We start from the raw sequence: 107,772 nt of genomic DNA on the forward strand, positions 1-107,772 counted from the left end.
CCCTCCCCAAACCGACCCCCCCAACAGTTTGCCATTCCATACAAATTTGGAAACAGGTTTTTAAAAAACAGCATGACGCACAACGGGGACGGGGCGGGGGAGGGCAGTGGCACTGGGGCCCCAAATCTCCGAGTCACTGATTGTAAGAACCTGGGGAGGAGGGGGGCGGCGCGGGCCCCCACTTCACCAAAGTGCACAGATCCGCGCTGGGGCGGCGCGACCCGCGGGCCGGGAGGGGCGTCCCGGGGCCGGGCCGGGCCGCCAGGCTCAGTCAGAACCTCCTTGCATAGATATTTGTGTCTTTTTATTATTGGTAGTAGTATTTTTTTGCCTTTTATTGCTTCTAAAAGTTCTTACTGCTTTTTTTCTCCGATCCGGACTCTGCGTTCAGCCTCCGTCGCCTCTTAACTTTTTTTTTTTTTTGTATGTTGGTTTGTTTTTAAAAAAGGGAAAGGGAAAAACAGATTCTAGTGACAAATTGTCTTGGCTTCTCTCTTTCCTCTCAATTCACATTCCCTCCCGCCAAAATTAAAATCACAAAACGCTGAGACTAGGGGTTGGGGGTGAGGGCATTTCAGGTCCAGGCTGGGGCACCCTGACTTCTGCCCCCTTCGGGAAGGAGGGGACGCCCGGCTCCTTTCTGCCTCGGCAGCTCGGTGTCTGTTTTAAAAGTAATAATAATAAGAGGGGGGAAACCATCCCACAGCTCCGCTGCCTCCTTACCAACGTCTCGGGCCTGCGGGGGAAAGGGAAGAAGGGAACCTAAATGTAGGGATTGGGGATGGGGGGGGTTCTCCAGGGAGTGCCCCAAGAGGGATTCCTGGAGAAGATCTCCCTGGGAAAGAGGTGGAGGAAACCCCTTGGGGAGAGAGAAGGCAAGTCCCCTGGGGGAAGCGAGGCCCCTGGGAGGGCCACCCACTGTTAGGAGGACCACGCTGCCCAGGAGAGCGGCGGGACCGACGGCCCGCACCCCGCACCCGGCGCCAGAGTAGGTGAGGGTGCCCCTGCGCTCGGGGTCCTGGGGACAGGGGTGCGGGTAAAGGCAAAAGAAAAAGAAGGGCGGGCTCGAGGTCTCAGTTATGAAAAAACGCGTTGAGCTCTTCGTACATGGGGCCCCGGTCGTGGTGAAGGTGCATATCGTAAGACAAGAGATTCTCGGAGTGGACGCCCCCGCGCACCGCGGACGAGCCGAAGACCAGCCCGTGGCCCGTGGGCCGCGAACCCGGCAGCGCTGAGTAGTGCATAGAGTAATGGTAGCTCTTCTCGTGGTCGGGTGACGAGTCCTGCTTGAGCGAGAAGTTGCCGTTGAGACAGAGCGGGGGACTGAGCGGGCCCTCGTACTCGGAGCTGTTGTAGTCCGGGCTCGCGCCGCCGCCGCCCGCCGCCGCATACAGCGTCTCGTAGGCGGCACAGTAGCCGTGGGTCCGCAGGGCGTGCGCCGCGCCGCCGCCCAGGCCGCCCGCCGCCTGGCACTGTGCGCCCGCCAAGCGCGAGCACGGGTACGGGTAGGGGTGCATGGCAAAGGGGCCTCCGGAGCCATGGAAGCGGCCCGTGCCGTCGGCGCCCTGCTCAGTGAGGAAGTTGCGCGAGTTGAGCTGCAGGCAGCCTGCCACCAGGTTGGTAGTGGGCTGCGACAGGCCCTTGCACAGCGTCTGCACGTAGGACACCAGATCCGGCCGCTTGCCCGAGCGCAGGATCTCCGAGAGCGCCCAGATGTAGTTCTTGGCGAGGCGCAGCGTCTCGATCTTGGACAGCTTCTGCGTCTTGGAGTAGCAGGGCACCACCTTCCGCAGGTTGTCCAGCGCCGCGTTCAGGTCGTGCATTCGGTTGCGCTCCCGAGCGTTCGCTTTCTGCCGCCGCAGCTTGGAGCGCTCCAGGCGCGCCTTGGTCATCTTGCGCTTCTTGGGCCCGCGCTTCTTGGGCCTCTCGCCCTCTGCCTCGTCCAACCCTTCCTCCTCTTCCTCTTCCTCCTCCTCCTCGACCCCCAGCTCGCCTTCCTCCTTGACCTCGGCCAGAGCGGCCTCTGGCACCTCTTCTGCACGGAGAGGGACTGGCTTGGCGGCCCGGGCCGGCCCCGGAGCCCCGGGCCCAGGCGGCGGCGGGGGCGGAGGCGGCGCTTCACCCTTGTCACTCCGCGGCTCGTCGTCGTCGCCGTCGCCCCAGCTGGCGAACTTGGGCACGTCCGAGAGGAGACCGGGCTCGCTGAACAGGCGGGTCAGCATGGTGCCTGAGGGCGCCCCACGGGCGGGAAGGGGAGACACAGCACAGAGTGAGGGGCTTGCTGGGGTCACGACGCCTTCCCCCAGCCCACCTCCACCCCAAGTCCGGTACGGGGTCCTGCCCAGGGGGCACTGGACGCCCACCTCCTCCGCCTGCCCCGCCCTGAGCCGGCCCAGCCCCGGCCCAGCGCGCCAGCCCAAGACCAGGGCTCAGGCCCGGTGCACAGTCCCGGGCCCCGGCTCCGCCCCGCGCCGGAACCAGGGGCCGCTCCCCACGCTGGGGTCTTCCCGGGGTCGCAGCGGGGACCGGGCAGGGGCTTTGGGGAGCGGGCATCTTCTCCGGGGGAGGCGGCGCACTCTCCCTGGGAGCCTCTTCTCTCCCGGCGGTGAGGAAGGCTGGGCGGCTGCGGGTGGGGACAGCTGCCCTGCTCCGCGGCTCTGGCGGCCCCGGCCCCGCCGCCCGGCTCTCCACCCCTCCCGCGGCTCTCACCCCCACGCTCCCTAATCCAATTTGCAACTTGGCCGCGCGCCGCCCTCAGCTCGGCCCCCATCCCCGCAGCCTCAGTTCCAGAGGCGGGTGGACCGTCTCCTCTAACCGTGTGTCCCCAGCTCCCGGAGCCGACTCGGGCGGCCAGCGCCGAGGAACCCGGGCGCGGGGAGGAGACCGAGAGGAGCGAGCCCCGTCAGTCTCCCCTGCGGGCAGGGACCCCCTTCCCCTTTTCAAGTCGCCTCCTTCCCACAAAGCTCTTTAGATCTCGTTGTATTTCGGGATTGATGGGGAAAAATCCTAATTTGTTTGCTTCTCTCTCTCGCCCTCTTTTTCTTATTTCTTTTTTTTTTTTTTTTTGGTAATGGGGAAAGGTCGCAGGTTCCTCCGGGACAACCCCGGGGGGGGGTCCCCATCTCAGCCTCTTCCCGGCCCCTCCTTGATCCTGCTTCCCCCCAGCCGGGCGCAGGCAGAGACGCCTCCCCCCGCAGCCCCCTGAGCTGCAGCCCCTGGGGGAGAAGGAACCTGGGGCGCCTCCGAGGCTCACCCCATAAGGGGGCATCTCCCAGGAAGGGGGGACGTCGGGACCCTGCTGTCGGCCGGAGCAGCCGGCCCCCCCGCCCCCCTTCCAGCCGGCGGGTCAGACCTAGCTCCCTTTCGGACAACTTACCTCGGAGAGGAGTCAAGGGGAGAGGGGAGGGGAGGGGGAGGGGGCAAGAGAGAGAGGGGGGAGAAGAGGAATCTTCTCGCTTATTTCATTGTTCCCCCATCTTCAGGGAGCGGGGGCAGCGGCTCCTCAAGGCGGCGGGCACCGGCGTCTTCAGAGCGCCATGCGAACCGCGGAGCGAGTGTGGCATCTCTACCAGGCGGGGTACCAGCCTCTATGCCAGGCCATATGGGCTTGGCACGTCACGGGCAGCAGCTATCACATGAGAGACGGTGATTGGCATGCGTCTGCATTGGGGGAGAGCCGGCTCCCCCGGGACCCGCCGCCATCTGTCACTCTCTACTCCAAAAAAAAAAAAAAAAAATTAAATAAATAAAGGAAATAAATAAATATCTCCGTCGCCCTCCCCTCCTGCCCAACGCAGGGAAAGCAAGGATTGAGAGGGAGGTGGGAGGAGTTGCCCCCCCACCCCCCCGGACATAGAGCCCCCACATGAGGACAATGGGGCGGCAAGACTGGAACTGCGGGGGTTGTGGTGGCCCCGAATTCCATGCTCCCTCCAGGGTTTTGGTCTGTCCATTTTTTCCCCTTGCAGGCCCCCAAAGGTGGGTCAGGGATCAGACCTCAGGTCTGGATAAGGGACCTCTCTGCTTGTCTCCCCCCCCCCCCCAGGAGAATCCCCTTGACCACAAAGGGACAGCTGAGGCCCCCGCCCCGGGTGGGTGTGGGGGGCGTCCCTGGCCCAAGCCCCATAGGTAGATGTTGGCACCATGCCATCCCTCATCCTTGTCTGCCCCTCCCCCACCCACCCTCACGCACACACAACATATGTGGCTGAACGAAATTCAAACCCAGGGAAAGAGAAAAGGAAAGACTTGCCTGGATGTCTGTGCCTCTGCATGGGCGTGTGTGTGTCTGTAGGGACATGTGTATACATCTGTGGAGTCAGCCGATGGGAGAGGTTTCCTTGCGTGTTCAGGGGTGTATTATGTTGGGGTGGAGTGGAGAGGAATCCCCGGGATGAGCCTCTGTGCCCACCATCTGGGGGTGGGGGACAGGGTCTCGGTCTGGATTCCTGGCCCAGAACCCTCTCACTCCTTGCCCACCAGCATCCCCTCCCCCTGCCAGACAAGTGACCATCCCACCCGAATCTTTCTCTCCTGGCCTTCTGACTCACTTATTTGAGGGGGGAGGGAATTGCCCAAAGCATTCTCCTCCCCCTGGGGGGGGGGACAACCCCAAAACTTAAAATACTGAAGGCAAGTCCAGCAGTCCTGAGGGTGGCCAAGGGTAGGCGGCTCAGACAAGTGTTTTGACCAGGAAGGCAGGGAATTGCTGTTTTATCTTACAGCTCACCTTTCAACCCTCTCCGTGGGCCAGACACAGATGTAAATGGCATGGGCTGAGGGACGTAACTTTACACACACACACACACACACACACACACACACACACACACACACCTGTTCCTCACTCTGCGGTGCAGAAAATGGATCCACACCCCCACTCACACAGACACACGCGTGTGAGCAGGTAATCACAGCCAGGTGTAGAAAGACACCCCTCCCCACGCTCACACCCTGACTCCAGCTTTTGTGTGTTTCAGACCCTCATTTCCGGGCCCCGGCCCACCCTCCAGACCACATGCGCACAGGCAACTTCTATCATGCCTTGGGCACAGGCACTGTGATGTCAACCGTGTGCCGGGCACTGGGGTGGCGCAAAGACAGGGGGCCCTCAGTCTGGACAGACGTAGCTTTCTCCCACTGGGAGCCCCCGAAAGGGGTTCTGGGGCTGGTAGGACACGGATGGATCTGATGCTTGGTGGAATGAATTTGGTTCTAAATAGAGTCACATACAATGAATGGCTAAGAAGACCTTGGAGAAGGGGGGCTGGTGCTGTCTGCGGCTCTCCGAGGCACGGGACCAGAACCAAAAAGAGCCTCAGAAAGAACAGTCCCAACCCCTCCTTCCACAGAGGCCCGCAGAAGGGCACTGACTTGCCCAGGAACACATGTGTGGGAGCCGGAGCCAGGGACTTGACTCCCAGCCCAGTGCTCCTTCCACGGGCCCGCAATCTGCCTGGGTGCTCTCCCAGCACGAGAAGCTGATGGTGCGTTTTCCTCCATTCATGGATCTGGTCTGAGAAGGTAGAATCCCGCCTCTGGCAGATGGTCTAGGGCCCTCTGGCTACGGCAGAGAGAGACGCCAAAGGCTAGGCCTCAGGTGAGGCAGAGACCAGACAGGCTGGCCAGGACCCTGTCCAAGTTTGGGAACAGCCTCAAGAGCCTCAGTGCGCCTGCACTGAGGGCGGAGTCTCCCACCCAGACTCGCGCCCTCCTCCAGCCGCGGGGTCACGTGGCATTTTGGTTACCTGCGCATGCTCTGAGCGCTGAGTCCTGGCCCACCCCACTTAACCTGCTTTAATGAACGCCGAATGCCTCGGGCAAGTTGCATCACATCTTACGGTCTTGCTTTCTCCATCTGTAAAATGGGGATGATTATGCTACACTTCACAGAGCTGTTGCAATATAGTGAGCCTTCAGGAAACGCCAGCCCTCGTTTTTATTAAAGCACCTTGTACATTGTAACATGCCTTACGACGTTGCTTTCCTGCACGTGCCACCCCCCACACGTTCAGAAGGCTTTGTCTGTATAGGAGCCGAATGCTTGTTGAATTCAGGGGGGTGCACAGACGAGGGAGTGACTGAGTGCTTCCTTGGGGTAGAGAGATACCCCCCGCCCCGCCCGCTGCACGCACCGGCTCCGGGCAGCAGACACGAGGCAGAACCTTGCCTAGGATGGTGGGGGGGGGGCCCTTGGAGGTCCACCGAGTCCTCCCGGGTCTCCTGTCGGGCATGACATCAGCTCTGTGGGCCTCGAAGGCCCCTCGGCCCCTCGGAGACGGGGCGGGGGGCGGGGGGCGCCTTCATCCCTGGCAGTCTGTCTCCTGCCCCTGTCTTTTCTTCCTTCAGAAAAATGGAACAAGTGTTTCTCACTCGACACATTTCAACTTTTTTTAGAAGATACAATAAAAAAAAAAAAAAACCAGGGGAAAATTGGAACAGAGGGAGGTGTGGGGTGGGCCCGCCTCAGACATGGGCTTGAAAGAGGCACCACGCACACGTGTCCGCATGCACAGGAGCAGGCGCGAACACGCGGGGACATTCGTGCTCCTCTCTGTGCACCCAGAGACGCAGAGACGCGGTGACAGAGAGACAGAAAGAGCCAGAAATGGAAGGAAGGAGACAGAAGGAGAAGGACACCCAGAGATGCCATCTGTTCCTCCCCCTGGCACTGGGGGAGGGGAGCTGGTGAGGGGCCCCGTCCCCCCGGGTGTCTGAGAGGGGCAGGGGAGCGGTGGGCGCCCCGGCCGGGCCCGGGGGACTCCCATCTCCGCCGCCGCCCCCCTCGAGGGAGCGGAAGCTGAGTTCCCATGGAGACACACCCCGTCCCAGGGGAGGCCACAGTCTGGGCACCTAAGATGGCTGCTGCGAGGGCGGCGGCCATTTTGTGCAGCCCGGGGCCGGGCCGGGGGCGGCGGGGCGCAGGCGGCCGGTCAGCCCGGGCGGTCCCGAGCGGTCCAGGAGAGTCTGGTCAGAGCACAGGGGGGATGTGCCCATAAAGCCGCTCTCATTGCCCCCCTGCTCCACCGAAATAAATACACACACACACAAATCGGTGCAGGCTCCAGTCCCCTCTGACGCCCGGGGGACACCTAGCCGGACACTGCCGCCGCCGCCATGGCCCAAATAACAGAGGTGGGGGCCAGCGTGCGGGACAGGGGGACTTGTTTCCCACCCAAGCGCCACGCCGTGGGGAGCAGGTGGGGGAGAAGCCAGGTGTCCGGCCCCGGCCACGGCCATACAGCCTGGTCCCGGGGCCTCACCGGCGCAGGCGGGCGCACCGGGAGGGCCGGCCTGTTCTCCTCACCCCACTGCCGGCCCGAGGGGAAGGGCAGGACTTTGGAGACCCTCCGAGGGCCTGTGCTCCTGGCACGAGCTGTGCCGTGGGGAGGGGGGCAGGCTGGCAGCGCCCAGACGGTGCCTGCTCCGTCAGTTGGGGACGCTCGAAGCTTCCTCCTGAAGCATAAAAGCACCTGCCACCCCCTTCCGCAGCCCCCTGCCCCACCTCGAGTCCTCAAGGGCCGCGGGGGGAGGGGGACCTGCCACTTCTCCCTGGCTCTGGGTGGGCACCTGCCCCACTGCCCCCTCCCCCCGCCCGCCGCAGTGTTCTGGGGAACGGCGGGCATGCCAGATGGCGTGGCTGAGAATGCGGCGACGTTGCCGGGAGGTGAGGGCTGGCACGGGTGATACGCGGCTGCGTGCCTTGTGGTGCCACGAGGGAGGGGGCGGGGAGGAGCAGTGAGGTGCAGCCCCCTCCTCCCTGCCCAGGACCTCCTGGCCTGACCTCCAGCGCGCTTCCAGGATTCTGCTCACTTCCTCGGCCTGTGCCCTGGGTTCGCGTGCTGCTGGGTCTAGGCCGCGCTCAAAGATGGCTGGGCACCTGCCCATGGGGCCAGGTGTGATCCTGAGATTCCTCAGTCAGACTCCTGCCGCACCCTTGACCTTCTCCCCTGAACCCCGGACAAAGGGTAATGGAGGAGACCTGCTACTCCTTCAGCAAAGCCAGCCCCGCTCTGGATTATTCCCTTCCTCCAAGTGTAGAGTGACCTTTGCCCCATAACCTTTGACCTCTGGCTTCTGAGCCCCATTTTTCTGATAAAAGCTCCTCCCCTGATGGGTACTGGTCCCTGAGTCTCCCTTTTGTCAAATGGTTCCTGGATGGACACCTCCTCCTGGGAGCCTTCCCTGACCTCCCCAGGCAGGGCAGCTTTAGCACTTGCCACCTTTTTAAGAGGATCCGTTTACCCATCCGTCTCCCTCACTTGACGGCGGTGGTGGTGAGTGTATCTTAATCGTCCAGTGCTTCACACAAGCTGTATTGAGTTGGCGCTCAATAAATGCGTGTTGTGTTAATGCCTGGCTGGCATAGAGAGTTTGGATCACTTCAGAGAACCTTCTAAAGCAGTAAGGCCCAGGGTCCCAGGTCAAGCCCAGAGCCCCCTCTCCTCCGGCCTTTTGCACAAATTTCAGTTTGAGGAGGTGGACTTGGATTGGGGGGGGGCAGTGTCACAGACTCCTCCCGAAGTGGCCATTAGGAGAGGTCTTGGGACATGGAGGCTGAGCCCGGGAGTGCTCCACCCCCATTCCTTGGGCGCCAAGCTCTGGTTCTGACCACAGGAGGCCCCACAGTGCTCCCCCAACAGCGTGGTTGCTGCCCAGCTGGAGAACCCCTCATTTGGGCCCCATACTTCTCAGCAGGCTTGGAGCCCCTCTTGTTCTCACCCACCCCACACCTGTCCTGCGTGGGGTAAATGAACTCCCTGGAGGGAAGGGAGATGAGGTCCAGGGACACATGGCTGAGTCTCACTCCAGCTGCCGTTTCTTCTTTGCTGATGCTACTCCCTAAAGCCATCTTCCAATATCTCAGAATCCCTCTGTCTTATGGACCCGGTTCACCCTCATCCTCTGGGAAGGCCTGACTTCCCACAGGCCCCTGCTCCTCTGTTCTTCTGTAAGATCAAGGCTGCCCAGCCTATCTTCTTATCTGAAAGGCAAATTTGAATGTGGATGTGGTATTCTCCTACTCCTACTCAGGCACATTCAGTAGCTCCCCATTACCCCTTAGGGACACCCCTGATATGGGGTGTCCAACCCACCCTTGACACTTGTCCCTATCTTGACTTTGCCTCTCAGTCTCTCTAAACTGCTTCCATTTTCACAAGCTTAAGTATCACCTCCTCCAGGAAGTCTCTCTGGGTTAAATGCCACTCCTTTTCTTACCTCTGCAGAGGCACAGGTCATGACTTTTGACTCATGGGTCTCTCCAACCTGACAGCACATTTCTGGAAGGCAGGAACTGGGTGCAGAGCCTGGCACACAGAATATCTTCAACAAGTGGTTGTGACACCAAAGGCCTCTTCTGCCACTGTTGGAGGAGGTTCCAGTTCTACCCTAGAGACTGAAGGCTGAAGCCAGGACAGGTCACCCACCCACATGAAGCCCCTCCTCTGCCATTAGCCTTCCCCCCAGCCCCCCGGCACTGATGTGGAAATCAGGCTTCCCGTCTGTAAAATGGGCCTGCCTGCTATAACTTTCATTAAGTGTTAAAAAAGCTAACGGGTGTGAAGATGCTGCCTCAGCCCATGGCCCTGTCCAAATATGGCTGATTTTACCTAATGCTCCTGATCAACTTTATTTTTAAAATTTGTTCCTGGAGTTCTGTTCATCACCACATCTTTTTTCTGTCTTTCTTTTTCGGTTTTCCAATTGAGCAGTCAGGGTGTCCTACCCCTGCCCCTCCATGGGCCCACACCAGAAGGCAGTTAGACCAAGAGCGAGTTCAAGGTGGCTAAAAGAGCTCTGGACTTAGCAGGGTCTCAGCCTTGGTCTAATCACGTGACCCTCTGCTTCCTCATCTATAAAATGGGAACAGTGCCACCTACCTACCTGCTCATGTCCCTCCTCACTGACAAAAGGACCAAAAGGACAGTCAGTGATGAAGCGCACTCAGGTCCCATCCTGAGGGATGGGGGAATGGTGGGCACCCGATGTGGCACTGCAGGGCACAGGGCACTGCAGGTTTGTGTCCTGGGCCCTTTCTTCCTGGTGGCTCTGCTGTGAACTTCCCTGCAACCTGGGCATTTCCTGGTTTCCCCCCCTGGAAATCGGAGCCGGGGAGCTGGGATGGAGACTTCCGGGGGCCTGACACTGGACAGTTCTCTGATGTTTCCCTTGAACCTGGCATGGGTGTAGGGGGCACCTGGGGCTGGCCATGGGCACTGATGACCCACAGCTGCAATGGTGGACGTTGTTCTTAGGAGGGCAGCCCCAAAGGGCCATGGGGGGTGTACATGGAGGGGACAGCCAGGGCGGGCAGTCACAATTTAACCAGAGACCTCTTGGCTCAGCTCCTGGGACATCGGGGTGCAGGACAGTGTGAATGAGACATAGCCGTTACCTCTCTGTTTCACTACTCTGGGGGCCAGCATGGGTACCCAAGAGGAAAGGGGACAGGCCAGGGGTAGGAGCATCAAGGACCATTGCCCCATTTTACAGAAACCGGAGCACACAGAGGGAAGCAACTAGCCTGGTGTCACACAATGAATGAGCTAGGGCTAGAAATTAGGACCCCCATTCCCGCGTTGGGGTCCGCCTGTCCCTGGGGCTGCAGAGCTCTCTGTATAATGTAATATGTAATCCATAATGACAAAGGTGAGCATGATCTGTACCAGACACTGGCCTTCACCAGGCTTCACCTTACTTCATTCTCGCCATGACCTTGGAGGTGGGATTACTGTTTCCTCCCCCTAAAGACAAGGGCGTTGAAGCACAGAGAGGCTGAGCTTAGGGTTAAAGGCCAAGGTCACACAGCTAGTAAGTTACAGAGCCTGATCTGAACCAAGCTGTGTCTCCGAGTCTATGTTTTTATTCGGTTATTACAAACTGTCTTTCTCTAAAACCTCCATGATCCCACACTGTGGGAACAGCCCACTCTGCAAAAGAGAGGGAAAGAGCGTGCCCTGGGAAGGACTGGTGTACAAGGTCTGCCCTCTGTCCAGGTCCCCAAGGCATGAGAGCCAGTGCCCTGGCCTGTCTCTGCAGGTCTACGGATCAGTAGGTGGGGGGTCCCTCTGTACATGGGGGTGGGGTGGCAGTCACATTAAACATGGGGTTTCTCCGCTCTGCATCCCTTTTCCCTCAGCTGCTTCAGTAGGTACCCTCCTCTACACTGCAGGCTCACTGAGGTGCTTCCTCCACCAGAAAGTCCTCCCTGATGTCTCCTGAGGAAATGTCATTTCTCCTCTGGCCCTTGGCACCACGTTGAGCACATGGGGCTGGGCGATCCAGCTGGAACCCCAGCTTTACCCCTTGGTCACTAGCCACCTGCCACATGGTTCTGTTCTGTCTAAAATGGGAATAAGGAGACCTACCCCACAGAATCTTCGTGAGGATTACGAGCGAACCCGTTGTCCTAGGTGGAAACACCTGGCACCAAGTGAGCCCTTGCCACTCGTTTCTTCCCCTCCTCGTCCTTCTCCCCTTGGCTTTCCCCCGTTTTCTCTTCATCACCCCCGCCGCGCGCCTGGCACAGAGCCCGGCGGCCCCAGCCGCCCCAGCCCGGCTCGCAGCCTGACTTCCTGCCCGCCAGGCTCCCTCGGCACGTGCCCCGCGCCCCCCGGGGCCGCGCCACCTCCTGGCCGGCCTCCGCGCGTGCCCTCTCGCCCCGAGCCCGGCTTGGGCGGACGGTGGCCTCTTGGAAAGGGGTCCAGCGGACGTCTCAGAGGTAGGGGGTGGGTAGTGCGTGCCGGCGGTGGCGGCAGGAAGAGGACGCTGCCCCTTTAAGGTGCCACCGCCGCGTGGCAGGGAAACAGCTTGTACCAGCCCCATTCCGCTCGGCTCCGCTCGCAACAAGAAACACAATGCATAACAATCAGGCGCTCTCTTGGAGCTTTGCCACGCGGCAGGGGCGGGGCGGGGCGCGGGCTGGGCGGGGGCGCCGGGGTCGCGACCCTGGGCCGGCGTCTCGCGGCCGCGGGCCGGTCCAGCCCTCGCGCTCCACGCGCGGTCGCTCTGCGCCGGGGCCAGGCGCCCCCGCGCCCTGCAACCCCCGCCCCACTCCCGCTCGCCTCCCCTCCCTCCCCGCCTTCGCGCTCCCTACAAAGTTCATTCCCACTAACTCTTTTCCAGGCCACTTCCCCCTCACATCTGACAATCCGGGGCCCCTCATTCTCCCAGTAATCACTCCACTGCACTAATTGCACATGCAAATATGCAAATGCGTATTAATTAATTACTATACTAATTAGTTCTGTGGTATTTGCGAGTAATAAATCATTGGATGGGAGCGAGGAAGCTGGAGACCTGGCCCATTTTCATTCTGCATAAAATTTTAATGGTCTCTCTGGCTGATCCGGGACGGCAGCGCGCAGAGAGGCTCTTAAAGGGCCAGTGGCGGCGGGAAGGGGCAGGGCCGTGGAGCGCGGCCGGACTCCGGCGGGGCGGCGCCCTGGGCGGGCTTCGAGATACGGCCCCAAACCCTGCAGAGGCGGTCTCCAGCACCGGGTTAGCTTTTCCCCCGCCCCTGGGGGTCTGTGTCCCATGGGCTCCTAAGGAGAGAATCCGGTGGGGAGGAGGAGGCTGAGCTCGGTTTCTTTAAGAAAGGGAAGAGGGCAAGGAGCTGTGAGAGGCCAATGCCAAGGCCTTGGTTGAGTGGAAGGGCTCAGGGAAATAAAGTCTCCACCTCCAGAATGGCTGAGTAAACTGAGGCACTGGATAGGCCAAGCGAAGTGCTCACCTCTGCTTGTCCCAAGGGGAAGTTACTAGGATTTCCCCGATGCCCCCGTCCTTTCTTGTCTCTGATGGGTGCCACCAAGCCTGGGGGTGCCTCCAGCTTTCCCTTTCCACATGATCAAACTGCCGCTCCGCCCTTGTGGGCACCAGCTGGCACCCTGGCAGAGCAGTCCTGGGCTTGAGTGGGCCCCCGGGACCCTGCTTTATTTCCAGGAGGTAGTCAGGACCTGGGCAGAGGGAGGAGGCTGGCTGCTGTGCAGGACCATTGACTCAAAGAGGCAGAGGGTTGTGCCTCCCGATTATGCCCAAACCAGAACCTAAGGGCATGCCAGAGGTGGGAACATGGAGGAAGTGGAGGCTGGTGGCCTGCCCTGAGCCGAGATCCCCAATACCACAGTCTCTGGTCTGGTTCTGCTCACTTCTGCCAACCTTCCGCCATTAACAAGCCCCTCGGTGGAGCAAAGCCTAAAGCGTGGCAGTGGGGGCAGATAACAGTAACAGCGAGTAACAGTACTATGAATTCGGGCAGACACTTATTTAGCTGGAGATCTATTCGGAGAGCTCAAATGTCTCACATCACCCAGTGCAGTCCCCATTTTAGGGAGAGATGAGCACAGGAAGGTTAAACCCAAGGTCATTCAACTGGGAGTAGTGGAGTGGGCTTTGAACCCAGATGGTCCAGCTCTGGCGTCTTTCCACCACACTCTGCCACCTCTTTTTTCACTACCTTGTCCTCAGAGCCTGCTGAGAGCCAGGCCTGATGCTAAGAACTTCACGGGCTGTGTTGCATTTGATTCTCAGAACCACTCAGGAGGTAGCTTCTGAGATTCTCCCCATTATAGAGCTGGGGAACCCAAGGCCCAGAGAGGCTGACTAAGTTGCCCTGGGCACACAGAGAGGATGTGGCAAGGCCAGGTTCACATTGGCCTGTGTGACAGAAGAGTACAGCAGGCTCTCTGCTGCCTCCCCCTGCTGATGGGGCCTGGGCAGGAAAGGGCCGTGACAGCCCCTGCTGATAGAGAACAAGAGAAAAAATGGAAGGAATTTTAGTTAGCTTGTGGGGAGAACTTAATTCTTAAGAGGTGGGGGCTCCAGGAGCTGAAATGCTGGTTAGCTTTTCCTTTTTTCCCCAGAAGCACGCTGGGGAAGGGCATGACTACCAGAGTAGGGAGAGGGTGGGAATGGAGTGATGGGGGAGGGGGTAGACGAACGGCCCAGGAGGATAAAGCCCAATCAGAACCACATTACTCAGAATTCCTGGTTGGTTTTTTTTTCTTAATTTTGTCTCCAACACTCCTGCCTACCCCCTAAAAATCTCTTGAGTACCCGCACCCTAAGATTTGCTACTTGGGGGACCCAGGAGATCCAGCAGGGGGATGAGAAGATAATATCCTGTCACTTTGTAAGCACTTCTTATGTACCAGGCACTATATATCCATAAACTTGTTTAATTTTCACAATTCTGTAATTATTATCCCTATTTTATAAATGGAGACATGGAGGAAGAAGAGGTTAAATTACTTGCCCAAAGTCACACAGCTAGTTAGTGGGAGACCGGGATTTGAACTCTTGACCATCCTGCTCCCCTTTTTCTACGGAGCTCCTTGTGGCTACAGGGGCAGGCTGGATTGACCCCTCCCCCGGAGGGGTCAGGGATCACAGTACCAGCAGGCCTTTCACCCTGGGTGCCTTTGGAATTTGCAGATGCAAAGAGAAAGAACATGCCTGTGCCTGCCATGCACGTGGCTACCGCCTGCGTGGATTTTCATGGTGACTTGTATACATGGGAGTTGGGCAAAGTAAATGTGCAGGAGGCCCTCATCCCTCTTTTCATTGTCCTGGGGATGGGTGTGTGTGGGCATCTCCCCAGCATTCCTTTCACCCTCCCAGCCCAACCTTGAGAGAACAGCAGGGTCAGGGAGTCGGTTAGCATCTGTCAAGGGGACCACCCTGGTAGGGGAACTGAGATTCCAGTGGTCTCAGGGATGAGCTCAGGATCCCCCTACTTCCCAGTGGCTCAGGGGAAGTAGGGAATCTGGACACCTTCATCTCTCCAGAACTAAGGAAACCTCTGACACCTACTTTCTGGGCTTGGGAGTCCTGGGGTGAGCAGGGAGGGGTGGGGTGTTGTAGGGCATTGGGACAGATGGCCTTTAGGCTACAGCTCACTAGGTAAGAAAACCCATCCTCACCTCTCTACTCCACTGAAGCCCAAAGAAGCTGGGTTCATCAGGGTTTCCCCCATACCGCCCCCCCCACCTCCTGGGAAAATGGGGGCAAGTTGGGGAGATGGGGGAAGGAGTCTGGAAGGGAAGCTGGCAGCTCTGAGCTTCTCCATGCAGCCCTCGGGGCCGGGTGCCTGGGCAGGAGGAGGGGGCAGAGCAGCTGCTGGCGATTTATTAAGCAGTCACGGAAAAATTGGTTTATAAATTAACAGCTGTTTTAACTTTAGGGCCTCTTCTTCAGGGAATGGAAGCAGCCGACTGGACCGGGATTGGAGTGCGTGTGAGGCTGGTGGAGGGGGTGGGAGGCGGCGGGCTCCGGCAGCTGGCATTCTTCGGGGGCAGCCTCAGCTGGCACCTCGGGGGGCACCAGGCAGTGGCCAGAGCAGGGGGTCTCCAGGTGCCCGGGGCTCAGGCTGCCCTCCTACGGGCTTCTGGCTTGGTCGCTCTTCTCGACAACATCCCACCTGAGGGCGCCAGAGGACGCAGATACCGCTGTACTCATGTCTGCCACCAGAGGGCAGCCTCAGCACATTGATTTCTGCTCCCCGCACCCTTCTATGAACCCCAGATGGATCCAAACTAAACTGGGTGAGAGAAACTTGGTCCCGCGCTGAGCAAGGGAGGTGGGTTCAGAATATGTACGCGACCTTCCACTTCCGCCTTCCCAGTGTATTAAAGGCAACCATAGAGTGACAGCTCTGGGGTCAGACTGTCTGCGATTGAACCCAGGCCCTTGTCAAAAAAGTTCCAAGCCTCACTTCCCTCATCTGTAAAATGGAATGATATTAATGAGAAGTACATGAGGTGAAGGTCTGTCCAGAAAGTATCCAGCCACGCACTATGAAAAATAGACATTTATTGAAGAAGATACAAGATACAAGAAACACTGTATATAGGACAATGACGCCTCAGTCCCCTTCAACATAGGCACCCTGGGACTTCACAGTTTTCCCGGTAGTGTTTGGAACCCCCAGGTCAGCCTCTAGTTCTCACACTGTCAGTCACTGATCTTTGTGCATTGCAGCCCGTACACGTTCAACATTCTCAGGGGTTCTGCTTGTTACAGGCCTTCCAGAATGTGGATCACTTTCAACAGATTCTCGACCATCTTTGAAGCACTTGTGCCTCACTTTTATTTGTGCTGCACTCATTGCATCGTCCCCAAAAGCCTTCTGACTCATCCAAATAGTTTCTGCACAGGACTGTTAAAGCTTAACGCAAAATTTGATGCAGATTCGTTGCTCTACTCATTCAGTCATTTTGAATGCGACGGCGACACCGTACACATGTCACTCAATGGCACCTACCACACCCACTGATTAGTACAGTGAAGTTGTCATTGTTCGTACATGCGTATTCCAGTCCATTCTCCTTGGCTGCCAGGTTACAGTGATGTCGCACAAACTGTTCTTGTTATATTAACAATGGGTGGACTTTTTCTGGACAGACCTTGTATATATAAAGGACCTAGCCCAGTGCCCAGCAGAGTAAATGCTCCATATATTTCACCCTTAGTCCGTTTCTTGGGCTTATGTATTCATCCATTCATTCATTTCTCAATTCATCCCCTCTGAAGCATGTAGTGTCTGCTGTATTAGGGACACTATGGAATGCAGGTGATGATGCAAAGACAGGTGGTAGGAAGGATACATCTCAAAATAGTGTGCTAAGACTAAGGACACACCCGGTGAGGGACGAGGGGAGGTCGATTTGCATGGGACAAAAAAGAATGCTTTTCTGTGATGGAAATGGTCTATTCTGAACTGTGGCAATGCTCATACATTACAAAATTTTCATGAACTCATAGAAATGTGTATTTAAAATTGGTACATTTTATTGCATATAAATTCTAATTCAATAAAGTTGTTGTTGTTGTTGTTTTAAAAAGCACCCAGTGGGAATTTACTGAATGAGCAAAGGGATGCACAATGGATGAATGAATGAGTGTGTGAATGAATGTCTCAGAATGATTGCCCTCCTGTCCTGGTGCCACCATTGTCCCTGCTGAGAGTGCCCCCACCCACTTCTCCCCAGAGGCGGGACTTGGAATGCTCCCCCCACCACTGCATCTCCCTGTTACCACCACCAGGGCCAGGGAGAGTTTCCCCAGTGTGACCAGCTAGGGCTCCCCAGCTTCTCTAAGTTTGCTTCCAGGGCTTCCTGCTGCCACATGCCAACCCGGCCAGCTCAGTTCTACTCGGTGGTGCCAAGGTCATGGATGTGATGCCTACCTACACACTCCCAGTGCCAGCCATGCAGCCACCCAAACCCTAGCTGACTCCGCCATCTGCTGGCCCTTTATGGGCTGTACCCCTAGAGCTCCGGGTAGCCGGAACTTTCCTTGAAGCCTGCCAGGAGTCTTGCACTCCACTGGGGCTTTTGTGTGTGTGTTTGAGTTGGCTCTGACTCCTGGTGACCCTGTGAATGAGTGACATCCACAATGTCCTGTTTTTGACAGCCCCGCTCTGCTCCTGTAGACTCACGTCTGTGGGGTTTTTTTAATGGAGTCAGTCCGTCTCATATTTGATCTTCCTCTTTTCCTGCTGCATTCTATTAATTTCCTATTGAGTTGTCACAGCTACATATGGAGTGGGCTTTGACACACAGGGAAACTGAGGCCCAAAAAGGCTAAGAAATTGGTTTAAGGTCAGACAGTAAGTTAAATACCTAAGATTCTTCCTCAGGTCAGCCCAGCTCCCCAGTTTATATTCTGTCCACGGGACTGTGTCTTGCTTCGGGGGAATGGTGGAATATTCCCAATTGTCTGCTCTCCCCACCTCCCAGAGAGAGGGCAAAGGCCTCACTTCACCCTCCCTAAGTCACCTTCCGGATGCAGAAATGTAGTCGCTCCTGTATGCCAGGCACTGTGGCAAGCACCAGTCAGTGACGTGGGGAGGAATTGTGTACTCAACATAGTGTGCTCAGACCTGCTGTACATTAATAGACACCCTGTGATAAACATTTTTTTGTCAGTCCAAGTAGAAAGACCCATAGTTCAATTGGAGTTAAGTCAAACAAGGTCTTGAATTTGTTCCTTGGACCCAATCACTGTGCTTCTAACTCAAGAATAATACCGGAAGAGTGGCATATTATTTTTACATCTCATTTGCATATGATTAATTCTAAGTCAAAGAAAAATGGAGGTCACCCTGGCCCCTTGCTTCTCAGCCCCTCTGGGATGTACCTGACCCTGGTTGCCTCCCCCTGCTGGCTCCCCCATCCTCACCAGCCCCTCCCCACTCCTTGCCCCTGCCCACACTCTCTCAACTCCCAGAAGTCCTGTTCCCTTCCTCCTCTGTCACCCACACAGCCCCCGCCACTTGGCCGCCCACCTGAAAAACTTTTCCCTAAGTTCCTGAGAAGTTGCGTAGGATCCAGGAGAGAAAAATCAAAGTAATAAAACCTCATTTAATTCCTAACGGAGGGCAGAGCTGTGAGCTGCAATTATCTTAATGCTGAGCTATTTTTATTCTCTCTCCATCTCTGTCTTCTGCCTCTCTTAGCCAGTCGTGACGCTTTCTCTTTCTCCCTTTGTCTCTCCATCTTTCACACGTGTTTTCTCTCTCTTTTTGGGCTTTTCCTACCTCCCCCTTTCTCTCTCTCTCTCACCACCTGTCTCTGTCATCTTTCCTTCCCTTCTGCCTCCTTCCTGTCTGTCCTTTGTACTTGTACCTCTGCTGGTCAGTTTGGCCCAGCCCTCTTAACTCCAGGACTTAGCAGCCAGAGCTGTGGGTGCCAGAAAGGCTGAGGGAAGAGGGTAAAGACCTCACCCTCCACCCCAAACAGTCCATCTTCCAGGCCTTGGCTGTGAGGGAAGAGTCTCCCTTCCCAGCTGCTCCAGCCTGGGTCAGGGGCATCTTCCCAGATTCAGAGCTTCCCAGAGCTCCAGCCCTTTTGGCAGAAACTCCATAAACAAGTCCTTCCTGGCCGAATGAGCCTCAGCCATTGTGGTCCCAGGGCCATCTCATCTCTGAGGGGCTCCGACCTGCAACTGGTGGTGATGCTGCCTTGTCCCTGGCGTCCCGTTACCTACCCAGCTGTCCTCTGTCCCCTTCATCCCACCCCAGGACCCTCCCACCTTGCAGCATGGGAAGCTGCAGGCTCCTCACCCTCACCTTGGCCCAGTGGCCACTCAGATTACAGCCTGGGCAGTGCCTTTCCCATGTTCCTTTTGACTTTCAGAACCTCCTTATTTACCTTCCTGAGGCACTGCCAAACTGGTCTTTGCCACTCCCTACCACACCCCATCTGGAAGAGGGGTCTGCGCCAAGCAAGGGGCTGCCCACACCTGTGGGCCAGCAGCCTGGCATCCGGCTATTGGCTATTGCCGACAAGCATATGTCAACAAACATTGCGGGACTTGAGTCAGGCCTGGGGTTGGGGGGTGTGGAGCTGAGAAGCCAGGGCTTTCGGCTGCCTGCAGGGAGCACAGCTCTGCCCTCCTGCCACCCTCTTCCTCACCCCAGAGTGAACACTGGCTCTGGGACACCACATCGTGCCCCTGACCCCATTTCCACGGGGCTCCTCTGTCCTCCTGCTGCCCCTCTTGCTCTGCTAGGGACCCAGCATGCCGGGGCCAGAGTGGAAGAGTTGCTGGAGGTGGGGGAGGGCTCCTGGCTGATCCAGGCCTGAGCGTGACCAGGAGAGAATACAGCCAACACACACACAGAGCCCCAGGAAGACGCACACACCTGCACACGCATGCTGTCAGTGCCACAGAGAGGGGTTCAAAACCCTCTCCCACAGCCCGCAGAGGGCAACGTGGGCTTCTGCAGAGAGACCCAGGGCTTGGACAGATACAGGGGGACAATCCAACCCACAGGGCCAGAGCCCCCCGCTTCTCCCCTCCAGAGACACACAAACACCTCTGCAGAGAGAAAGAGGCTCACACCTCAGCAACGAGCACACACTGCTCCCCTCAGCTCTGCTCCTGAATGCACCAAACCCACACCTGTGATGGCACGTGTACTGGGATAGGCAGCCCCCCAACCCCCGTGCTCCCAGCCTTGGTTCCGTCTCCCTCCCGTTAGATCCGGGGACAGAGGCAGGAGACGACACGTGAGTCCAGTGCACGTCGTCCAGTGTACCTCGTTCAGGACCACACCCTTCTCCCCCTCCGCTGCACAGGCTGGAGCTGTGGATGCAGTATTCCCACCCCCCGAAAGCTGGTACACCCATGCCCATCACCTTGACAGCCTCTGACAACCTCCCCCACACCCACACCCTCCCTCATACACACATAGTCCTCCCACACCCTGCCACTCACACTGCATCCTTGACACTCTGACACACTTACTCACAGACTAACATGCACTCTTACCACTCCGCCCCCCCTCCCCTGCCACAGGCACCGCAGGGCCGCTGGCGCTCACTCACACACGCTCCCTGCCTTGATGACTGACACGTGTCCTCCCACGCACAACCTGCTCTTTCGCACTCACTCGCTCTTCAGGACACCCCCATTCACAGCGTGACATGCTGGTGGCACTCTCTTCACGACCTCATAGGTCTCCCCGTGATATTCCAAGTACCCAGGCCATGAAGGGGTTAAAGCCAGAGTCCCTCTGCCCCTCTCCCCCGCCCCCTCAGTCTCCCCACGTTATCCTCCCTGCTGGACTCCATCAATAATGCAGCTTCAAGTTCTGGGGTGACAGTAGGGGGCCCCCAGCCTGCTCCCAGGGCCCTGGCTCACACTCCCACCCTTCCCCCCACCCCCGGGAGAACACGCTTCTCGGTGCTCATTGGCCACTTTCTCCCTGAGCCCTCCCATCAAGCCCCTGGGCGCCAGTCCCAGGTGAGGGGACGGGCTGGGGACCCCAAGGCTGCGGCCGGAGGAATGAGTTCGGGAGAAAGGGAGACAGTCCGAGACTAAGAGAGACGCGGAGAGGGAGAAGGAGATAGAGCGAACGCGGAGAGACCAGGAGAGACTCAGAGAGCGAGGGAAGGAGAGGAGCGGCAGAAACCCAGAGGCCAGCGAGCCGGGGAGCCCACGGGTGGAAACGCGAGGGGACCGAGGGGACCGCGCGCGGCGGGCGAGCCCGGGGGCAGGCCGGGCGGTGGCGACCCCGTCCTCCCGCGCGTCCCCCTCCCCGCGCGCGGTATTTTTATCGGCGCGCGCACAGCCCTCCTGCTCCTCGCCTCTCGCACCCGCGGCGCCGGGAGCAGCGCGCGCGAGCTGAGCCGGGAGCGCAGCCCGGGACCCCGAGTCGCGCGGCCCAGCCCCACCGACCACCCCGCCCGCCATGGACCCCAAGGATCGCAAGAAGATCCAGTTCTCCGTGCCCGCGCCCCCCAGCCAGCTGGACCCCCGCCAGGTGGAGATGGTAAGGGGACCGTGTCCCACCCCCGGGCTCCCGGGCGCTGCGGGGTCGGCGCTGGCCTGCAGAGTGGGGGCGATCGGGAGTCCCGGGCCGTCTCGCCCTGGCAGAGCCACCAGGCAGCGCCTGAAGTTCGCTGGAGACTCGTGCAACTTTTTCCCAAGGCCTCAGTTCTGATCCCCGCGCCGGAGAATTCCGGGCGGCGAGCGTCGGAGCGTCCCGGCAGGCCAATCCTGGCCGCACGGGGAGGGGGACTACCCTCCGGACCGTGCACGTGTCCTCCTTCCCCAGGCTACCACCGGGACCGCTGTGCCCCAGACCCAGCCAACACCGGTCAGACGTGAGAAACCTCACCCCCTGACCCACTGTAGAGAGCGGGGAACCCCAACTCCGCTGGCCCTCTGCCCGGCCCCTCTAGTCCCACCCTGTCTGCCTGGGCTGGGGTCGCCACAACCTAGTTCTGACCTCCTCCTGATGAGGCCCCAGACAGAGCCACAACATTACAGGGCCGGGGTGGGGGTGACCAGTCATTACAGAAGCCGGACCTGCTCACAGGGACAGCTGAGGTCTCTGGGAGAGCCTTCCTGGTGGCTGAGAGGCCCTGCAAGTTGGGGAGGAGGTGGAAGGAGAGGAAAAGAGGACCCTGCCCCCCATAACCTAGACCATCCACTTGTTGCTGAGTCTAAGTGGACTCCCAGCTGAGCAATGAGAGTGCGGCTGGCCAAGTCTTTGGGGTGTGGGCGTATAGATAGGGGACCAGGCTGGTGGGGTCTAAGGCCTAGGCAGCTTCTGGTCTGACCCGCTATGTTGGGAGCCTGGCAGGGGGAGGTGGCAGTTTCAGCTTAAATCACCTGGTTCTCTTGGTGCATTTCCCTGGAGCTCGGAGGGGACCTAATTAACTGACAGCTGGTCTGATTGCCAAGCTTGGGGGGGGGGGTAGTTACTGGGAGTGTTCTGTGCCCCCTCCACCCTACACCCTTACTATTCAGCTTGGCTCACACACCAAGCAGGGCAACTTGACTTTTTTTTTTTCTTTTTTGGTTCCTTCTTTTTTCATCTTATTGTCCTCTCGTGCCTTTAAGAGCCGGTCCCATACTCAGGATGGCCCTCCTAAACTGAGAGGGAGATTGCTGTGTGTCCTGCCGGACTCCCCTGTTACAACCGAGCACAGGGGCGCAGAGAAAGCATAGGCCAGGACAAGAACTTGACATTTTTTAAAAAATGAGGACTGGCCTCAGAGTTCCACAGCCTGAGAGAGACTGCTAGGGAGGCCCAGATCCAGGCCCCCAGAGATGCCCTCCTAGGCCCTCATGGGCCTGCGGCTCGGGCCCACACCTGAGCGTCCGTGTGAGGCTGGAGGTGGCTGCAGTGCCCCGGCTCAGCCTCTGCAGCTGGATCCAGTTTCTTTGGAGCCCTTGAGCTGACCTTAGGTGGGCAGGGCCACGTGGGTACCATGGCCCATGGGCACCTCCCACAGCCAGCTTCAGCTCCGGAGGTCTGATGTCTTCAAAAACCAGGAGAGGAAGGGCCTTGGTAGGGATGATAAAAAGGGAGGTGCTGGCTGTGGATTAGCCATGGAGTGGGATGGGCATGGGCTGGAGCAATGTGGCCTTGAGCATGTTGCCGAACCTCTCTGAGCCTTGGGTTTTTACCTGAGTCAAGTGAAGGGATTGGGAGAGTTCCTTTTAGCTCTGACAGTCTTTGATTCACAGGTTCCCTGGAGACTCCAAAGCACTGTTTATTCCCTGCTGCCTGGGGGAGAATTGTGGGGTGGAGGGCTGGGGAGGGGGTGCTGCAGGTGTCCTGCCCATCTCGTTCTTCATCTCCTTAGATCCGGCGCCGGAGACCAACCCCTGCCATGCTGTTCCGGCTCTCTGAGCACTCCTCACCAGGTGGGTCCTTCCCTGCCCCTGCCCAGCCCCGGCCCCACCCTAACTCTGATGCCTTCTTGGGGCCCTTGCCAAAGTCCCATGAGTAGAAGATGGAGGAGAAGGGGGTCAGGGAGCGGGTAAGGTCCAGGAGCCCAACTGTCCCTGAGTTCATTTATTAACAGGCACCTCCCAACAACAGGAAGGAAGGGGCACACTTTCCCTTTCCCGGAGATTGGCCATTTGGGGAAAGTAATTTGGATTCTCTTTCTCTCTTCCCCCTCTTTCTCCCTCTTCTCTGGTCCTCCTCCCTTGGATTCACTGACGGCCTCCCTCAGAGGAAGAGGCCTCCCCCCACCAGGTGAGTTTCCAGGGGCAACTGGAAGGAGGGATGTGGTGGGTTGGCTGGGATTGCTTCCCAGCTAACACAGGGTGGTGCCACTCAGGAGGACACATTAGCATATCAATCGGCACCTCTGGGGAGAGCGCCTGGTGTCAGGGCATTACCCTGGTGTCAGGGTGTCATGGGCAGATTCTTCTCTGCTCTTGTCTTTGCTCAGCCTGGGGTGAGGCCTCTAGAACCTTGGGTCCCTGCCCTGCGCCAGGCCATAGCGACGGGGTGGCCTCGGCCTGGCGCAGGACCAAGGGGCAGCAACACCTAGCCCAGTCTGCCCAGGTTGCTCTGGTGGGATGGAGTGGAGGGAGGGGGAGGGAGGGGCCTGCAATGAGCCCATTTAACCTGGCATCTTCCCTGGCAGAGAGCCTCAGGAGAGGGGCACCACCACAAGTCGAAGAGACCCAACCCCTGTGCCTACACACCCCCCTCGCTGAAAGGTACTAGCCCTCACCCAACAGTCTGGCCGTCCCTGTGACCCCTGGACCTGGGCTGACACGGGGGGAGGGAGGTGAAGTGTTGAGCTTTTGTCAGTGGAGGGGTTGTCCTGTGCCCCCTAACCCCTGCTTAGAGGCCAGCTTGGTCCTCATGAGGCCTTATGAAAATGGAGGTGCCTGGAGGCTGGTGGGGTGGCCGGCCTGAGCTAGCAAGGGGGCATCCACATGAGTGACTTAGCTCTGCGGGGCCCCTGCACATGCAACTGGGACACCTCCCACTCCCCACTCCTCACTAGCCGCACCCCCGTTCCCCTCTCCCACTGGCGTAACATCTGCATGGGTCTGCACACTCGGTGCTTCTTCATCCTGCCTTTCCTTTCTGTGAGCCAGGCCTTACTGGTGGGCACTGGGCAAAATAAGCGGGTGAGACTTGGCCCCTCCCATCTTGGGGCCCTTGCCTCAAAGGGTCAGGGAGAGTTACAGAAGAGAGGATGTTTGAAGCCTGGATTTGAAGGATGCTTAGGAATTCACCTGGCAGGAGAGGCCCAGAAAGAGCATTCCAGGAAGAGGGACGAAGGTGTGCAAGGGGGAGGAGGTTCCAAATCACAGGGGTCTTAGGGCCAGCCTGCAGACTTGGCCAGAAGTGGGGCACTGTGGGAGACACACCTGGAAGAAGAGATGGATGGGTGGAGCACGTGTGGGTCTCTTCCTGACTAAGCCTTAGAAAGCCTTTCACGCTCACCTCAACATCTGCCTGAGGCTCTTCCTGCCTGGCCAGCCCCCTCCTCCCACAGAGAGAGGGAGGGAGACCGGAAGGGTGTGCTGAGAGCTCCCCCCCCCCCCTGGTGGGTTTAATGAGTTCCCAGCACCAGCCAAGGTCAACAGGTGCACCTGTCAGCCCGCTGACTGGCCGGGGTTGGGAACAGAGAGGAGAGGCTGGGCGGCGAGGAGAGATGGGCAGGGGCCCTTTCTCTTCTCCCAGGACAGGAAGATGAAGGGACAGCAAACAGGCAGTGTGGCTCAGCGCCTGGAAGGACTTCCCACCCGTAGGGATGTGGGCAAGGCCCACCTCGAAGTAGGCATAGGGGAGGGGCGGGAATGGCATATTCTCAAAAGAGAATATAGGAAATCTCTCCTTCTTACCATGGGCTGTGGGGGCAGTGAGTGGATGTGAGGAAAGACCATCTCTTGGGCTCTTGACTGTGAGCATGGGGCAGAGCGCGGGTGAAGAGCACAAGGCCAAGGCTTTCTGGGCACCCTGCAATGGCCAGAAATGTGCCCCACCCCCACTGCCCCTTTGGGCTGTGCATTAGGAGAGTCTGAGTGGGGAGAAGCAGGTAGTGGGAGGGGGCCAGGGAAGGTGCGGGCGATTGGGGGGTTGGAGCTGTGCTGGGGACCTTTGAGTTTAACAAGGGACAGGGGGGTTTGAGGGGAGTTTCACTGGAGGCAGAGAAAGGAGACAGCAGAGAGGGGAGGGGAGACCCCGGAGAGCCCTGAGAGGCACGAGGCACTGCGTGCACGCGGGAGCTCACGGGGCACCAGCACAGGCCCTGTGCACCCCTATTGTTGTCGCTGTGTCTCACGAACTGAGTGCTCCTCCTCCAGCTGGGGGAGAGGGCGGCTGCTGGAGCTGCCGCCTCCTCGCCTCCCTTCTCCCCTCCCTCCAACCCTCAGAGGACCCTTCTGTACCTCAAGGGCACAACTTTGTAGGCTTTGACCCTTTTCTGGCCAAGGGAAGGCGCTGGCAGGATCAGGGCTTGCAGGGGAAGAAACCAAGGGCCCCTGGGGGAAGGTGGACAACATTGAGTCTTAGCTTGAGGGGATCTCTCCAAGGCAGAGCTCACATACTTGGCTCAAGGTGAAGCTTTGCTGTGTCCCCAAGGCCAGGGCAGGGCGATTTATTGTGCTTTTATTGCCTGGGTAGCTTGCCCGGAGCCAGCGGGAGGCACTGGGCTGGGAGCTCGGGGCAGGGCAGGGCAGCGGGCACAAACAATGCACCCTCTGTGCCTGTCCCCGAGTTGGCAGGAGTGCGGTGCCCTGCTCTCTGCACCGGAGGTTTCCAGCCTGGATCCACCTCTCTGGGCTTTCTGAGGGGCGGGGCTGCCTGCAGACCAAGGTGGAGCTGCAGCAACCCCAGCCCTAAGGTCACCGGCATCTTGTCTGTGGGCTCTGAGTTTAGTGACCCAAATGCTCTAAAATCCCAGCAGCTCCTAGCTGCCTCTCACCCAGCCACTCCTGACAGTGTCCCCTCAACCCCTGCCATTCTCCCAGAATCCGCCAGCCCTGGCCCCTTTCTCCGAACCTCCCGGTCCTTTCCATCTTTTGGAAATTTCTCTCCAGCTGCCCACACAGTTCCCTTCCTAGGCCCTATCCCAGCAGGCCTTGGTGGTGTTGGGGGGGTGGGTGGTGTTTGCTGCTTTCTAGGTCACCACAGAGGGAGCTGGAAGCTTGGGGATGTGGGTCAAGATTGTGGGGGCCGTGTTGAGCATACCACATCCCCAGGCACAGACTTCACTGGCTGCACACTATTATGTCCTCCGTCTCAGAACTGTTCCGACCTCTTAGAGACTGGGGCGGAGGTGCATGGGGTGGCATTAGTGATGGGGCAGTGCCAGGAGGTGTCGACCGAGCCCAGCAATAGGGGTGGGCAGGGTTGCCGTGAGCAGTGAGCCCTAAGCCGGCTGGGCACTCCCCCAGAAATTGACAGGCACAGATCCCCTGGGCCCTGGCCTGGGGGCTCTGTGCCTTCTGCCTGGGACTGTAGCTGGTGAACACTATGTCCAGTACCAGGTTTTTGGAGAAGCAGGCTTCCCAGCCAGGGAATGTTAAGCTGCTGTTGTGCTCGCCTGGTCTTGTCCAGCTTGTTACCCTATGGCCTGCTGCCAGCCTCTGGGGGGCCAGCATCTTTGGACAGCTTAGGAGCCAAACATGATCAAGAGTCTACCTCCCACTGCTTCAGTCCTGGTCTGGCCTGTGGCCTTCAGCACTTGAACTAGATCCCTGAGGGAATTAACTCTGCTTTCGGCCCATGGCAGGAGGCTGGGGCCTGGGCCACGTGCCTCTCCAGGTACAGGGGCCGTTTCTTGGGCCTGGCTGACCCTGTCTTCTTGGGTGCTCCTGTGGCAGCTGTGCAGCGCATTGCCGAGTCTCACCTGCAGTCCATCGGCAACCTGAGCGAGAACCAGGCCTCAGAGGAAGAGGATGAGCTTGGGGAGCTTCGGGAGCTGGGCTACCCAAGAGAGGAAGAAGAGGAGGAGGAGGATGAAGAAGAGGAGGAGGAGGAGGAGGAGGACAGCCAGGCTGAGATCCTGAAGGGCAGCAGGGGGTCTGGTAAGCCGAAGGGGCTTTTATGAAGCCTGGGTCCTGCCACCGTGGTCCTTGGACGTCCCATCCCAGTTCTTGGTGTCTCACACACGTAACTGCGATCATACTACAAAGGCCTCCCCATCCTCTCACGCCACGGATGCCTCACAGCTCTGCCTAACACCTAGGCTGCTCCCATGCTTTACTCAGTCCCTCCCACAATCAGGTTTCTCCTAATAATTCCTCTCTTCCCTAAGAATTTTGCGGCTGGACCCAAGAAAGGACTCCCATTCATGGCGATGAGAGGGTGCAAGGAGATGCAGGGGTAGAGGATGACGAGTGTCCAATGTCCTCATCACTTGCATTTCTGAACCTAGGATATGGTCTCTGTTGGGAGGCGAGGCTGATAAGTCCTCTCCAGGAGCCTTGGGACTGTTTCTCTTTTATTTCCTAGGCTGAGGTGAGAGGGTGCCCTCTAGTGTCTAGATGGAGAATCTAGGATTCAAGAACCAATTTGGTCCTCAGCACTTCCAACCCCACCTACCTGGGAAGAGTGGGGGAGGGGCCTAAAACCTACACAAAGGGCCTCAGAGCCAGAGGCCCCACATCCAACAATCTCCACAGAGGGTCCCAAGGCCCAGAGGATTACTAGGCAGGAAGATCTCAGACCTTCGTGGCTGTGGGTCCCATGCCTAGCCATGGAAGGTTGCACCGCATCTATTCCTCCTAGTGCACACGAAACTTTATGGCCCCACTATTTAAGGGATTGAAACCAGTTGACCAACCCTGCTTGATGTGTCCAGCCTTTGCACCCAAGCAGAATGGCTTGGGCCTCCTCACTGCCTCTCTGGCCATCAGGGCATCAGCCATGGGAGCAAAAGCTCTAGCTGGAAGAGTTGTCAATGCCCACTAAGACCCCGCAGAACAGGTGGAGGGGAGGAGAGAGGAGACTGTTCCCTCGGGAAGAGCAGCAGGGCAGTGAGTGGTTCAAATGACAAGACTTCTAAGGATCTATATTGATTGCCACTACTCCCAGAGTGGCTTCCGGGTGTCTGTGCTGGGCTCGGCAGGGTGTTATCTGTTATTTAAGGTAATCTACACAATTTCCCCTAACTACCCCCTTTGGAAGAAGTAACAAAGTGAATTATCTAAGTCATATGGCTAGTCATTGGCAGAGCTGCTCTAGTCCAGTGCTCTCTCCACTATCCCATGATGGATGGACACTCAGAGTCTGTGGTTTCATCTTTTTCCACCCCGTCCCAAGCTGGGCAGAAGACAACTTGTGGCCAGGGTCTGGAGGGGCCCTGGGAGCGCCCACCCCCTCTGGATGAGCCCCAGAAAGATGGAAGCTCTGAGGACCAAGTGGAAGACCCCACACTAAGTGGTGAGGCTTGGGGGTGGGGTACAGGGAGATGGAGCTGGGATCTTGGGAGGGATGCTCAGACCCTGAATCCCTCTGCTTGTCTTGCAGAGCCCGGGGAGGACCCACAGCGCCCTGCCCACACTGTGCCTGGCACATAGGCACTCAGCCCTGTATCTCCCATAAGGAAGTGGAGGGGACATCGTTGTTCCCCAGAAACCCACTCAGTCCCCACCCTATTTTCTACCCTTCCCCTCACTTGCTAGGGCTGCGGCTTCTGACTTCTAGACAACTAAAACTGGTCTTTGCTTGTTTGCCTACCTTTGGCTGATGCCCAGAGTCCTGGGCACTTGCTGCCTGATTCCTACCTCTGCCAGTCATTCCCTTATTCACCCAGTGGGAGGCAGGATATGAGAGAGCTTGCCTGGAAAAGCTAGTGATTGAAGGACAAAGGATCATCCTTCACAATTCTACTCCCAGACCCTCTCCCTTGGGCACAGGAAAACCCCAGGGCAGGACCCTAAGATAAGAGGAAAGGGGGTGCAGAGAACCTGTAGGTGCCCTAGATCCTTCTCCATCCCCTCTCCTCCTAGGGGGGATTCCCAGTCACTACCCCTCTTACTGGCCGAGGATTCAGGCATACTTCTCCACAGTTTCTACACTTTGGAAATCGTCCCCTATCACCCCTGCTCCCCAGCCTGGGTGTCTGGAAGATGGACTGGCAGAGGATGCTTTGTTGCATTTTGTTTGTGCTTTGATGCCAGGAATGCCGCCTAGTACACATCCTTAGAGGGGTTACATGTTGAGGGGAGCCAGGTCCTTCTTGTCCTCCAGCTGCTCTGCCCCCTTCCCCTTTTCCCTGAACTGCTCCTGTGCTGTAATAAATCTTTGTAAATAACTGTGCCGAGACTCCTTTTCTCAGGGAACATGAAAGGGAGGAGGAAGTAACGGGTTCCTTCCCAACCCCCATGTTGAAGGCCTGGTTGGTGGTCATTCAAGGGTCAAGGCCTCGACTCTAGTGCCCAGGTCTCTAGTCCAGGAGTCTTTCCTGCAGAAAACAAGCTCGGGGTACCCTTCGGAAAGACCACGAAAGTCCTAGATCCTGCTGGGGAGGGCTGAAAGCGGCTGAGAGGAAAGGGAACAGAAGCGCTTCCAGAGTAATTATGGATTCCTTCAAATCCTGTCCCCCCCATGTCCCCAGCCCCGGCACCACAGGCCTCCTCTCACGCAGTTCCCTTTTGATCCACTGCGCCAGGCTTATGTGGCCCACTGAAGACGACGCGCCGGCGCTTCTTTCCCATTTCCCCACGCTTAGGAAGCCTCTCCAGAACTCTTAACTTAAGCAGCAGCCCCCACTTCCGGCCTCTGGGGTGGGGCCGGGGGCTGTAGGGCTTGGGGGCGGAGGCTGAGGCGGAGGGGCGGGGCTTACGTCCGAACGCACGTCCCCATTCGTTCTCTGGGGCGGACTCAGCGGCGGAAGTGGCGCCGCCGCAAGATCCCCTTCCGCTCGGAGGCGCTGCCGGGGCCGCGGAGCGGACTGCGGCTGGGGCAGAAGATTCCGGCCCGTGGCTGACATGCAGCAGGTGGGTCCAGCAGAGGTCACCGGGACCGGGTAGTGCTACAGGGTTGTGTCTTGCTAGCGGACCCAGCTTTCTCGGCCGGTTTCCCTTCTTGGTTCCATCCGACCCTTCCCACACCCAGCGCCGCAGGTTCCGCCCCCGTCCTCTGTGCCGCTTCTCTCTGTCACGCGCGGAGTAGGGGGTCTCTGACCCTCCGAGGCCCGCCCACCCAGGAGGGCGTCCCGGGTCGCCTTCATGAGCCTGCATGTTCACAGTGAGGGGAGAGGCGAGGGGGATGATATCTGGGTATTAAGGGGCAGGAGTTGGACATGGGGAAGGGTCAGGATTTCCGAATGAGGAGGAAAATACGCGTTTCGGTAGGTCTGCGTCTCATTGACATTCGGTCTCCCTCAACTTCCTTTGGAATGACTTTCTAATTGACACAAAAAGGGCCCTTTAAAGAAGTTCTTAGAGGTACCTAACACCAGTGACACTCATTCCTCACTGACATAATTGACACCTGCCCTCCTCCCATTTTGGGGGGGAGGGAGGTGGTTCCTTCGTGTCAGCATCTCTCATTTTCTTTCTACTGCTCTAACAGTAGAAGTGTTGCTTCACATTTTATTCTTCTCCAGCCCCTCACTCTGTACACTGAATCTGGATGGTCTCATCTATTCCCTGGGCTTCAGCTTTACACCACTTAAATACCCAAAATGCGTCCAGCTCTACAACTTAAGCGCGGCCCCTCCCTGGAGCCCCAGACTTGGCTATCCAGCTGCCTATCAATTGGACAGCTCCACTTCCGCAGGAGCTCGCCGAGTTTGAACTTGAACGGGTCTTTTCCCCTGCAGACTGATTCTGTCCTTGCCACGCCCCATCCCAGAGAAAAACCTGGGCATTATCTTAGAGTTTCTCTTCTCCCTCAATTCCCACATGGAAAGGGAGACCTGTCTGCCCAGCTCACTTCCTTTTCTATTACCACCACCTTTGCTGATGCGTTTCTCACCAGATGATTGCAGAAGCTTCCCGCAACTTCTGATCCTGGCTGCCTGCACTCAGTCTCCAAACTGTAATTCTTGTGATCTTGTTAAAACTCAAGTCTGATAGTGTTGCTGCCTTGCTTAAAACTCTGATGGCTTTCCATTACCTGCGGGAAAGGCTGAATTCTAGCACAGTTTACAGAGCTCTCTGTGATCTGAGTCTCCCGTGTGCACCCTGAGGTGCAGTCCTACCGCCCTGCAGGAAGCACTTGCCCACACTTCGCTATTTTCCTTCTATACCTTTCAACACACCAGCTCCTCTACCTAGAAAGGCCCTTCTCCTCTTATCTGCCAGGCTACCTTCCACTTGTCCTTCAGAGTGCTCTGCTCAGGTAGCACCGCTTTTGGATTGCCTTTCCTTTAACCCCCAAGCCTAACTATTGCTCTTCCGTGTCCCTGCGGCACCCCGCCCATAATAACACAGTGGTTGAAAATGCAGGCTCCTGAACCAGGCTTTCTGGGTTCTCACACTGTTTTTGTTACCATGATGAAGTCAGCGCCTCGGTTTCCTAATTTGTAAAACAAAGATAGTCATGTGCTACCTTATAGAATTATTGTGAGGATTAATGAAATAATGTGTATATAGGGCTTAAAACAGCGAGCACATGAGTGCTCAGTAAGTAAATGTTATCTATTCTTGTCCATATAAGAACAATTTAGAGCAGTGGTTATAACTTTCAATTTCATGAGCTGCTTAAGGACAGCTGACGTGGTTTACTTATTCTGTCCCAGAGCCTTCAGGCCTGGCTTTTTGTCAGCAAGTAAAATGCTGTGGTGGAGGGCACCAGCTTCAGGCGCTGGATTCATTGAGTGAGAACTTAAGAGTGAAAAAGAGCCCCGGCTGGTGTGGATTGAGTGCTGGCCTGTGAACCAAAGGGTCGCCGGTTTGATTCCCAGTCAGGGCACATGCCTGGGTTGCGGACCAGGTCCCCAGTTGGGGGCACGTAGAGGCAACCACACATTGATGTTTCTCTCCCTCTCTTTCTCCCTCCTTTCCCCTCTCTCTAAAAATAAATAAATAATGTCTTTAAAAAAAAAAGTGAAAAAGACCCAGACCTGATGTCTGCTCGGTAAATGAATTTGGGAATGGATAAATGTTACATGATAGGCATTAATTCTAAAGAACTCTTGGGCACCCAAGGCAGAGAAGGGCTGAGGATGGCTTCCCAGAATTGCCGACAATTAATGAGGGGCCTTAGCGCGAGAGGATGAGTTTGCCAGAGGGAGGTGGAAACTGGTGGGCTTAAAGAATGGAGAACTAGGTTCTCTGAACTGAGCTCTTGTTGGGGGGAGGGGCCTGAGGTGGGCAGGAGGGCAGAGGCAGCCTCCTCTGCTGAGATTGGGGATTCCTTTCCTCACTTGGCCATGAGGAAGGGCCCCTTGGCTTAGGAGCCTTCAGGGACCATGCCCTGGGGTGATCCAGAGGCCTGGTACCAGGTGTTTGGGGGCAAGCCCCCTTGGGTGGGGTCAGCCTGTGGGCTGAGTGTGTGCAGAGGCTGGGCATTTGCTCATGCTGTTTTGCCTGTCTGGAATGCTCATTCTCCTTCCTGCAGGGATAGATGCATAGAATCTTCAAGGCCTAAGTCAGATGGCTCCTCCTCCACGTGCTTTCCCAACCTCATGTACTCCAGCCAGGTCAGGTGCTCCTTTCTCTGGGAGCCCGCACTCCTTTTTGTCTGCTCCTCACTGACAGCTCGGTAGCACCCTTTATCGTTTCTCTGTCAGCCTCCCTTTCCAGCCCGGGAGCTGCAGAGCGTCACCTGGGGCAGCACAGTGTTTGGCCCGTGGTGTTTGTGTGCCGCATTGAATCGGGCTGTCTTCTAGGGGAGGAGGTTGCATGAGGGGGACCCAAAGGAGAACAGGGGTTATCTTCTGGAGGACAGGCCCCGTGTAGTACAGGCTTCCCCCACTAGGTGAGTGTTCTAGCAACCCATTTGTGTCAGTGCACCCGCTGATGTTGTTGTGAGAGGCTGCCCGTTCAGCTTCAGTGAATTTTTTTAAATACTCTTTCAACGCATTTGCCCATTTCATGAAGGGTGATTTATGAGTGCACCTGCCCACACTGCGCTGAGTGTTCAGCAGTTTTTACTGAAAACAGCATGACCCCGGTGCCTCACCCTCCTTATTCACCCAATCTCAACCCGAGCAACTTTTTCTTTTCTTTCCCCAGATGAAAAAAGTCCTTAAAGGGAAATGTTTTGCTGATGTGGAAGAGACTTAAAAAACAAAACAGAACAAAACAAAAAACAGAAGCACTAAAAGGCATCAAAATCGATGAGTTCAAAAACTGCTTTGAGCAGTGGGAAAAATGTCTCAATAAGTATTTTATATCAAATGGAGAGTACTTTGAAGGTGACTGAAGTTTAAACATGTAAGAATAAATATACAATTTTTTATAAGTAAATTCTGTTTGTAGGAGTTCCCCCCCATGAGGGTGATAAATGGTATTGGAAAAAATACAATAAAAATAAATTAAAAAGTAGAAGTAAATTGAGCTCTCACACACCTAGACTTGTGCAGTGGAGACCGAAAATCCTGTACATTTGACAGCTTATCCTTGTTCCACTGACTGGCAGAGATTATTGGCTCCATTTTGCAGATGAAGAAGTTGAGATATGGCAGGTAAGGTCAGAGTCACTTAGCATCAACTTCAGAACTGTCTCCTGATTGCAGGTCCATAGCTGTGTCCCGAAACTGCCTCAGAGTCCTAGCCCCCAAGGGGCAGCTGCCACGTCAAGTGGGATAAGGGACAAGGAAGCCATCCCATCTGACCAATTGTGTGTGCCAGTTGTGAACAACTTCTGGGTGGGAAGTGGCTGATCCTGGCTTTTGTCTCATCAGGGCTGGTGCTGGGAGAAGTCTGAGCTGAACCACCCCCTAGTGCTGCAGGGGACCTTCCCTTGAATGGGCTGATGGGACTGAGGTCTTTGCAGGAAGATGACTGGCCCTTTCCAGACTGACCTCGAGAACATGATTTCATCAGCCCCAGCTTTTACTCAATAGCACAAAGGGGTGGGGTGGGGTCTGACTCACCAGCCCCCGAGTAGGCCAGGGTCATACAATCACAGAGCTGGGGGCATCCTGACACTTAACAGGGCCTGGCATGTGGAGGGGTAGGAGGGCTGAGCGTCTCTCAGTTTGTTAGGGTTTCCAGTGCACTGTACTGCCAGAACTCCCCGGCTGGGGAGGGGAGGGATACTGAGGAATATAGTTTCTGTTTTGGCTTGACTCTTCTCTTCCCATTTCCCCAGAAGGGAAGGAGAAACAGAGCCTGGCTTCTGCTTCGCAGTCTCATTTGTCACTGCTGCCGTGTCTTGTCTTTGAAATCGTACTTGTCCGGGAAACTTCCCAAACCCTCTGTGAGTGGGGCAGAGTAGGGCCAGCCAGCCAGCTGTGGCGAGGCTGATGGCATGGGCCGCTGAGCCTGGAATTCCAGGAGAACCTCATGTGCCATCCTAGGTCAGCTGCCTGAGACCAGAGCCCATCCTCCCATCCAGCAGCCCGGATGGCACCCTCAGTTTGGGCAAAGTGCTGTGTTCTGGACATGCCTGACCTGGGGCCCTGCCTCTAACACTGTGTCCATAGCCCCTCATAGCAGTGACAGCTGCTGTTCGTTAGGCACAGGCATTTTGTGTGTTCTTCTAACCCTTTTAATAGCTCTGTAACGTGGGCACTGTACCGTCCCCATTGTATGATGAGAAGACTGAGGTTCTGACAGTGATTTGGTCGAGGACACATAGCCTGCTAAGGAATGGCCTTGGGTCTTTGACTCGTGTCCTTTCCCCTGTTCCAGGGTGGGCATTATGGATCCATAGACATGGCCAGGCAGTGTGACCTGGGTGGGCCTCAAGGGCTCGAGGAGAGATGACTTCGAGGCTCCAGGCTGTGTGTAAGGGAATTGCTGAGTTGGAGTCCTGAGATCTGGGGTCGGGGAAGCCTGGGGGGCGAGGGAAAACTTTGCCCAGGAGGTGACATCTGAACTGTTATCTTGTCAGAATTATTCCCCACGGGGAGGAGGTCGGTCCAGAATGAGGGAGCGGGGGAGTGGAGGTGCAGAAGGAAGACCAGCCGTGCGGTGTCCTGGGAGCAGTTAGTGGTCAGGAACATATTGGGGAAGGGGTATTACCTCTCATAGCGAGAGGGGAGTACTGAGGTCTTGCTGAATCCTTCCTCCTTGACCTTTGCTCTCCAAGGAGTCTTAACTCACCTCCCCTCCTCTCCTTGCAAGTGCAGGCTCAGGGAAGGGGAGGGGAGCAGCCACCCTGCCAGCTAGTGGAGGGCAGGGCAAGACGCCATCAGAGGGCAGAATCCAGCTCCAGGTGAGGTGGTCTGGACCTGGCAGAGTGTGTGTGTGCCCTGGTAGGGAAGGGTGGAAACAGTCCTTCAGCACATTTCCTGAATATCTGCTATGAGCCTGGTGCCATTGTGGGTGGTGGGCACGGAGCAGGGGGCAGAGCTCTGGGATTCCCTGCTCTCGTGAAGTTTGCGTTCCAGTGGGAGAAGACAGGCAGTAAGCGCAGACTGCTAGTCACACTTGTCTGGGGTGGTAAGTGCTGTGGGGAGAGAATAAGCAGGGTCAGTGGACGAAGGGTGGGGCTAAATAGGGAGTTCAGGGGAGGCTTCTCCAAGGGGACATTCACAGAGACCGAATGGGGGAAGGAAACCTCGCAGGGTCCTGGGGGAGGAGCTCTAGACAGAGGGCAGTAGATACAAGGTCCCTGGGGTGGGAGCATGTTTGATGTGTCCAAGGAACCAAGATGGACTCATGTGGCTGCAGCAGAAGGTTCAAAGGTAAGAGGGGCTTGGAGGCCAGGGTGGGTACTCTGGCCTTTACACTGGGTGAGCTCCAGTGTAAAGGGAGTGGTTGAGGGCCATTGGAGGTTTGGGGCACTGGGGAGATGTGGTCTGACTTTCCCCAGATTTCTCTGGTTGCCTTGTTCAGAACAGACTTAGGACATGGGCAGGAGGTAGGAAGCGGTGGCAGGTGAGAGATGAGGCCTCAGGCAGGGTATGGTGGCGGCAGTGGTAAGCAGTGGGCAGGTGCTGGCTGAATTTTGAAAGAAGAGCCAACAGGATTTGCTGATGATTTGGATGTGGAAGATAGGACTCTGGGCTCTTCACAGGCCCTGGCTGGGTTGCCGTTCACCTCTCTGGGGTCTTTAACACCCGCTCCCTGGCCAGCAGATGCTCTGGAGACAGCAGCTACATTTGGATTTGGGGGTTGCAGTCCTGCCCAGAGGGAAGCCTGCATATTGCTGGGGTCAGTTCTGCCCCATCCTGGCTGGGAGAGTGGGCAGGCCTCCCCTCTCCACAGCTCCTGGGGGGGTTGGGCAGGGGGTGATGAGTAAAGCAGTAGGTGTTTGCGGGCTGCCACACAGGCCACCGCCCTGCTGGCACGTTTGTTTCCTCTGTGCAGGCTTGTCTGGACGGTCTGCAGGCCCATCCGGTCTGCTCTGCTCCCTCTCTGAACTAGGCTGGCCAGTGGCAGGACTGGCCAAGGCTAACCTCTTCCACACCCAGAGCCTCTGCCCATCTGTGGATTCGCCGTTAACCTGGGCATGCGCAGGGGCAGCCTGACCCAGAGAGTCTTCCGCCAGAGAAGAGGCAGGGATGTCGTGCTAGCTACCCCTTACTCAGCAATCTCCCTGGGTCAGGGACTGTTCTAGGCCATTGTGTTTAAGCCATCCGTCCTTGCAATACCTGTAAGGAGTAAGTGCTGTCATCACCCCCAGTTTACAGGGGAGAAAACTGAGGCACAAGAAATTCAGTCACTAGTAAGATGGGAATCCAGGGTTTGAACCTTCTGGCTTGGAGTCCAGTTTTTTCTCAGCCTCACTGATTCCTCCTGATTTGTGCTGAGTTAGGGACCCCACGGAGAAGCCCCTGAGGCAGTTGGCGGATGCAGAGCGGGGAGGGGTTGAGGGCCTGTGCGCATGTCCCCTTGACTCCAGGGGAAGGTTGGAGGAAGCTGTACTGCCCCAGTGTGGGTTGTTTCTGGACAGAGATGCGACTGGTCCCCCACCCCAGGGCCACAGAGAAGAGCTCTCAGGGCCAAAGGAGCTGGGGCTCGCACGCTGGGGCCCAGCCCTTTGGAGGAGGTTGGGGGTGCAAAGGGTGAGGAGACTCAGAGGTGGCAGTGGTGAGCGTCTGTTGCCCGCTTACTCTAGTGCCAGACACTATTCTATGCGCTTCCCATGCGTTGCTCTCCTCTGGTGCCCCAGACAGCTTGGGATCGAGACAGGTGTCCCCAACTTCCTGATGTAGCTTCTGAGGCTCGCACAGTGAGTAAGAGGCATTGTTCAAATTGCTGACCTCCCTTGGCCAGGAAACACTGGGTGTCGAGCTACAGAGCGATGACTGGAGCTTCTAGCCTGGGATGTGACTGAGGCCTGGCAAGGACCCCTTCTGTACCCCTGCCATGTAAGAACTGTGGAAATCGGGACCTGGGCGGGGGATGGGACGGGCGGGGATTGGGGGGCAGGCGGGCAGGAACTGGGAACTACAGTGGGGCCAGGCACCAGTGGTTACAGATCAGTCCTGGCAGTGTCCCTAAGAGCCTGTGCAGGGAGCCGGGACAGCCCCCACTTCTGCTCTCACCCACCACATGGGACTTCACCTTTGCCAGGAGCTGGACTGTCTTGGCCCTTTTTATACAGAGGTGAGGGAACCTGGCCTGAAGGCACAGAGAGCTTGCTCTGGGTCACCCGGCAGCTGAATTACAGAGCTCAGGTTTTACTGAAGGCCTTTTGGGGTGATTTTATCACATGTCACTATAGCATAAGCCCCCCCCCACACACACTTAATGTCCCTCTCACCTAAATGGCCTTGTCAGCTACCTGTTCCATCTCAAAGCACCTGCTGTATAGATGTCAGCCCTAGGAGGGAGCGATTGTTGTTGCCTTTTTTATTGGGGTAAAATAAACATTTACTGTTTTAACGGTCTTGAAATGTACAGTTCTGTGGCATTAAGTACAGCAGGTCCTCAAATAAACATTGTGGTTCAATATCGTTTCATTATAATGTGGCCGTAGGAACTTGACTCTTGTTTACATCAATTAGCCTGTGGTAAAGTTAGTTTCATTACGCTCAGTTTCGCTTAAAGCACAGAACCTGTCAAGGATGCTAAGTGGGGACTTACTGCATTTTGTTGTTGCCTTTATTTATTATTATTTATTACTATTTTTATTTATTTATTTTTAAGATTTTATTTTTTAGAGAGGGTAAGGGAGGAAAAGAAACATCAATGTGTGGTTGCTGCTCATGCGCCCCCTAATGGGGACCTGGCCCACAACCCGGGCATGTGCCCTGACTGGGAATTTGAACTGGAGACCCTTTGATTCACAGGCCAGCACTCAACCACTGAGCCGCCCCGGCCATGGCAATTGTTGCATTTATTTAATGCAGCTGTAGAAAGCAAATCTCAGAGTGGTGATATTTGCCCCAGATCACACAGCTAGTTCAGGGCTTACTGAGATTTGAACTCTGGTTTCAGAGTCTACTTCTCTTTCCGGGATAGCAGCTGCCTGCTGTTGCTTGCTGTTAATCCTGGACCCCACCCAAAGCTCCTGCTGCAACTGGTGGTACTTGAGGCTCCTGGGGGGCTGGAAGAGGGTGTGGGGCCCTTTGCTTAGCTTCCCACTGTCCCCAGACCTCACTTGCCTCTTCCTCCCCACTCCTCTTTCCCTTTCAGCCTAGGATGATAAAACCTCCAGTTTCCTGCCTCCCTCCTTCCTCCTCTCCCTAAGCCTTAGCAGCTTAGCTTCTGCAAACACATTGAATGTCAAGTCTGCCCCCAGCCCAGGTGGAGGACTTCACACCACACATGCCATTGCACTTCCAACACCTCTGAAGGCACCTGGCAGGGGCCGGTGGCAGCAGGCAGTGGGCTGGAGGGAGGTGTGCTCTTGCGGGCCGGGTGGCAGCCCCGCTGTCTCCAGCCTCACAGCACTCAGGCCTGCCTGCCCCTCATCAGGAGGGTAGGCATGGTGGCATGGGGCCACGCCTACGTATTCTGCTTGTGCTGCCACCTTCTGCCCTCAGGGGCCAGGGGCAGAAACAAGTGCTTTGGGAACTGCTAAGGGCAGTTCCAGGCCAAAATGGTTTTCACCTCTTAGACTGACAGGTGGTCTAAGGGAGAGCTCAGAGGCCTTTTGAAGTCATCTGAGTGAGCATGCCAAGGAGGTGCCCGGGGGTGACCCCAGTGTTTACGGGAAGTCTGACCGGTGGGGCTCTGTGTGGCCACCTGTGGGGGCAGGACCCGTACAAATAAGGTTTTATTTTCTTTCTTTTTTTAGTTTCTCTTAAAAAGGGGGGGCGGTTAAAAAACCACTGACTTTTTCCTTGGTGAGAAGGACTTGCCCCAAGTTAACCAAGATTAGCGGCTGCCCAAAGACTGGGGCTCAGGTCTTAACGCCTGGCTGGTGCTCCTACTGCCAGCTCTCGCCTATTTGGACTCTGAGCTGCTTTCACCCGGAAAGGAAATATAGAAACGCCTCCCCCGACTCTGGCCAGCCACCCCCACACCTGTGTTTAGCTCCCATACCCTTGTATCTGCAGCTCCCAGGCTTCCCGACACCTCTGCTCTCAGCCCCTATCTGTGTCTCTCGCTTCATCGGGGATGTCTGGGTGTGTGAGTGTCAGTGCTGTTGCCACTCTGAGTGTGTTTCACACCCAAGCTGCTGCCACCCAAGCCCTGTCCCCAGGGAGAGAGGGAGAGAGCCAGTGGGGAAGACGGACAGACACAGGAGCAGACTGGCAGCAGGGAAGCCAGAGAGCCCTGCCGTGAGACAGGGAGATGGGGGAGAGAGGCAGGGTGAGGGCAGACAGACATAAGAGAAAACTGGAGAAGGGGGAGAGGCTGGTCTGATGGGGTGGAGAAGATGACTGGGAGGCGAGAGAGACGGGCAGGAGCACCCAGAGGGATGACAGCACGTGGGCATGGAGAGGGCTACAGAGACCCCGAGGAAAGATAGAAAGGTGGTGTGTGGGGAAGACAGGAAAGGGGAGAGATGGAGACAGGTCTGGCTGAAGACAAGAGGGCTATTAGAGACCAGGAAATGTCACCTGCCCTTGAGCTGCAGCCCTGTCACAGTGAGCGATGTGCCGAGCGTGCCGTCTGGCGCCAGGTTCAGCTGATAGATGTGGGGGGTCCCCTTGCCAGCGGCCTGTCACATCCCTCCTCTGACCGCCTCCTGCAGAGCTGGGCTCAGCTTTCCTTCAGTGCCCTCCAGATGAGCTTGTGATGGGGACCCCGGGAGTGTGGCACTGGGGGGCAGCCTTGGGCCGGTGCCTGTGTGGGGAAGCGTCACTGGGGCCTGTGCAGAGGCAGAGGGCCAGGTGAGCTGGCCTGCTGGCCACAAACTGGGGGCTTGTTGTGGACCTAGTAGATGGAAGGGACTGTGGCAGGTAGTAGATACAGCGAAGGTTTAGAGGGAACAACAGTTGGGGGGAGACTGGTTGGATCTTGCCTTCCCAGGGTCAGGGACAAACACCGAGGGCTCCTCTTCTGCTGGCCCCTGAATATGGCCCCTGGTGCTGGCTGGTGAGAAGACTCAGAGAGACCCTCGGTCATGTCCTAGAAGCTTAGGCTGCACTGCTGAGTCCGCTTCTCTCTGGTTCTGGACTGAACCTGTCCCCCACCCAGGGGACAGGGCCTCTTAGGGCACCTGGCAGCAAATCCTTGGAGCCGAGGTCTCAGGCCTGGGCCCACAAGGGCTGGGCCCCAGGGAGGGAGTGCCCCGGGGCCCCTTTGGTCTCTGGGGTTCGTGAGACTTTTAGCTTCATGCTGTGGTTTTTGGACTATAAGACACACACCCCAAAAAAAATTTGGGAGGAAAATGGGGGTGCGTCTTATAGTCCGAATGTGGCCTACCTGGCTCACTTGGGGGGTGGGGGTGGCGCGGTGGTAGAGTAGGGTTTTTTTTTCCTATTTTACTCCTCTAAAACCAAGGTACATCTTATAGTCTGAAAAATACAGTAGTCGCCCAGGGAGGTAGGCTCAGCAGTCTCACCTGTAGAGTAGGAAGAACCACCCCGCCCCGTGTGAGCATGAATCAAGGCCATGGCCACAGCATTCTATGGGCAGTGGAGCTCGGGACCAGCCTAGGTAGTGGCTGGTTCTTACTCTCTTTAGGGCCTGCCCCGGTCCTCCCTGCTATGTGGCACGTTGCTGAGGGCCAAGAGACCCTCTGGATCATCCATTTATTCAGTAATCAACTATTACGCACTTGGCTAGGAGCCAGGCATTGTGCTAGGCCCTAGGAGACAGCAGCGCCCAAGGCAGGTAAGGGCCCTGCACCCGTGGAGTTTGCAGAACAATAAATAAGTTCATTTCAGATAGTGAAGAGTCCACTGAAGAATGTGTATACGTGGCACTGTGACGCCCGTGAGGTGGGTGCTGTTATGCTAGGACCCGTGGGAGCCTCGGGAGGGTTGGAAGTGGGGAACGCTTTCTCTGGCAGTTGTGTGGAGAAGAGGCAGTTGCAGGGTGAGAGACACAGCCTGGAGGCTCCCACTAGGAGCACGTTTTAGTGTCCAGTTGAGAGACCTGGTGGTCAGGCCTCAGGAGGGGTGGTGGGAGTGGAGCTAGAGAGAAGGGACCAAGATGTCCTCCCTCCGCACCCACTGTCCCAGCTGTCCCAGCGCAGAGCACTGAGAGAGACTGCTCTAAGAAGTCCCTCCCAGTTGCCATGGATTAGGGGGTGGGAGGGTAGGGTTGGCTACTGGGAGGGAATGTGGCTTTGTGCTTGGAAAACAAAGAACAGAGCTTGGGGCCCTCTTCTCCTGGGGGTGAGAGGCTGTTGACAGGAGCAGAGGCTGAACCACAGGGCTGGGCTTGGCAGGAGCGGGCTGCGCGTCCAGGCACCGGGGAGGACCCCAGGGCCCCCCAAACTGGGCTTTGCAGGGGGTGGTGAGGAAGGAGGACAGTGAGAGGGATGCTCGAAACCCTCCAGCCTGGCAGTCGGGCCACTGGAGGGACCTGGGGCTGTGGGGTTGGGGATGTGCGTGGCGGATGTGTTTGGGAGTGAATGGGGTCTCTGGGGGCTGTATGTGGAGGGATGAAAGAGGCTAACTGGACCTTTAGGACCCTAACATGCTTGAGGTGACCCAACCACCCTGCCTCTGCCCCCAGCTGTCCCGCTGAGGCCCCACCCTCCCTGCCTTGAGGTGGGGGCCCACCAGGATGAACAAAGTGTCCAGGGATCTGGCCTGTGACTTGGAGCGCAGTCTGCCAGCCGTGGCCTCCCTCAGCTCCTCGCTGTCCCACAAGCAGAGCCTCTCGTCACACTTCCTCCTGCCGCCTCCCGAGAAGCGCCAGGCCATCTCTGATGTCCGCCGCACCTTCTGTCTCTTCGTCACCTTTGACCTGCTCTTCGTCTCCCTGCTCTGGATCATCGAGCTGAACGTGAGTGGGCTTGAGGTTGGGAGCACAAGCCGTGCTGAGGGGGACATAGTCACTCCATCGGCCCTACGAGAGGGTAACGTGATCCCGGGCAGAACAGCTCAGAGGGGTTGAGTCATTTGTCTCAGGCCTCTCCGCAAGCGTGGAGGCAGGCTTTGAACCCGCTTCTCTCTCCAAAGTTTATACCCTCGATTTCTGCGAGGGGAGGAGAGACCCCAGCCAGCTCTGGTTGAACTGTTGAAACCTTTGTCTTCTTTCTGCCCTACATTGCTCTCCGGCTTCATTCATTCATTCACTCATTCATTCATTCAGCCAGCATTTTTTGAGCCACTGCTGTGTCCTAGGTACCGTGCTGAAAGCAGAGGGTACAGTGGGGAGCACACCAGTGGAAAAACTTCCAGTTCTCTGGCACCCGGCTCTCCCTTCCCATTTTGGGCACTCCTCCAGGGGCTGCGCCCCCTCCCAGTACAGCCTCAGGGTCTGGTGAGATGTCACCCAGCAGCCTGGAGACGGAGCTGCCTCTCAGTGCATGGTCGGCAGCCCTCTCCCGTGCGGCACTTGGCCAGCTGGTGGTAGGGCCCGATCTCTAGGCGCTGCCAGGGCAGAGTGGGGCCTGACTACAGAGGCAGGAGCTGCGGGAGCAGGGCGTCCTACACTTGGTGCTATCCCGGCCCCTCCTTTGCATCAGCTGTGACCTCAGTGAGGGACTCAGCCTTTCTGAGCCTCCCTTCATTTTCCTTCTGTAAAGCGGGTCAGCGTTCTGGACGGCAGATGCCCTTCCTCCAGATCTCAAGCTCGGGTGACAGGAAAACGATGACTTTGTTGAAAGAAGTGAGGAGGTTAGAGAAGGGGCAGGCCTAGGGGTGAGGAGGTAAGTTTGCCTGTGGACATGCTGAGCTGGAGGGCAGCTAGGGTTCTGAAGATGACTGTCTTTTGTGCAGAGCGATAGCTGAGCCGGCCCCTTCCACCAGGTAGCGCCACAGCCACGGGGACTTCAGGGACCATCTTACCAATGAAAACGCTGGGGCCCAGCAAGGTTCGGGGCAGTTCAAAGAGCTTCCAAGGTCTTAGCCTGCTTCCTTGTGAAGGTCCTCGCCAGCATCCAAGCGAGCACTGACGTCTACCCACACTGTTCATTCAGTGCATATTTTCTTGCCAGAAAAGAGTTGAAAATATTTTGATAGTTTTATTTTTGAAATTATCTGGCTGCATTGGCTGCAGTAACTCAGCAGTCACCGTGCCTATTTGGGAATTCTTGCAAAGTGAGAACACCTAACCTCCAAATTGCTTTGAAATGTAATGAAAAATTTCAGAATGTCGGATTTAGCAATCAGTAGAGTTAATGTAATGTTTCACTTGGTAGACACTTAATTAAAGTTGTATCGATGTTCAGTTTTTGTAGCTTTATTTACGTAGTTTGGAGCCCGCATGGTTTAGTTCTGTGACAGCCTGGGTGCGGCCCGGTGGCTGCGAAGACCCGGGGGTTGTAAGGCCTCGCTGCTGCTGCTGGGCACTGGCGGCTTGGGGACTGGACGGCTCTCCTGGGTCCTGGTGCAGTCGGTGCAGGCAGGTGCCCAGGCAGAGGGCAAGTGCTCTGTGAAGAGAAGAGGGGAGGAAAGCTGCGAGGGACAGCTACTATTAGGGGTGGGAGGTGCTGGGGAACCCAGGAGGAAGTAGTCTGAGGAGGGAGAGGTGGGCCTGGGTCCCGTGGGGTGTCAGGCCAGGGCAAGGGGGCGTTGAACTTTGCAGGGCTCAGGATGGTCTTAAGGCTGAGAGGCATGTGATTGGGGTGTGCAGGGGGTTCTAGCATTGGGTGGGGGGGGGCGCTGTCCAGACTCCTGGCTCCCTGTACAGCATCAGAATCATCAGGAAGCTTTGTAAAGACTCCAGATTCTCAGCTCGCCCTAAGACTCAGACTCATGGCCTGAACATCTGTATCTTTAACCAGCACCGCACCCCTGCACCCCCCTCCCCCTGCCCTGCTGGGAGTATCTGCCAGAGATTAGAAGCCCTGTTCTGAGTGGTCATGAAGGGTCTTATGACTAGAAGCCCTCGGGCTGCAGCCTTGCTGTCGGCCTCCATCCAGGTGCCCTCTCTACCTAGCCGGGGTGTCCAGGGTCCCACTGAAAGTGTGCGGGTGGCTCGGGTAGGATGGGCCACGAGGAGCCTGCCCGCTCTCCCCACCATCCTCTCCAGCAGCATGATGGATTTTGCCCATTAAGCGCAAACCTAATCAATTGATTTGCCACCTGGGCTCCGTCTGACACCACTGCCTACCCCCGGCCCCCATCACCCCAGATGGCTGGTTGACTGGGAAGATGGAGCACTGAAGTGTGGGGGGAGATGAGATTATGTGAGGCAGGCTCCCAGCACCCTGTGCGCCAGCCCTACCTGCTGGCGTGGGGCCCAGTCCCTGCCCTGCATGTCCCCAAGGCCCTGCTGGTGTGACCCTGCCCACTACCATCAGTGCTTACTTGAGCCCTGCTTGCCCGCGCTGCTGGGATCCTGGGAGGGATGGTGTTGGTGCTGGGGTCCCAGGCCTCTGGCTGAACTCCCCTGGTGCTCCGGCGCCCCCTTTGGGTGGTGGCTTAGCATCTGCAGCCTCTCCACCAGGTCCCACCCTGCCCCTGCCTCCTCCCTGTTCCAGGAGGTGAGGGGCAGCCCAGGGACCGGGCTCTGCCTATAGAGCTGTTCGTATCCTCCTTTTCCAGACGAACACAGGTATTCGGAAGAACTTGGAGCAGGAGATCATCCACTACAACTTCAAAACTTCCTTCTTCGACATCTTTGTGAGTGGCCGTGGGTTCCTGGGAGCAGAGGGAGCAGGACGTGACTCTGGCCACCCTCTTCTTTCCACAGCACACGTCCCCACCTGGTCGGGGAGACCTGGCTCCCGTCCCCAGGGAGCCCTCAGACTTGAAAAAGGTTCCTAAGTGAGGTCCCACTTGCAGAGAGCCCCCAGTGGGAGGGGGAAGACAAAACTTGGGTCCAAGATGGTCACATCCAAACCGTCCCCAAAGAAACACTGACTCAGCTGTTCTCTCGAAGGGCGAGCACATCCATGTGCAGGGAACCTGGGGGAGCAGGTCTGGAGGGGGAGGGGAGCCTTCAGTAGGGGTGGGGGCGTTGGCCTCCCTGTGATGGCCTCCCCGCCATCCCCAGGCCCTGGCCTTCTTCCGCTTCTCCGGGCTGCTCCTGGGCTATGCCGTGCTGCGGCTCCAGCACTGGTGGGTGATTGCGGTAAGACGCCACGCGCCCGGCGGCCTGGGGCCCTGGCGGGGCTGGTGCGGGGGTTGGATGGAGGAAGACTCACTCCCCAGCTCCTGTTTTCCCTCTCTCCTTCCTCCCTTCTCCTGGGCAGGTCACCACGCTGGTGTCCAGTGCCTTCCTCATTGTCAAGGTCATCCTCTCTGAGGTCAGTAGCTCAAGGTCTGGGTGGACTGGAGGGCTTCTGGCCTGAGGGATGGGCTTCTCCTAAGAAGGGACCATTTCTCTGATTTTGGGTGTCTGGGTTGGGGTGAGGGGCATCCTTTCCTTTGATATTCCAAGGAGTCATCTTCACTGGCTCCCCCCATTTGCCCCTCAACGACCCCAAGAACAGGACATTCTTCCTCCAGCCTAACCTGAGTTTATCCTGCTGCAGAACTCATTAATTCCTCTCAGAGGTGTGTGCTGCAGAGGGCCCTCAAGCTGCTAGTACCAGAGCGGGGTACATGCCAGAGTTGGTAGCCCCAGGAGCGGGCTCTGCTCTGATTTGGGGTGACCCCCTGCCATGGAGCTCAGCCCCCTCTCTCCACAGCTGCTCAACAAAGGGGCATTTGGCTACCTGCTCCCCATCGTCTCCTTTGTCATTGCCTGGTTGGAGACCTGGTTCCTTGACTTCAAAGTCCTACCCCAGGAGGCTGAGGAGGAGCGATGTGAGTGCTAGGGGTAAGGGGGGCAGTGAGGGTCATCCCAGCCTGAAGAGGGGAGAAGTTCAGGCATGAGAGCCAGTTCTGAGCCATCTTGCCAACCTGAGTAGCTTCCAGGAGCCGAAGAGTGAGGCCAAGGCAGGGGGCCCTCAGGCTGCCCTACTGTCCTTGGTCTGGGACAACAGCTGCCCATGTCTGCTCTCCCAGGGTACCTTGCCGCCCAGGCCGCTGTCGCCCAAGGGCCCCTACTTTTCTCTGGAGCTCTGTCCGAGGGCCAGTTCTATTCACCCCCAGAATCCTTTGCAGGTGAGCGCTGGCATTTGGGGGAAGTTCCTTCAGGGAGGGGCTTTGTGAGGAGTGGGGTAGGCTGAGTCTGTTCTCTCTGCGCCTTCTGTGGTCTCCCTGGGGGAGCCAGCAGCCCTCTCCCGCACACACTTCTCTCCCCACATCCTGCGTTTGGGTCGGAACCCACGACCTCCCACACTCTCCCCCCACCTCTTCCCATTGTCCCCTGTGTGTGTTCTCTGCAGGGTCTGACAATGAATCAGACGAAGAACTTGTTGGGAAGAAAAGCTTCTCTGCCCAGGTATTTGGCCGCCCGCCCCCACCCTACCTTTGGAGCGGGCACCCCAGAGAAGGGCCAGTGCTGGGCTCAGCCAGGGTAGGCAGGGGCCCGCCAGCAGAGGGCAGAGCTCAGCAGCTGGAATGCCTGCCGGTGTCCTTTTGAGTGCCAACCCCCATCTGCCAGGCCCACTGGCCTGCCTCTAGCCAGGGACCTGTGTGGAGCAGCCACAGCCATGGCTCCTGGCCCCAAGCCCGTCGTTCAGGCTTCCGTGAGAGCTGTGTAGGTTGTCTAGAGAAAGGACCAGCCACGAACAAAGTGCGGTGCGGGCCCCAGGCTGACCCCCTCCTGCCTCCATCCCCGGCCAGGAGCGGGAGTACATCCGCCAGGGGAAGGAGGCCATGGCTGTGGTGGACCAGATCTTGGCCCAGGAGGAGAACTGGAAATTCGAGAAGAATAATGTAAGAAACCTCTCTCCCACCTGACCCGCCCACGTGTGTTGGGAGTTTTTACTCCCTTTTCTGAGGCCAGAGAAATAAGCCCAAGGATTACAGGGGTTGGAACCATGTCCCCACCCCAGGAGAAGGGGCTGGGCCCTGGGGTTGGCCTCGGCAGGAGGTCAGGCTGGACTGGATGTTTCCACTGCCCCTCCTCCTTGCTCCCAGCCACCCCCCCAACCCCCCTACCCTCATCTCCCTGCTGCTCTGCTTCCTGGGCTTTGCTTTGAAGGGAAAGCCAGGCATCTACCCTGTGTTCGGTGTTTTGTTTCATCAAGATCAAAACAATATTACCTAAAAAGATGGCAGAGAGCTTTGAAAACGGAGGGGAAACATTCCCGTCCCTTTCCCTGGCCAGTTCCTCTGGCAGCCCTTGTCGGCCTGGAGACACGGTCCTTCGTGGTTGTAGCCGCAGCTGTGCCTCTGTCTTTTAACTTGATAGCAAAAGCCTTTCTCTCCTTGTTGCTGGACATTTGTCAGAACCAATGTTTTTTAGCAGCTGCTCAGGTATCCCCAGACCCCTTCGTTTTCCTGCCCTGAGCTATTTAAAAACCTAAACTGCCTGTCACCCATTCCTGAGCCACCAGCCCATGCCCTCCCCCCTCTGCCCACCTCCCTGCCACCCTTCTGTCCCTCCCACAGGAATATGGGGACACTGTATACACCATTGAGGTTCCCTTTCACGGCAAGACGTTCATCCTGAAGGTGAGTGAGGGGATTGGGTGTTCCGGAGTGTCCTGGAGCTGCCTGCCCCATCTGGGACTTGATGTAGGGGCTGAGGGGCCCTCTGGCAGCTTTCTCTCCACCCAGAGGGAAGGGCTGTGGGCCTGAGCACAGTTGGCCCCACCCAGCCCTGTGCCGGCTCTGCCCCAGGCCTTCCTGCCCTGTCCCGCGGAGCTGGTGTACCAGGAAGTGATCCTGCAGCCCGAGAGGATGGTGCTGTGGAACCAGACAGTGACCGCCTGCCAGGTGAGCCTAGCCAGGAGGCCCGGCCCGGCCATCTCTCAGGACAGAGACCAAGTGACACGGCAGGTCGGGGCAGCGATGCCCTAGCATGACCAGTTACCCCAGGGGACCTGGGTCACGTCATTGAACTCTTCTGTGCTTCAGGTTCCCCATCTGTACAATGGGGTGACAGCACCAGTGTCTCCCAGGCAGGGAGGGAAAATGGCCAGCGTGCCTGGCCCGGGCCCCATGAATGGGAGCGGCTGTCAGGAAAGGGACAGAGCACAGAGCAGGCTGGGCTGGGGTCCCTGCGGGCTCGGTTCTCCTGGGACAGGCCGCACTCACGTCTGCCCGAACGGCCCGCAGATCCTGCATCGAGTGGAAGACAGCACCCTCGTTTCCTATGACGTGTCCTCGGGGGCTGCGGGTGGTGTGGTCTCCCCACGGTGAGTAGTGCCACACCCCTTCTCTCAGGCAGGCCTCCTGCCCCCGCGTCTTGGGCCTGGTACCCCCTGGACCTAACCCTCCCCCCTCCCAGGGACTTTGTGAATGTCCGGCGCATCGAGCGACGCAAAGACAAATACCTGTCATCGGGCATTGCCACCACCCACTGTGCCAAGCCCCCAACGCACAAATATGTCAGGTGAGCCTGGCCTTGCCCACGGTCATCCCAGCCAACCCCTCCCCAGGTGGCTCTGAGGACAGGGCAGGGTACGGTATGTGCAGCTGAGGACTTTCTCCTGCTGAGGCCACCTTGCTGTCCCCTGTCCCACTGGGCTTTGCCCTTCCCGACCCCTAATCCTGCTAATCAGCTGCTGTGTGTGCTGGAGACTGGGGGAATAATGTCTGGACCCACGCCACCCACTCTAGAGGGCGGCCCCAGGAGTAGTCTGGGGATAGAGCCAGCCCCAGGCGACCCATCAGGAGACTCGAGTCCCTTTTCCCCCCCTCTCCTCGTCCCTCTACCTTGCCTTTCTCCTGGAGCGCTTGGAAGTCCTGCCAGAGGAAGAGGAATTATGCTCTTCCCACTGCCTTTTCCAGGCACCCTGCCGGTCTCCATCTGCCTAATCCTAGGCTCCAGTGCCGCGGGCGGCCTCCTCCCAGATACCCCACTCTTTCCCTTCCTTCCTGGGGTTCGCAGAGAGCACTGTTCTTTGGGTATCAGACTGGGGTTCTGGTCTCAGCACCACCAGACTTGCTGGGTGATAGGCAAGCTCATTTCCTCTCTGGGTGCCAACTTCCTTATCTATGGAGAGGGCTTCAGAATGCTCGGAGAAGCTGTGGGCAATTAAATGAGTGAGGATGTGAACCACACAGTCTCCTGAAAACTCCTGGGAGGGTGCCCCCTCCTGGAGGCCACCAGCACTACACTGCCCCCTGAGTTGGGCAGAGGGGAGAAGTGCCTGCCCAGCCCAGCCCCCCACAGCTAGAGTTGACCTAGACTCTGGACAGGGTAGTTGCGGGCTGGGAGGGTGGTGAGCCCCCAGGTGTGTGCGCTCGTGCTGCACAGGTGTAAACTCCCTAGGGAGTGTGTGAGCTTCCCGTGGTGGGGGTGGAGATGCGAACTGCCTCTGGCACACCTGTTCCGGGCCCTCCTCAGGCAGGGGAGCAGTTGCTAGACCAGCAGCTCCCTTCTCCCTTCCACCTATATCCAAGATGGGCCAGGAATGGAGGGGGAAAGCCAGGCTCCAGGGTCACCCCGGTGGTGCCTCTTTCTCCGTAGGGGAGAGAACGGTCCCGGGGGCTTTGTCGTGCTCAAGTCGGCCAGTAACCCCCGCGTCTGCACCTTCATCTGGATCCTTAATACAGATCTCAAGGTGAGGGTGCTGAGGCTGCAGGGCAGGCTCAGGGTGGAGGGAGCTCTGCCTGGTGACGTTGGGGGCCCCTATCCTGTTCAGAGCCTCCCCTACTCTCCACCTCCTTTCTCACCCTCAAACTTGGGGCAGGATCCACATGGTCCGGCTGTCCTCACTTACTGGAGGGCTGGTGCCTCTCCTTTCATACCTCTGACTCCTGCAGCCATGAGGAGGGCCGGCTGGCTGCCAGCCGAGCCCCTCCCGGGTCTGTTTGTGTGGCTGATGCCAAGGCCTGGTCACAGCATGTTCCTCCTGCCAAAGGTGAGGGGAGAGGGCGGCCTGGGCTGCATTCCAGAGCTGCACCTGCATTCCGGCCCAGGCCCAGCGTACTCCCTGCAGGTGCCGGTTGTTGAGGGAGGGAGGAGCCCCTGCTGAGGGCGAGGGTGAGCTGTCCAGGAGCTAACTCCCGCCTCCCCCAGGGCCGCCTGCCCCGGTACCTCATCCACCAGAGCCTTGCCGCCACCATGTTCGAGTTTGCCTTCCACCTGCGGCAGCGCATCAGAGAAATGGGAGCCCGAGCATGATCGTGCCCCCTCGCCACCCTGCGGGCCAGGGTTCTGGCACCACAGCCACCAGAGCCAGAGGAGGGCCCGGGGGGCTGCCCACAGAGGACCTGGCCTCCCTCAGCGTGAGCAAGAAGCTCTCCCACGGCAGCCCCCTGGCCGCAGGCTGCCAGGCTGCTCTGTGCCCAGGAGCGACGGCCCTGAGCAGGTTGTGGGCTCAAGCACTGAGCACTGAGACACTGGGGCTCTGCCGTGGGTGCATGGCGGCCCTGCCTCCTGGAGGAGGAGACCCGCTGTTCCCTGCCGAGCCAGGGGCAGGGTCTGGAACAGGAGCCTCAGACTTGATGGGGGAGGGCCAGGGCCTTGGGCAGGAAGGAGGCCAGGATAGCCTGTCACCAGTGTTAAGGTGCAGGAGCCCCTTCATCCGTCTGCTTGCTCCTCACGGTTTTGGGGGATTATTTAAAGGGTCTGGGACCATTTTCCACATGTACTTATGGGGGAGTGGGCGGCAGGTGGGCATGGTGGATGCCGGCAGTGAACCTCTGCCTCTCCTAGCTTCTCTCCCTCCCCTTGGGGCCTCCTTGGGCACTTTTGTAATTTGAGCCAATTAATAACATGAACTCAAAAGAAAAAAAGCAACTCCTCCAGCCTGGTCTCTTGAGGGAAGGGGCCGGGAGCACCTCGCAGGTGGGGCAGGAGTGAGCCACCACCCACCACTGAGGCCAGATACCTGACACATCCTCGCACCCTGGAGCCAGTGGGGACTCAGTTCCTGCCCCCACCCGCCCTCCCAACATGGGCACGCGTGCACACACACACATGCACGTTTTCCTGAATGGTTCCACTGGGCAGATAGCCCATTAGAGAAAAATGCTCCACTCCCCCTGCCCGGCTTCCTGTGAGGGAAGGCCAGGTTGAGGTCTCAGGCCAGGATTTGGGAGGAGGTAGGAGAGCCCACAGCAGGTCCTGGCTGTTTCTGGGGTGCCGTGTCCGACCAGGGGCCTGAAGGTGGGGTCTCAGCTTCCTGGTCACTGAGGCATCTCAGGGATCTCTGCCCTGCCGCACTCACTAGGGGCAGCAGGGAGTTGGATTCTGGGGGGCGAGGCCAGGGCCCTGCCCTCCTCCCTCCGTGGGGCAGGCTCCCAGAGCAGCCGGCTTGCCTTGGGTGAGGGGAGTGCATCCTGGTCCTGGCGGGTGTGTGACCCTGGGCAAATCTGTGTCTCAGCACCCATTTCCTAATTTTTTTGTAAAAACGGGACTCGTTATGTCACAGGGCTATTATAAGATTAAAAGATAATCAAGAATCAGGTATAGTGCCTCAGTAATCAAGAGTATGCAGTTCTGCCCCAGGTGGGCGCCAGCTGTCCCCACAAGGTCCTCGTCTGAGCTCCTGTCACTGTCTCTTCTGGCGCCCTTTGCTTTTCCACTCAGCATTTTCACATTCTCCCCCGCCCCGTGCCCACCTCGCTGTGTCAGCTTGCACCAAAATTGCTGCTCTTGGGTGCTGGGCTGTCCCAGCAGCCACCCTGCTCCCCGTGAACGAGGGCCAGGCCCTGCCCAGGTGGCGCATTGGAGCTGGCAGGCCCCAGAGCTCTGGTTGGGCCATTAGGACCGGAAAGCAGGGAGAATGAAGCTCAGAAAGGGGCCAGGGCTGCCCCACGGTCACACCTATTTATGGTCGGCTTGGGCCACGGCCAGATCTGCTGATTGTCACTCATCAGAGCCCCCGGGTTGCCACCTCACCCCACTTCTCCCCACTTGGGGTGTCAGGAGCAGAGATGGAGGCCACTCCCACACCTACTGGCTGGACTTGGGAGACCACTTCTCTGACCACTGGCCCCGGGGAAGGAAAACCCCCAGCAAAGGTCCACACCAGGCTCCCAGGTGTGGGGTGAAGTCCAGGACCCCTGCTGGAGTGGGGGTGGCCGTGGAGAGCCGGGCCTTACATGCAAACACCCGAGGATGTGGTTGTGCTGTCCCTTCCTGTAGAGGGGACAGTCCGGGGATGTGCCCTTGAACCCAGGCAGAGGAGAGCAGTGGGGCAGGGGGGGGACTGACCACCTGGTACAGAGCCCAGAGGGGCCTCAGATCCTGTACTTCCCTGCTCTGTTTACAGACAAGCCACTGTCTTCCCTGGGGGGAGGGGGGAGGACAGAGCAGGTGCCAAGGTGGCACGAGGCTGGGCATGTGCCTGGTCTCAGACAGTGTCTAAGGAGTGTGAGACCCTCGGAGCTGTTGCTCTGAAGACCCCTGCCCCCAGCAGAGGATCTCGATCTCTTCAGAAACTGACCACCTACTTGGGGCCAGCAGGAGTCCAGGTATCCCACCCCCACCCTGGGCCCAAAGTCCACCATCGGAGTCTTGGCTCTGCTTATAGCATCTGACACCAGAGGGGCTGAAAATAGCCCCTAGAGGAAGGGGGAGGGGGCTATTTAAAGGGCGAGGAAGGAGCAGAGCTGAGGGAGCGAGGCTGATCATGGCCACTTCAGAGCTGAGCTGCCGAGTGTCAGAGGAGAACTGTGAGCGCCGAGAGGCCTTCTGGGCTGAATGGAAGGATCTGACACTGTCCACGAGGGCTGAGGAGGGGTGAGTGCCGGCCAGCTGGGGGGTCGCTGCTCTCCTCCTCTACAGCACCCTCCCTGAGCCTTAGGAGGCCAGAGCACAAAGTTTCTGAGGGTGGGGGTGAGGTGGGGTCACCCCTCCTGCACCCAGGGGTACCCCTGCCCATTCTGACTGGAGGTCAGCGGCTCTCAGGGGCTCAGTGTCCGCTCCCCTGTCCCCCCAGTTGCTCCCTGCACGAGGAGGATGCCCAGCGGCATGAGACCTACCACCGGCAGGGGCAGTGCCAGGCGCTGGTGCAGCATTCCCCCTGGCTGGTGATGCGTATGGGCATCCTCGGCCAAGGGCTGCAGGAGTACCTGCTGCCTTACCAGCGGGTGCTGCCGCTGCCCATCTTCACCCCCACAAAGGTGGGCGCCGCCAAGGAAGAACGCGAGGATACCCCCATCCAGCTGCGGGAGCTGCTGGCGCTGGAGACAGCCCTGGGTGGCCAGTGTATGGAACGCCAGGACGTGGCAGAGATCACCAAGCAGCTGCCCCCTGTGGTGTCGGTCAGCAAGCCTGGCACCCTTCGTCGCTCTCTGTCCCGCTCCATGTCGCAGGAAGCACAGAGAGGCTGAGAAACACTGACTCGGGCCCCTCTGTGCCCACGCTGGGCTGGGCCCTTCCTGGCTAGGACCATGGAGGGGAGCTGCTGGCTGCGGATGCTTTGTAGTTTGCCCAGAGTTGGGGGCTAGCCAAAGAGGGAGCTGGAGGCCAGGGTGCCTGGCTCCCCTGAGTTCCCAAAGGAAGGGGAGCAAAGGCAGTGGGCACTGAGTATGGAGAGCTAGGGGCCGGCACAGCTGAACACCCCCAGCCGGAGGAGAAGGGTCAAAGGATGCTGGTGAGGGAGAGGTGCTTGAGAGGGGTGACCCAGCTTGGAGGAGGCCAAGGGAAGGTGTCAGGAGGTCCAGAACGCTCTGGGAAGAGGCTTGGAGGAGACTGGAGGGAAGGCAACGTGAAGAGGCAGAGGCAGGTGGAGCCCCCAGCACCCTGTTAGCGCTGCAATAAATGCTCAGTGGTGTTCCGGTTTTGTGTCTCTCCTCGTGGTTGGGGGGGCCTGCCCATTGGGGTCACCCCCTCCCCGTGCCCACTTCTGGGAACAGGCCCTGCGCCTGGGCTAAATATGGCAGAGCAAGTGGGTACACCCCATGTTCGGGGGGGAACAGACCTGTAAATGGGGCTGTCTGTCCAGTCCCCCTTTAGTAGTCCAACTCGGCTGTGCAGGCCTGCCCTCTGTGCCCAGTTCTCTGGCACTGGGCAGTGCCCAGGAGGCCAGCTGGCACCCAGGGTTTGTTTAAATGATCTCTTGGAGAATTTGGAAGGAGCTGGCACTAAGGCTGTCCTTGGCAGTGCCTCAGTGTGTGATAGGGTCTGTGACCCCAAGGCTGACCTGACTCTCAGTTCTAAATCCAGACAAAAGCAGTCCTTGGCTGGGGGCAGGTGCTATGCCCTTCCCTCTCCTGGGAGCCCAGGGTGGGTCGTCAGGGGTGGGGTGGAGGTTCCTGTGACCCCTGCAGCTGTTGTGGTGACTCATGTTCCAGCCTGGCCGCCTGGCCCAACGAGACACTTTTCCCTTAGAACAAGGTGGGTGGGTGGGTGGCGGGCGGAGGTGCGTGGGCCGGCCAGGGCCCATGTTGGCAGGGGAGCTGTAGCACAGGAGCCCCAAGCCAGGGAGCTGCATGGATGTTCGTGATGTTCTGAAAAAAACCGCCCGGAGGACTAGCGGACGTGGACCTGCCTGATGGCACACATTACCGGTGTGGGGGCGGGGTGGGGGGGAAGCACCCACAGATCACATCAGTGCGAGAGAGCGTGCACCTCCCCCAGTCCAATGCTCGGCTGTTACAAGGGGTCCCAGACAAAGGCAGCAGGGGTCCAGGGTGCACAGACCTACGCGTGCCCCGGCGCTACGTGACGTGTGTGCACAGTGCAGAAGGGAAAGGTCAAGGAGCAGTCACAGGACAAGCAGCAGCTCCCGAAAGGAGATAAGGAAGGAGTTACAGTCCATTCCCAAAACAACACACATTCCTTCTGGCCGGAGCAGCCAGCCTTTGTCACTGGGGTGGGGGCGGGAGAGCGTGTTCTGGCCCCCAGTAGCCTGTCCAGGGCGGAGGGGCACCAGCCTGACCCCGAGGGGTCCCACTCCAGGAAGACCAAAGAGATGGCCCTGCAACACTCACTTCTCATTGGGAGGATGAGAGGAGACAGAGGCATCTAGACGGCATCTGGAAGCCAAGCGGGACCTGCAGGCCTGGCCCGGCCTGTGCCCCCCGAGGGGGCTGGAGTGGGGGCAGAAACCCAAGACCCGTCAGACCCCAAGTCCCTTGGCGCCAGAAAACTGATGCAGCGCCCCCTCGGGCCCTGGCAGCCTGGAGAATGGCCCTGCGCTCTCCCGTCCTCACCTGGGTCCTGCGTCCCCGACGTGGCTGGGAGGTCCCCAGCCCTCCGCCCCCCAGATAAGCGCCTCAAAGCCCGCAGGGCCGGCAGGGAAGGTCCCGCTGTCCACCCCCTAAGTGCATTAGCCCCGCGCGCGTGTTCCCTATCGTCGCTGCCATCGGATGGGTGGGGCGAGATCCGCTCTGGGGCCTCAGGGCGACCGTGGCCAGAACGGGCTGTCCTTTCCGCAGTGGGGTGGGTGAGGAGCGCTGGGGGACGGAAGTAGGGTAGGAAAGTATGAAAAAAGATGCTCGGAGGAGGGGCGTCGGGGTGACCTTACTAAGGAAAGGGGTAGATGTTGGACAGGGTGTCCGGGAGAAGAGGAGCCTGACCCGGGGGCTGGACGCCCGGCAGGAGAGCGCTGGGGACAGACGGGCTGATTCGAACCCCGGCAAAGAGAAGGGATGGCAGGCCGGCGAAAGGGGTGCAAGGCTGTGGGAGCTGGGGAAGAACCACGGGGGCAGCTGGGGGCTGGCGGGGTCGGGGATCGAAGGGTTACGGGACGGGAGGCTGAGGTGCAGGACTTGGAACAGGCCACGAGAGGCAAAGGGCGGAGGGCAGCCGGAGCAAGTGTGAGCAGGGGCGGGGACAGATGTTCCAGCGGCGGCCACCGCCCACGCCCCGTGCGTCGGCAGCAGTGGGGACAGTAAAGGAGATGGATGGGGTGGGGGAAACGCAGCGCACGTGGCCCGGGGCAGCTCTGCGCGCAGTCACCGCCCACGCAGCGGACGAGTCGGGGCGGGGGTCCAGCCGCAGATAAAGGGGCTGTGAGGCCAGCGGGGCACAGGGTGGGCAGCGGCAGCATCATGAGCACAGGGGGCCCAAGTCACGCTGCAGCAGCAGCCCAGGACTCGCACCCGGGCCAGGCGGCGATCGCCTTGGCCTACCAACGATTCGAGCCCCGCGCCTACCTGCTCAACAACTACACGCCCCCACGGGGGGACCTGAGCAGCCCTGACGGCGTCGGGCCCTGGAAGCTGCGCTGTTTGGCGCAGACCTTCGCCACTGGTGAGTGCGGGGAAACTGAGGCACAGAGGACAAGAAGTCACCAGGGAGCTAAAGGGGTGCATGAGGAAGCCAGGTGGGGACCAAAGAGCAGGTGGTTAAGAGGTAAAACCAGAGGGCGAAGAGGAGCCATATCCCTCAGATGAGGGGTAAAGGAGAGACCCGGGGACGGGGCTGGGAGGGGAGGATGCTCAGAACTGAGGGGTGAGGCGGGCAGTGCACTAAAGGGCCTGGAATCAAGAGAGACGCAGAGAAAGAGACGGAGACTGGGGAGAGAAGAGAGACAGCTGGAAGAAACTGCCAGGCTCGGCAGGATTTCCCCACTGAATCCTCACTGGTAGGTAGCTGTGCCGAAGTGGAACCTGAGTCTCAGAGGGTTAAATTCCTTTCCCAAGGTGCTTGTAGATGTTGACACCTGGACTCAGACTCCAGCTGGTCCTACTCCAGAACCAGTGCTTTTCCAGATAGAGACACACAGAGGGAGAAGGAAGGCGGGGTCCAGGCAGGAGAGGGGGGGAAGAAACATGCAGGTAGGGGAGGAGTAATTGAGGCAGGGGGCCATTCAGACAGGCCTGGCACTGGGACCCTCTTCCTCTGCCCGGGCCAGGTGAGGTGTCTGGACGCACCCTCATCGACATCGGCTCAGGCCCCACCATATACCAGCTGCTCAGTGCCTGCGCCCACTTCGAGGACATCACCATGACAGACTTCCTGGAGGTGAACCGCCAGGAGCTGGGGCTCTGGCTGCGGAAAGAGCCTGGCTCCTTCGACTGGAGCGTGTACAGCCAACACGTCTGCCTCATTGAGGGCAAGGGGTAAGGGCTAGGGCTTGAGGGTCCAGCGGCGGGGGCCTCCCATGGTGTGGCTGATGGGGGTGGGGGCGACAGGGGACTGAGCTTGGGGCAGTCCTGAGCCCTGGCCCTGACGCCACCTTCTGTCCCTGCACAGTGAGCCCTGGCAGGAGAAGGAGAACCAGCTGCGAGCTAAGGTGAAGCGGGTCCTCCCCATCGACGTGCACCAGCCTCAGCCCCTGGGTGCTGGGAGCCTGGCGCCCCTGCCTGCCGATGCCCTGGTCTCTACCTTCTGTCTGGAGGCAGTGAGCCCTGACTTTGCCAGCTTCCAGCGGGCTCTGGACCACATCACCACACTGCTAAGGCCTGGGGGGCACCTCCTCCTCATCGGGGCCCTGGAGGAGTCGTGGTACCTGGCCGGAGAGGCCAGGCTGGTGGTGGTGCCCATGCAGGAGGGGGAGGTGCGGAAGGCCCTGGTGTGCAGCGGCTATGAGGTACGGGACCTGCGCACCTACACCATGCCCGCCCATCTACGAACAGGCGTGGATGATGTCAGCGGCATCTTCTTTGCCTGGGCCCAGAAGAAGGTCGGGGTGTGAGGCTCCAGTGCCCGCAACCCTCGGCCACCCAGATTCCCTATGACATGAGGTGGCCTCTAATAAAGAAATGTCGAAGCTGCTGGGTGTCTGTGCTGTCTGTGGCTCTCCTGGGAAGCAAGAGGGCCCAGAGCTCTCTCTGGTGTTGTGGGGGCGTGGAAGGCACCAACTCTATCCCCCCCTTTTTTTCTAGAAGCTTCCATGAAGGAAGGTTTCTGTATCAGTCCTCTCTCCCAAATTAAGGAAGCCTAGTTCAGAGAGACGTCACTCAGCACCTGGTGTGTGCCAGGCACTACTAGGCCACTGGTCCTCATACTCAGCAGCAGGTCCTGTTTCCCTGGTTTCAGGTGAAGCTTGGAAAGGTTCAGACCGGAGGGGACGAGGGCTGGTGAGGGAGGCTGAGGTGGAAATTGCAGGGGGCAGGGTTACAGTCCAGGCTCAAACTGAGCCCCTCGAAGAGAGAGAGGAAGAACAAGCACAGACTCCCTCACAAGCTGGACCGGAGCTCTGCCCAGCTCTGCTGGGGCTCTGTCCCTGGTCCTTGGCATCCCCCCTCCACACCTATGTAGAGACCCCACCAGTCTGCCCTCTCCAACGTCCCCCAGCCCACCCTACTCACACAAATAAGACACACAGGGTAGGTTATGCTGAATATTGGTTTATAAGCATGTCCTTTGCTACCCTCCAACCTTAAAATAGTTCTCAGGATCCAGACAGATTAACATGGGCCACCCCAGGCCCTGCAGTTGGAGTCCTAGCATAGTGTCCCTACTCTCAGCGAGGGACAAGGCGGCAGGGAAAGAGCAGGAATCCAGACCCCCTGTTCCGATCAGAGGCTGCCTTTGGATGGAAAGTTTCCGGACTCCACATTCCATCCTTGTGTAGCAGGAATGGACAGGACTGCCAGCAGTGAGCAGGGGTCACCTTTACCAGGGTGCAGGCGCAGCGTGGCCCCTGCCAGCTACAGCTGTTTCCCCTCCCCTTAGGCTCCCCGTCCCCTCCCCAGGGTCCACGCTGGGCACTGGGGTGGGGGAGGAGACAGGGAGGCTGGAGGGACCCAGAGGATCCCCATTTCCCTCCTCCCTCCGCCTCCCAAAGGGCTGGTTCTGGAAGGTGATCTTGAGTTGTGTGGGGGCCCTATGTGGTTTGAGAAAGGGGGGACAACAGATGAATACACAGACACACATGCAGCCCAGACACCCATGTCCCCAGCCAGATCTCGGGGGTATCCTGGCTTGCTGCCGGCCCGGGGCTTTGTGCAGAGTTGGCACTCAGTAGGTGGTTGCTGACAGTGACTCGATTCCCTCACCCTGCTCCGACCTCCCCTCTTGTGTGGCACACTCACCTGCACTTACACTCATCCCATTTACTCTATGGATATTCCCCTAACCCTCACTAACCGCCTGCCCCCACCACACACACTTTAACACCACTCACACCCTCTTCCCGCACTCCGCACCGCACCAGGCCAGGGCCCACACTCACCGTCCCACTCAGCACCCCACACGCCCCTGGCCTGTGCCCCCCACCACATCTCCTACACACTCGGTTTGGTCCACACCCCCTCACACACTTGTGTGCAGGCTCCCAACGAGAACAGCACCACGGGCCAGGGGGTCCTGTCCTGGGCTCTCTGGGGTCCTGGCCCCAAAGGGGGAGTGTGTGAGGCTCTAACAGCTTGGTCCGTTCAGATCCCATGGGAGGAATGAGATCTGCCTCGAAACGTGGACAACCAAAGAGCAAGAGTCTAGTGCCACCTAGTGGACCCTGGAGGAGGGCACGGGGGTAACAGAAGCGGACCCCGCTATACCCAGGAAGGCCTGGTACTTGGTCTCCCAGCTAGAGAGACGGCTCTGGCAACCATCCAGGCAGTGGGGGGTGTGAGGAGGTGACTGACAGAGAAGGGGGTGCTCCTCTCTGTGGAGCTGCCGCAGTTCCAGCCCACTTCAGTTTGGGAGCCAGAGGAGCTGCCCGTCCTCTAGCCCCAGATCCTCAGAGGCCAGGCCCGAACAGATGCAAGCAAGGCCTGTGAGGGCCACGTGGGGGTGAGCAAGGTGGTGGGCAAAATACATGGTTCTGGGCCCACACCTTTTATGTCTAAGTCCCAAAAGTCAATCATCTCAAGGACTGAGGAGAAGAGGAGCCGGCAGGGAGGGAGCAGAATCCCCTGTAGGGCAGACCCGCTCCCAGGGCCTTCAGTCCAGCTTGAATACGGCCTTTGACTCCTTCAGCAGGTACAAGCTGTCCTCTTCCAGGAAGCTGTGAGCAAAAAAGAAGCCCGCTGAAGCCTAGCTCTGAGGGCGCCCCCTGGGGGCGGAGTGGGGTGAGTGCAGGCAAGCGGGCAGGGGGCGGAACAGCCGCGAGCTCAGTTCCCCCTACAGATGGGGTGAGCAAGGGCCCAAGGAAGGTGAACCCTGGGCAGGGAGCAGCACCCACCTGAAAAAGAGCACGTGGACGGGGATGGTGCTGATGTGCCAGATGGCGTGGGCATCCAGGACCCAGAAGAGAGGCGGGAAGTCCAGCAGTTCGAGCAGGGACAGCCCCTGCAGCAGCAGGACCACCACCACGCACTTGCGCACGTGAGGCAGCCGCTGCTGGTTCCACAGGCACCAGGCCAGCCACCACACCAAGTTCACCAGGCCTGGGGTGGGCAGGGACGGGGCGAGCTCACTCCCTGGACCTCCGTCTCCGCCCCAACCCGCGCCCCCCCTTCACCCTGCCCGAGCCCCCTCTATCCTCAGGCGCTTTGACCCCCAGATCGCCTCAGACTTCCCCTCCAGCCTCCCCCCACCTCCTACCCCAAATCTTTCCCCTTGCCCACCCGAGGACCTCTCCAGAACCTCCTTCTCCAGGAACAGCACCCACAGCCCCCCACCTCCACCCCAAGCCAGCAGTTCTTCAGCTGTTCCAGCCCGCTGGGCGCCCCCAGTCCTGCCTCACCAATCGCCACATTGGCAGCCAGGTTGTAGCCATAGTCAAAGCGGACGAGGCCCAGGTAGGAGACGTGCGCGGTCAGCAGGAGCAGCAGGAGAGCCCGGAAGGCGCTGGCCACAGTCGGGCGCTGCAGCCCCACAGTCCTGCCACCACGCAGAGCTGCTCTGGTTGGGGTGGCCCGTCCCCAATAGCACCCTCACCCAAACATCAGTGCTTGGAAGCCACTGCCCTTCTCCCTCCCCAAAACAGGACAGCCGGGCAGGCCTCCAACCCCACCCCCTCCACCCCAGGCCTGGGGCCAAACGCTACAGCTCCTTGGAAAGAGCCAGGGCCCTGAGTTCTGCCGCAGGTGGCTGGGTAACCCCTTTCTGCCCTCAGGGTTGACTTTGCCCCTGTGGTAGCCAAGGCGGGCTCACCTGACGCAGCACAGGTAGATGGAGTGTAGGATGACGGTGGAGGCACAGAAGTAGTCCATTTTCTGAGGACAGGGAGAGTTGGAGGAGGGGCCGGCGAGAGGGCAGTAGGAGGTGGGTAAGCCTTCATGGGGGGCAGGACCCAGAGAAGACCCACCAGGGATGAAGACCCACCAGGGATGGGGACAAGGAAGACGGGGCACAGGCACAGCCGGAGTCCGAGGCCTATGGTCAGTGGGATCAGTGTCTCTTGCTTCTTCTGCCTATGGCTGTTTTGCTTCTGAATTTAACAGGCTGAACCTTGTATTCACATAACACAGTATTTTAAAAACTGTGCTAAAGGAGAGAAGCATTAGGGGTGACGGTGAGGACGCCTGCCAAGGGTCCTGAGCATCCGAACCTGCCCTTGAGCTCGGAGCGCAGCCGGAGTCCCACCGCTGTGGGCTCCAGTCCTGACTGCACCCCTGTAATGGCTGGGTGATCCTGAGCTAGTGATTTCACCTTTCCACGGCTCAGCTGCCTCATCGGTTAAGAAGAGCCAACAGCCCTGGCCAGGTAGCTCCCTTGGTTACAACACACCAAGGCTGCAGGTTCGATCCCCAGTCAGGGCATGTACAAAAACAACCAATGAATGTGTAAGTGGAACAACAAATAGGTGTTTCTCTCTCCCTCTCTCTCTCTCTCTAAAATCAATAAAAAAATAAAAATAAAAACGTATCTTAAAAAAAAAAAAAAAAAAGCCCTGGCTAGTGTGGCTCAGTTGGCCAGTGTGGCTCAGTTGGTTGGAGTCTGTTCTGTGGACCGAAAGGTCTCAGGTTCGATTCCTGGTCAGGGTACACACCCAGGGTGTGGGCTCTTTCCCCTGTCGGGGTGCCTATGAGAAGGCAACCAAGTAATGTTTCTCTCACATCTAAGTTTCAGTCTCTCTCTCCCTGCCGCCCGCACCACCCTTCCTCTCTTTAAAAGCAATGAAAAATGTCCTTGGATGAGGATTAAAAAGAGAATAAGAGCCAATACCATCACCGACTCACAAGGGTCAGGTGAGGCTCCAGCGCACTAACAGGGTTACAATGCCCAGAACAGAGCAGGTGCTCCCAGAGACCTAAGCGCAGGCTCTGCCCCTCCCCTCTGGGAGCAGGAGGGGCGCTCACCTCTGTGAGGTCCGTGTCCCTGGTGTGGAAGACGGTGGACCAGAACCAAGCATTGAGGGAGACCTGAGGAGGAAGGTGGCTGGTGAGTGAGGCACCCCAAGGTGAGAAAGACCCCCCCAGAGGCCTCACACGTCTCACTTTTGGGAAAGGGCAGAGAAATGTGCTTCCCCTTCCTCCTGGAGCCCACTAAACAAACCTGTGCTCCACCACCCCCACCTGGCCCAGCTCCCTCAGGCCCAGCTTCTCACCACCCACCCCCAAGGGGGTGGGGGTCTTGAAGCCTCCACAGGTTTCTGGCCTGGGAACCAGTTCTGGCAAAGTCAAGCTCTCCCAGGTTACTCAACCCTAAGACAACAGCCCCTGGGGGGGCCTCGCCTCCTTCCCCAACTGGCAGGTGAGGACAGCTCCACCCGGCCAGGGGAGCCAGTGACCTCAGCCTCTGGGGGCGGGAATGAAGTGGGTGGGGTGGAGGGGCTCGAGCCAGCTTGGGGTGTGTCTAGAGCAAGCAAGAGAGGGAGATCAAGCAGATCCCACTGGGGCCAAGTCTCAGAGGAGGAGGTGGCTTGCCAACTGAACCCAGCTTCCTCCTGGCTGGGCCGGCCCAACCCGCTGGACCAGTGGCTGCTGTGCTGAGCACAAAGGAGCAGGGCTGGAGGGGGCTGTGGTGGGCAAGGACCCAGGGGAGTAGCTGCTGCCTTCTCCCTGGAAACTAACTGCAAGGAGAGAGCACACCCTGTCTTATAAATGAGCCCTAGGTCTTGTGGGAGTTGGTGTTGGCACTTTTTTTAGGGACTGCCATAACCACACAGAGGCCCAAATTACTGAAAGGGTGGGCTGGGACGGAGATACTTCCAGGGGCTGGGAGGAAGGGCTCGGAAGCCAGAGACAACCAGTTAAAGGAAGAGAGTCAGCCTGAATGCCCTGGAGGTAGGGAGGGATGCGCTAGGCTGGGACTACGGAGCCGGAGCTGGGGAAGGCTAGGAGCGGCTCACTGGCGTCCAGTACACCAGGAAAGATAGCCGGGCAGGGGACCGAGGGTGCAGGATAAGAAGCCACACTCCACCGGGTGCTGTAGCAGGAAGCTCAGCCAGTAGGATGCGCTCCCTCACGCAGGCCCGAGGCAGCTCCTGAGAACCGGCAGGGCTCTCCTCGCAAAGCCAGTTGGCCCTGGAAGTCTCTGGAGCCCCCCTCGTACCAGCCTGTCTGGCCTGGGTCCTGGGCTGTCTTGCTGTCTCTGAGCTTCCCCCTGGGACAAACCAGGGGCTGGCCTAAGTGCTCCTTCATCTCTTTCCAGCCCTGATGGCAGGTGGTTATTCTGGGTCAGCCAGTTTCCTCCCTCGAGGGTGGCCACCCCGTTCCCTCCCTCGTGCGGCCCTTTCCCCAGAGTTGGGAATGGAGGCATGGTCTGGAGGCCAAAACACGGGACAGAACTGGGCGGCTCCTTGGATGTCACTCCCAGAGTCAGCATGGGGAGAGGTGAATCCAGTCAGCTGGAGACCCAGGTGAGCCTGTGGGCCAGGTCTCCTAGGCAGGCCAGGGACAGGGACGTCCTCGTGGACAATGGCCCTGAAGTCAGCGTGAGTGTGAGGGGGGTGGAGGGGTGGGCAGAAGGGGCTGGATGCCAGCCAGGCCTCCTTGTCATCTGACAGGAAGGGGGAGGTGACATAAAGACTGAGCTAAGTGGCACTGGAGCCCTGAAAGCAGGGTGGTTGTAGCAGAGGGCTGGGGCTCAGCTGTAGGGCACAGGGGCGGGGGCTGCTTGGTCCCCAGTTCGACAGCCTCTGCACCCCCCAAAAGTCCCCTCTCCACTGGGCAGTATCTCATTATGGGGGGGGGGCGCTCCTCTTCTGACCCTCTTCTCAGGCTCGGGGGACAGGAGAATGTGGCCCTGGCTGGTGTGGCTCAGTGGATTGAGTGCCAGCCTGTGAACCACAAGGTCACTGGTTCGATTCCCAGTCAGGGCACATGCCTGGGTTGCGGGCCAGGTCCCACTTGGGGGCGTGTGAGAGGCAACTGATTGATGTAGCTCTCACACATCCATGTTTCTCTCCCTCTTTCCCTCTCCCTTCGCCTCTCTCTAAATAAATAAATAAAACCTTAAATTAAAAATAAAATAAAATAAAAGAACCTAGGCCCTAGGGCCTGACTGCCAGGGCTCAAAGCCCAGCTCTGCATTTGCTACGTGTCCTTGGGCAGTTATTTAGCCTTGCTGCGCCTCGGTTTTCTCATCTGTAAAATGCGAATAATCAGTGTTGCTAAGGATGTCAGGAGGAACACAGGTTCAGTGTACAGCCCGTGCCCAGACACGGTGAAACACTAGGTATTGTTTTTCCCCACCTTGCGGACCAGCATGGGACCCTCCCGCTTCTCCACAGACTGGAGAGGCCGAGTCTGCGCCCGCTCTCCCTAGAGGCCAAGGAAGCCAGTGGGGAGAAGAGGTGGTCTCCCCATAGCTGCCCAGGCCCATCCCATGGTCCTGGGCTGGGAACAGAATGTCCGGAGCCTTTACAAAGAGAGGGATCCTTGGTCCAAGTTCTGACTTAGCCCCTGAATAGCTGTTTGATCTTGAGCAAATAACAGTGTCTCTATACCTCAGCCACCTCACCTGCCTCACCTGCCTCACCTGCCTCACCTACAAAACAGGGTCAATAACGGAGCTCCCTGCTCCCTGCCGACACCCTGCCGGTGGAATCTGCTGGTGGAATCTGCCGGTGGAATCTGCCGTGGGCCCCCCGCCACACAGGTAAGTACTCCTGTTCTGTTGAAGCTGCCCCTGGGTCCCTTATCCAAAACCCACGACTCGCTCCCCCCGCAGAGGGGAGCCAGGGATGCTACTCACTCCGTTCCCCCATTTGTTAGGCAATAGCCACTTAAGAGAATTGTTTCTATGTACCGTATATTTTGTACTTGTTTACACCTCTAAGTGTTATAACTGATATTTTGAAAAACAAATGAAGAGGAAACGCCCTGTTAAATAAAACCTAACCGGCACCGAGAAAAGCAAATAGTAGTCGCTGTCAAAAGCGTTGTGAGGATGGTGCCTGCGAAAGGCCCGGCAGGAAGAAGCCACTGAGTAAAAGCTTGCGGCTGTGGCCGCCCGGTATGCAGTAGGTGCCACATACATGTCAGTTTCCTTCACCACGTCCAACAGGCCGACCCCAAACCACTTCACTGTGTCCCACCTCCCCTCCTCAAGGGGCCCATGTACCAGGTGAAACATGGGTCCCCTTGGTCCCCGAGCACAGACACCGCGGCTGCAGGGAGAGCCCCATCCCAGCGGGACGCCCTGAAGAGGGGCCAGTTCCCTTCACTCCGTTTGTCATCGAGGCCCAAGCGAAGTGGACGGAGGGACGTGGAAGGAAGGGAAAGCCCCTGAGATGCAAATGGACGGCTGCTCCTGGGCTCCTCAGCCAAGCTGGTGCAGAACGGGGAGGCAGATGGGGTAAGTGGCCAATCAGACAGACCAGGAGGACCACGGGCTTGCCCAGCAGGCGCCAAGAACTTCTTGTAAACACTGAAGATGGTGGGGGGGGGCACAGGCAGGGTGCCAGTGAGGGTGGAAATGCAGGGGGACAGGGAAGGCGGGGTGGAGGGAGAGCAGGAGGCTGTTTCAGTGTGTTGGAAAATAAGAAAATTGAGACAAAAATATCACAGCCGTGAAACTCGTTGGATGCCAAGTGAGCCCGATCTGTCAGGAATCCGACCCCTGTGCTAAGCCCCAGTGCTCGGGGCTGTCACTGACACCGTGGCGGTGGGGACAAGTGGGTCTTTAAATAGCTCAGTGTCTCAGAAGTGGGGGAGGCAGAATGTTAAATATGACGCCTGCTGCCATCCTGGGCACCCCCAGAGGCCATGGTGTCTCACCCTCTGCCTCACGCAGGGCAAGCCTGCCCGGGTTCGCTGCTGAGAGGGATGGGGGAAGAGGCGGATGCAGATGGGAGGAGGTGGACTTTTCATACCATCCAAAAGGAGTCTCGGGTTCCCTGCCTTTGCCTATTTCACTGGCTCTTGTCTGAATACTGGGAGGTCCTTCCTGAAGTCTAACCATCATCCTGCTGCAGCCTCAAATGATCTCTTCTTGAAGTCTCCTCAGCAGAGGTAGAGCACAGTCAGCCCCCACCCCCACACATCACCCCGCTGAGACAGTGGGGGCTTTCCTGGCACCCTCAGGCTCTCACCTCTCCCCTGAGGGTCTTTCCTCACTGGATGAAGGGGCAGGGAACTGGTGCAGTCTCCTAGCTTTGGCAGAGAGTGGGGGCCCCCAGTTCCATGGTGCACAGAGCTTGGCAGGGTCTCCTAAAGCCTGGCCTTGGCCCAGCCCGAGCTCAGGCCTAAAGGTCAAAGCTCCATCAGTCCTGCTGGGGGTAGGGTCTCTTCACTTCCCAAAGGGAAAGACAGAGACAACCCCTCCACCCCAGACCTAAACTAGAGCAGGTGAGAGGCCTCCCTACCCCACCCCAACAGAAACCAGGAGCCCTGCCACCCTAGAAGATGCAGCCCGGGACAAAGTCCACTGCCACACCCTCCATACAGGTGGGATCCCTCCCTCCTGCAGACACACAGGACGAAAGGTCAAGTGTAAAATCCAAACATGATCCTCAAAGGGTACTCTGTCCCTCAGGGGCCCAGTAGTGGCAAGAGGGGGTTCCATGTCCCAGAATATCACACCCTGTAGGGGGCCCTAAAGACACGGGCCCTAGGCATCTGCCTCTCCTAACCAAACAGCTCCCACTCTATCCCTGAGGTTCCTCAGTTGCCTCTGGGAAGTGCGACACCCCACCAAGAAGGATGACAGTGTGATGAAAGATCCCAGAGTCAGGGTGAGGAAGACAGGAGCCGTGAAGTGACTGCAGCTGCTGGCACGTGGCAGGAAGACAAAGGCTGGGGCCCTCGGAGGCCCCTCAGACCTTGGGTCTGTCCCAGGAGGCTCTGAGCCGCGTTCAGGCCAGGCTGTCCTGTGCTCTTGGTTAGGAGCGAGGGCCAGGGGTGGTGCATGCGTTGGGCCTGGACAAGGAGTGTCCCTGGAGGAGCCCCAAGGGAAAGGGGACCTCCGTACCCTCCTCAGTTTCCCTGCCCATCCTGCTTTCTTAGCCAGAACCTTAATCCTTTTTCTGTGAGAGGCCTCAACAGGAAGTGGTGGCTCTAGCCCACTCAGGCCTGAGACAGCCTCCTGTGTGCTGACACCAGGCCCTGCCTCCACAACAGTCCCTGTCCCCAAGCCTAGCACTCGGGCCCCTCTCTGCTCCTTCTTCCTGCTGCCTGCTCCCATTCACACGGCCACACAGTGGCTGGGCTGACCTTCCAAGGCTGCCCGTTGAGGTCCTACCCTCTCCAGCACCTGTACCTTTTTCCCCCCCGCAGTGCCCCCAGCTGGAACCTGACCTCCTCTCCCAACTTCCTCTCCCTCCTCTCCCTCCTCTTGGACCAGGTCCGCAAGCCTCTGCTCCTCTGTGGGCTTCCCTGACGGACTTCTCCACACGGTCTCCCCAGGTCAAGGCTCCCAGGCTCTCTACCCAAGCCCTCCTCGGCTCTGCCTGCGCTCTGCCTCCCAGTCTGGCTGGACCTGCGCCTCCCATTGGGCTCAGGTTCTGGGGCTGGGGCTTCAGCTCCCACAGTGCTGGCCCCTGTCTCCACCCACAGCAAATGCTCAACCAACATTTGTCCCAGTCCAGGGATACAGCCCGGGAGAGGGGCTTAGTGCTGGGGCCCCAGAGTCAGACAATGCTGGAAGGTAACCTGTCTCTACTATTCTCAAATTCGGTGACTGCTGACTTTAGCCAAAGATTTTCCTTACAGCGTTATTAGGATTAAGTGAGAAAATGTGGGTAAAAGTACGTAGGGCAATGTTCATCACGTGATTTTTGTTCCATAATTCCTAACAAGCATTATTAATCTTGGTTGAATGGACAGTTTGGGGGAGGATCAGCATTTCCCAGAGGCTTCACAGCCTTCTTCCTGCCCTCCTTCGGGGGCTCAGCCTGGGCTTCCCGGTACCCCCACACCATCGGTCTTCCTAACGTCCTCAGCCCTCATCCTCCTTGACTGTTCAACAGGATGCGGGAGAGAGGCCTTCTCTCTCCTTCCTGTCCTCGTCCCCGGACCCCCTAACCACACAACGTTCTAGTTTTCTGCCTGCCCTTCTCCATTGCTGGCTCCTCCCCTCTATTCAGCTGTTAGGTTTTGGGGTTCCTCAGGGCTCTGTCCTAGTCCCCTTCCCTTCTCGCTGCCTAAGTTCTCCCTGGTGATCCCATCCCCACTCACCGCTTCCATCACTATCTCGTGAGCAGAAACTCAGGAGGCACCCTTGACTCCTCTCCTCATCTAACCCACCGCTGACGCCTGTCAGCCCAGCCGGGGTAATGGGAGTGTAGCTCCCGGAGCCCTTCCCAAGACCCTGCCGCCCTTCTAGCCACTGTGCCCTATGCTAGAGCTGCCGGCTAGCTCCTGCGTCCTCTTCTGTCCCATCGATCTTTTCTCTGCACAGTAGCCAGAATGAGCTTCCCAAGCAACAAATTCATGAAACTCCTTCTCTCTGGCCCTCGTTGCTTCCTGACACTTTGCAAGTCAAGACCTGAAGTGCCCTAATGTACCCCCAGCCTCTCCATGGGCTGGCCCTGTCCACTGCCCACCTGCCCACCAGCCTCACAGCCCATTCCCTGGCTTCCTGCATGGCAGGCCTCCTGGCCGTCTAGGTCTCATATAACCTGAGCTTGCTCCTGCCTGTGCACATTCTGAGTCTCCTCGATAGATGACTCCTCCTATTCTCCCTGAATTCACCTAGTTAACATTCACTCCGCACTCTGACCTTCCCTTGCATGCCCCTCTTCCTCAGGGAAGCCTTCCCTGATTGCCCAGCACTGGTCTAGTCCCCTCTCCCACCTACAACACCTCTCTTCCACTGTGCTTTTACATTCAATTGTGTGATTAGTCCCATCTGTTTGTATATACTTTTGGATCTCCAGCACCCAACAAAGTACCTGGCACACAGCAGGTGCTCAGGACCTGAAAGAATGGCTGATTTGACATCAGGAAGGTGAGTGGGATTGTTTCCCTAAGACTCACAGAGGTAGCTTTGATCTAAAGATCTCCATAGCGACCTTTTCCTCTCACACCCTCCCCCGGTTGTCATGGTGCAGATCTGCACCGCAGCCCATGCCTCTCACTCGGCCCAGGATGCTGGCTCTTCCGACCAGCCACACTGTGAAGCCCGGACGCCACTCTGGTTGCTCAGAGGGAACATATTTCAGCTTCCGCCCGGACGGTCTAAGACCAGGCTGAGCTCCAGGTGGATGCTGTGGATGCTACTGCTTCCCGGCCTGGGCTGTGGTTGAGATTGCTTCATGTTCTCCAGAGGGGCCCGTGGAAAGACCTGTGGTTTCAGCAAGCTCCCTACCACCCGCCTCCCTTCTGTTTGTACATTCCCCCACCAGGGCTTTCAGTGACTTCCTCCTTGAGGGCAAGAACAGTATTTCTTTCCTCTCTCCCTCCCTCCCAAACAGCCTGGCCTAGGACTCCGCTAGGGAGGGAAGGTCCCATTCAGCACCTTCCTTTTTGTCTTCCCAGGCCCGACCGCCCTGCGACTGCCACTTTAGCCCCGGGAAACAGAGGGGCAGCTCGTGGGCGGAAGCCCTGTAGGGTGAGAGTGGCGGTCTAAGAGTTCCTCTGTCCTAGATGACGGGTCGAGCAGGCATCCTGCCAGGTTACCTACCCAGGCAAAGGCCATGCAGGTGGGGTACATGGGAGAGGAGGCTGGCACGAAGGCGCGGGTAGCGACAGAGCATCACCAGACTGGCCAGGCCATTGAGGAAAGAGGCCGCAGCAGAAGCTGGCTCTTGGAAGAACAGGAACCGGGAGAAGGGCCACTGGAAAAGGAACACATTGTGGGGGGCTGAGGGGTAAGCACCCCCCAGCTGGCCCAACCTATTTTTTCTTGACCTGCTGCATCAGTAGGTCCTCAGCACGTTCCTCAGCTCTGGACCTGGCCAAAGCCTCAAGCTCAGTCCCTCTTTGAGTCAGTCAGCTCCCGTCCAGGCCCTGGCTGAGGGTCATCCCTCTATCCTGGCCAGCGCTCAGCTCTGTAAGCCTGGGCTCTGGGAAGGCCAGGGGGGCCAGGGTAGATGGCTCAGAATGGCCTGGTGGAAACAGCATAGAGCTGCCATCTAGAAGACAGAGGCTGTATTTCTTCTCTACCACTGACCACAGACAGCCCTCTGAGCCTCAGCGTACTCTGTGATACATACACTGTGGAGAATAATTCTTGCCAACAACAGGCTGGAACAAGATCATTATTGGATCAAAAGGCACCAGCAAACTGTGTTTCGCCAGGCAATCTGAAGGGTATTACTGTTTTAACCGAGACTCCTACTGAAGCAGCACCTTCCCTAATGCTGAGGAGAGCGGGGAATTTCTCCTTGTGGCAAGGTGGGCATCCAACACCCCTGAGAAGCCCAGCGCCACTCTCGAGGAGACCCTAGATCCTGCTCCAAATCCAGAGGCAGGACGCATTGGTCCCATCCAATTCCCATAAGAAAACGAGCAGATTTTGAGAAGAACGGGCACCTGCCCCAAATACAGCCACATTACTCCACACTTCAGATTGTGGGTCCAGCTGGGAGGTATCTTACTCCCACCACGCCAGCACCACCCACCTCCCCTGACCCCCCAACTCACCTTGCCATGGAACTGAGGCACTTCATGACCTTCCTGGAGGTAGATGCCAACGGTGACCCACATGCACTCATACTTACAGTCATCCTGACAGGTCCAGCCTAAAACAGATAAAGCGGCCCAGTGACCTACCCAGGAGGGAGGCACAGAGAGAGCTTGAATGGGGCCCAGTCTTGAGTGCAGACCAAGAGGGCCTGCAGGTTGGAGAGAACCAGAAGAAATCTCGAAATTCTAGCTTCCCACTTGGATGGGTAAAAGATGGTGGGACAGAGACACGTGAGAAATGGGGGGGGTGTTCTAGGGGGTGGGGGTGTACAGTGAGCGAGTCTGAGATGTTTCTTCTCCTTTCACCCAAGATGAGGATCTTGGCATCTGATGGCCTCATTTATGGACACCTGGGTTTATATTTGTCCTTCCTGACACAGGATTTGTCCTCCCTCACCAAGGAGGGACACTTGCTGCCTTACCCGCCCCCCTCCTATAAAAATAAAGCCTACATTCTTCAGTCTGACTTTTAAGGCCCCAAATCGTCTTTCCAACTTTATTTCCCAATGCTCCTTTTCACGCACCCTGCTCCCTGGGTACACCAAGCCTCTGGATCGGCCCGCAACTGCCCAGGGCCTCCACTCTCTGTTCCCTCTGTCTAGATGGGAAAGGGATAGTTTGGCTTGTAGTCATACAGGCCAGAACTGGAAACTCTATATTACCACTTTCTGGCTCTGTGATTTTGGGCAGGCCGAGTTCCCCATCTCTAAAATCGAAATCTACCTCAAAGTGTTGTTAGAAATGACTGTTTTGATACCCGTCACACAGAAGGTAACTACTAGGACACAGATCCAAATTCAATGTATCTATCTGGAAGCCCTTCTTCTCAAAATGTTCTAAGATGATTGCTGTCCCCAAACTCACAATGCTATAAACAATTTCTTCCTCCCCTACATGCTCCCGTGGCTTCATCTGCGGATTCTTTAGGGCTCGAATCATCCTCTACCTTGCACTTGAGATGGTTCGTGCCCCCATGGGGACTGTGAGCCCCGAAGGGCAAGACCTTGGAACCCTGGCCTGACTTCAGTGTCATTCCATGAAACTGTACCCGGAAATATTAAATGAATAGCCGTTCGAATGAATAAAAAGTAAATGAAAGTTTCTGGTAAAATAAAACTGGCTGATGACCTCTCATTTCCCTGAGGCTCCACTCACACTCACAGCGGATGCTGGGTAGGAAACTAAGTAAGGTTCAGAGATTGCAGAGGGGTATTCGAGGGGCGAGAGGGGCGGGGCCAAGATCAAGGGGCGTGGTTTACGGGGCGGGACTTACCTGCTAAGCTCATGTAGATTGGCTGGCGGGACCGGAAGTGCTTCAGTGCGTCCCCTGAGCAGTTCCGCGTGTCGCATCGGAGCACGCAGTCGCGGTAGACCGGCTCGCGGTCGCCCTGGGAGCCGCAGGCCAGCGCGGCCGCCCCGGCTAGAAGCACGAGCCGCGCTGTTCGCCCTGCCATCCTTCCTCTTGACCCTCCGCCGGCGGAGAAGCTCAGGAGTCTTCACATCCGGAGTAACCGGAAGTACCTTGGTTTTCTGCCTTCTCCGCTGACGTCTACTTAGTTTAAATAAAAAGTACCCGGATTTTCCTGGGCGTCTGCCCCGCCCCTTGTTTTACTGTCATCCCCTTATATAGAGGCGACAGGGTTAAGGGAGGGAGGACGCCAGGTGGATTAAGGCGCAAAGTAAATTGGTCTGTTATAAACACCCGTCTTGTTTCTTCCCCAGGGTCTCTGTTTGAGGTAGGGCTATTTTTCTGTCACTGGCCCTGTTGCATACACCTGGAACTGCCCTCTTCTCCTCCTCTGGCACCACCACCGTGGTTAAAGACATCATCTGTCGCCGAGGCAGCCACAGCAGCCTCCTAACGAGTCTCCCTGCCTTTTCTTTCGCTCCTTCCAGTCCGCGCTCCATTTCCCAAAATTCAAATTTGACCATGTCACTTTCTTTCTTAAAATTCTTTACTGGGTCCCAATACCTCAGGATAAAATAATTCCACTCGCCCTGCACGATTTGGCCCTGCTCACTATTCATTGTCACTCCCCTGCCCCAGGCCTCCCTGGAGGGGCCATGTCTCTCTGGCCTCCCGGCTTTGTCTCACCTGTATCACTCTCCCTCCCACTCCTGTTTATTCTTCTGGTCTCAATTAAAACACCACTTCTGAGGCTGGTAGCACCTGGAGGGTGATGTAAGGTGCAGTGTTCTGTTTGCCCCAGGCAGGGTGGGGACCCCTGCTCTTGTTTACCACTCTGCTTCCAACACCAGTGCATGATTTGGCTCCTGGTAGGCGCTAAGAATTTTTTTTTTTAATTAATGAACAATGTAACTAAATGTAAAACTTTGGGTGCCAAATCCAGGGTTGTCGAATCAGCCCTGCATCCGAATCAAACCAGCATGATTCAGACCACGCTGCAAATAGGAGAGGTGTAATATTTTAAGGAAAATTGAGAGGATGACCTCTAGGAGTGGGATGCTGGCTTTAGCATCCCCCCCTGTACCACCAGCACACGCACACCCATCTCACTGAAGCATGGAAGCCTTGTAGTTAGATGCATGAGGAGAGTGTGTAGATAAATGACTGTCTTGCTTCCTGCCCTACTCTCCTCACTCCTGGTCAACATTTTCTTTTTATCAACTTTTTCCTTTTTTCTTTTCTTTTGTTGTTCAAGTACATTTGTCTGCTCCACTTTTTCTTTGAATAGGGAGGTGAAATGAGCAGGAAGTAAAATTGGATTCCATTCATTTACACCTTAAGCAATTATTTCCTGAGCCCTTAGCTCTAGCCCCATTCTAGGCAAGGCGCAGCTCCAGGAGGCACCATTCACATTGTGTTTTGTTCCTCTTCCAGGTAAGCATAACACGAAGAGTGTCCCCTGGTTGTTACTGATGGGGCAGCTGAAATAAAACACCCTCTCAGACCCTCCAGGAGCTGATCAGAAACAGGCAGGCGCTAGCACAACTTTGCATCAGCTAGATCGATCGGTCTGTTTACAATACATTATTTCCTCTCATCTTTGTTATTGCTCTGGGGTGAATGTTTGAGGAAACATAGGATTAAAGAGGGTAAGATCCTCACAAAGCAAGGTTCTCCCTTTGAGAGAACTCCCAAGTTAGTTATAAGGCTCTTTTAAAACACTTTCAAGTTGCCAATTTTGGAGACCTCATTCTATAGTATATAAAATACGTTAATATGATATGGCAACACCCCACATTAAATAAAACTTATAACCCTGGCCAGGTAGTTCAGTTGGTTGGAGCATCATCCCGATAGATCAAGGCTGCGGGTTGCCAGGGCACATAAGAGAGACTACCAATGGATGTGTGAATGGGCGGATCGGCAAGTCCACGTTCCTCTCTGTCTCTCTCTGTCTAAAAGTCAGTGAATGAAAATAAATAAATAAATAAATAAAATTGATAAATAACTACATATAGTTGGGTCGCTGTTAACAGCTGACATATTGTTGCCCTGGCCAGATGGTTCAGTTGGTTGGAGCGCTGTCCCACACACCAAGAGGATGCAGGTGTGATCCCCAGTCAGGGAACAGATGGCAGGCAAGCAATGGATGTTTCTCTCTCCCCTGCCCCCCCACCCCGCCCACTTCCTCTCATTCTAAAATCAATAAACATATCCTCCGGGAGGGTTAAAAAAAACTGTTAACATATCGCTATATTTTATACACATTTAATAAAATACTAACATTTATATTTTTCTTATATTTTGGAGCTAACATTAAAAATTAGTTCAGGTCTCGAACATTTCATAGGTCCTTGAAAATTCACGCCTGCACGGCTGATGGAGAAAACAATCCAAGGGTCAGGCGGAGGGAGACAGTGGAGACTTCAGTCCTGTTGTCCTGGTGGGGAACGGGGTGTTGTTTCTCTAGGACATCTCTTGAGGTCTTCCCCTCTCAACACATTGCCCGAGACAATTATTTGGGGCCTCTTCCTCTCCCAACTTTTCAGTCCAGGACCACCTCCTCTCCACTGAGCACCCCCTCAGCTTAATCTGCTTCCTGACTTGTATTCAGCCTCCTCTGTGAGACACAGTCTGCACAGGTATCGATTCATTCCTTCAGCTTGGGCTTACTGAGCCCTCCTGGGTGTGAGCCATTGCACTAGGAAAAAGAAAGGTGAATCAGAAATGGTTTACCATGTGCGAGGCTCTGGAGACAGGGATGAACAAGGCACCGTCCTTCTCATCGTCAGAGAAGGTAGACAGGCCATAAACAAGTATCAGACAAAAGACTAAGATAATTTCACTGCTAATGTAGGATAATGTAGCACTATCAGACTATAAATTATACACACCCCTTAATCCAGCAATTTGCACAAACCCTCTACCCAGCAATTTTTCTCCTAGGTGTACCTACACAAGTGGGAAATGGTGTAAGCACAAAGCTATTTATGGCAACATTGTTATTTTCAATAGAAAAAGAAAAGCAAACAAATGGACATTGATAGGGAATGAATTACGTTAATTGAGAAAGATCGATACAATTACAATGCAATGCGGAACAGAAATTAGAATGGGGCAGATTTGTAATGTACTGACATGGAAAAACCTTCATTTTCTTGGTAAGTGTGAAAAGTGAGATGTAGAACAGTGTGTGTCTGTCTGTCTATACATGTTACTTAATGTGAAGAGAAATAACAGTGTATAATATGTTTGTTATTTTAGAGAATATATCTAGGTAGATACATAAGAAAGTGGAAATAGTTGTTGCCTTTGTGGAGAAGTGAATGATACTTTTTATTCTTGTACCTTTTCAATGTTGTACCGTCTGTATATATCATCAATTAAAAACAAAGAAAAATGTTCAAAGAACAAGTGTCGAGTTACATAATTGGATAATGTAACACTGAGGGAGAGAGAGTAAGGGGATGGGGAGGGAGGGGGAGGCTACCTTGGGTGGTCAGAGAAAGCCTTTTTGAGAAAGTAACATTTGAGCTGAAATCTGCATGACCAGAAGGAACCTGCTCTCCTAGCACCTCGGGGCCCATTGTTCTAGGCAGAGAGGCCAAGGCCCTACAGCAGGAACCAGTTTAACGTCTTTGAAAAACACAAAAAGAAAGTCAAGGTGAAAGGTTTGGGCAAAGGGAAGCCATTGAGAGGTGTTTTACCACTGGAGTTAACAAAATGATCTGACTTTCATTTAAAACCTTTACTTTGACTACTGTGGGGAAGGAGGAGGGGTCTGGGGGGCCTGAAAGGGGACCCGAGCAGCACTGGGAGGTCAAAGTCTACCAGTCCGTCCACCCAAGGACAACTGGAGGCCGCTCAGACTAGCTGGTGGCAGCGGTGGGAAAAGTATAGATGTATTGGAAGAGGAATTGATAGCTCTTACAGAAAGATTGGCTGCCAAGGGCAAGGAACAAGAGGAATCAACAATGGAGGTTCAGTGAATGAAAACACTTGAAACTAGAACCGCCCCTCCAGACCAGGTCTTCACAATCGCCCAAGTTTTATGCTTCTGGAAGCTCACTAGTGTTGGGGCCAGGGAAATTTTCCCCTTACGCCTTTTCGTTCTTCTGGTTGGTCAAATAATTCAAAAGACGTAGAGCAGGTGAACAAGAGAAAAACCAAATTTTAATATGTGCTCATAGGGAACTCACATAAGCATGGCAATTCCAAAGCCAATGGGCAAAATGAGGTATATATGTCATTCTGGACTAAGGAAGAGGAGGCAGGTGATTCAGAGGCAGACAAAAAAGAGCGAACAGTTGGTAAACAAATTCTTGCAGGGCCACCTAGAAACAATGGGACGCAGAGGGTGATCTAGCAAAGGGATTTGGCTCGGATCCTCCCCGTCTGCCACACTTAATTCATGTATGCTAAGGTGATTATGCTGGGGTTCCCTTCCTGAAGGAGGGTTTTCTACCTGAATTTCTTGAGGCAAGTAAGAGGGAGGTTAAAAACAAACAACGTAACAACAACAAAACTCTTCCTGAATGTGTTGGGCTTCACCTGTTGTCAGCTCAAAACAATCTGCATGTCGGGGTGGCACATCGTGGGGAAACTACCTACTCCCAACCCCCCGCTAGTCTGCTCTTCCTCAAACCAGAAGCCAGAGAGGCTGGCAAGTCCTCGTTCACAATCCCAGAGCTCTGTATCTTCAGCACAAGGGGACGAATGAGCCCGGGGTTCCTGAAGGGCATAATGGAGCAGGAAGAAGCAATGTTTGTGAAGCAAGGACTTTGAAATTTGGCAGAGCGATGGTTCAGCAGGGCTTGTAAGGGGTGAGCATGGAGTTTTGAAGAGGTCACTGCCCCTCACTCCAAATCCTAAAACACTGCGACCAGGAACCATTGGATCCAACTCTCTTATAGTTCGGATGGCAAAGTGAGGCCTTGCTTTGGCCACACGGTCCAGTGACTGTGTTAGCAAAGGGCCCCAGCACACATTAAGTGGCACAAACACGCAACAGCACAGGACACAGGGGCATGAACTCTGACAGCCTGGTGTGCACAGGCCAGGGTGGAAGCCACACGCACTTCATGTACAGGCATCAAAGCCGGGCGAGGCTGAGAGTGCAAGAGTGGTTTTGTCTCCGCGAAGCAGCAACAAAAGCAGGGAGAACGGGGAGAGGGGCTGAGAGAGGCCATCGGCACGCCCAGGGTCGTCTTGTCCGCACGCTCCTCTGTTACACCTGGGACTGGGGTTCGCCCTGGGCTCAGGGAGTAGCATTCCGGCGGTGAGATTGCAAGTATTCTTGAAAGGCCATCTTTAGGAAGTACAGATTTCCTTATCAAAATCTTCCAAATTACTCTCCCGTGGCCCCTGGGAGGACTGGTGCCTACTCTCTGAGAACTCTTTCCAAGCAGCTAATTCGCAGACTCTTCCCCTGCAATCCGAGCACTGACTCGAGGCCCTGGGGGGTAGGCCCGTTTGCGGCCTGGTCCTTGGACTCTGGACCGGCTGCCTTCTTCTGTTTGTTTTCAGTCTTCTGACCAGGCTGGCTGGTGAGGTAGGCAGAGGGAGGAGCCTCTGGTGCCAACACGCTCGCGCTCACTCGAGCACACAGACACACAGCCCCCTGTGCACCCTAGTCTCAGCGGCTGGTCAATGATTGATTGGCACTTCACAGGCGGCTGGCTCCCAAGCCCACTCTGTTGACCCTTGGAGGTCACCTTCCCTAAGCCAGAGCCCCTTCCTGCCTCTTGCAGTGCCAGCGGTCACCTCCACTGCCCACAGGCCGGGTACCTGTCGCCCGAAGACCTTCTCTGCAGATCTCTCACGCATCTGCCCTCTGCCCCTGGGTGGGCTCCCTTCTGTCCTGCAGCCACCCCTCCCCTCTGTAGCTGTTTCCTTCCCCAGGGTCCTCGCTGGATGCTGCTGGCAAACTCTCAGGCTCCTCCAGCAACCATGTGGGTCCCCTAGCCTCCCCCGGTACCAACCCCCTCCAGCCTTTGTCCCTCAGACATCCTCTCTCCTTGGCTCTCCAGCCAGGCCCTGCTGGAGGGGCAGTGGAGGGGAGACGAGAATCAGCAGTACCCACCCCTGCCCCCCTTCCTCTCCCCTTGTCAAAGACCAGGCAACGTCTTTCCCCCTTCCTTCCCAGCTCTGAAAGGGCTCATTCTCTCGAGAGCCTCGGCCCTTCTCGAGCCTCCTCCCCGGGGCGTGAGTTCTGACCTCCGCTCCTCCCCCATCCCACTCTGGCCCCAGGGCTCCGCCCCCTCTTGGCAGCCCACTGGTACTGACCATTGTCTCCAGTTCGGGTTTCCTTCTGGGATTTGGGATGCAGAGAGGGTGGGCTTGGCTTGGCAAGGCCGGAGGGGGCGGCTGGGATTGGTAGTTAGTTACCCGGATCTCTTGGAGGATCCTCCTCTGGCTTCCCCGCAGGGGCCAGGGTGAGGGTGGGTTCCTGGCACCCTTGATTCGGGCTCTGGAGTGGATTAGATGAAGCCAAAGCCTCATGCCTCAGTTCCCGTTACCTGGGAACCTCAGGTTTCTGCTTCTGCAAACCGAGACAGATCACACCCGCCTCCTCTGGCGCCCTAGAACTCGGGGGTTGAGGAGTGTGGCTCTAGGACAGACAGTGGCACAGAGCAGGGGGTCTGGTAAAGGATGGGGCCACAGCAGCTTTCCTGGCTGGGCCAGCCCTCCTAACTCAGTGTCAGGGGATGGTGGGCCTGGGGGAAAACGGACATCTCTAACCCTGACCCTAACACCTTGATGGTCTCTTGAAGGCTGAATGGGCACACATCCAGGTGTAAGCCCTCCAACATGTGACCAGCAAGGGACTCTTGGAGTCAGGCCACCGTCTCTTCACCGGGAAGGGCTAAGAGGCACCTGGCCAGGTCTTGGGCTGTGTGGTGGGGGAAGAGAGAGGGGGTGATTTTGCTGGCTGTCCAACTTTTTTCTCATTAGCCTTGAGAGGGTCCTGGGCATATTGGTTAGTTCATCTGAGCCTGTTTCTTTGACCCTTTCTCTAGAGAAAAGAGGGGTGTTGATGCCCATCCCGAAGGGCGTCTGTGTCCCCAGACACAGCAGTATTTCTTGAACTGTTGTGACTGTCATCCCCGGAATAGCTCCATTGAACCTCGTCCCCAGGACACACTTTCCATCCCCCACACTTACCCTTAATATGTGATGTTCATGAGTCTTTGCTGTTCCATTCCATTTCTTAACAAACTAACAAAAACTTTGTCTCAATGGTCTAAATTGGATTCGTGACTGATGTTCTAGTAGATGACCTGCAGCTGGAGCATCACTGGTTACAGCTGGAGCACATGTCAAATTCTGTATTCATAACTTCGTATTCATTTCCTACAGAGTCTTCCGAATTGCATGAGCTTCAGGCCCTACGAAGCCTGCATCTGCTTCAGCATAAACCAAACCTGAGACCACTGCCTGAGCGCTAAGTACTGTGCTGAGTGCTTCAGGGGTGTTATCTCCTTGAACCCCTAGCACAGAATGCCGGATGCTATTTTGCAAGTGAGCAAACAGATCAAGAAAGACTCAGTCACTTGCCCAAGATTGCACAGCTAACATGTGGGGGAGTGGAGATTTGAACCAGGTCTTCCTCCTCCCAGAGCACCCTTTTCTCAACCTTTCCTCCCCCCTGCACTGTGAAAGTGCCCGTATGGAAGGATGGAAGGAGCTCAAGAAATGCTGGTGTCCGTTCTTTCTCTTTCTTTCTTTCTTTCTTTCTTTCTTTCTTTCTTTTTTTTTTTTTTTGAGAGAGAGAGGAGGGGAGGGGGAGAGAGACAAGAAACATCCATGTGAGAGAGAAACATCGATCTGATCAGTTGATCAGTTGCCTCCGGTAGGTGTCCAGACCAGGGATATGTGCCCTGATGGAGGATCAAACCTGCAACCTTGTGGTGTACTGGACAACACGCTCTAACCAGCTGGTGACCCTTCTTCAGTCCCCAGTAGGTGCCTCTGATCCCCTCTCGAGCAGCACAAGCGTGCTCTTGGCTGGGGCATTCCAACCAGAGTGGCCAGATTTAGCAAATAAAAATAAGGATGCCCAGTGAAATTTGAATTTCAGATGAACAAGGAATAATTTTTTTTTTATGAGTTCTTTCATTTGGGCTATATATTTTTTGTCTCGGTGTCCCTGTTACATAGCAAGGAGGTGGAGCCTTAGGTATTCACCAGGGCAGGCAACCCACATTGCTGCGTTGTGGCACTGTATGTGGCGGCAGGGTCTGAGAGGGCTCAGTGCCATTTGTTTAGCTCTCTACTGGCTTTCAGTCACATCCCCCGCTACCACATGCAAATTGGGCCCTTCTGGTGCTGATTCTCAGGTGGGTGGGTTTGTGTGCATTCTGGGACCCTGTGGGTCTCTCCAACAAACTCTCCTGTGAGGCTGGGAGTTTCTCCTACTGCCACACCCCCCACAGGTTTTTACTGCCAGAGGTTTTGAGGTTTTCTTTTCTTGCTGGAACCCCGGATTGCACAGTCTGTCTCACTCCCCAGTTGTTCCTCCTAGTTTATCCGCACGCAAATGTGGGACTACCTGGTCTTCCAGCCGCTGCCTTGCCATGAGTCCTTTCCACTCCAGCTGCCCCTCTCCACCCTGCCCTGGCTGTCTGTCTCCATCCCTCCTGCCAGTCTGGATGAATGTTTCTTCTTTAACTCCTTGGTTGTTGGACTTCCATACAGTTCAATTTTCTGGAAGTTCTGGTTATTTTTTGTTTTAAAATTTGTTGTTCTTATTTTCGTTGTGTGAGGAGGCAACAAGGAATAATTTGTTAGGGTAAGTTGTATATCCCATGAAATATTTTGTTAGAATTTTCAACAAAAACATGCCTTTCTCCCACCTCCCACCCCCACTCCACCACCCACTGGGCCTTAAGCACAGGGCTGGGGGCTCCAGGTGGAACGCAGGGTGGGGAGGTAGAACTGAGCAGGCTGATGAACGGCAAGGGACAGAGAAGAAACTTGGGAGTGCTGAATGCCCCCGCCGTAGATAAATAAGAGGGATGTTCTTCAAACTGGCGGTCCCTCCCATTTGACCCTCTTTCCCCAAACCCGTAGACTCTCTTAAATAAAACCATGCTTTTCAGACTGGAACAGACCCCTGAAAGATTCGAAAAGGTATGCCAGGGAGTCCTGGACGCCCCAAGTTGAACACAACACACGCCCGCCCCTCCTTGCCCATCAATTTTACTTGGGGATGTGGTGGGAAAGCCATTACTTGATGTTAAAACGCATTGGCACTTGATGGAGTAGGACTCAAACTCTTCGGGCGTGTTCATGGTAAAACCTGCGACTTAAAAGGAGATGGCATTTGCCCCCCGCCCCGGCCCCTGGGGGAGGGGGCGCAACCGCCTCCCCCGCTTTTCGGTGCTCTTCGTGGAAACGGGTGGAAGCGGCGGCGGGCACCCCGGGCCTGCGCGGAGCGAGGGAGAAAGTGAAGCCGGGATTGCCACTCCCAGCGCCTCGCTGGAATGCGGTTGGAGGGGGTGGGGGTGGGGGGCGAGCTGCGAGCGCGCCGGCTCCCAATCAGTGGAGCAGCAGGAGGAGGTGGAGGAGGAGGCCTACCTCGAGGAAGTACAAGAATGAAGTTGTGGAGCTGAGATTCCCCTCCGTCGCACCCCGCGCCGACCCGAGCCCCCGAGGCAGCCGCCCGCCCCTTCGCGGGGAGCCCTCCGGGCGCCCGGCCCCTCTGCCCGCCGCCCCTCCAGCCTGGTCCAGCCGGAGCCATGGGGCCGCGGCCGCAGTGAGGACAATGGAGCTGGCGGCCTGGTACCGCTGGGGGCTCCTCCTCGCCCTCCTGCCCCCCGGAACCGCGGACACCCAAGGTGAGCCTGGGGTGGGGAGGCCAGGGGGCCGCGACGCGCCCCCGCAGCCTGGGACCCCCGCCGCAACCCCCGGGCCGGCGGGGCGGAGGGGGCCGTGCGGGCTTCCCCAACCGGGGTTTCGGACAGTCGGGGCGCTCGGCGCCGGCGGGGAGGGGGCAGGAGAAGGTGGGGCGGGGGCCGGGCGCTTGCAGCCAAGCGCCTCTCGGCGTCCCATTCAAGGGACCGGCGCTTTCCGGGCTCCGCGACGGCTGCGCGAACTTGTCAAAGGAGTTCCCTGAAACTGCTGAGAAAGTTTCCCTCGGAGGGTTCACTGCGCGGCGCGCGCGCGTCCCCCCTTCCTGAGCCCCCTCGGGCTCCTGGAAGCCTTTCCAGTTGGCAGCCTCCGCCTCCGGACTGGCCGGGGCTGGATTCCTCGGGGGTCCCTCCAGCTCTGGCCTTCCCCCTCCCCTCCGCCCCTCCTCGGCCGATTGGGTTTAGTTACTCCTGCTTCGGGCAAGATCGGGTGTGGGGGGTGGAGGGGGGGAAGCCACCTGCCCAGCCAGAGCCGGGAGGCGAGGGTGGCCAGTCGGACCGCGGAGCCACCTCCCGCTGGAGTCTGGGGTGCGGGTGCGGGGTGGGGAGGCGTTTGTTTTGAACAGGTTTCTGGAGGGCCAGCGCAGGGACCGTGTGCTCTGTGGCTTCGGGAGAGCACGGGCGGCGTGGTGGGTTTGCCGGCCTGGGGCACCGAGTGGGAGAGTCCTGCGGGAGGGACTCGGGGGCAGTTGCGGGCTGGGGTGGGGGGTTAAGGATCAGGGACTGCCTACCCTGATATGCATGCAGGGACTGGGTTGTCTTGGCTTTCCCCGCATCCTGTGTGAGAGGAAGAGTGGTAGGGGAGGACAGTGAGCTGCCCCATCTGTCTGTCTGTCCGGGACAATGACTAAACCTGGAAATGTACTGCGTGCCCGGCGCTGCACGTGGTGTTTTGCATGTGCCCCCCTTTAACCCTCAGAACCGCCCTGTGAGGGAAGTCCCACTCGTGCTCCCATGCCCCAGGGGGAAACCTGGGCTTCAAGAGGTTAATTAAGTGGTGGCAAGTAAGTGGTGGGCACAGATTGGACCCCAGGCAGTGCGACCCCCAACTACACACTTGAAATCATTGTTAATCTGCCTTGACCAGTGGGGGACACAGCCCCCCGCATCACAGGTCGTGGGGGAGACAGTGAGAGCGTTCTGGGGGAGGTGGGTGGTCTTCATAGGTCACGTAGTCTGGAGAAGGGGTGCGTGTCATCTGGTCTGTTGCCGCAGGGCCCCTCTGTCGCAGCCTTGCTGTGCCGAGAGGGGCATGTCTGCCAGGGTGTTCTTGAGCTGTGTGGTCTGTGTGTGTGTCTGTCTGGGCTTTGTGTTTCTAAACAGTCTCTCTTTGCTGACTTGGGGACTCAGCTGAACTCTGCCCTCCGAAGGAACTCCCTCAAGGTGCTGGGCCAGCTCGGCTGTAAACAGCGGGAGGTGGCCCCAAGCCTGCCTTCTATCTGAGGAAGGAGGCTGCTCTCCTTTGAGCTTATCCTTTCCCTCCCTGTTTCCCAGGCTGGCATCTTTGCCCCTGACCTTGTGCTGAGAAGGGTGAGGCTAGGCTGGGCCGAGCTGCTGTCCTCTGCACCCGGGCCTATGAGGAGTTGAGCAGGTGGGGAGGGACTGGGTGCTGCTGTGCTGGGGTCTGAGGGGTCGTTTTTCCGGTCTTCCTCACTCCTCAACCTGCACTGCTGGGTGCAGAGAGATGCAGGGTGTGCTGTGCAGGGAATGGTTAACATGGCAGCACACCCCACTGCATCGCAGGCCTGAGCGCAGGGGTGGGGAGGTGGGGGGCAGGGGAGGTGGGAGAAGACCCAGGGTTTTGCTGAGATCCTCAGTTAGAGGTCTAAGTTTAAAGTGCAGCAGACACGTCCTTTTTGTCTTGCAGAGCTTATATTTAATTCTTGTGTGGTTCTCCCAATGTTCTCCTTCCTTCTTTTTACTGTACTTAGGGGAAGTAACCTTATGTTAATATTCCCAAGAAAACCCTTGGAAAGGTAGGATCAAATGCAAAAAGAGAAAATACATTGTATTCCAAACAGAAAGCGCTTTTTCTTTTCTCTTGGTTGGGAATTACCCATCCTCCTGCTCTTGCCTTAACTTCTGAAACATGTACAGCCTGCTTCCCATATGCCAGGTTCTTACCATAGGCAGTTTCACGTAATCTGTGCAACAGTCCTGTGAAATAGCCGCACAGAGGGGAAGACTGGAGTTCAAAGAAATGAAGTGACTTATCCAAGGCTTCCCAACCACCCAGGAGCAGTCAGGGCATTTTTTGGACTCCAATGAGGAGCTCCTGAGAGTTGATCAGTCTTACTCCATTGAGCAGAAATGGGTCGAGCAAAGCCTCAGGGGCAGCCAGGCAGCCAGACTGGGGTGTAGGTGCTACTCTTATTCAGGTGAACGAATGAACTTCCTCATCTAGGCTACAGAAAGTGGGGCCGACATGGACACCCCCAGGTCCCCTCTTGGCGTTGGAGTTATGTCTTTCTGTCCACCTCATGTCTGCCTTCTTCTTGGGGCCTCCTAGATGGAATAGTGGACTGCAGGGAGGTGTGGAGCAGAGGCCGTGGAACCTGCAGGGATGTGGGGGAGGAGACAGCTGGATGAGAAGCGAGAGGGACCAGTGTGGGGCTGGGGCTGGGGCTGGGGCAGCTGATATAGCCGATGTAGGGCGCAGGTAGTTATGCCTGCCCCTGGGTGCTGCAATGATGTAGAAAGAGATCCTTGAAGCCCCTCTGGGGTGACACCTCCATCCTTTGCTAGACCACCTTTCCCGTCTGCCCCTGGGAAGAGAGTGGGGGGGGGAGGGTGTGCTCTTTCCCAAGGAGGAGGAGAGTTACAGCTAGTGTGCCCCTGCTCTGTTTACAAAGCTTAGTCATGTTTCCAGATGGCTTTTCTATTCATTATCTCATTTAACGTCTCTGCAGAAAGGAAGAGTTGTTATTGTTTTTTAATTCCCTCCTCTAACCAAGTGCAGGTCAGTAAATATTCACTGAGTGCCTACTAGGTCACAGGCCCTGTTGTGCGTAGAGATGAATCTGAGTTGGGTTCCGCCCTGGAGGCCCGGGACCTGCTGAAGGTCACGGAGTGAGTGGCCCAGCTGCGTTCTGGTCTGAGGACTCCGAGCCCAAGCCCCCATCTGCCTGATCCACCAGGTATGTGGTGGGTTGCAGGTAGTGGTCATGGAAACCAAAAGAAGTATGGGCTTTCATGCTGGTGAGCAAGAGAAGCAGCTGCTGGGCCTGAAGGCTGGTGGGGATGAGGACCCTGTTGAGAGCACCCTGAGTTGGAGGGATGTGAGGGGGGGACTGTGACCAGTCTCTCAGCAGTGAGATGGACACTGTGGTCTCAACTGGTTCCTTTTGGGGTGGAGAGACCCTTTTTTTATTTTTAATATTTATTTATTTTTAGAAGCAGGGAGGAGAAAGAGAGGAAGAGAAACATTGACTGTTTGCCTCTCACATACCCCCAATTCAGAACGTGGCCGCAACCCAGGCGTGTGCCCTGACTGGGAATAGAACCAGCAACCTTTCGGTTCACAGGCTGGTGCTTAGTCCACTGAGCCACAGCAGCCAGGGCTGGAGACTCGTGATTGGACTCCATCCGTCCATCCATCCATCCATCCATCCATCCAGCAAACACCCAGTGCTCACGGTGTGCCCTGCCCTAAGTGGCCACTAAGGAGCAGGTGTCCTGGAAACACAGAGCTAGCTCTCCTGCATGGAACAAGACCTCCTACCCACCCCCAAGAAAATCAATGGGGGCAGGGTGGATATGGGGACCAAAGGCAGAGGGACTGGGGAGGGGGGAATTGGCGAGGAGATGGGAGGTAGGAGGAGGTATAAGGTGAAGGGGAGAGAGGGGGAGGTAAGGGAGGCCTCAAGAAGGCCTTGTTGGCCTCCCATCAGGTTGGTTGGGGGTTGCCCAACCAACTGCTCCCTGGGAGTGAGTCTCAGGGCACCAATTTTATCACCTGTTGCAAACACTTAAAAAGTCTTAATCAAACTCAAATGGGCCACAAACAAATTCACTAGTGGGGCGGGGCTACCACTCTTGCTGCTCCTCCTGCCCTGCCCAGCCCAGCCCAGCCCAGCCCAGCCAGGCCCGGCCCTGCGACTGTAATGTTTTTCTGTGGCATCGGTAGAGTTGGTGTTTACATTGGTGTGGGGTGTGGAGTGAGTCTGTGCGTGCGGTTAGGCCTAGTGGAAGAAATGTGGAAAGTAAAGTCAGCAGACTTGAGTTCAAATCCTGCTCCTCACAGACCTTATCACCTGGGGAGACTAACCCCTGTCAGCCTCAGTTCCCTTTCTTGCAAAGCAGAAGTCTCAGTCCCAGCCTCTGCAGGATGTTGCCGAGCTGAATGCCTGCTGAGCACATAGTAGGCCCTCGGTTAATTCAGCTGCCCCCAGTGTTCCATTGTTGTTGTTTTCCGATTGCCTGGCTGCCGCAGCTGGTGTCCTTTGGAAGCGCACAGGGCCGAAGGGGGTGGAGACAGCCCCTGCCCCAGCTCTGCTGGTCCCTTTCCCGGGCTTGGGCCAGGGCCTTGGGGTCTGGGCCTGGAGACAGCTGTGCCTACAAAGCAGCTGAAGCTGCAGAGGGGGAGGTCCTGGCAGCGGGTGGACGTTATTTTGGGCCTGGCCTGCCACCCCCAGCTCCTGTTTCTTTTGGGAGTCTGGGGTAGTGGGGGGAGGAAGGGACCCTTGATTCTATTTCTGGGCCCTCCCCTTCCTCCCTGTTTGCTTCCTTCCCTGTCTGCCCGGAGTGGTAGGGACAGAGACCCACTGTGTGTTACTGGGAGTTCCAGGACACAACTCTGGCGGGGCTTGCCCCACAAGCTTTTCCCCAGCAATATGGGGGGGGGGAGCTTTTAGTACCCATCCCCTCAGGATTTGACCTCCAGTCCAAGTTGCTGAGAGAGCAGCAGGTCAGCCACTGTGCCGTCTCCCTGAATCTACACGCAGTCCGTGGGAGGCGGAGTGGGGACCAACAGGAATTCGGGCAGCTCAGGCACCTGTGTGCCTGTGTACCTGGGGGTGCCCTCCGCCCACATCCCCCCGGCACACCCTCCTGGGCAAGACACACCAGGTGATTCATCTTCTCACTGGAGCAGAAAAACAAGTTCAACTGGACAATTTAACCTCCCCCCCTGCTGGCCGGCATTGTGCCAGCCGCTGCCCCCAGCACCCCTTACCAGGGGTGGTTTCCCCTTCCTATGCATCTGCGCTTCCTGGGTACTTGTGGTCTCAGGGACACCCAGCAGGGCCCAGGTGCACCTGGGGGCCGTTCATCTTGGGGTCCCTTGGCCGGTAGTTGGCTCAGCGCAGGTACACAGGGTTGACGTAGTACTCTTGTGGCAGGAGTTTCGTGGCACAGATTGTGCCAGCTGCTTCTGGAGTCTTGCCCTGAGGAGGTGGCAAGGGTGAGGTGCCAGAGTAGGAGCCTTTGGAGGAGGCATCAGTCCGGCTCAGGATCTGCAGCCCAGATCCAGATGCCCATAGCTGGGGTCTGACGCTCCTTGTCTCTGCCCGGGGGAATTCCAGAGGTCCCTGGAGTGGCCAGGCCCCTGGTGGTCTCCATGCCCCCACTATGACTCCAGCTGACCCTCCTTCCCCACTTCCTGGGTGGCATTGTGAGGGTGGGTGTTTCTTGCCAGGAGGTTGGCATGTGGGTGGTATTGGAATGGGGTGGGGAGAATACCCCAAGTTTGTTTGCTTGGGAGAGGGCAAGGGGATATCCAGAGGGTTCATGATTCATCATCACCTCTCTTGGGGGATTTTTTACCCGTTGGCCCTGAGTCGTGGCTTTGGGACAAAGAAAGGCTTTCTTTGCAGGCCAACCCCCTGAACTGGGTGGGTGAGCTGCCTAGGGCTGGCACCCCTGGGCCCCCTCTGGGTGCTCAGGATGGGATGAGTCAGAAGGAGCCTCTCCCCTGATCTCCCTCCTCTTCCCAAACTCACAAACCTTCTTTTGCTGTTGCACCTACTGCAGGTGCATGGGACATGGGAGGAGGGGGTCCTTGCTGTCCAAGATGGCCTGACTCTGGGGAGTGAGTGTGGAGGAGGCAGCCAGGTTGGAGAAGCCCCTGACCCATCTCCTCCCTTCTGCCAGTGTGCACCGGCACAGACATGAAGCTGCGCCTCCCAGCCAGTCCCGAGACCCACCTGGACATGCTCCGCTACCTCTACCAGGGCTGTCAGGTGGTGCAGGGTAACCTGGAGCTCACCTACCTGCCTGCCAATGCCAGCCTCCTCTTCCTCCAGGTGAGAGCCACGGGCAGCTCAGCCAGTCCCTGCCTCCAGCTGAGCTGAGCCCTCTGCTTATAGGTGGGTGGTGGAAGAAGCCTGTGTCTCCTCTCTTGTGGGTCCTCAACCAGAAGTCCTTTCTGCTGTCTAACCCCTACCTGTCCTAGCATAAGACACGTTGATTCTCTCTCTAGCGTGGCTGGCTGCGGACATCTCTAGGTGGAATCCATTTGTTCCATTGCTAAATTTTTGCTGTCTTGCCAGCCCGACCACTTTCCCCTGTCCAACCGCTCAGCCACTGTCCCCTCCCATCTGGAGTCGTGAAAGCCCTGGCGGGAGATGCGGGTTCCAGAGCCAGGTCTGCCACGACACACCATGTGAATGTGGCCTAGGATCTCGGCTTCTCTGGGCCTCGGTTTCCTTATCTGCACATTGGGAGCGATAGGCATGCTTTCACTTCCCCTCGGAGGCCCATTCTGAAGCTAAAATGGGAAATGCATGTGAAAGGGCCCTGAGCAGGAGAGAGGGGAAACCGGCCGGCCTGCAGGGCTCTTTCTGCAGTGCCCTGGAATGGGGTCACGTACGCACTGCTCAGATGTCATCTCGTCCGGGCCTTTCCTGTTACAGATGAAGAAACTTACAGTGCAGAGAGGGTGGGGTGTTTGCTCACAGTTTACAGAGGGCTCCCCCCACCATTATCTTTCTTGATCACATAGGAATCTGGTTCCGGGATGGGGAGGGGCCTTGATTTCCGTTTTACACAGGAAGACAGCAGGGCTGCCCAGCGGATGGGGGCCTTGCCCAGGATCCTCAAGTACCGGATAACCCCGAGGAGACCTTGGAGGGTGGCAGTGTCCCAGGGCCCAGGCCTCCTCAGCCCCACCCCGCCCCGTGTCCCCCCAGGATATCCAGGAGGTGCAGGGCTACGTGCTCATCGCTCACAACCAGGTGAGACAGGTCCCGCTGCAGAGGCTGCGGATCATACGCGGCACCCAGCTCTTTGAGGACAACTACGCCCTGGCCGTGCTGGACAACAGAGGCCTGCCGGACAGCGCCAGCCCTGCTGCAGGGGCGGCCCCAGGAGGGCTGCGGGAGCTGCAGCTGCGAAGCCTCACAGGTGGTCATCGTGGTCTTTGAAACCTGGTTACTGAGAGCTGACCAAGGCTGCCGCCAGCCATGGGGAGGCTTTGCGTGGACCAGAACCTGCATGTGGCGCTTGGTGGGGGGGTGCCCTGGTGAAGATTTTAAAAAGATTTCCCTTCTTCCCAGGGAGCCACAGCTTGTTCCAGCCCACAGAGTAGTGGGGTAGTTAGGGTACTGGAAGGGTTCTGCCCTCCTCTCGGCTGAGCACACACGTGTGGCGAACAGCCCGCACGTGGCGGCCCTGGCGCTGGCAGTGTCCCGGACCCTGTGTGCCTGGGGCTTTGCGTGCACGGTTTTGTTTCGGTCACGCCGTAATCGGGCAAGGGAAGCATGGACGTTATTCTCGTTTCACAGATGAGAAAACAGGTTCACAGGGCATGAGTGACTTGGTGAAGGTTCCACAGCTGGGTTGTGGTGAGGCCGGGTTTCAGGCTCCAGAGTCTCTCTTTTGACTAACAAGCAGTGTGCACAGAATAGGGGTGCGAGGACAGGAGAGAGTGGCCCGGGCCTCTGGGCCCTGGCATGGACAACCCACTCCTCCTGGGATCTCAGGTGGTTCGTGTCTGTGTGGGGGGTGGGGTGGGGGATGGCGTTGGTAGAGATAAAAGATGCTGACGGTGTCTTTTCTGTTCCCTGGGGATCCAGGGCATATTTAAGAAGGTGTGGGGGGTGCAGAAGCTGACAGACAGGGGAGAAAGCCTCTGTTTGCTGCCCATCCCACAGAGATCCTGAAAGGAGGGGTCACGATCCAGCGGAACCCCCAGCTCTGCCACCAGGACACGATTTTGTGGGTGGACATCTTCCACAAGAACAACCAGCTGGCCCTCACGGTGATAGACACCAACCGCTCCCGGGCCTGTAAGCCACGCTCTTCCCTGCCTGCAGCGCCTTCTTCCTCAGACCCCCACCCCCCAACTCCCAGTCACATCCCCCCAATCCCTGCACTAACACCACCTGTTTCCTTTTTCTTGGTCCCTCCTGCTGTCTCTGTTTCTCTTTATCTCTGTGGCCCTCTGTCTTTTCTCTCTTTTTTTTTAAAGATTTTATTTATTTTTAGAGAGAGGGGAAAAGAAGGAGAAAGAGAGAAACATCAATGTGTGGTTGCCTCTCACATGCTTCCTACTGGGGGCCTGGCCTGCAACCGGCCTGATTGGGAATCGAACCAGCGACCCTTTGGTTCGCAGGTCTGCGCCCAATCCACTGATCTACCACCAGCCAGAGCCCCTTGTTTCTTGGCTGTGTCTCTGTTTTTGGAGTTGCCCTTGCTTGCCTGGGTCTCCCCCTCACTGTGCACTCTGCCTTCTGGGCTCCGTCTGTGTCACTGTCTCCATTCTCTCCCCAGGTCCACCCTGCTCTCCAGACTGTAAATACTGCTGGGGAGAAAGCTCCAGGGACTGTCAGAGCTGTGAGTCTGGGGGAGGCACAGGGCCTGGGGCCAGTGCAGGGTGGAATAAAAGTGACATGGGAGGGGTGGGCACCAGGCCTCAGGTGTGTTCCCCAGGGAGTCTCCCCTGGAAGGTGATGCTGGGGAAGGTGCGGTGCCCGGGCACCATCCAGCCCTCACCCTGCCCTTTGCCCGCAGTGACCCGGACTGTGTGCGCCAGCGGCTGCGCCCGCTGCAAGGGCCGGCGGGCCACCGACTGCTGCCACGAGCAGTGTGCTGCCGGCTGCACGGGCCCCAAACACTCTGACTGCCTGGTGCGTGCTCACTGGGCTCCACCCCTCGGGGAGCAAGGGAGGGGCATCCCGCCCCATACTACCCCGTCGCCCCTGGCACATCAGGAAAAAAACAGCCCGGTAACCACCAGCTGTCTGTCCCCCCAGGCCTGCCTCCACTTCAACCATAGTGGCATCTGTGAGCTGCACTGCCCAGCCCTGGTCACCTACAACACGGACACCTTTGAGTCCATGCCCAACCCTGAGGGCCGTTACACCTTCGGTGCCAGCTGTGTGACCACCTGTCCCTGTGAGTGCCAGGGAGAAACACAGTTTTCGTCATTTTGCTGGGAGGGTTGGTTTGTGGAAATGGGAGCCTATTGTGAGCGTCTTCTGTCCCTTGCTTTGGAGAGCTGGTCGTGACGGCTCCTGTCAAGCTGCCTCGTTCTTTCAACAGCTGTGGAGCAGGTGGCTGCAGCAGAGTAGGAGCTAAGAGCTCGGGCTCGGGAGCCAGACCACCTGGGTCTGAAACCCGGCTCTCCCACTACTGGTCATGTGACCCTACTGTGTCTCCCTTCGCTCACCTCTAGAAGGGGCACAGTCGTAGCCCCAACCTCATCAGGCGGTTAGACAGTTTGAATGCGCTCACACCCTGGCTCCTGTGCTCGCTAGCACAGTGACCTTGGCTGGTTCACACAAAATCGTGCTTTGGTTTCCCTTTTGGCAAAACGGGAACCGCACGGTGTCCTCTATCCTGTGGGTTTGTTGTGAGGAGCAAGGGAAGGTTAAATGCGCAGGCCTAGTGCCAGGGCGTTTCAGTGCTGGTGGGCGTCACTCTTGCTGTACTGCCTGGGTGCGGTGTGGCCCTGCTCGTGGTGGGGTGCGGGAGGCTGGGGCATGCGGACACAATCCTGGTCTCCTCAGACAACTATCTGTCGACGGACGTGGGATCCTGCACCCTGGTCTGTCCCGTGAACAACCAAGAGGTGACGGCTGAGGACGGGACGCAGCGGTGTGAGAAGTGCAGCAAGCCCTGCGCTCGAGGTACCCCTGCCACCAACCCCCGGCCAGGCCCCGTTCCTGTCCCTCTGCCCACCCAGCCTGGCCTCGCCCTGTCCCACTCTGCCTCAGAGCCTCCTGGGACTCAGTCCTTGTCTCCCACTGTCTCTGCCCCCCCAGATCAGTCCCACAAGCTCCTCACGATCTTGCCAGTGTGGGGAAGGGGCATGTGGCCCTTAGGAAGGGACTGTGGACCTGACCCAGGAGTTTGAGTCTCTAGTGCTCCATGGAGGGGCTGATCAGTGCTGGTGTGGGGTCGAGACGGCCCTTCACCCCCTGCCCCGCCCCCGCCCCTCCCCACAGTGTGCTATGGTCTGGGCGTGGAACACCTGCGAGAGGTGCGGGCGGTCACCAGTGCCAACATCCAGGAGTTCGCCGGCTGCAAGAAGATCTTTGGGAGCCTGGCGTTTCTGCCAGAGAGCTTTGAGGGGTAAGGATGCTCAGAGGTCAGGGTGGGCACAATGGTCTGAGGCCGTATCAGGGCGTCACTGGTTTCTGAGCACCCAGAAGTGACAGCACCTGGATGGGGAAGGCAGGAGACACAGCAGGGAGGCTAGGAATTCAGAGGGAGACCAAAGGGACCAGGGACTTCCGGGAGGCGTGTTACTTGCATAAATGACATGTTAGCCATGAACATGCACTTGTGTGGAGGTCAAGCCTTCCAGATGAAGTTGCGTTCTCCTTGAGTTCACAGCAGTAGCTTTATTCGTAATGGTCCCCAGCTGGAAATGACACAAATGTACGTGGAGAGGTGAAGGAAAGGGTAGATGATGGTCTAACCTTACAGTGACATTCGCAGCAACACAAAGGAAGGAACCTATACACACACTATGAGTCTCAAGAACAGGTTAAGCAAAACAAGCCGGACAAGAGCCCACACTGTGTGTGAAGCTGTAGAGCAGCAAAAACCGCCCTGGTGACAGCATTCGGAACAGTGGTCGCCCTCGGTGGGAGGACTGGAGAGGGACACAAAGGACATTTCTGGGGTGATGGCAACATTCTGTATGTCCACTGTGGGGGCGGAGGCATCCATGAGCGAGTGCATCTGCCAGAACTCATCAAACTGCATAGTAAAAATCCGTGCGACTTACTGTACGTGAGTTATGTTTCATAGAAAGGAGGAAATTCCTTTCAGCACTTCTCCACCTTTACTCCCCTTTCTGAAGGAGACACCTGTTAACAGGTGTGTGTCTTCTTCTAGAGCATCTATACGCACGTAGGCACGCACAGAGGAACATAGCAATTCTGCTGGGTTGGCTGGTTTACGGAAATGGGAGCCTGTTGTGAGTGTCGTCTGTCCCTTGCTTTGGGGAGCTGGTCGTGACAGTTCGGCCTCGTTCTTTCAACAGCTGTGGGGCAGGTGGCAGCAGCAAAGAGTAGCAGTCATGGGCCCAGGCCTGGGAGCCAGACGGCCTGGGTTTGAAACCCAGCTCTACCACTTACTGGTCATGTGACCTTACTGTGCTGTAGTTTCCTCATCTTGAAAATGGGGCAAATGTGGTCCCAGCCTCATAAAGTGATTATGAAGGTTGCACGAGTTCATATGCGTAAGCTCTTAGAACAGTGCCTGGCACGTACTGAGTGCTCCTAGATGTTAGTTTTCTTGCCTATAGTCCACAGAGGTCAGGATTCCATCCAACAGCTCCCCTGTGTACTGGTGGGTGTTTAGCTCATTTCCAGTTATCACTCTTTTCAAATGGTTCTGCCTTGTACATGCCTCAGGGGCCAGTGTCCCTCTAGGCCACATGCCTAGAAGTAGAATTTCTAGATGAGAGGATATATAAATACTGTTTTGATGGACCTACCAAAACAGAGCCTAGGCTTCGTAGCTTGGGATGGGAACAGCCGGGCTTGAGCAAAGGGTTTAAGTGAAGTTATTAATAGAGAAGAAGGTGGGGAGGGAGGGAGGCAGGGCCAGCCCTGGGGGTCAAGCTCACCCGCTTCCTGGCCCTGCTGACTGCTCTCCTCATCCTTCTTCTAGGGACCCCGCCTCCAACACTGCCCCTCTCCAGCCGGAGCAGCTCAGAGTGTTTGAGACCCTGGAGGAGATCACAGGTGGGCTCTGCCTCTGCATCCTGCTCTGAAGGGGCTGGGAGTCCTCACCCTGCCCCCAAACCCTAGCCTCACCCTGTGCCTGCAGGTTACCTGTACATCTCAGCATGGCCAGACACTCTGCCTAACCTCAGTGTCTTCCAGAACCTTCGAGTCATCCGGGGACGAGTTCTGCATGAGTGAGCACCTGGAGTGGGGTGCCTGACCCGAGTCGGGGTTGCGGGGACTGGGGGAAGTGTGGGGCATGGTGGGTCCTCCTATTCCCCAGGGGCTCCCGCCACAGCCTTCCTATGGGAGTTTGCGTGCTGGGGACGGGGAAGGTGAGAGCAGCGCTTGGCTGACCGGGGAAGGGTCAGTAATTGCTGTCCGTCCTGCAGCTGAGTGCTCCTCTCCCACAGTGGTGCCTACTCGCTGACCCTGCAAGGGCTGGGCATCCAATGGCTGGGGCTGCGCTCGCTGCGGGAGCTGGGCAGTGGGCTGGCCCTCGTCCATCACAACGCCCACCTCTGCTTTGTGCACACGGTGCCCTGGGACCAGCTCTTTCGGAACCCTCACCAGGCCCTGCTCCACAGTGCTAACCGGCCAGAGGACGAGTGTGGTAAGACAGGGGGCCCAGGGCTGCCCACTCCCTGTCTGCCAGCGCGCAGCAGTGCCCGTGGGCCCTTGCTAGCAGCAGTCTGGGACTTGTGCAGACTGCCCGTCCCTGGCGTGCCATTGTTGACACAGCTCTGGCTGGCCTGACCTCTTGGCATGGCTTCTAGCCGAGTCCTTTCTCACTGCCTTGGCATCCCTCCCCTTTCCTCTCTGTTCCTGGAACCTGTGAGCCCTTTTCCCTCCCTGCATCACCCAGGCCCGCCGCCCACCCCTCCAACCCAGAGCCACCCCTAGCCTCTTGCCCTGGTTCTTTTGGACCTGAGCTTCCCTTAAGAGTCCCCTCTGGTTCCTCACTTTAGTGGGTGATGGTCTGGCCTGCTACCACCTCTGCGCCCATGGGCGCTGCTGGGGGCCGGGGCCCGAGCAGTGTGTCAACTGCAGCCAGTTCCTGCGGGGCCAGGAGTGCGTGGAGGAGTGCCGAGTCCTGCAAGGGTATGCGGGGCGGAGCAGGGGGCGGCTGGAGGGGTGCACAGGGTCTCCTTCCAGACTCCCACACCAGCCATCCCTTCTCTCAGGCTCCCCCGCGAGTACGTGAAGGACAGGTACTGTCTGCCCTGCCACCCCGAGTGTCAGCCCCAGAATGGCTCAGTGACCTGTTCAGGATCGGTGAGGTGCTGCTGGGCTCAGAGCCAGGTGCAGGGAAGCAATGGTGGGTTGGGGCGGATTACTGGTGACCTGGCTGAGCATTTCTGGCAAAACACCTGTGGAGAGAGCCCTGGGCTCAGCCCCGAGCAGCAGGAGGGTGGATGGAGACCCTGCTGCTGGGGACTGTGAGTTGTATCGTGGACCCTGAGACCCTCGAAACCACACAGAGGTCTCAGGGAGGCCTGTGCTCGTGGCTGTGGCTGTGCCAAGGTGGTTAGACTTGTGGGCTTCAGCATCAGGCCACTTGGGTTCAAATGCAGGTCCTACTTCCAGCCTCATTTGAGGCTGGAAAATGAATAGCATACCTGCCTCATTAGGTCATAGTCAGGGTTAACATAGAAGAGGGTTGGTTTGGCACAGTGTCTGAGCGGGGAAGGGCTTTCTATGTGTTCGGTACCATAATTACCTGCTGTTGTACCTTCAGTGATGAGCTCCTAGGCTTCCCGTTGGGCGCAGGAAGCCCCCAGCCCGGGGACCGAGCAGTGCGGCAGGGTTAGGGTTGGGGGAGGATGGACCTGAGTGAAGAGCAGGGGCAGCAGACACAGCGGGTCTAGGCTGTCCCAGGAGCAGTGGGAAGCCCGAAGGGGACCCAGAGGCCTGACCCTACTGCCCACCCCTCACGAACCCTCCCTCCCTCCCCAGGAGGCTGATCAGTGTGTGACTTGCGCCCACTACAAAGACCCTCCCTTCTGTGTGGCCCGATGCCCCAGTGGTGTGAAACCTGACCTCTCCTTCATGCCCATCTGGAAGTTCCCAGATGAGGAGGGCACGTGCCAGCCATGCCCCATCAACTGCACCCACTCGTGAGTCTGAGGGCCTTTCCTGCAAGGAGGAGGGCTGCGTTCCGGGAGCCTCTGTAAAAGGCTTTCTGCAGCATTATGGAGGGGGGACCACTCTCCCTTTGCTTCCCCTGAGCCTTAATCTTTCATTTGTCTTTTCCAATCACAAAGCAACATACTAAAAAATGTTTATTAAATCATAAAATAGAAATGAATGTTGCCAGCAGTTCTGCCCCGACTGTTAATAACTTGTAATATTTCTCCTCTAGTTTTTATCTAGGCACATGCTTGCATATATATAGTATTGTAACACATTATACTCTGTAGTTTTTACCTGTGCATTCTAACATATATAACATGTAATATATATGTTAATATATATTATTCTCCAGTCGCTCCTACCTGTTTGTATTCTTTTTTTTAACCAAAATAGAATCATAGACCATATATATTGTTTTCAATTTTTTTTTTCTTCACTTAACAGAATCTTGCAATAGTGATCTACCCTATTCTTTTTTTCACGTAGTTGCCCTTAGTTACCCATGAAATACGTGACTACGTATAAACATTTTCAGCAATGTCACAGTGTAAACATTGCAAGGCAAATGTGCCCTCCATCCTCCCCAGGGTGGGGGTGTTTGTATCCCCGGGGTGTTTGTATCCTTCTAGGCTTTTCTCTGCACGGTCACATAAATGTGTTATGTTTGTATTAGGTTGAGTCACGTAAGCTTGCTGTTTCTCTAGGTCAGAAATGGTCAAGAAACAGCAATTTCATATAGTTCAACTCACATATAACCTGTTTCATTTTTGCATTTTTTTATTGTAAATGGGATCACTCTTGGGCTATTGTTCTGCACTCTGTCCCTGCCCCACCCTCTGGCTGCCGTGGGAGTCCTTTCCGGCGAGTGCACGCGGCCCGCCACCTCGAGTTCCCTGCCGCCCACGCTGCAGCATGGACGTAGCGTTGTCCATCCGCGTCCCTGTTTGAGGGACAGTGATCGGCCTTGTTTCTTTTCCTTTTTCTTTCTCTTTTTTGCAGCTTATGGCACTTGAGCTCCATGTACAAGTGAGCATCTTTTACGTGGCCCCTAGTGCGGGCATTTTTAGGGCACATCTGAGGTGGGACTGCTGGGTCACCGCCATGTAATAGGTGTTGCCAGCTGTCCTCTGCGGAAGCTGTGCCAGTTTACTACCCTGGCCTTCATTCACGGAGGGAATGGCCGAGCTTTTGGATGTAGTGCTCCTTTGGGTGCCCCAACAGGGAGGTGCAGGGGAGCAGGGGGAGTGGGGTCACAGACTAGAAGGGGCCCCCTTGTGGGGTGTTAGAAGATCACTGGTAACCTTGAGCCCAGTTTCTGCTTTTGTTTCAAATGGGGACCACGATGCAGCCACACCGCACCCTCCCTGGGGTGCGGTGCGGCTGCAGTGGGCCCAGGAAGCGGCTCCCAGCCTTGGTGACGGCGCTCGCTCTCTCCCGCAGCTGTGTGGATCTGGATGACAAGGGCTGCCCTGCCGAGCAGAGAGCCAGGTCAGCTTGGTCCCCAGGGCACGCCCCACGTTGCCCCTGAGCCCCCACTGGCCCCGGGGTGGACACTGCTGAGGGGGGCTCCTCCTGACACGACATCCGTCCCTGCCCTGCCCACTCTTCCACTGCTGCTCCTCCTTCCCATTCACTTCAACCAGTGGCTGGAGGACCTGCTCGGGATGCTTGCGGGGTGGGGAACGGAAAAGATGGCAAAAACACCCAGTACCTTCACACCCTTGGGTAGCTGGGTGTCTCCTAAGGGACACAGGCAGCGTTCAACTCCCTGGGACTCGGGGTAGGTTAAGAGGAGAGTGCAGCTGCAGCGCTTCGGTAGGGAATGGTGAATTCTTAATGGGGTGGAGGGAGGCTTCAAGGAGGAGGTGGCATTTCAGCCAGGCCTGAAAGAGGGGCAGGTCTCTTGCATTAGGGAGGAAGCAACCAAGTGGCTTTGTTGGGGAAGGGATGGAAAAATCTAGGATGTGTTTGCTTGAAGTTCTGGCGTGGTGTGCCGTTAAGTCAGCACAGAAGAGGGAGCAGAGGGACAGGTCTGAGTCAGGGCTGGACCTGGAGTGCACAGGCTGCCCTCTCCCACTGGACCACAGGGCCGGACTTGTTTCTGGGCAGTGGGGAGCTCTGGGGAGGGCTCTGGGGAGAAAAAGACTGGGGTGCGCCCTAGGTGATCACTTATTTGTCCATGAAACGAGTGTTCGTTAGAGGTCTGCGATGTGCCGGTTCTTGGCAAAGCAAGGGAGGGGGACAAGGAGGACAACGCTATAGGGCCAGCACCCAGGGGTGCCACCTGTTCCAGGATGAATTTGAAAGGTGATCCCGTGGAGCCATGGTGGCCCAGAGAGAAGTAACGGCATACGCCACAGTTGGGAGGTGTGGGAAACCATGACCTGTGGGTGACAAATTTGGCTAGAACATCAGGATCAGTGGGTGCTCCTGGGCCCCACCCCATCACCACAATCAGAGCCTCTGGGGGTGGGGCTTGTTTTAGCAAGCTCCACTGCGAGTTTTGTCAGGAAGTTGGAGAATCCTGGGCTGGGCCATGGGTAAAGGCAAAGAAAATTTGGAGATGTGGGCAGAGAACTTTGAATGCTCAGCAAGGGGACTTTACCCTGGGGGCAGTAGGGAGCCAAGGGAAGTTCTTTGAAATAAGGAAGATAGGCTAGAAGCCAGTGGGCCACCCTTCTAAATTCCCTTTCCAAACCCCAGTGACCTTTGTGCCCCTCCATGGGGCCCCTTCCTCCCTGCTACCCAAGCCTGGTCCTCAATCCCTGACCTTGGCTCCTGCCTGCAGCCCTGTGACGTCCATCATTGCCGCTGTGGTGGGCATTCTGCTGTTCATGGTCATGGGGACAGTCACCGGCATCCTGATCAGGAGGAGGCGGCAGAAGATCCGCAAGTACACGATGCGGAGGCTGCTGCAGGAAACGGAGGTGAGGTGGCCGAGGGCCTCCCCACCTGCCTGGGGTCTGTGGCCCAGCTCCCCAGGCACTGATGCAGGGTCACCCCCTCACCCCAGCTGGTGGAGCCGCTGACACCTAGCGGAGCGATGCCCAACCAGGCTCAGATGCGGATCCTCAAAGAGACAGAGCTGAGGAAGGTGAAGGTGCTTGGATCTGGAGCTTTTGGCACCGTCTACAAGGTCAGGGGTGGGGCCAAAGTCCAGGGTGGGTGGTCCCAGAGGATACCTTGGGGTGTTACCCAGGGTTTTGTTGTGGAAGGCAGCCCAGAGATGAGGGCAGTCGAAGAAGCTGGAACAAGGGGAAAGGGAGTGGAGGGCGGGGCTAAATTGTGAGGCTGCTGCTAAAGCGTGTGGATGGCCCAAGGGTGGGGGACACAAGCAAAGACTTTCTGGAAGGCCGAGGGTTGCATCTAGCAGCTCTCTCCTGCTCACACCCTCCTCTTCCTGCCCAGGGCATCTGGATTCCCGATGGGGAGAATGTGAAAATCCCAGTGGCCATCAAAGTGTTGAGGGAAAACACATCTCCCAAAGCCAACAAAGAAATCTTGGATGTAAGCCCCTCTGCCCTTCCGGCTGGGCATGCAAGAGGGACCTCCTGGTTGTGGGTCTGGGCTCTGGGCTCCCTTTCCCTGGGATTTGAGGAGGCACTTTGTGTTATCCCCACACCTCGACTCAACCTCCCCAGTCCGCGGGCTGTGGTTCTGGTTTGCGTTGGATGTGATAAGATCTGGTGAAGGGTCCTCCTGCGCACCTCGGCCCTTGGGAGGGGCATTCGGTCGGTGGGGTGTGTGGTGTCCCACACACACCCTCTCAGTGTGTACCTTTCCCCCCAGGAAGCATATGTGATGGCTGGTGTGGGCTCCCCGTATGTGTCACGCCTCCTGGGCATCTGCTTGACCTCCACGGTGCAGTTGGTGACACAGCTTATGCCCTACGGCTGCCTCTTAGACCACGTCCGAGAACACCGAGGGCGCCTGGGCTCCCAGGACCTGCTGAACTGGTGTGTGCAGATTGCCAAGGTACGCACCGAGGGGCCTGCGCTCTGTGAGTCCCGTCCCCCTGCAGGGCTAGGATGGGGAGGTTTCCTAGGAAAATGCGGCCAGAACACGATTGACCCGGATGCCTCCAACCCCAGGGAATGAGCTATTTGGAGGAGGTGCGGCTAGTGCACAGGGACCTGGCTGCCCGGAATGTGCTGGTCAAGAGTCCTAACCATGTCAAGATCACAGACTTTGGGTTGGCTCGGCTGCTGGACATTGACGAGACGGAGTACCACGCAGATGGGGGCAAGGTTAGAGGGGTCAGCAGGGTGCGGCAAGGTGGACTGGGGTCTGGGAGAACCCTGAGAATGGCCACCCCCAACACCCCTAGTTCAAAGACATTTCCTCTGCCCTGCCAGGTGCCCATCAAGTGGATGGCATTGGAGTCCATTCTCCGCCGACGGTTCACCCACCAGAGTGATGTGTGGAGCTATGGTGCGTGGTGGGGAGGGGTGGGAGGGGTGAGGTGTGTGGGCAAGGAGCCACCATCCTGTCCACGGCAGGGACATTACTGAAAGGATGAGGAGAATTGTGGCCGAAGGGAGTGGCTGCAGTGCCTCAGTCTGCCGGGGCCTGTCCGTGTCCCCGGGGCCTGTCCGTGTCCCCGGGGCCGGGGAAAGGCTAGAGGTAGCCCCTGCTGTTAGCAACGCATCCCTCCCCTCCTGCCCCCTCAGTACCAGGCTCCTGGAGAGTCTCTGGGCCTCACACACTAAAGCTCCCTCTGTTGCCACCTCCGCCCCAGGTGTGACTGTATGGGAGCTGATGACTTTTGGGGCCAAACCTTACGATGGGATCCCGGCCCGGGAGATCCCTGACCTGCTGGAGAAGGGGGAACGGCTGCCCCAGCCCCCCATCTGCACCATCGACGTCTACATGATCATGGTCAAATGTGCGTGGTGGAGCTGTGCCGGCTGTTGGGGGGGCGGTCCTGGGTAGAGGGGTCTACAGGGGGCATGGGACGGGGCCAAGCAGAATGCATGTGCACCCAGGGGTCCTGGTATCTTTCGAAGGAACCTCAAAAGAGTCTCACTTCCCTTTCATGGTACCAGTCCAGGGAAACTCGAGAGGACCGGCTAGAAAGAGACTTATATGCAAAATAAAAAGGGCAAACACAGAGATGCTCAAAAGTTCCTGGTAGCTGGTCTCTACCTCCTAAGGGCTTTGGACTCTAGTCACCAGACCGGCTGGGAGGGGGAGGGGCAGGGCGGCACACAGGCTGCCGCCGGACCTGAGATGTTGAGCTTTCTCCTGCCCCCAGGTTGGATGATTGATTCTGAATGTCGGCCTCGGTTCCGGGAGCTGGTGGCCGAATTCTCCCGCATGGCCAGGGACCCCCAGCGCTTTGTGGTCATCCAGGTACTAGACCTCTATGCCACATCCCTGCCTGTGACTAAACACTGCCCGGCAGAGGGTGGGAAGGGGTTGACTCCTGGGTCGTGGGCCTCCAAGCCCAGCCCTTGCCTCTTTCATCGAATCTCTTCCTGAGCCTCCCTGAGCACTAGGCTGGGGAGAGGCTGCCACGCTCTGTCCCCTCCTCCCCAGAATGAGGACTTGGGCCCTGCCAGCCCCTTGGACAGCACCTTCTACCGGTCGCTGCTGGAGGACGACGACATGGGGGACCTGGTGGACGCTGAGGAGTACCTGGTACCGCAGCAAGGCTTCTTCTGCCCAGACCCTGCCCCGGGTGCTGGGAGCACGGCCCACCGCAGGCATCGCAGCTCCTCCACCAGGGTCAGTGCCCGTGGTCAGCCCGTGGTGGGTGTGGTTACCTCTCCGGACCCCAGTGGACTAGGGTCCCTTTCTCCCATGCCCCCACCCCCAGCCACCACGTCTCCTGGAGATCCCATTTTCCTGAAGGATTCCTACTGCTTTCCAACACATGCCTCCCTACCCCCCACAGTGACTGTGCTGTACCCCAAAGGTGACCTCTTGTTTATCTCTGGTGAGCCTGTCCCCTCAGTCTCCACCTCAAATCCATGAGTGACCCCCACCACGACCTTCTCTATTACCTCCAGAGTGGCGGTGGTGAGCTGACACTGGGGCTTGAGCCCTCCGAGGAAGAACCCCCCAAGTCTCCGCTGGCACCCTCAGAAGGGGCGGGCTCTGATGTGTTTGACGGCGACTTGGGAATGGGAGCAGCCAAAGGGATGCAGAGCCTCCCCGTGCTTGACCCCAGCCCTCTACAGCGGTACAGTGAGGACCCCACAGTACCCCTGCCCCCCGAGACTGATGGCTACGTTGCCCCCCTGACCTGCAGCCCCCAGCCAGGTATGGATTCCAGACATGAGCTGAGGGCCCACTGTGGGGGCTGTGGTAGGTAGTAGTTGGGACACATGGGTTTCTTTCCCTAACAAGCCCCCTTCTCTTGCCCTTTCAGAGTACGTGAACCAGACGGAGGTTCGCCCGAAGCCCCCCTCACCCCTAGAAGGCCCTCTGCCTCCTCCGAGACCTGCAGGTGCCACTCTGGAAAGGCCCAAGACTCTCTCCCCGGGGAAGAATGGGATCGTCAAAGACATTTTCACCTTTGGGGGTGCTGTGGAGAACCCCGAGTACTTGGCGCCACGCAGCAGAGCTGCCCCGCAGCCCCACCCTCCTCCAGCCTTCAGCCCAGCCTTTGACAACCTCTATTACTGGGACCAGGACCCATCAGAGCGGGGCTCTCCACCCAGCACCTTTGAAGGGACCCCTACGGCAGAGAACCCTGAGTACCTGGGCCTGAACGTGCCCGTGTGAGCCAAAAGGCCAAGTCTGCTTAGGCCTTGCTGAACCCACAGGGAGTGGGGAGGGCCTGACTTCTGGCCTGTGTCGGGACAACACAGGGAGAGGGCCCTTGGACCACATCCAGCGGAGCCCGCCATGCCAGGAGCCCTCCTTCCTATTCCAGTTCCCAGGTGGCTCAGAAGGGCCCGGCCTGGCCAGAAGAGGAGGCAGCAGCGGGAAGTCTTCACTGAGATGGAGCCCCACCCCAGCAGACTCCAGGGTCCAATGGATGCCACAGCCTCCTGTGCTGAGGGAGCAGCCCAGTCTGGCTCTTTCCAGATCCCTGGCACTGAAGGACCTAGGGAAACTGGGCCTAGGAGGGGAAGAGACCAGAAGGGAGCGTCTAGGACAAAAGCAATCCATTCAGAGACTGTCTCTGAGTCCTAGCTCTGCCCCCAGGAAGAAGGGAGCAGTAGTGGTGTCTGGGTCTAGTCCTTGTACAGAGTGCTTTTTTTGTTTTGTTTTTACTTATGGGTTTTTTTTTAAAGATGAAATAAGCTCCTCTTCCCTCCAGTGACCAGAGGTGACCTCTGAAAATGGTCCGCTATACACTTGACCCAGAAAACCCCACAAAATCATATAAATCAAGAGGTTCAAATCTTTGTGTTCACTTTAAGAACACTCATGGAACTACCCAGGCCATCAAGAGCATGCATATTCTAAAAGTCTCCAAGTATCTGAAAGATGTCACTTTAAAAAAGCAATGTGTCCCATTCCGTCGATATAATGGTGGAGTTGGTAGGCGTGCCCAGGCCAAAAAGTGGGGCTGGACACAGGGTTGGTGACCCCCAAAAAAGAGTGCTGAGTTTTACTGCACATGCTTAAAAACGCAGAGAGTAATGCTGAACGTTCAGGGTTTAGATGCAGGCGCTCTGGTCATCGAGCACATCCGGGTGAACAAAGCTCCCTCCATGCAGCGTAGAGCTTGCAGAGCTCGTGAGCAGACTAACCCGTACACGAGCCCTCCCTGCCACATTCATTTGTCCTGAAAAACAGCAGACTGTTCCTAAACCAGAAGTTGCACAGAAGAAAAAAACCTTATGGCCCAGGAGTAAATTCAGCATAAAATAAATACTAATAAAAGTTAAAAAGAAAAAAAAAAGCTGAAATAAGGACTTGGGGAGAATGGGTATTGTGGGGGGGGGAGGGGATTGGTCCCTGGGGTTAAAGAAGGATGTCCCTTCTCCACACTCACTTTCTCCATCTACATACATATTTTATAAAACAGCCTGGGCATCAGCCTATGTCTGGGGGCAGCCCTGTGCCATCCCTCACTGCGTACCTCCTAACGTACAGTGTATTCATCTTTTCCTTCAGGGAGTAACTGGGAATCTTTAGAAAGCTTGAATGAGAGGCCTATCTTCTTGGCTTTTTGGGTTGAGGGGGGAAGGAGTTGTTTTTGGGAGTTGGGATTCTGATCTGAGAGCCCATTGAACTAGAAGTAGCTACCCAGAAAAGGCCCAGCCACCCTGGTGGTATGAAGGCTGGGCTGGCTTCTGTGCTCCCCTTGATGCTCCCCCACACTCCCAGACTGGACACAATGCACACTAGTTGGCACAGGTGTTTGTAGTGCCACTTTATTGCCAATAGCTGACATTGCCTGGGGCTAGTAGAAAATAAATTAGAACTCCAGTGGCCTCTGACAGGTGTGGCCAAGCTGGAGAGGGGAGAGGGCTTTTGTGGACAGTAATCCCAGGAGGGGGTACAAGGTGGCTGTGGTTATGTCAGTGGAGTGCCTCTTCTACCCTCCAGGTCAACAGAAGTATCTATTCTCTCCTGGCACCCAAAGGGGCAAAGTGGAGACCAGGGTCTCTTAACCACCAGGGCTAAGTAAGGGGTAAGAGGCAGTGGGGAACCCTCAGCAGGACCAAATGGGAGACCAAGGATTGGATCCCAGAACAGAGCAGGAACTCGAAATCCCATTAGTCACAGGATGACACAGGGAGGGCGGCTGTTGGTGATCTTTTCTAGGGGTTCTCCGTTAATGGCTCTTCGGATGGCCTCAATGAGCTAAAGGGCAGAGATAGGGAATGGGATGATGTACTACTTCAGAGGCACGGAGAACCAGGGGTACTCCCCACATTGCAAATACTCACATCTTTCTCATAAGGGAAGCCCCCATTCTCCAGCTTGGAGAACACCAGCTGTCCGTTGATCTGTATCTCGAAGGCCCCTGGTATTAAACAAACCAATGAATGAACTGTAAGCTGAGAAAAGGCAAAAAATTCAGGAAGCCCTCCACACTCGGACTTCGCACAGGCTCCTTCCTGTCCTCCACCGGCCTCATTAGAGACTTGCAGTTCTTCAGGCTATTTCCCAACTCTGGGTCAAGCCCAAAGAACCTACGGGAGGCGTCACATGTGTCCTTTCTTTGAACTCAACGAAGGGCCCCCTCCCTTCCAAATCTACACTTCCACAGTTCGGTTTTCCCCTACAGGATTCATCGGTGACCCCCCGCCCACCTTTGGGAGGGGAGTCAAGTTGTCTGGACATTTTCCTCTGTGCCAGATATCGCTGGACACTAAAACAGACAATGCCAGAGACAGAAAGCGTGGAGCTGGGGTTTAGAACACTGACTCAGCAGGTGTTCTGCGGGCCTCACCTGGGCCTCCCGTGCGCGACTCGATCTCGATTCCGGGATATTGTTCCTTCACGGCACTCTCCAGCTCCAGGTAGGCCGCCTCAAAGCCGCAGGGTTCACTAGGGCGAAGATAACTGGGGTCCGCTCGGGTTCCGGGGGAGGGACCTCCTGTGGACCCACCCCCGTCCGGACAGGAACCCCACGGAGCCGCTCACCAGAACTCCACTACGAGATGGACCCCACTGCCCGGTTGGACCTCCTCGGGATGGGGGGCCGCGGACGTCGACCCCAGGTCCCCGCTCATTGTGGCCGGTTCAGCTCCAGCCGCTGCTTCCGGGTGTGACGCGGCGCCGCGGACTTGTGAAGGGGCGGGGCCGCGCGCTCCGTCCGGGCGCCCCCTGCAGGCCGCTTCTGTGTTTTGACCCGACCCTTCGCCAGAGGGCTCCCAGCTGGGTGGACCAGTCTAGACCACATTCCGGGCTCTTGGGCTTGTCCTGTACCTGGTGTCCCCTGGACTGTCTCGGCCTTATTTAATCTAATGAAATATCTGAAACTGCAAAGCGCTTTCCAGCAAGAGAATGTGGTGGAGCGAGGAGTCGCAAGGCCTAAACTGTTGATACAGCTGCATTTGTTGATACTCCCCCCCTGCATTTGGGAACCATAGGCTTTGGGGCTCCCAGTCCTTAGGTTCTATGCTCCCATCTCATGCACCCACTTCCTGCACCTCCCTGTCATCCCAGCCTCACTACAGGTGGGCATCATTATTCTCATCTTGCAACTCTAGAAATGGAGGTTGTCTCACTGCTTCTTCCCTTCCCGAGTCCCCCACCATAGTATACTTAACAGGTCACCCACACTGGCGTCTCTTGAAACCATTCATTTTTAAACAATGACTTCTAGATCTGCGCGACCATTCCAGTTACAGGACATTTCCATCAACCTCACAACGTCTTTCTTCCCTGCTGGCAGCCAATCCAGCTCTCAGCTCCAGTCCTAGGCAACCACTGATCTGCTTTCTGTCTATAAATTTGCCTTTTCTGGACATTTCATGTAAATAAAATGATATAATATGCAGTCTTTTGCTTCTGGCTTCTTTTATTCAGTATAAAGTTTTGAGGTTCATCTGGGCTGTAGCACGTACCAGTAATTTTTCCCTTCTTGTAGCTTAGTATCTTGTTGTATGGATATGCCAACTTTGGTTTATCTACTCAATACCAATTAATGAACATTTAAGTTTCCAGGTTTTGGTAGTGGCTTCTTCTCCTTCTCCTTCTCCTTCTTCTCCTCCTCCTCCTCCTCCTCCTCCACCTCACTCGAG

At 57.1% G+C, this 107,772-nt stretch overlaps 8 protein-coding genes, 1 long non-coding RNA gene and 1 other non-coding gene across 15 annotated transcripts; 6 read left to right on the forward strand and 4 right to left on the reverse strand.

The window, feature by feature from the left end:
• Nucleotides 1-331: 331 nt before the first annotated feature.
• Nucleotides 332-3,567, reverse strand: NEUROD2 (neuronal differentiation 2). The gene is made up of 2 exons (XM_024573428.3): nt 3,377-3,567; nt 332-2,227 (listed from the first exon to the last, which is right to left on the reverse strand). The coding sequence occupies exon 2, from the start codon at nt 2,220-2,222 to the stop codon at nt 1,074-1,076; it is 1,149 nt and encodes a 382-aa protein (XP_024429196.1). The 5' UTR covers nt 2,223-2,227; nt 3,377-3,567; the 3' UTR covers nt 332-1,073.
• A 17,107-nt stretch (nt 3,568-20,674) lies between these two features.
• PPP1R1B (protein phosphatase 1 regulatory inhibitor subunit 1B) lies at nt 20,675-29,532 on the forward strand. 3 transcript variants are annotated; one of them, XM_053911629.2, is made up of 7 exons: nt 20,675-21,277; nt 23,103-23,163; nt 23,478-23,500; nt 23,898-23,973; nt 27,097-27,300; nt 28,538-28,657; nt 28,745-29,532. In XM_053911629.2, the coding sequence occupies exons 1-7, from the start codon at nt 21,197-21,199 to the stop codon at nt 28,792-28,794; spliced, it is 615 nt and encodes a 204-aa protein (XP_053767604.1). In that variant the 5' UTR covers nt 20,675-21,196; the 3' UTR covers nt 28,795-29,532. The 3 variants fall into 3 exon arrangements, with proteins under 3 accessions (XP_053767604.1, XP_053767605.1, XP_053767606.1); XM_053911630.2 differs by lacking the exon at nt 20,675-21,277 and adding an exon at nt 21,323-21,611; XM_053911631.1 differs by lacking the exon at nt 20,675-21,277 and adding an exon at nt 21,639-22,983.
• On the reverse strand, nt 22,332-22,471 carry LOC112316629 (small Cajal body-specific RNA 11). Its single transcript, XR_002976029.2, has one exon. It is a non-coding gene; the product is annotated as a small Cajal body-specific RNA 11 (non-coding RNA).
• Nucleotides 29,533-30,093: 561 nt separating the features above from the next.
• On the forward strand, nt 30,094-52,366 carry STARD3 (StAR related lipid transfer domain containing 3). 3 transcript variants are annotated; one of them, XM_024573189.4, is made up of 16 exons: nt 30,103-30,216; nt 37,558-37,652; nt 42,364-42,636; nt 45,345-45,422; nt 45,796-45,873; nt 45,995-46,048; nt 46,433-46,550; nt 46,752-46,850; nt 47,075-47,130; nt 47,475-47,567; nt 48,246-48,308; nt 48,477-48,572; nt 48,915-48,994; nt 49,087-49,191; nt 50,272-50,365; nt 50,824-52,365. In XM_024573189.4, exons 3-16 carry the CDS (start codon nt 42,415-42,417, stop codon nt 50,926-50,928), a joined length of 1,341 nt encoding a protein of 446 aa, XP_024428957.1. In that variant the 5' UTR covers nt 30,103-30,216; nt 37,558-37,652; nt 42,364-42,414; the 3' UTR covers nt 50,929-52,365. The 3 variants fall into 3 exon arrangements, with proteins under 3 accessions (XP_024428956.1, XP_024428957.1, XP_045038291.1); XM_024573188.4 differs by lacking the exon at nt 37,558-37,652 and having other exon boundaries at nt 30,094-30,216; nt 50,824-52,355; XM_045182356.3 differs by lacking the exons at nt 30,103-30,216; nt 37,558-37,652 and adding an exon at nt 42,033-42,141 and having other exon boundaries at nt 50,824-52,366.
• Nucleotides 52,367-53,334: 968 nt separating this feature from the next.
• Nucleotides 53,335-54,536, forward strand: TCAP (titin-cap). The gene is made up of 2 exons (XM_024573268.3): nt 53,335-53,493; nt 53,693-54,536. Exons 1-2 carry the CDS (start codon nt 53,384-53,386, stop codon nt 54,084-54,086), a joined length of 504 nt encoding a protein of 167 aa, XP_024429036.1. The 5' UTR covers nt 53,335-53,383; the 3' UTR covers nt 54,087-54,536.
• Nucleotides 54,537-56,431: 1,895 nt separating this feature from the next.
• Nucleotides 56,432-58,413, forward strand: PNMT (phenylethanolamine N-methyltransferase). Its single transcript, XM_024573290.3, has 3 exons — nt 56,432-56,952; nt 57,557-57,764; nt 57,898-58,413. The coding sequence occupies exons 1-3, from the start codon at nt 56,604-56,606 to the stop codon at nt 58,337-58,339; spliced, it is 999 nt and encodes a 332-aa protein (XP_024429058.2). The 5' UTR covers nt 56,432-56,603; the 3' UTR covers nt 58,340-58,413.
• A 561-nt stretch (nt 58,414-58,974) lies between these two features.
• Nucleotides 58,975-73,085, reverse strand: PGAP3 (post-GPI attachment to proteins phospholipase 3). Its single transcript, XM_024573214.4, is given in 9 exon segments — nt 58,975-60,595; nt 60,773-60,977; nt 61,277-61,413; nt 61,687-61,748; nt 62,835-62,897; nt 70,543-70,599; nt 70,601-70,696; nt 71,505-71,602; nt 72,820-73,085. Coding segments are annotated over 9 exon segments (963 nt in total). The 5' UTR covers nt 73,001-73,085; the 3' UTR covers nt 58,975-60,531.
• Nucleotides 65,527-70,607, forward strand: LOC139440292 (uncharacterized). The gene is made up of 3 exons (XR_011650412.1): nt 65,527-65,577; nt 66,080-66,276; nt 69,797-70,607. It is a non-coding gene; the product is annotated as an uncharacterized lncRNA (long non-coding RNA).
• A 9,348-nt stretch (nt 73,086-82,433) lies between the features above and the next one.
• ERBB2 (erb-b2 receptor tyrosine kinase 2) lies at nt 82,434-104,975 on the forward strand. 2 transcript variants are annotated; one of them, XM_053910339.2, is made up of 28 exons: nt 82,434-82,793; nt 85,825-86,002; nt 88,956-89,107; nt 89,993-90,206; nt 90,956-91,090; nt 91,575-91,637; nt 91,815-91,930; nt 92,057-92,198; nt 92,813-92,932; nt 93,251-93,377; nt 94,929-95,002; nt 95,088-95,178; nt 95,398-95,597; nt 95,953-96,085; nt 96,169-96,259; nt 96,941-97,101; nt 98,558-98,605; nt 99,906-100,044; nt 100,131-100,253; nt 100,526-100,624; nt 100,907-101,092; nt 101,209-101,364; nt 101,473-101,548; nt 101,856-102,002; nt 102,372-102,469; nt 102,656-102,844; nt 103,129-103,381; nt 103,491-104,975. In XM_053910339.2, the coding sequence occupies exons 3-28, from the start codon at nt 88,973-88,975 to the stop codon at nt 103,844-103,846; spliced, it is 3,672 nt and encodes a 1,223-aa protein (XP_053766314.1). In that variant the 5' UTR covers nt 82,434-82,793; nt 85,825-86,002; nt 88,956-88,972; the 3' UTR covers nt 103,847-104,975. The 2 variants fall into 2 exon arrangements, with proteins under 2 accessions (XP_053766314.1, XP_053766313.1); XM_053910338.2 differs by lacking the exon at nt 85,825-86,002.
• A 459-nt stretch (nt 104,976-105,434) lies between these two features.
• MIEN1 (migration and invasion enhancer 1) lies at nt 105,435-106,826 on the reverse strand. Its single transcript, XM_024572971.3, has 4 exons — nt 106,670-106,826; nt 106,476-106,573; nt 105,970-106,046; nt 105,435-105,883 (listed from the first exon to the last, which is right to left on the reverse strand). Exons 1-4 carry the CDS (start codon nt 106,756-106,758, stop codon nt 105,800-105,802), a joined length of 348 nt encoding a protein of 115 aa, XP_024428739.1. The 5' UTR covers nt 106,759-106,826; the 3' UTR covers nt 105,435-105,799.
• Nucleotides 106,827-107,772: the final 946 nt, after the last annotated feature.

The sequence above is a fragment of the Desmodus rotundus genome, chromosome 9 (assembly GCF_022682495.2).
Source record: "Desmodus rotundus isolate HL8 chromosome 9, HLdesRot8A.1, whole genome shotgun sequence".
Lineage (NCBI taxonomy): Eukaryota > Metazoa > Chordata > Mammalia > Chiroptera > Phyllostomidae > Desmodus > Desmodus rotundus.

Bases quoted from the DNA above. Each gene is read 5' to 3' on its own strand.
- STARD3 (XM_024573188.4), top strand. From the start codon at position 42,415: ATGAACAAAGTGTCCAGGGATCTGGCCTGTGACTTGGAGCGCAGTCTG. The intron at 45,423-45,795 runs GTGAGTGGCCGT...CGCCATCCCCAG, and splicing joins CTTCCTTCTTCGACATCTTT to GCCCTGGCCTTCTTCCGCTT. The intron at 46,049-46,432 runs GTCAGTAGCTCA...CTCTCTCCACAG, and splicing joins TCAAGGTCATCCTCTCTGAG to CTGCTCAACAAAGGGGCATT.
- PPP1R1B (XM_053911629.2), top strand. From the start codon at position 21,197: ATGGACCCCAAGGATCGCAAGAAGATCCAGTTCTCCGTGCCCGCGCCC. The intron at 21,278-23,102 runs GTAAGGGGACCG...TCATCTCCTTAG, and splicing joins ACCCCCGCCAGGTGGAGATG to ATCCGGCGCCGGAGACCAAC. The intron at 27,301-28,537 runs GTAAGCCGAAGG...CCCCGTCCCAAG, and splicing joins GAAGGGCAGCAGGGGGTCTG to CTGGGCAGAAGACAACTTGT.
- NEUROD2 (XM_024573428.3), bottom strand. From the start codon at position 2,222: ATGCTGACCCGCCTGTTCAGCGAGCCCGGTCTCCTCTCGGACGTGCCC.
- ERBB2 (XM_053910338.2), top strand. From the start codon at position 82,721: ATGGAGCTGGCGGCCTGGTACCGCTGGGGGCTCCTCCTCGCCCTCCTG. The intron at 92,933-93,250 runs GTACCCCTGCCA...CCCTCCCCACAG, and splicing joins CAGCAAGCCCTGCGCTCGAG to TGTGCTATGGTCTGGGCGTG. The intron at 93,378-94,928 runs GTAAGGATGCTC...TCCTTCTTCTAG, and splicing joins CTGCCAGAGAGCTTTGAGGG to GGACCCCGCCTCCAACACTG.
- TCAP (XM_024573268.3), top strand. From the start codon at position 53,384: ATGGCCACTTCAGAGCTGAGCTGCCGAGTGTCAGAGGAGAACTGTGAG. The intron at 53,494-53,692 runs GTGAGTGCCGGC...CTGTCCCCCCAG, and splicing joins TCCACGAGGGCTGAGGAGGG to TTGCTCCCTGCACGAGGAGG.
- PNMT (XM_024573290.3), top strand. From the start codon at position 56,604: ATGGGGTGGGGGAAACGCAGCGCACGTGGCCCGGGGCAGCTCTGCGCG. The intron at 56,953-57,556 runs GTGAGTGCGGGG...TGCCCGGGCCAG, and splicing joins GGCGCAGACCTTCGCCACTG to GTGAGGTGTCTGGACGCACC. The intron at 57,765-57,897 runs GTAAGGGCTAGG...GTCCCTGCACAG, and splicing joins TGCCTCATTGAGGGCAAGGG to TGAGCCCTGGCAGGAGAAGG.
- MIEN1 (XM_024572971.3), bottom strand. From the start codon at position 106,758: ATGAGCGGGGACCTGGGGTCGACGTCCGCGGCCCCCCATCCCGAGGAG. The intron at 106,574-106,669 runs GTGAGCGGCTCC...TCTTCGCCCTAG, and splicing joins CATCTCGTAGTGGAGTTCTG to TGAACCCTGCGGCTTTGAGG. The intron at 105,884-105,969 runs GTGAGTATTTGC...TCTGCCCTTTAG, and splicing joins GCTTCCCTTATGAGAAAGAT to CTCATTGAGGCCATCCGAAG.